Below are 144179 nucleotides of genomic sequence, written 5' to 3' on the forward strand. Positions count from 1 at the left end.
ACTAGATTTATTATTTCTGTCTATCTAGCAGATGAGGAACTCATTTGCAGCATCACCTCTCAGGCCACAACATCTATTGCATTTTTAGTGATGTCCAAGGGGCAACTCAACATATAATGCAAACTAAGACGTTTGCAAGAGATTCCCAGAAAAGCACTAAGCAACAAAGCTGCAGTTGGCCGTTGCAGCAAACCCGAATGGGTCCAGAAGGGCATCATATGCCTGTTCACACACACAGGTAAGGCCGATGCGTGTAAGAGTATAAAATGCGAATTTCGCGTTTTTTCTACACAGGTTTCCCGTTGTAAAAACTGGGCATCCTAAGAACCGGAACTGGATCGGTCATGGGAAAGATCATGGAACTTCCTATCAGTCCAATTTGGGTTGGAATCAAGATATTCGACATGGCAGTGTGCTCCTGCTTATCGTGTTAAGTGCTCCAGGTTTAAAGGTTACAGGATTGCGTTCCAACGTGTTGACCTCCAGCGAGGCGTCGAGAGACTGCATAGAAAGCGAACGCAGTCTTTAGCCGCTATCACACAAAATGCCTTTCATAAGGTCGGAGGGGGTTGCCAACCCAGCTCCCCCGTGGCCTGCAGCGCTGACCTTCCCCAGGAGGGGGAGCGCATCGTGCAAAAGCGAGCCCGTTCCGACGCAACCACTGTGGAAGGAAAAGGAGCTTCTGTCCGCCCCGAAGCTTGGAAATGGAACAACCCAGCACGGCCCCGCCCACTCCCCGCAGAACCCGGAAGTGGCGCCCGCAGGCGGGAGCGGACTGCCTGAGCGTGTTCTTGCTGCTCTATGGGGGTGTTGAGTGGGGCTGGCGCGATGGGAGCGGCTGTGGCGGCCTTTTACGTGACAGCTGCGCCCCACTCCGCGCTCGGGGGAGATTCTGGTAAAGTATCAAGCCTCAGGTCCTGCCTGTTTTCTCGCGGATATCCCCCGCCCCTAAGTTGTACTGCATGCTTTTGCATATTCTAATTTATGGTAATATCAACCCATTGGTCAGTTGTATATTCGGCTTTTTCTGCGCATCTCTTCTAGCAATGGGGGGTTCGCTTTTGCGAGGTGATATTGGATCTTTTAAAAACCCAAACACTCGATTTGTTAAAAAGAAAATAAACATGGATTACTTTTGTGGCAGAATTTTAATCTTCATTTTTGTGATACAGTGGATCCCATGTTGTGGATTGGGGAGAATCTGGAAATTCAGTTTTCCTTTCTTTCTGATGATCACCATGTCAAGGTTGTTTATGTGGATGTAATGATATGGGGCCCTGCATGCATTTGATACCTGTCTACACTTAATTGCTGTCTGTTGATAACTTGCAGTTGAATGAGTTAAATATTGAAGGGAGGATATTGAAAAGTTTTAATTTCAAGGTGTCAGAGCTGTGGTGACCTGTTCCTACAGTCCTAGGGGGCATCACTTGATGGTGTAGTCATCACAAGCTAGATTTGCGTTTGTGCCACTTAATGTTTCTTGGGCAGTGAAAATTATTTTAAAGAAAAATAGTTCAAATATATAATAAAATACCATGAAAGAGTCTGCTCTGCTTATTTAATGGTGCAGAATTGAAGGCTAAAGACTTCATGGATGTGATGCAAAAGGGAAAAAATATAATTCATCTTAAACAGATATTCACGGGGTGCTGTTTTTCCTCTGATAGAGATGCAGGTGTTTAAACTCATAGAGCAAAAAGATGATCCTGCTATTTAACCCCCCCCCACCTTCCCACATTATTGTTGTGCACATAGCAGCATCTGGAGTGCACCCAAGACAAGTTTTGATTGGGGAATATGAAGAATGTTGATTTATATTTGCTGTTCAACCATTTTGTGACATCTGTGGACTATATTTATAATAATATTGGCATAGCAAGATTATAGAGGAAAAACCTTCCTGTGTGAGCCAATCTAATGCAAATAAGATGAAGCAGTGGTGGTGTTATTAAATAGTTGTGTGTGATTATTAGAAGAATATTTGACTGGCATACTTGTGAAAATGATCTGGGTGAGAGTGCAGTTGCTTATATTATGACAGTGATTTGCACACAAATTGTTGGGGAGGGATTAAGGTGTTTATTTAGGACTGAAGAGACACGGGTTCAACTCTGTTCTTAGTTGTGGAAGCTCTCTGGCTGACTTTAGGCTAGTTGCTGTGTCTCATCCCAACTGAATTTGGGATGAGGCACAGAATTTGGGATGGGGAGGAGAGGAAGAAGGAATGTTATATATGGCACGTTGAGAGCCATATTGAGAAAAGGTAGGATATAATTCCAACAAGATATATAGATAGACATACACATAGATACATAGATACACACATAAAATCTTCCATCATAGAGTTTGATTTCTGTCTAAGCCACTCTCTATGGCTTGCTGTCTTTTGAATGAGCTGGAATCCAGCTCCAGACAGCATGAAGGATGAGAACATTCAGAGGGCCTTGCTATAGCAGGCTAGTCTTCCCGATCAAGGAATCTTATATGAAATAATTGAAAAGCAGCAGAATAAGATCAGCAGAATTAAAGATCAATATATCCATTATTCAGAACGACAAAAGTAGATACTGTATAGCAGTGGTTAAAATAGTGTAAAAGAACAGCAATACAAATTGGAAACTTCAGCAAACTTCCCTACCTCCCTTAATTCTATGTAGCAGCACTCATTTAAAAGTAGATTTTTAAAAAAAAAAAGCAGATTAAAGATTAATGACATTTTCCAGAACCATGAGAGTAGAGGCTAAGTGGTGCAGCAGTTGGAATTTCGTCTTTCCTTCACACAGTGTCCTCCAAATACGCTCTGGAACCTTTCCACATTTTTCTGGTACCGATTTGGAGGGTGTACAAGCTCTTGTAGATGAAGAGAGAGAGCCCCATTTCATTAGTGGCATCTTCTGTTGGTGACTATGGACTGTTAAATACAATCTTATGAGTAAATCTCATGAAGAGGACTATGACTCAGGAAACGCTCCATGGAGCTTTGACAGTTTTAAGCTAGGGGTAGGCAAGCTGCTACACTCCAGATATTTTGGACACAAATCCCATAATCTTGAACCAGAATGACCAGTGGTCAGGGAGGATGGATGTGTGAACTCCAGATCTTATTGAATATATATATAGTATATAATCTGTTCAATCGTGACAGATTCTTGGAGACTGCCAGGACAAGTCTCTGCAGTTTTATTGATAAGGTTTTTCATTGCCTCCTTCCTAGGGCTGAGAGAGAGAGACTGGCCCAAGGTCACCCAGCTGGCTTTGTGCCTAAGGCGTGACTAGGACTCCCAGTCCCCTGGTTTCTAGCCTCATGCCTTGACCTCTACACCAAACTGGCTCTGTGCCCTATATAGAAAGTCTCCTCTCTTTGAAAAGGTGTCCAATCAAGACCCATAAGAAAGGAGGGATCTTCTCAGGCTGTAGGCAGGATGTGCAGCAAAACATACAGGTTACTTATAAGTAGGATAAATTTCTATTTAAAGTACTGATAATAATAATGATAATAATGTACCTTTATCAAGGCACAGTGCAAAACAAGCAACTGTCCCTCCCCCAAATAATTACAAATGGCTCCAATCATACATACAGTTTATTAAGATCAAGTGTGTATGTATCCACAATAATTTAAAACGGGAATGGACCTGTCAGTGAAATAAGAGTAGAGTGGAACAACCAGAACCTACATTAACCTGCGAATCAAAGAAAAAGATCTTTAACTCCCTTTTAAAGGCCATCAGATTTCCCCAAAGACAAAGGGAGTTGATCCCAGTTTTCTTGGGCCAGATCTATAAATAAATTCAGTGAGCTCATATCTAGATATGCATCTGTACATATAAATCAATGTGCAAATTTTATGCAAATTAAAATCCTCTTTTTTGCCCCATTCACCTTTGCTTAACAGTGTAGAACTAGCACCCTCTTTAGATTCCCCTGAGCCAGTGAGGTAGATTATGATGTTTCGGCTTCGTGTGAGGAGGGGTTGACTGATTGTACCAATCTTGCATGGCACCAAAGACCAGAATAATCCTAACAGAGAAACTTCTGGAAGAACAGTGCTGGTGTTGCCTGTAAACTCAGGCACCCCGAGTTTGGCGTGGAGCTGAAGACCCATTCCCTGAATCTGGGAGAGAAACAACTCAACCTTTGCAAAGGTGACCTTCTGCCTGCCTGAAAACAGGAATCACACAGCAATTCAGGCAAAAGCAAAAGCCTTTATTAAGGTGTGTGTGTGTGTCAAAACCTTTTATAAGGTGCAGAAACAAATGAACAGTCCACAAGTGGCAAATTTACAAGTTTCATCAATCCCTCTCCCAGCGAGATCTGTATCTTTCAAAATTTGCAAGTTTATTCAAGGACTTTCGGAATACACTCCCTCTTGTAGTTGCTGAAAAGGCAAGTTCTCACGTACCAGAAGAAATGGCCTTGGCCCAGAAGAAAACATGTTTTTCTGAAGTTAGAAAAGCGGCCTAGACTGCCATGTTAGAAATGCCAGTATCACCTTTCCTTAAAAGCTAATAATGAAGCCTAACAATTCCAGGTAATACTGGCAGGCTTCCTCAAGAGCAGTACAGATCAGATCTGGAAAAGGGCAAGTAGGGCTGGAAAAGAGCGAACAGTTGCTGTCTGGTTTATGCTTTTTCCTTGTAACTGAAACATGGTTAGCAGCATGGGAACTTTTGATGTGTCATGGGACGTTGGGCACTAGATGAATTAATAGGCAGGCTGAGCAAGGACATTGATGTTTAAGCCTGTCAACCTGATGGGATGTTTAAGAAATAATGTAAAGGGGTCAGGGCTGTGGTGGAAAAGCTCACTTCTAAAGAAAGCCAATGATGGGAGAAATCCAATAAAACTGGTTTATTAAGCTAGCAAAGGAATACAGTGATCACTGAGCCCCCAGTAAGCCAAGGCAGGAGTTCTGATGTCAGGGAACACAGATCTTATATATGTTCCATCACATTAGATCAGGGTTTCTCAACCTTGGCATCTTTAAGATGTATGGACTTCAACTCCCAGAATTCCCCAGCCAGCATATGCTGGCTGGGGAATTCTGGGAGTTAAAGTTTACACAGCTTAAAGTTCATACAGCTTAAATTCTGGGAGTTAAAGTTCACACATCTGAAAAATACTGCTCTAAGCTATGCATCACAATCCTGGTATTCCTTTACTGGCCAGGTTTTGCCAGTTGAATCCTTCAACATTAGGATATTTTGCCCCCATGTGGTATCCGTCATATTCTACTTGCTTGAATGGAATCACCTTGACTATGTTGATTCCCATTCCTCCAGTTTGGAGAAGTCTTTTGGAACTCTGCACTGTCCCATTTTGTTTCTACTGTTGTGAATAATTTGGTTGTATAAGCAACTCACTACTCAGGTTAAAACCCACGTTATTGTTTATGGACAGTTAAAAGCACCTGGCCCACTGCAGCCTGATTAGGTGTCACCATTTTGCTCCCCTTGGCTGATCTTGAAAAGCTAAGCAAGGTAAAATAAGATTAGGACTTGTGTAGGAGGCCATCAGAAGTAAAAACAAACAAAAAACGCAGAAGAAGCAATGGCAAGCCAGTTATTTATTTTAACTAAGAAAATTATAAGGATGTTTCCTTTTATACAAAGGAAGGGGTACCTCTAGAGTGTATGTACCCCCAGGCGCACTGAGATTCCCCCACTGAAGTTCAGCAGCAAAAGATGTTCATGTTGGGGCAGTGGCGGGTGATCTGGAGTTGGGGGAGATGGCCATCACTCCCCTGTCATGGTTAAATCACTTTCTGATTGTCCTGGAGTGCCTTGGTGCTTTTTGCCACTTCAGGGAGGCTGGATCTACTTGACCAGTTCACCCCAGGTGACTAATGGATCCCACTGTGTTTCAGAGAGAGCTTGGAGTTGTTCCTGAAAGTCTGGTACACGGTCTGACTGAATCCTTGGTCACTGCTTGGATTAAAGGGCAGCTGGGATATCCAGTGCTTCTCCATCTTTGGTTCTGGATGGGATTGCACTACCACAAACAGAACCAATATGCAGCCTGGGGGTTCTCCTGTACTCATGGCTTCTGTTCGAAGAGCGGGTGGCTAGGAGGGCTTTTGTACAACTTTCTTTTGTGTGCCAGTTGTGCCCCTTCCTGGACTGGGAGGAACTGCTCACAGTCATTCACACCTTAGTCACCTCCTGAGTTAATTATTGCAATGTGCTCTACATGGGACTACTCTCGAAGACCAGAAGCTGCAACTGGTCCAGAATGTGGTGGCATGGGCAATTATGGATACATCTTGGTACCCCCATGTTACACCTCTGCTTTGTGACTGCACTGGTTCCCAGTGTGCTTCCAGGTGAATTCAATGTGCTGGTTGTCACCTATAAAGCTCTCCATGGCATGGGGCTGGGTTATTTGCAGGATCCTTTCTCCCTGGTTGTTTTTACCCATCCGATTAGGTCCAACTGTAGGTGTACAAGACTTTGACAGCATTGCCTGGGTTGGTCTGGGGTAGCGAAGCGGTCTGACATCAGGATTGAAATGACAAGGTCTTATGGATTTGTTTATAGGTAAGAGGTGGGATATGGGAAGAAGAGATCATTTGTTGTATTTTAAGAGAAGGTGATAAGTTACTAAAATTGTTTTTACTTGTGGTGGTGAAGGTGGGAAGCTACTATATGTATTTCTTTTCTTTTTCTTCTTATTTTTTCTTTTCTATTTCTGTTTCTTTTTTCCTTTTTTCTTTTCTGCACCTTTTACTTTTACTTTTTATTCTTTTAGTTTTTTTAGTTTGTATTAGTATTTATTGTTGGAATTATAATTCTTAATAAAATTACTATTAAAAAAAAGAAGAATCTCCTAGCAGTATGACTGATCTGTCTTTATACAGGTAGGTTGCAATTAGTGTGAGTTTAAATACAGGTAGTCCTCGCTTAGCGACCACAATTGGGACCAGCAACTCCATTGCTAAGCAACGTGGTCACTAAATGAAACATGTGACCATGACAGACATACAACATCGCTTCCCATTTGGTCATTAAGTGAATCATCCTGAATTGTTAAGTGAGACATGACATGACTGTGACTTGCAGTTTTACTGCTGGCTTCTCCATTGACTCTTCTTGTCAGAAGCTGGTTGCAGAGTGCAAATGGCAATTACATGACTGCAGGATGCTGCAGTGGTCATAAAGTGGTTGTGAAGTGCCCAAGTCTCAATCACATGACCATGGGGACGCTGCAGTGGTCTAAGTTTTTAAGCACTCTCCTAACTTTGAAGTTGCTAAAAAGGGCAGCTTTTAAGTGAGAGCCAGTTTGGTGTAGTGGTTAAGGCATCAGGCTAGAAGCTGGGAGACTGGGAGTTCTAGTCCTGCCTTGGCACAAAGCCAGCTGGGTGACCCTGGACCAGTCACTTCCTCTCAGCCCTAGGAAGGAGGCAATGGCAAACCACTTCTGAAAAACATTATCAAGAAAACTGCAGGGACTTGTCCAGGCAGTCTCCAAGAATTGGACACGATTGAATGATGGATTAAAAAAAAAAATCTTCACATGTTCAAAATAGAGAAAAGGGAGATTCTGTCAGAGGAAATCAGTACAAGTTTAAAAAAGAAGAGACCCGTTATTACATTACAGCAAAAATTTGCTGTAACTGAAATATATAAACATGGTCATAGCAATGCTAGAATAGGACGAGATGTTGAAATGCCTGAATCTATGGTAGATTAAACTGAGACCAAATTGCCAATATCCGCTGGATAATGGAAAAAGCCAGGGAGTTTCAGAAAAACATCTATTTCTGTTTTATTGACTATTCTAAAGCCTTTGACTGTGTGGACCATAACAAATTGTGGCAAGTTCTTAGTGGTATGGGGATACCAAGTCATCTTGTATGCCTCCTGAAGAATCTGTATAACGACCAAGTAGCAACAGTAAGAACAGACCACGGAACAACAGACTGGTTTAAGATTGGGAAAGGAGTACGGCAGGGCTGTATACTCTCACCCTACCTATTCAACTTGTATGCAGAACACATCATGCGACAAGCTGGCCTTGAGGAATCCAAGGCTGGAGTCAAAATCTCTGGAAGAAACATTAACAATCTCAGATATGCAGATGATACCACTTTGATGGCTGAAAGTGAAGAGGAACTGAGGAGCCTTATGATGAAGGTGAAAGAAGAAAGTGCAAAAGCTGGTTTGCAGCTAAACCTCAAAAAAACCAAGATTATGGCAAGCAGCTTGATTGATAACTGGCAAATAGAGGGAGAAAATGTAGAAGCAGTGAAAGACTTTGTATTCCTAGGTGCAAAGATTACTGCAGATGCTGACTGCAGTCAGGAAATCAGAAGACGCTTAATCCTTGGGAGAAGAGCAATGACAAATCTCGATAAAATAGTTAAGAGCAGAGACATCACACTGACAACAAAGGCCCGCATAGTTAAAGCAATGGTGTTCCCTGTAGTAACATATGGCTGCGAGAGCTGGACCATAAGGAAGGCTGAGCGAAGGAAGATCGATGCTTTTGAACTGTGGTGTTGGAGGAAAATTCTGAGAGTGCCTTGGACTGCAAGAAGATCAAACCAGTCCATCCTCCAGGAAATAAAGCCAGACTGCTCACTGGAGGGAATGATATTAAAGGCAAAACTGAAATACTTTGGCCACATAATGAGAAGACAGGACACCCTGGAGAAGATGCTGATGCTAGGGAGAGTGGAAGGCAAAAGGAAGAGGGGCCGACCAAGGGCAAGATGGATGGATGATATTCTAGAGGTGACGGACTCGTCCCTGGGGGAGCTGGGGGTGTTGACGACCGACAGGAAGCTCTGGCGTGGGCTGGTCCATGAAGTCACGAAGAGTCGGAAGCGACTAAACGAATAAACAACAACAATGGTAGATTTTTTTTTGTTTTTATTTTACTTTCTATAACTACTCTGTGATTTTGTTAACCATAAATTTAAATTATAAGTATATTCTCTTTATCCTTTACTGTAATATTTCATTGATATACATATAAACATTTTAAGTTTACAATTTTTCAGTGCCTATTTCCATCGAGCTGGAACCAATTACCATATTCTCCATAGAAATATCACTTTGACTAGTGCAAATTCAAATAATGTGACCATTTTGTGGGATTCACGAAACACGCTAATCGAAACCTACCTGTACTGTCATAAAGATTGCAACAATTATCTCTAAGCTGAATTCTCCTCTTTGAATTTGGTCCTTAAGGCTAACAATTTTGTTGTTTCATGTGGAAACTTCAAATTTTGAAAAAAAAAATCTGCTGTTCGGGTTAGGCCTTTAAAAAAAAAACTCAGAGGAAAATAAGTGGCCCTCAAGGGAGGGGAAATCCTCATTTTTTTCCCCTCAAGGTCCTTTGCAGTGACATAACCAAATTTACATCAGACCATCTGACATATATAATGTTTTGAAGATGCAGCATGTTGAGGGGGATATTATTGAAGCTGAACTGTAAATGCTGTTGCATTGATGTTTGTTTTTTCAAAATCAAATGATCAATGAAAAATTCAGTATGGGGTGGCTGATGGGTAAAAACCTGAAGGCAGGGGAGGAATTGTAGCTTAGCAGAGAATTCCCAAGGCACTTGGGAATAAAAACGTATCCTTATTAGGGTAACTGACCTGCTCCAAAATAGGAGGCCGCACTGATTTATAAAGAACAGTATCAAGAATCTGTAATACAAAGGTGAAGGCTGAGCTGTGAAATCAAATTCTCTTGGTCATTTTGTCTTTTTCTTGTGGCCTGTGCCCATATGTTAAATAACACCAAACTTTAAAGAATGATGTTGATGTTTTTGTTGTTGTTAGTATCAACATTAGCAGTTGCAACTCACCTTCGCTTTTCTGCTGGTAGGAGTGTCAAGAACATATGACAAAGGATACTTTGTGCATTGACATCAGAGGGGAAAGAAAATACTCTTGGAAAATTTCGTGCTGCTAAATCTCTACAGATTTAGACTTTTATGCAGTCAAATTAATGCAAAACCCCCAATGTAAGGGCTTGCATTTTGAAAATTTGGGAGGAGTATCATTCCATAATAGTAATTATTGGTTTTATATTATTTTTTCACAGGGGAACTGATCACAGCTGCCTATGAGCTTGGAGTGAGTATTAGTTGTATTGTTTAATCAATGCTCTCATTAACAGTTTTAGGAATTAAGGAAGTTTAATTAAGCATGGATTTAAAGTAGATTAATATATTTTCAAACCACAGTTTTTCTAACTTATAAGTACGGCACACGACAATTTACTCCAAGTTTTAAATCCAATTAAACTAAATTATAAAGTAAAGGCTTTACTGTATATACAGTAGCTGGCTTATTATCAATCCAAATTTTGTATAAGCTGAGGAGAATAAAAATAAATCGGGTTAACAATTTTAATAAGTTTTATTATTCAATAAACTTTATTAAGGCGCATGATCCCCTTTAGGCAAAACCTTAAGGACTGTCATCACGGTGGTAATCCGATAGCAGTGTGGTCTTTCAACTTGCTAACCAATAAAATAGTTCAGCATCTGTTTTTCCCCCTTTTCTCTCTTTTATAATTGTATAATAAAAGGAATCCCAGGTTTTTGAATGGCCGGGATACACTGTGAATCCAAACTTCAAGCCATTTAACGGATAATAGTAATACGTGTCACCACTTTTTAACGTGATCTTTTCTCATCTGTGTTTTGTGCATCCACGTTCATCCAGGGAAACTCTTTCTGTATTTAAAATTGGGACTTTCAGAAGGGGGTGGTGGGGGGAGAAGGGCAGCTTTTGCTTGCTCTAACCAACTGTTTATGACTAAGCTAATGAGAAAGCCATTTCTCCGTTAGACCGCCATGGTGACATCTCAAAGCAAAAGCCTTTTTCTGTTCATTCACAGGTTGCTCATCCCCCCGGCTACCCCCTCTTCACTCTGCTGGCTAAACTGGCAATTGAGCTTTTCCCCTTTGGTTCTGCTGCGTATCGCGTCAATCTCCTCTGTGCCTTGTTGGGAGCAGCTGCAGCATCTCTCCTGTTTTATACAGTTGTCAGGTACAGTGGATCCTCTGGGCGCTTTCCAACGCGCAATATTAAAAAATACAGAACACAGCACTGCAATCTACATCACACGCAGTATATTTTGGGAATCATCCTTATGGTAGATAAAGTCTCTCTGATGAAACATTTTCATAGTATGCAAGAAAGGATATTTTTCCATGATATAATATTGCAGTGAGATGTAAAAGTAATAATTTCATCTCTTTAGTGGGCCATTAAAGCAGCAGTTGCTCCTGCATTGGCTGCAGGCTGCTAATTGATTCAACTGCCTACTGTTTACATAATTTCAGTTGGACATTTAACATTGAACTCCTTGGGAAAAAAGAAAAAGAAAAAAATGTGAAACACCCAGAGCACGAAACTGCCAAACTAATTTATTTCAGAAGAGTGACAACATTGTTCTGCCTTATTATCATACATCAGTGACTAGGTCTATCTAACCAGAAGTAACAAAGTTTGTCATTATAGAAAGATGCAGATGGCTTTTAAAAATATTAACAATACAAGTATCAACCGTGCTGGCAAACTTTTTAATTGCTAGTATTACAAAACAGAGGCAGATGCCTCTTGGTGGTTTTTATTCTGTCTATTTAACCTGTGTGAAGTACAGTAAGCAGGAAGTGGTCCTGACTGAACTGCACAGATTTAAATTAAAACGTATGGGAATCATGGTGTGAAAAGAAAACCAGTGATTGCAACTCTGTAGCTGGGGGAGCCAGATTGTAGGAAATTGTCAACAAAATCTGTTTTTCTGCATTGGATGCCGTGTTCTAAGCATACAAAAACAAGAACATGAGGAATGACTGGTCCTTCATTACCTTTGCCCGGCCTTCTGTCTTCTGATCCTCAAGTGAGAAGGTTCCTCTGTGTACTACTACAATTCTCTATTAGGCTAGCTTTCCCTAGTCTGAAGGACACCAAATTTCGAAGGACTGCCTTATATTCCTTTCACGTGTATTTGCACCTGTGAGAGATGATTCCCTGTGCTTTAATTCAGCAGAGCAGAAGCTGGGGATCGGGTGGGTCTTTTCCCCTTGTAGTTGGGATGACCTGTGGCATCCATAAAGTCTTGTTCGAGTTGAGCTCAGATGCCTGGTGACTTCATGGTTATAGCGATATGCCTTCCAGGCAGGCTTGACTCCCAGGGACTACATGGACGAGTCCGTGCAATTTTCTAGGCACCGTTTTTGAGAGTGATTTGCCACTGCCTTCTTCCTGAGTCTGAAATAGCATGACTGCCCCAAAGTCACCCAGCTGGCTTTGTGGCTAAGGTGGGACCAGAACTCAGGTTTCCTTGCTCCTAGTCCGGTGCCTTACCCACTGGAGCACACTTGCTCTCTGACTTCATGGACACGTCTGTGCAGATTTTTTAGCAGCAATAGGAAAGTGGATTTCCTAGTGGTCTTCTATATAACTACTAGCCAACCCTATTTAGCTTTTTGAGATCAAATTTGTTTGGATGCTGTCACCTAGATGGAAGCAGCAGTCCACAGTGAAATTTCTTTCTTTCTTTAGTAAATTTAGCAGCTGCTTGACTCCCAAATGACACTGAGTGGCTTATGCAATTAGTATGATAGTAATAATACTGTAGTGTACTGAAATGTCCACAGGCATCAGCTGCATTGTCTGACTGTGAGCTGTACAGCAGCCCTGCAAAGTACAGCTGTGCTATTATGCCCCTTATTGCAAATGGGGAAACTGAGGCTGGGAGAGACTGCCTTGCCTAAGGCTACCTACTGAATTCTTCAGGAGCTGCTATTTGAATGGAGGACTACATGACTTGCCACCGTGATTATCTGTGTGCATTCTGGGACCGTGTGGATAAATCCAGTCATAGTAATCCTTTCTATCCAAATGTCATCTTTCCTCGCATCAATTGCTCAGGAAAGATGCATGCAATTGGCCCCATGTACAAAAGTTGGGGATTCACATGCAAACCCCAAATGAGAGAGATTGCCATGTAGGAGAAGCAGCTCCTATTCCTCTGTGATTAACTGTGGAAGGTAGGTTTTGCTTGATCTAATGAAAATTTTAGATGGGGGTGACCTTAATGACTTGAGGGCAGTGCCCTTCAATTTTTAGGATACCCAAAAAGTTTCTGTAAGCAAGGATATTCTGGGAAGGTTTTGGGGGAGTTGGCATTTTTGTTTTCCAATCATTTTACTTGTCCCATATTTAATGGAGAATTGGATTGTTTTGCAAAACATTGAGATTATTACCACCTAAAAGTCGTTCTGAAAATATTCAAAGTACAGGAAGCTCCTTCGCCTCCTTGTCCTCCCCCAACTCAGTAATGTTGGCAAATAGTTACTTTTATATAAATACATTGGTCTTAATTAAGGGATTGCAGAAACCTCTTGGGCAGACTTTCTAATCTTATTTAGAAAATACAGTTAATCGTTGCAATAATCTCATTTTATGGGTTGGGAACTGAGGCTGATAGATACTGAGTTGCCCAAGGCCAGTCTGTAAAAAAAGTGTTCTTGGCTGATTAACCTCAGAGTGTTGAGTTGCTACTGTCCAAGCGCCAACACACTCGGTCACCCTGACCATTATGACAGCTGTCTGAACTTTTATGAAAAGATAACAACAGTGCCCCATTCTGCCTGGGAATATTTTGAGAGAAGTCAGACTTCTCAGTTATTAGGAGGAAAAAGATAATGTAAGAATAAAAATTCCGTGGTGCAAAAAAGACAGGCTGGAATTTCTCAGGAAGATGAACGCCCCCTGTAAATAGTGGGATGGGACCAGTTAGGAGTCTTTGAATGTCCCTTATTACACACTTCCTTTTCTATTGAAGAAGGGTTAACATTCTCCCGTAATGTTAATTTGAAAGCCAAACCTGTCCTGCACTTTGCCAAGCTCTCCTACAGATCTTTGTTGAAATTAATGCAGGGCAAGCAGGGAAGAAGGCTCTGTGGATGATTTTCTTTCCCCGGCTAGGATAAATGCTTTACATACTGCTGCCTGCAGGGAGAACTCCCATCAGTCCCTTATTTGCTTAAGCACACTTCTTTAAGATTTTATGAATAGGACTTCCCCTATCAGATAATTCATCCTTAACTAATTTTCAGTGTAGTGCAAAGAAAGAGGGTTAAAAATAATAAAAGGCCCAAAGCTTTTGAAGGAAAATATTTAAAGCAGAAACTCTCAAGGCAACGATGCTTTTTGTCAGTTCATAACAGCGTTGAGCAAATATGTTAGGGAAGAATAAATAACTGCTCACGTTCCATTAGTGGGCGTGCTGATGGTGGAGAAATCCCATTGAACTCGTTTGAATTAATCTTTCATGCATTCCAACTAATACTGCTCCTTGAAGCGATCCACCTTCGTCCTTCACCTTTCTTAAGTTCACAGGCTGAAACCTTACGAAGGAATTGCATCGGAAGGGGGTACTTTTTGTTGTATTTCAGTTGATTTGTGGGAGGTGAAGATACAGACAAACTAATTTGGTTTTTTTTTTTAAATGGCATTAATATTTAATTGCACTGGTGTTATGAATGCAAAGTTGTACAATATTTGATGCACGCTTTAAAGTTGTAGGGGAAAGGACATACTAGTTCATCTCCTTCCCTCCTTCTTTCCTGGAAGATGCCAGTAACAAAAACAAATTGTTCTGCATCTCCCGGAAAATCAGTAGGTTACCTTTAGAGTTTCTTGATTTGGGGATGGCACTTTTTGACTGGCCTGGCTTTGTGTTATGCTCTGTGTGTGTGTGTGTGTGTGTGTGAGAGAGAGAGAGAGAGTTAAAGCCTTCAGAACTAAATACTTGTGCATGCATTTCTGATTTAGAGGGTTGGAAATATACCCTTCCAGCAATGTTTGTTCACTGTAGTGGGATGTTGCATTGATTTATAGACCATGCCAACTCTACGCACGGCTGCAAAAGAATTTGCATTAACACTATAGATGTTTAAATATTGTTAATATATTTTCAGATTTGGTTGTCAAATCTGCCTTGAGATGGCAGCTGCTGTTTGCACGCACATTGCGATAATCTCTTCTTAAATAAATAAAAATTCAAAAGACCCTTCAGGTTCCTTTGGAATGGCTCAACCAATTTGTTTCCAATGTCTGAAGAGTTGCTTCCATCCCTCTCTACTTTAATGGTTTAGACAGATCATTTTAACTGGAAAAATTTCACTGGGGTCTAAATATCCTGGGGCAAATTTATAGACCTCAGACATCCCTAACCTTTACATGAGGTAGATCCCAAAAGACTTTAAAGGGTTTTCCCCCTTGGGGAGGTAGGTGGGATGAGAAAACCTGTCTGTTCTGTATCCTGATAGATGTTTGTGAATACAGATGGTCTCTCAATTTTTTTTAAAGATGCCAAATAATTAATGAAGCACACATCCTTCGGGAACAATGCGGTCCAAGTGGGAAATCTGTTTTCTCATCAAACAATACACACCCGTCAGAAAGGAACAAGCCATCTCTATGGCAATTTGTGTGGAGAGTGGCCTATTGATTCAGTGGAAGAAGACATTATACAGTGTCACTTGGGGTTGTTACAATTTCATTTGTTGGGTGACCTGAACTTAACCTTCTAAAACCTTTTCTTCTTTGTACATAACACCAGCCTCGTGAGTTTACTGCGCCGACAGTGGAGTACAGTGAAGAATTACGGCTGGTTGTTGGTTGTTCCTGGGTTTTGTTTCTTAAACAAACCACCCCTCCCGACGTACACATTTTCTCCATTTATGTGCTATGTAAATCAGTCCTTTTACTAGATTTTGTTCCTTTTATTGGCATCTGTTTTGATGTCGTGTAAGTTTCATGTTCTTTGCAGATCATGATAGTTTCATTTTAATGTTTAATTGGGCTGCACTCTTGTAGTTTAATTCATCCCCGCTTAGGAGGACATTGTTCTACATGCAGGATTAGTGTTAAGTGAATTCTGACACTTTGTTCTTCTAATCAGAATTTCAATTCTGCCAGGTAGCAAGGCTTTTCCCCCCCTCCCTTCCTTTTTGATGTTCGTGTTTTTTACAGCCTCCCAATTTCCTTCTATACTTGTCTGAAATTGATGATTTTCAAAAGATACTTTTAATTCCCCCATTAAGGAATTAATTTCACTGTGGGAGAATGTTTTGTATTGTTTAGTTTTAAAACCAGATATTTCTTATATACTGTCCTTTGCTTCCCTAAAATTTGATTTTCTTGTAAAATCAGTTTATATGAAATTGATTTATGTGGATGCCTTGACTATTTTTTTCTTTGTGACAAGGCAGGAAATAAAACGTAAAAATTATTTTGTGCGTTGAGGTTTTCAAAGTTTAGACAAAGAAATAGAGTTTTACCGAAATCTGCAAGTCTTATTTTGCTGACAAAAAATGTCATGTTTTTATGTAAGAGACATTTTGATTGCTTTCTGTTAGCTGGGGAAGACATGGTTGGTAATTTGTGTTATCACTTTTAGCAGATGAGAAATAGACATTATATCCCAAATAGCCAAAAAAAAAAAGTCTTGCCAGCATTTTTCAGAATTAAGTTGTCATTGTTTAATAAATCTCTTGTTAAGGATTTGCAGTTATAGCAGTATATTTAGCATTTTCCAAGGATGCTGAGAAATGGCATTTTCATTCATTCCATGTACATTTGGAATTGCATAACAGATATTAGACCATCAGAACATTTTCATGTTTGCTTAAGAGCATGAAAGGAAAGATATAAGCATAAATTGGAAGTATACGTAACTTTTTTCTATAACTCTAGCCCTGTTATGAGATTCGCTTTACTTCCTTTGAAAAAAATGCAGTTGGTGCTAATATAGAGAGATGGAAAAATGTTTAGGAAGGCTTGCCTTCTTTGGTTTTAATTTTTAGTTTTTATTTCTTGCAGAAGGAGTGGAAGGCTGAAAACTGAATTTGAAATGAAGTTTATTTAGTATAATATCAAGGATTTACAGAGGCAGTTAAGCAGAATTGATTCTCCTGCCTGTTCAGACACACAGCAGAAATCTGAAGCAAAAGGAATCAAACATTCTGTTGTGGGCATGCATGTGAATGAAGAACAACAGGGAAGATCTAATCTTTAAAGTTAAGGCAGAACAAAATAAATTATAATTCAATGTGAGTTTTAAGCATTGCCTTTGGAATGTGTTCACCTGCTAAATGAAACTTTGCCTCTCATTGGCTGGATTCACCCACCACTCTAAGCCAAAATAGGTTTTGCACATTTGTAACTCATTGAGTCGTATGAACCCAACCATTGGGTTGTAGTCAATAAGGCATTGTTACGATATCATACCTGAGCATGTTGTTTGCATTGTGTCATTACATCCTTGGTTTCATGCCTTGGGGTGAAGATTTCCTGTCTAATGGGATGAAGTTACAATTTATTCTCCCTGCTAGTTGTTTTTTAATCTTAGGAACTTTCATTTCAGGTGAGGCTTTATGGTACATTTGACTTTCTTCTGCTGGTTCTTCTACCAGTGGGACCTCTGTCCATGGCACTGCAGTCTTCCTTTCTTCCTGCTTGGCAGGAAGTGGGCTAGATGAGGTTCCTATGCCATGCTCCTCTTCTAACTTCCCTCTGTTCTTACCTGCTTATTATGAGGCAGAATGATTGGCCAGGTTTTCAACTGTCCCAAGTGTGTGTGTCTGTGCCTCCATTTAGCAATACAATTGTCCTCCTTTAGCAACCACAATAGGGACTGGCAATTAAGTCGGTGAGCAAAGCAGTTGCTAAATGAAACTGCAGCTGTGCTTATGATCTTACTTCAGCTTCCCTTTGCTTTTACAGACCTGCGAAGGTTGTAAATGTGAGGATTGGTTGCAAAATTACTTTTTTTTAATCACTGTCGTAACTGCAAACGGTTGCTAAATGAGGCAGTTGCTAAACAAGGACTACCTATAAGGAGAAGATGAAATCTTTACCCTTAAGCAGAGAATTTATTCATTTCAAAGTTTGCATTTGTGGCCATCATCCCATACCATCAAGAGCAGAAAATTAAAAATGATGTACTTGAAAGAGAGTGTACATCTTCCAAAGTAAGGTGTATTTGGAAACATTTCTTCAGAGATTATTCCAGATAAAGGCCTTTTTCTGGTGTATTGCAAGGCCTGTTAAAATTCCCAAAGAAGCTAATATTTAAATAAAAGTACATTCTTAAGCTTTAACAAAGCAAGGATGTGGAATGAAAGACTACAGAAAGCTCTTGTATTAATTTCTCTTTTAGGTGACTATCTACCATGACCTTTTGGCTAATTGGTCTCTCTCTCTCTCTCTCTCTTTCTTTCTCTCTTACACACACACACACACACACACACACACAGATTTTTCTTGCAGCAAATTTGCATGGAATTAGACTTAATAGTTACATTAAATAAAGGGCCTTACCACTCCCCCACCCATCCAAATTTGCATTTACTTAGAAAACAGACACATTTTAGATTTGAGGATATGAGCCTCATGTTGAAAGTGGGCAAGAGGAGGGGAAGGAGAGGAAAAAAACAGGCCAACTCATTCCCTTTCTATCCTTAAAATAAAATTAAAAAAAGAAAAAGAAAGAGAGACTGAAGAGCCCTTTCATGACAGCTAGTCAGAGTTAGAATTAGTTCAAGGAAATGTTAATAAAGCACTGCCTAGTCTAATCCTCTTGATATCACCAGGTATCCTCCTGTTCATGGGTTAATTGCTTTAAAAGCGGAGGCCGTCTTCTGAACGGTGGGCCGCTTCACCTTTTCACAGCTGTTCCCATTGAGTGACAACTAAATCCCATGTGTAAGATGAGGAAGAGCTCAGTCTCCAATTGGGAGAAAATTTATGTAAACCACAATCCCTTCAGAATGTGTGGAAGTCATAGACTTTCTTGATTTACTCTGCTTTTCCCAGAAAGCTCCATTGTTCCCTTCCCTAAGTCCCATCAACCCTTTGTAGGAGAATATCACAGCCGCGGCAGATAGCTTGAAATATATAAATGCTATCATGGCTCTGATTAATAGCACCGCTTATGAGTCGGGTCTGATAACGGAGCTGCTCTCCACTCAATTTCAGATACCGCTAATGGAATCTGTCTTCTGCAATTGTCATGTGAGAAGGTCTAATTTGCTATGGAGCTTGGATCTGTCAGCAGTAGGGGATTGTGGGGTCAGGAGGGAGCCGCCAGGTTTCTGCCCTGAAGCTTGTATCTCCAGCTTTGAATGGAGCAGTCCCCTGCCTGCCAGGGAGCTGATAGGCCCTCTGTGGGGTTTATGCCACTTCTCACAATAGGCCAGGGCTTCCGAGCTCCACTTCATAATTGTGAAGCGGGCTCATATTTCCACAGCTACTCTGCTGCATAATTTCTAATAAGTTGCTGGGTTTTCTAACAAATGTCAGATTATGAAAAGTTTCCTCAATTATCGGGGGAAAAAAAAACCCACCTCCACTTATAAAACATTTAAATTGCTAAATCTGTTTCCTGCCAAGTTCATCCCCTTCTCTTCTCTTCCTCCCTCCCCGCCTTCACCTTTCTGTTCTATGACTGGCATCCAAGCCGTCCTTAAAGTGTGCCATAAAAAAGCGTGCGTTTCAAATGTATATGAGAACGCACGTCTCAGAATGATGGACTGGGTCATAATGTTACCTGGGCTGTCTTGAGGGATCGCTGCCACCTGTAGAGTTATGGGAACCACATCCAATGACATAGTTTTCATCACTCATGCCCAGGAAAGAGTGGATTTCACTGCAGAGTCCTTTTTGATGGTGCCCTTATTTTCCATACCACTTTGCAGGAATGTCCCCTAAGGGAGCATTCAAGTAGCAGTAACTATCCTCAAGCATACTGCAAACGCACTGTATTTCCCCCAAAGCATTTCTTGACTTTGAATTTGCAGAACTTGGTTGGATTATATCAACGGGGCTGTGACAAGAGGAAGAGTGCTGAAGCCTATAAGAGAACGTCTATAAATCAGGCCGGGATTTCCATTTAGCTTTACCAGGACATTCTCCCAGGCTTGAAAGAAAGCAGCTGGTATGTTACACAGATTTTTGGGAATGCGAGGAGCAGAATGAGATTTTATTTATTTATTTATTTATTGAACAGATTTATAAGGCCACCCAACTCTCACATGGTGACTCTGGGCAGCTTATAGAATTGAAAACCCTAAAAACACAATAAAAACACAATAGACATCCCCTGGCATCAGCAAACACATTCATACCAGCCACTTGATTGGCTCCGGAGCAACTTGGGGTCCCCAGGCCCGTTGACAGAACCATGTCTTCAGGGCCTTTTGGAACAGGAGCAAGGAGGGGGCCAGTCTTATATCTGGGGGGATGATGTTCCAAAGGGAGGGAGCCACTATGGAGAAGGCCCTTTTCCTTGGTCCCACTAGATGTACCTCCCTAACTGAAGGGACCCACAACATGCTCTGCCTCCATGCTCTGGTGGGCCGGGTGGATGTAATTGGGGAAAGGCAGTCCTGCAAATAACCTGGCCCCAAGCCATGTAGGGCTTTAAAGGTGATAGCCAGCACCTTGAATTGGACCTGGAAGCAAATCGGCAACCAGTGCAGCTCCTGCAAAAGAGGTGACACATGGGCAAGTCTAGGCTTGCACAAAACCATGTGGGTGGCTGCATTTTGAACGAACTGAAGCTTCCGGATACTTTTCAAGGGCAGCCCCATGTAGAGTGCATTACAATAGTCCTAACGGGAGGTGACTAGGGCATGGGAGGCTGTGAGAAGGTCCTGTTGGCCCAGGAATGGGTGTAGCTGGCACACAACATGCAGTTGTGCAAAGGCTCTCCTGGCAACAACTGCCACCTGCTCTTTGAGCAGGAGTCATGAGACCGGGAGAACCCCCAGGTTACGCACAGGGCCTGTCTGGGCAGTGCAACCCCATCCAAGACCAAAGATGGTAATTCTCTGGAAAACAAAGAGCCCCGAACCCACAGCTGTTCCATCTTGCCAGGGTTCAACTTCAACCTGTTGCTCCCCATCCAGACATCAACAGCCTCCAGGCACCGGGAGAGGGCGGTCACGGCATCGCTTAACTCACCATGGGCAGAGATGTATAGCTGAGTAACGTCAGCATACTGATGATATCTCACCCCATGGTGTTGGATGATCTCACCCAGTGGCTTCATGTAGATGTTAAACAGGAGAGGAGAGAGAGCACCGACACTTGTGGCACCCCACAAAGCAGGGGCCAAGGGTGGAACTTCTCACCCCTGATCAACACCGACTGGAAACGGCCCCAGAGGAAGGAGATAAACCAGGACAACATAGTGCCCCCCACCCCCAACCCCTGAAGCCGCTCCAGAAGGACACCAGATGGTTGATGGTATCGAAAGCTGCCAAGAGATGAAGTAGAGCCAGGATGGTTGTATACCCTCCATCCCGCTCCCACCAGAGATTATCGAAAAGCGCAACCAATGCCGTTTCTGTTCCATATCCAGGCCTGAATCCTGACTGAAAGGGGTCCAGATAATCCGTTTCATCCAGGATCCTCTGGAGCTGCAGTGCAACCACCTTCTCAACAACCTTACCTAAAAAGGTGAGGTTGGAGACAGGACGAAAACTGTCCATCAGGGTGGGATCCTGCAATGGCTTCTTAAGGAGGGGGCGAATCATAGCCTCTTTAAAAGGCTGGGGCACAGCCCCCTCCTCCAGAGATGCATTAGTCACCGCCAGTACCCACCCATGCATCTCCTCCCGGGAGGCTTTTACTAGCCAGGAGGGACGTGGATCCAACACACAGGTGGCCGAGCTCACAGTCCCTGGGATCCTGCCCACTTCCTCAGGAGCAACAGGGTCAAAGTGTTCCCAGATAACTGGGCAAGAACCTACCCCAGGCATCTTCATCGGACCATTATCCATGCTGGCATCCAACTGGGAACGAATCTGAGTGATTTTATCTGTCAGAAAATCTGCAAATTCCTCAGCACGCCCCTGCAGGTACACCCCCAAATCCTCCTTACCCAGAAGGAGACAGGTCACCTTAAAAAGAGCCGCCTGGTGATTATCTGCAGATGCAATTCCTGCAGAGAAGTATTGCCTCTTCACTGCACAAATCACCACAAAGTAGGCTTTAATAGCAGCTCTTACCCGTATTTGGTTGGATTTGTTGTCTTCTGTCAGCGACGCTCTAGACATCTCTTGATCTGTTTCATTCCTCTCAGTTCCTCTATATGCCACAGGGCCCAACGAGGTCCATGGGTCCACGGGAGAGATCGCATGGGCGCAATCCTGTCTAGAGCCTCAGTCACCCTCCTATTCCAGGCGGCGACCAAGGTCTCAGCAGGACTACTAGATGCTAAGGAACTGCAACAAATGGCTATATAATGTCAGAGAAATATAAATATGTATAATATTTTAGAGATTTGAGGTCTGTCTGCCTTTTAACTAACCACCCATGGGTAGTTTTTCTTTTCATGAAATTAAAACTAAGCTAAACATTCAGCGGACTAGCATTATTGGCAAAATATTTTTGGTGCTAAATCTGTTTGTCACTTACATATGGTTAAATATAGATTGCACCTTTCTCCATGATGATTCCTCATCATTGTCTCATGCTGGTAGGGCTGTGCTGATAATTCAGGACCCTGAAGACACACAGATTTCTTGCAGTCTAAGGAACAGGTCTAATATATCTAACCAAAGAAGATTTCCAAGCTATCATATACAGTACAAGTTCCCACCTGTCAAGTCCTTGGAGGAGTAGAGTAAATGGAAGTTACTCTTAAAACATATTTAACATGTTGTTGTCGAAACTGTTATCCTGTATCAGGGTTAGGCAGCCTCTGGGGACTCAAGGGCCATACCTTAGCCTCCTAATCTTTGAGAAAACTCTGGGTGACAGCCCCAGAAGGGATAGAGCCAACTTTTCAACTCTTTTTTGGAGGTTTTGTGAGTGAGAATGGGAGCAGGAACCTCCAGGTGGCAAATCATTCCCATCTCCACCCTTAACCGTACTCCTCCTCCTCCCCCAGCCCCAAATCCTACAACTGGAATTCAGCTGCAAAATGGCCAAATGTCAGCAGGGCATTCTGGGTCCTTTGGAGTGGTAGGGAGTTGTAGGGGTGGATATGGGAGAATCTGCCTTTGTCAGATTTCAGACCAAGAGTGGCTATAAATCTCTCCTCTCTAGATACTTAACCCCACATTCAGGAACTAGATAATAGACACTTCTAGACAAGTTGTTTTGTTGAGGGCAAGAAAAAAGTCATATATGTGCAGAAGATCTATCTACTATAGAACATAGGACTGAAGCTGTATTTGTGTATATGTCTGCTCCAGGGTTTAAATGCTATGCCTTTCTGTCTCATTTTTTCAAGTCAGCCAACTTTTAGTCACTTTTTTTCCAACCCTGAATATTTGGAACATCCTTTCTGTGATTACATAATGATTTTTTCTGGACTGAGAATTTTTGCTTTCTGCCTTGCCAATAGCATAGGACCAAGAATGGAGTCATGTGTTACATTATTTGACACTTCCTTCCAGCTTGATGTGGAGCCATTGACATACACTTGTTGCATATGATTCTCAGCCAGCTCAGTATCCATCTAATGGTAACAAAGTCCTGCCCACATTTTGCCATCTTCTTCTCATGGGAGACTTTTTTGAGCACTTTGCTGAAATCAAGGTATATTGTCCACTGTATTTCTCTGATAATTTAAATGGTTGCTGTAAATCCTCCCCCTTCTCCCCCAAAAGGCAATCAGGTTGGTTTAGCATAATTTATTCTTCATAAACCCATGCTGGATTCTGCCAGTCATTGCATTCTTTTCTAAATGCTCATGAACTGACTGGTTAATAATTTGTCCCAGAATTTTGCCTAGTATTGGCATCATGAAGGTGAAAGAAGAAAGTGCAAAAGCTGGCTTGCAGCTAAACCTCAAAAAAACCAAGATTATGGCAACCAGCTTGATTGATAACTGGCAAATAGAGGGAGAAAATGTAGAAGCAGTGAAAGACTTTGTATTCCTAGGTGCGAAGATTACTGCAGATGCTGACTGCAGTCAGGAAATCAGAAGACGCTTAATCCTTGGGAGAAGAGCAATGACCAATCTCGATAAAATAGTTAAGAGCAGAGACATCACACTGACAATAGAGGTCCGCAGAGTTAAAGCAATGGTGTTCCCTGTAGTAACATATGGCTGCGAGAGCTGGACCATAAGGAAGGCTGAGAGAAGGAAGGTCGATGCTTTTGAACTGTGGTGTTGGAGGAAAATTCTGAGAGTGCCTTGGACTGCAAGAAGATCCAACCAGTCCATCCTCCAGGAAATAAAGCCAGACTGCTCACTTGAGGGAATGATATTAAAGGCCAAACTGAAATACTTCGGCCACATAATGAGAAGACAGGACACCCTGGAGAAGATGCTGATGCTAGGGAGAGTGGAGGGCAAAAGGAAGAGGGGCCGACTAAGGGAAAAGTGGATGGATGATATTCTAGAGGTGACGGACTCGTCCCTGGGGGAGCTGGGGGTGTTGACGGCCGACAGGAAGCTCTGGCGTGGGCTGGTCCATGAAGTCACGAGGAGTCGGAAGCGACTGAACAAATAAACAACAAACAATTGGCATCATGCTGATGAGTCCATAGTTACCCAGGTCTTCTTTTTCTTCCTTTTTGAAGATAGAAATTTGCCCTTTTCCAACCCCCTGGTTGTACAGCTTTCCTCTCTGATTTCTCAAAAGCACAAAAAGGGACTCCAAGGTAACTTCTGCAAGCTCCTTCAGGGTTCTCAGATGTAATTGGTCTGCTCCTGAAGACTTAACTTTGTTCATGATAGTCAAGAGCTCTTCAACTATCTCTCTAATTGTCTTGGGTTGCTACTTTCTCCTTTTGTCAGTTTTTCTGCTTAGGTTTATTTGAACACATTTCTATTTTGGGAAGAAGACTGAAGTAACGTAGGAGTAGAGAAGGTCTGCCTTCCTACCTTTACCCACTACCATTCTCCCCTAGCAGTAGATCCACCTCTTCCTTTGACGTTTTTCTACTGATACAGCCAAAAGAGCCCTTTTTATTGTTTTTAGCTTCTCTTGCAACATAGATCCTTTGGCATTTTAGTCTTCCTAGCTTTTTTTCTGCAGCCATATGCTCCTTGCTAGTGTACCTCCTTAGTGATTACACTGATTTTCCTGTCCTTTTTAACTCTTAGCATGGTTCAAAGTTCCCTAAGGAGTCACAATGATTTTCTAAGCTGCCCCCCGTTCTTTTTCCATTGGAATGAGGTGCAGTTGTACTTCCAGTATCTTATGTTTGAGAGGTTGCCAACCCTCCTGCCCTCCATTTAAACTGAGAATTTTTGTCTGGAGGATCCCAACTAGTACTTCTCTGAGCTTGTTGAAATTGGCTCTCCTAAAATCTAGTGGGCATGTATTCAACCAGCTCTTCTCTGTTGGTTGGGATCAGATCTAGGAGAACTGATCCTCTTGTCTCTTCTTCAGTCTTTTGGAAAACGAAACAGTAAGACTATTGAGGAATTTCTGGAGCTTTGCGGTCTTGGCCATGAGGGTTGTCCATTACATGTCCAAGTAATTAAGTCTTCCATTATTACTAAGTCCCCTCTCTGAAAATTAAGGTCCGGAAGAACATTATCCAGATGTTCTGCCTGTTTCAGGGGTCTATAACACAACCTCACAGTAATTTCTTCGTTGTTTCCCTTCCATTGTGTTCTTCCCAAATATTCCTTATTAGTCATTCATGCTCAGATTTCTAGATCTCAAAGCATGCATGCACCACCTTCAAGTGTGATGTCACCCTTCTCTCTTTGTGGCCTATTCCTTTTGAATAAATTGTACTCTTCAATCATTGCATTCCACTTACGCATGTCCTCCCCCTACATTTCAGCATTCCCCACTAAATCATATTCATCTTCCTGCATTAAGACTTCTAGTTCTCCCCATTTGTTCTCTACTTGTGAAATAGAAGATCACTGTTTCTCTAAGGAAAGTTTGCCCTGAGCTATTTGGATTCAGAATAAATACATTTTAAATACTTTTAATAGCTTGAGACTGATGAGGCTTCTGCTCTATTAAGCTTCCTTTCGAGATTTCCTAAATGGGCCATCCAGAAACCCTTATAAGAAAAAATGTGAGAATATCTATGGAAATAAGCAGTTTCATGATTGTTGCTCCAAGACTCTAGGATTGTTTATTGGAGGAAATTTGACTTATACCAAACTCTCAACAAGAGAAGGGTCTTGCTGGATCAGACCAACAGCCCATCTAATCCAGATCCTACCATGAACAGTGGCCAACCTGATTGACCTTCCTGCCTGCCTGCCTGCCTGCCTGCCACCACCCATCTCCTCCCAAAGGAGAGACTCTGGGTGGTTTACAAAAACAATAAAAGCATTAAATATCATAAACATAGATATATTATATTTTTATATTGTATTTGATATTTAAGACATAAATATAGTATAAAATCCAGGTGACAATAATTCAGTAGATAAAACTGCTCATGTATATCTAGAGGGCCATTTTAGGGCACCAGCTATCTCCAGGAGTGATTACTTCCCTCCCCAGCCCAGGCAAGGTGGCAGAACCAGGTCTTTAGTTTTTTTTGAAAGGCCACAAGAGATGGAATCTGTCTTATCTCTGGGGGAAGGATGTTCCAGAGGGCAGGAGCCACTGCAGAGAAGGCCCGCTTCCTGGACCCCGCCAGATGGAATTCTCTTACAGACGGCGTCCATAATTCGCCCTCTCTGCATGATCAGGTGGGACGGGTCGATGTCATGGGGATGAGACGGATGCTTTGCTTTGCTGGCTGGGGAATTCTGGGAATTGAAGTCCACACATCTTAAAGTTGCTGAGGTTGAGAAACACTGCTTTAGGTAATTGATCCCACTCTCTGTAACTTAAATCCATTATTCCATTTTGAGCACTCTGAAATAAGAGAGAAGAGGTCCTGACCTCTTCCTTGTGATACTCTTTCAGGCATTTTGAGGAATGTATTAGATTTCTTCCCAAACATCTTTTATCAGGGCTAAGCATCCCCAGCCACTCCAGTCTCTCTTCATAGGGCTTGGTTTTTAGTACCACATGGTCACATCTGTGTTTTCTTGGCAACATGGATGTGGTTTGCCTTTGCCTACATCCTGGGTATTTTTCTTCCAATTTTCCAGGCCAATCAGCAGCTCTGGTGGTCCCAGGCAGTTCCCCACTTCAAGGACAAAAGCAGGACCAACCTTGTTCAGCTTCCAGAAAGAGCAGAGTTGACTGGCTCTGAACTTGCTAAGACCCTCTAGACCAGTGTCTAGAGGGGTGTGGACTTCAACTCCCAGAATCCCTCAGCATGCTGTGTGGGGAATTCTGGGAGTTGAGGTCCACACCTCTTAAAGTTGCTGAGGTTGAGAAACACTGATCTAGATAGAAGTTCATAAAGGCACGTGCACAGAATTGCCTTATGGTGAGCCTTGCCTCATAGTATTTTGTAGTTCTGGTCTGTGTGGAGTTTCTGTAGTTTTGATTTATCAGCATCTAGGGATGCTGTTCTTCTGTAATAACAACCTGATTTGCCTTTTAAATTCAAATGTTAAAAATCATGATGTGCCAACAGCTTAAGCTTTGGTGGGATCCTGCCAAAAGAAAGGTATTTTTTCATGAGGCTATAGTATGGGTTCTGGGGTGATAGCAGGAGAAGCACCATGAAGGTGGCATCTGTTTGTTTGTGTTTAATTCTGACGAGTGGGGACTAGTAATAATGGAGGAAAAGATGCATTTTCTTGTTATCTATGTTTGCAGGCTTTCTGGCTCGCAGGCAGCAGGAGTCTTTGCTGTGGGGATGTTTTCGTTTTCCCGTCTAACGTGGCAGTGGTCTATCACAGCAGAGGTTTTCAGCTTAAACAATCTGTTTGTGGGGCTGCTGATGGCGCTTTCTGTGCAATTCGAGGAGGCAACAACTGTGAAAGAGAGATCAAAGGTAGCCCACTCAGGATCAAAAGGTTTCAGGAACGGTTCCCCTTCCCCTTCAGCCTCTGGGATGCAGGACGAAACTACATAGGGTGGCTTAAGCCAATTGTTCCCCATGCTTGGAGTCTCTGAATATATTGGGGTTGTAACTTGCCAGATACTGGCTGGGAATTGGACAGGTTGTGGCTTTCACTGGGAGCAGCTGTTCAAGATCTTCGCCCTTTGCTGATGCTCTTCAGTGGAGATGTGTGGGCACCTCTGTAGGAAGGGCAAGTGTGTGTTGTCCTGCCACTGGTGTGAGCCAAACTGGTTTTTCAAGCTGGGCCTGGGTGTAATCAGGAACTCTCTCTTTGCTAGAGTTGTAGCTTCCTGAAGTCTTTCTTAAAATAGCCTTTTTTTCTCTCTCGCATTGTTTTCTGATATGTAGAAGGGAGCCCAGTCTGGGGGTGGGGGGAGAAGGTTCACCTAGGACAAGGTAGGCAACTCATGACAGTACATGGCTCCAGCACAAGCTGTTTTTGCAGCCTCGGAGCCCTTCCGTCATGATTGTCCCAAATTTGTGGCACAGTTTCCCACTAGTTACTCCTCCCTTCCAATCCAAGAAAGCAACAAAATCCCACCCACTGCAATCATCAACCCACCCACTGAGGCCCTCACTCCCCTTCCCAAATATTCTGTGGGATCTCTGGCCACCCAAGGTAACTTCCCGTTGTCTACTATTGTGCAACCCCTTGGATTTCCTGGTGGACTCCCAAACAAGTATTAACCTGCATACCTTTTATGGAACCAGCCAAGGTCATCTTTCAGCTTCCAAGATTCTAAATAGAGAGTCATGTGAACAGATGTGGGCATCCTCCACAGCTCTGGCTGCATTTTGTCAAAGTGACAAACACAGCATTGTGCTGCTGTGCTGCAAGCTCTACCCCTTTTGGATGTGCATGTCAATCTGATGCTGCTTTTGTCAGGCTGGCCACTTTGAACCCCACTGCAGATGCTGCTGTGAACAAACTGCCCCAGAGTTACTGTAAGAACAAGAACAACCTGAAAAACCAATGTAAATCCATTGTTAGAATTTCTGTTTTCCCTCCTTTTTGCAGATCTGTAAAGTGGGCGCCTTCTCCTGTGGACTAAGCATGTGCAACCAACATACTGTTGGGATCTACGTGCTTTGCGTTGCTTTGTGGGTTTCCTCTCGCTTGTTCAGGGAGTCTGTGAGTATTTGCAAGTCTAGAAACAGGCTCGGACGTTTCCTTCCTGCAGTCTGGCCAGCTCGACGAAGAATGGGCAGTTCCAAATAGGCAACAAACAACAACAGAAGTAGCAATAATAATGAACAGAGGAGGATACAGAATTGCATAAATCTGCATCCATCTGTTTCATACGTAGAGATGAGAAAAATACCTAACTCCGGGTATTGTGCTGTTAATGCTAGAATTGTTATGTTTTGAACAATATACGATACATTTCACCACAGTGAAAATATTGAGACCACGTGACCCATGTGCTTGCTTAATCTGTGGCTAGTCAATTTCTAGGCCCCTGCCCGGAATCCTACGGTCTATGGCTGTTGGAGTCTCTGCTGCTTTTCCAGCTTCTTATGGTTCTGTGTTTTTAAACTAGACTTGGACTGAACAGCCATTCGCCTTTCCTCATCTTGTGTAAAATAGGACCCATGCTGGCTTGTAGAAGGAGCAGAGTTTGCACCTCAGCGTAGAAACTTGAACAGCTCATAGAACTGTGGGGCTCCTGTACAGCTGGGAGAGGGCTGTGGGCTTCCTTAAAAATTAGTGCCTTTTAATGCTCAGGATACTTTTGAGCAAAAAGCAGATAGGCTTCCACCTTGCTTCCAGTCCAGAACACCATCTTTGATTTTTGTTTGCTGTTGAGATGGAGAACAAAGAAAATGGTGTCATTGAGAAGGCAACCCTTCTGTAACATCTTTTTTACACCTGATTCTACTTTAAATATAGTGGACCGCTTCTGTGCACCCTTCTTCCCTCCCAGTCTGTTGTTACAATTCTTAGCCACCACAATAGGACTTTGGAAGCATCTTTGCGCTTGGCCTCAGTTTGAGAGGACCAGCCCCTATTTTACAAATAAGGAGCTGAAATGAAGAATATTATCAATGAGTCTGCAAAAGCAGAACTGGAAGCCAAGGCTGCCTTTAAAAGCCTTTTTGTTTCCTAAAAAGCTTATCAAGATAACTTAACTTCTTCATCCTCTTGGTGTATATGTTGAGATTCCAAAGCTGGTCTTTTTGTATGAGATTCACATCCTGTTTTGAAACAGGGATCACTGGATTCCCTTTTTAAGAGCACTTCTGAATGGAGATGTACTCCAAAGGTAATGTTTCTTGTAAATTACCTTTGGTGGTTAGACCTCTTCCTCATAAGAGTATCTTATGGTTGGTTCCTCTGCTATTACACGAAACCAGTCGTGGTCATGGTGACTTGCCACTGATTTTAATAGGAAAAAAGGTGGCTTTACTCTTTTACACCACTTCCAAGAACTCAATCTGGAGTCCCTTCTTCGGAGGGAGATAGGTGGTGATAAAATTTGATAGATAGATAAATAAAGTATATGAACCTCTCTGGAAAGGGGGTGTGAGACTGTGACTGTAATGTCGCTATAAAATTCTACTCTGGGTCCATAATATTTAATAATTTTAATTGGCTAACTCAGATTATGTGCCCATGTAATCCATAGTTCTCAGAAGATGAAGCCAGTTGTCTCTCTTTCATACCTGTAAGAGTAGGCCCATGGGCTTCCATGGGGTGAGGGTGCCAAAATCAGCAAGATGGCAAGTGTAGTGTTGCAACTGTAGCCCTGCCCCTTTTGTATGTGCATATGACATCACCGCACATACAAAAGGGGTGGAGCATCTATCTCAAAACCATGCCTGCCACCTTGCAGATTTTGTTCCCCAACTACAATTGCTGCTAGACAAGTTTCAGTGCCTCTGAACATGGATGTTCCAATTGGTAATAGTCTTTAAAAGATCAGTCCTTGCTGTGCAGAAAGATCTACTGATTATGGTTAAAAATCAATCAGCTCCTCTCAAAATCTTCCACATCAGCATGTGCTGATTCTCTCCAGAACTCTAATAGTAGGTGTAAATGATGGTCTGTGCCATCAATGAAGTGCATGCTAAGCACTAGACTTTTAAGACATTAGACTTTAATTTAATTATTGTTTGGGAGCGTGGATGAAAAACCATCCAGTTTTTAATCATTGCAAAGTGGTTTATCTCCCCCTTGCAGCACTTCTGATATCTGGTCCTGTCATGGCTTAATTTAAGGGGCCAAAGGTGCCAGTGATGTGATCCTTGGGAGCCTCAGATACTATTTGTTTCAGTTTGAAATTGCAACCTGCTGTGCAGAAAGGACAAGAGTGATGTCATCTCCCAAAAGTAATCCACAGAGAACATGCCCTTTTTAACATCATATTTTGAGACTCCACATGCAAATTAAGAAATCACTCTGTGTGTCAGTATATCACTTATTTGTTTGCTGCCTAATTTAGAAGATTTATATATTTCAAAACAATATGGCAAATTAAAAAATAACAACATTATCAAAAAAGCAAAATCCATAAACCAGTCTTAAGTCCACCTCCCAGAAGGTGGGATCATCTATTGTCCTGGCCCAATGCCTGGGGGAAAAGCCATGTTTTTAAAGCTTTCCTGGAGATTAGCAGGGTCGGGGCCAACTGAATCTCAGCTATTAGAGATTTCCCTCTTGCCTGTCCACTCTCCCTCTTGAAGTTGCAGCCATGCAATGCAAGCAGATGACTCATGGAGTGTTGTAAAATGTTTTTTGGTGTAGGAACTGACCCTGAGCAATATGCTGAAGTTAAGTTTCTGCTTCTTGGCTGGTTGTCTGCCATATCTCTACTTGCCTATCTCTTCCTACCTCAATAAAGCTCGCTGGACCTGGGGAGACCAGACAACCTTTAAAGGATTTATGACCCATCTTCTCCGGGAGGAGTATGGAACATTCAATCTGGTAAACTGAGTTCTCATTTTAAGAACAAAGTTTCTCTTAAACGCTAAACCCATGTGATGTTGCATCTTTTAAACTCACAGGTCCGGCTGGGAAAGGCAGAAGGGAATTAAGTATTATTGCCATTTTGTATTTGTCACTTGCGACTTAATAGTCCTCGCACCTGTTCCTTAGGATAGCTATAATCACTTGCTAGCTGGAGAAATAATTTAAGTCCCCTCCAGCTGTTCAAGTCATGGCATTTTTCTTTAACATGAAGGTTAGCACAACACAGTGGCAGGCTTGAGCTCTCCGCTGGCACAGGTTTCTCATGCGCTGTATGTGAAGACTGTATAGATCTGCAAGTCAAGGTGGAACACTAGGACTCCACTGTTTATCCCATTGCCAACCCTCTTAGGTGGACTGAGCCAAGACAGAGCGACTAGTCACCCAGTGCGCTTTGTGGCAGAGGATGGGCCTGAACCTCCAATATACTCCAGTGGTTTATTAAGTTAAACTGGCTCCTTATATGCAAATCCCTATATGTGTGTTAAGGCCAGTCTGACTGCACCAGTCAAGCTAGCTTTGGGTCTATCTGGGCATGAATGTTCAGTGGATCCTCAGTTTTCTGACTTAAGACTTTTCAGTGATTAAGAATGACAGCCTTTGGCCATGTGCAGTTGGCAGGTTTTATTTGCACGACAGCCAGAAAGCTATGGAGAGCACCTTGGTGCTCTCTGAGCTTGGTTATTTGGTTGCAGACGTTTCATTACCTGACTAGGTAACATCATCAGTGTGAGTGGGTGTGGGGTTTGCTCCTTGTTTATATACAGTAGCTTGCCCTGCCAGTGGGGGTGTGGTTTTCATCAGTAGCACTGATGCTGTTACCTAGTCAGGTAATGAAATGTCTGCAACCAAACAACCAAGCTCAGAGAGCACCAAGGACTCCACAGTTCAACCTGAACTACATGTATTCTCTTCTGTTGGAGCCAGAAAGCATTTCAGATAATTTCTGTTGGAACTGGGTTGGTGCTTATAAGCAGGAAATGATTCCGTCCATTTTCCTGTCCCCTTGCTTGTCTTACTGGTTGAGGTTGCATGGGAGCTCGTCAGTTTTCATTAGCCATATGTGAATATGTACTTGACTGACATTAATGAAACCTGAATAATGAAGCAACCATTAAATGGCTGCACTCTTGGAATACTGAGACTGAAGACAAGATTTAAGCCTCAAGGGATGGAAGGTCTTTGAAGACGAGTTGGACTTTACAAGTCAGGTCAAGGTTTGCAAGGAGAAAGCCCTGCGTGTAATAGTGAGATATGTAAATTCCTTAGTTTATTTTGAAGTGGGTTAACTGTTTTATTGTGTTTACTAGGACAATCTTTAAAGATTTAGGAAGATGTTTTTGGTTTTGAGACAATGAATTTATTTTGGGTAAAAGGTTATTAACAAGGTTATTGTTTAAATATGTAATGGTGGAGATATAATGTTTATAATTGCTTTGGTTAGGAGTAAAATTGTAATGAAGAGGATAATATTTGAATATCTGTCTATTGGGGGGAAAATATGTTATAAAAATCTTTTTTTAATACATTCATCTCGAAGGAAAAATAGTTTGTTTTAGAGGAAATGTATTGAGAATGGAAATGCTTTATAGAAGTAATGTTTATTCCAGCTTAACTTAGAGAAAGAGATTGATATTGAGTTACCTATATCTTTGTTGTAGAAAGTTAGAAGTCAGTATGTATGTAGCATGTAGTAGTTCTTTTTATATTTTCATACTTTTTAGTTCTTTTTTTTTTCTTGTAGTATTCAGTCTTTCATTTCTTGTAGTTTTTATGTATTTGTTGAAAAAATTTAATAAAGCTTTAAATTAAAAAAAACTGAGCATGTTCAGGATTGACTCTCTGAAGGTATAGGGGGAAATACAGAGGGAGGAGGCCGGAATGGAATGGCTGGAGTCTTTATCTGCAATATTTTGCTGCAAAACCCTTGAATATGGTCTGTATAATGCATTCTTCTTTAAGTTAGTATGGCAAAGACTGCTTGCAGGCCATATAGTGACCAAAGTCACTTTGGCCTAGCTTGGAATTGCTTGTTCCTGATGAAACTCATGGATATTCCAGAATAAAAGTCCTGGAAGCCAGCTGCATTAACCAAAATGGGCTATATAGCTACAGACTTACAATGTATAAATAATCCTGATTTTCTTCTTTTCTGTGCAGGCAAAATTGGAAAGTGGATCTAGCATGACTGATGTGTTGCTGTAAGTGAATGCAAATTGTTTGGTTTATAGTGTAATTATAAGTGTATCTGACACAAACATTTTCTGTTGAGTTCAGTGGGGCTTATTCCCAGTAAGTGGGTGCAAGATTGCAGCTTTAATTTGTCCTTTAGGCAAGGGAAGATTTAAAAGGCTTTGGGGAAAGTACTGTCCTGTGATCTTCATCCTGTATTCCCTTTTGACATCCCAAATGTTTCAAGATCTCAGCAGAAAGAAAAAAAACACATTTAGAAATAATAATTTATATATTTATAAATACCATTGTACCCCACTTTCCATTAAAATAATCCCAAAATGGAGTGTAATAAATAAATGCAGATGTATGCGTGGATTAAAAAAAAAGATGGATCAATAACAAGATGGAATGAATTTAGGGGTGAACTTGTGAAAGTGACATGGATGGAAATAAACTATTATCCTGTGACATTGTGAGCAATTCGGATGTGATAGCTGTTGGACCCAGCTGCTCATGAATGCCAGATTAAAGCAAATGTTGAAATAAAGGGGGAGAGAGCAAGTATGACCCTGGCCCTGTTTGGGTGTGCTGTTGGACTGGAATGATCATCTTAAAATGGGGACTTAGCACTTCCTTTCCAGGCACCTAATCCCTGTCTGATCTAATGTTTTTACTCTTTGTGTTGTGAAAGCATCCATCTGCCAGATGCTCTGACATCTGCTTTTAGCTCTTGCGCAAGATATGCTTTTATAGTGTGTGGACCCCTTCATCCTCCCATGAACTTTTGCTGTCTTTAGCTGTCCAATGCTATCATTCTCTGCCTTCCTTGCAGTTTTCAGGTGACCCACATGAAGATGGAGCTTTCCCTTGTTGTCCAAGCCTTTGCAATTGTGGCATGTGTATGCTGCGCAGTGAGGTACTGGGGTTTATGTCAAGCTTAAGTATTTCCAAAGTGGAGATTTATTTGGAGACCAAGAAGTAAATGGCTTGTAGTGGCTGCCCTGAACTGAGCTTTCTCCCTGACATGTATGTGTCTGGCCCTGCTTTTTTTTGGAGTATAGCTTTTGGCGGGTGTGTATATGTGTGTCTGTGTACACTGTGTACACTGTGTGCACATAAGTGTGTCACATACATTTATTGGAGAAGAGAAAATCTTCAGGATTGGTTTCATCTGGATTGGTATCCCTAGAATGATAAGGTGGGAAAGAGCTTGCCCATGCATGCATGGATGATGGATAGGCAGACAGACAGACAGACAGACATAGATTTATCTGCTCTTAGTTTGGGGTATGAGGATCATCTTAAATTCAGGGTCAACTTCCTTTTTGGTAAATACAGTATATTTATTGTATTCAAAGATTTTAAAATTATTTTAAAGGAATTTTAACTTTTAAAAAATCTTGTCCATTTATTTACTTTATTTATTTATTTATTTATTACTCATATTTAGCCACCGCCCATCTCCCCCAGAAGAGGGACTCTGGGCGGTTTACCATAAAATCCCACATAAAACATAAACATTAAAATCACATAAAACAATTATAATAAAACACAATAAATAAATAAAATCCAAGAGAAATGTAAAATCCAGGCTGGTGGGAGGGACTCTAGGGTGCGAGCCATCCCCAAGAATGGCTATTCACTTTCCCGCCCCAGGCTTTAAATCAATCATTCCCAGCTGGTGTCCTCTAGATGTGTTGGATTGTAGCTGCTATGGCTGGGGGTAACAGAAGTGTAGTACAACACATCTGGAAGGCACTAAGTCAGAGAACAGCTGTGTATGATTTTATTTTTCATGATTTGCTCCAGTTACTGTCACTGGTATTCACCTCTCCCTTTAATTTGTGTTGTACGTATCTATATAATTTCTTGTTGCATGTGTAGACCGTCTTCATAAAGTTTTCAAATTACATTCTTTTCTCTCCCCCATTTTAGGCCAAAGACAGAGAAGTCACACTTGATTTGGCTGTTTACTTCAATGTTCTTGACATACTCTTTTTTCTTCGCTTGGAGGGCAAATCTGGATATTTCAAAGCCCCTGTTTAAGGGGGTGGTGAGTTTGCTTCATTAAAAGGGATAATTTTAATTTAAAAACAAAATGGATTCTGGAGGGAGCTACCATGCATTTTAGAAACTTGCTGTCTTTTTGCAGATTCATATTCATTATTATTATAGATGTCCCCCAAACATTGGTGTTTAAAAGCTGGAAGCAGACGTATAAAAGGCGCTTTTATGCCAGGCCAGGTTATTTGCCTGTTTGGCCTCAAATGGTCTCTCCTGGCTTACAACACCTCACTGAGGTCTCTGGCAGAGAAGGCCCCTGCTATCTGATCCTCTTAACTGGAGGAAGCTGGAACCAGCAGGAAAAGCACCTGTGCTGTATGACTGGGCTACATCATCTTCAAAAGCCAGTAATCCCCTAGAAGCACCATATTCGCAAAAGCTGCTTCCACAGGCCAGTGCAAATTTTGGGAAAAGTGCAACGAACAATCATTCCTCCAGAACAGGGTGAAAACACAATATCTTCTTCAACAGGTCGAGCGGTTCTGGATGCAAAGCAATGCAGTGCTTGTTGTTCTAGCTGGCTTCGGTTTCTCTCTGCTCTTTTGTCTTGGTGAGATATTTGTTGGGAACAGCAGAATGGTTCGCCATCTGGAATGGCTGGTGGCAGCTCTTTTTGTTACTGCTCAGATCTACTCCAATTACAGGTAATTAACAGGGAGGCCGTGGTCAATGAAGTTGGTTTATTTTTATTTATTTATTTATCAGTCAAATTTCATCACCACCCATCTCCCTCAAAAGAGGGACTCTGGGCAGTTTACAGTAAAGCTAAAAAGATATTAAAATACAATAAAACAAGATATCTTAAATATAAAAATAAAAATAAAATAGAATCCAGGATGGCAATATTAACAGTTCTAATTTAAATTCATAAGTACACGGGAGCCACTTGAGGGTGCTAACCGCCCCCAGGATTGACAGTTTGATGGACGGAGCATCAAAATCCATGTATTCTTCTTCCTCACTCCCTCCAGTCACTCAGGGCAATATCTGTGCTTCTCCTTCTCCTTTTATCTCCAGTGGGTTAAGGTAGGCACAGATTCACCCAAAAAGTTTCTGGCTGGGGATTTGATTCTTGCACTCTCCTACTTGTAGTCCTTTTCTCTGTCTGTGGTAAGGATAAGCAGTATAAGATAACTCACTGGGGCTGGGAAAGACACAGAAGTATTTCAGAACCAAGAGCAAATGGATGTTGCTTATCTGGGAAAAAAGCAGTTAGCCCTTCTGTTTTGCACTCAAGGAAAAAGAGGTTCAAGCATCTCACAGAGAGCCTTCCTTAATGAATTGACTCATAAATGAGAGCAGGAGGTTTACATATTCTTATTCTGAGGGTCTGCACCTTAACCCGTCCTATCCTAACATGAGCCCTGATTCATGAAACTCCATGTCAGTCTTGCTTTCCTGGTGATGTTCTGCTGCTAGGCTCTTGGCGTGTTTGAAGTTGTGGACATGGGTAAAAAGGCTACCCTAGGGAGGATTCCTAATCCCAAAACGGCTGCTATAGGCAAAAAAACAAAACAAAACCCATTCACCAGCAAGCAAGTGGGAGAAATTTCTGTGCCATTCCATTGGTCCTCCAGGTTACCTTGGTCATTTCTGTTCCTAGGCAGTTGGACCCACTTCCAAACAAGGTCTTGGGTGATCACCATCGCCATTTTTATCTTTTTAAGAACAACTTTTTGGTTTATGAGTTTAATTTTGAAATAAGGTGATGATGCAAGAATCTGGTGCTTTGTTTTCCACTTGAGAGGGGGATTGAAATCTGGTTACACAGTGCTTCAGGTTTAACACTTCATCCAGTACAGCACATCTGTGGTGTCTGATGGCCCACTGTTACTGTCAAAGTATCTTCAAGTTCTTCCCTTGTGCATAGCATCCTTCCTTTCAAAGACTGGGTTGATCTAGCTACCTGGGGATGGACTGAAAACAAAATGTTTGCTTGACAGGTTGACCAATCTCTTTGTTTTCATTTTCCCTTTTGAACCAGTGTCTGTGACCAAAGCCACAACAGTACTGTTGACCAGTTTGCCATGAATCTTTTGTCCTCCATGCCTCCAGATGCCATCATCTTGCTAAGAGGGGACCTGCCTGGGAATTCTCTTCGCTACTTGCATTATTGTGAGGGTGTAAGACCTGATATAACCTTAGTTGACCAAGAGGTAAGTAGAAAATAACTTGGTATCGTAGAATAGCTGCCAATCAGAAGTCCCCACTTTGAATGTTGCTTCTGCCATGGAGACACTAGATAACTCAGTGTATCTTAGGGCCTTTCTTCAAAACCGAATGGAAGTCAGGATGGGATAATGCTGTCTCCATTTCCAATTTCTGTCCTACCGATATTGCATCTCTTCTGGGTCATTGATGAATTATGTTGTCCTGATTTATGAATGTGCTACTTGTTACAAGAGGATTGTTTTTTGCTTGTTTTTGCATTGACTTTGCTTTTTAAAAATTGTTTAATATCTTTATTTTTTTTTGTAACAAAACAATCTTTAACCTTACAAAAAAATGTAAAAAAAATACAAACTTGGAAGGAAAAGAAAAAAAACTGTCTTATGTTTTATACTTATCCATAGTCACTAGTTTACCAATGAATTCACTACTATAATATAAACAGTACAGGATATTATTCTAAGATATCACAAAATCTCTGCCATAATAACATATCACTGCATTTTCTTGGTAGAAAATATTGCCTTTTCCAAAACAGATAGATCACACATTTCCGACAACCATTCCTTGACATCTGGAATTATATCACTTTTGCAATTACTTCATATAATTCTTTTTGCTCCCCCCCCACCCCGCTCAATGCAATCACAATTCCTAATAAATAGTCAAATTTGAGAGCCAGTTTGGTCTAGTGGTTAAGGCACCGGGCTAGAAACCAGGAGGCTGAGAGTTCTAGTCCCGCCTTAGGCATGAAAGCTGGTTGGGTGACCTTGGCCCAGTCCCTCTCTCTCAGCCCAAGAGCCAATCAGGCGTGGTATGAGAGTTCTAGTCCCGCCTTAGGCACGAAAGCTGGCTGGGTGACCTTGGGCCAGTCACTCTCTCTCAGCCCAACTCACCTCACAGGGTTGTTGTTGGGGGGAAAATAGGAGGAGGGAGGAGTATTAGGTATGTTCGCCGCCTTGAGTTATTTGTAAAAATAATAAAGGTGGGATAGAAGATAGATAAATAAATAAATAAATGCCAAAGCTTTGGTATATCATTCAACATTACGTTAACATTTTTAACGTTTAACATTTTCCCATAGATCTACTAATATACATTAGGACACAATCCCAAAAAGACACTCAATGGTCACATGACCATACCATGTGTGTCAGGGAGCCCTCAAATTTCTTACAGCTCCAGCACACAAAATCTGATGTCCATCGTTTCAAATGTGTTCTTTGGCGTTGGCTTTGCTGCCCTTCCCTTTCGGCTCATGGGCTGAACACGCCCCAGTCAGGGCACTGCGGCAGAAATGGGGAGGATCTGACTTCAGAACAGCGCCTGCCTTCTCTAGGCTGGTTTGCTGTTCTTCCTCATCCCATTTGGTCTTCTCCCAAGTTTAGGATAATGTGAGGTTAGGAATCCCATGGGAACACTCCAAGGCAGAATTAACTGCGGAGAGGAGAGAGGCAGCTCCTGCCATGATTATGCAGTTAATCAGATCCTATAGAACCGAGTAACCCAAACTGGCTGCTGGGCTGGTCTCTTGCTTCCTAGGGAGGAGGGAAGCTGCTGAAACGGACAAATACAGGAAAACTGGCAAATAACAGAAGCCAAGTTCAACCGCTGTCATTCTGGGAGTTGAAGTCCACACAGCTTAAAGTTGCCAAGTTTGAGAAATACTGGCTTAGGTAGACAACAGAAACAAGGAGAGAAACATGGGGGAAAAGAATATATTTACATGAATTTCAGTTCCCTATACATTGGCCTGTCTTCAGGAAGTCAGGGGCAAGCAACTGCTACCCTCCAGATTATTCAGACTAAGGTTCCCATAGTCCCTTGTTGACCTAATGCAACTCATTAAAGCAGCCACAACATTTTTCAGGCTCGAGTGGAAACCTAAAGCTAGGCAGGTGTGATGAGCAGCAGAGAGGAGTTTTCTTATTTTTCTTGCAATTCCAGAATAGTAGAATAAATGGAAGATTGCATTAAAATAGTGCAAAGCAATTAAAGTTCACAACCCTCTCCTCTAAAAACCATTAAAGATAATTCATGCCACTCATGGGGTTGTTCTCATGCTCTAAAACCCAGGATCGCCCTGGCTTCAGTGCAGTTTACCTCTTCTCCAAAGGAGGCTGGAAATAGCAAAAGAGAAGCATTGGGCCAGGGTAATTATGAGATGTTATTCTTTCTTGCTCACAGATACGCTAGTTTAAAGAATTCATTCTGTATGTGTGTGCATGCGTGTGTGTGTGTGTGTGTGTGTAGAGAGAGAGAGAGACAGCGTGTGCGCACGTGTGTACAAGTGTGCTGGGTGATGAACGGTAGCCAGAGTGGTATGTAAATGTTGTGAATAAATAAAATTTCTTCTGTGTGCCAGATGATGACTTACCACTGGTATTTGCCAAAGCTGGCTAAACATTTACCTGGTGTCACCTTTCCTGGGGACCGTTGGAATCCTGTAGAAGGGCTGTTAACTGATGGAACAATCATGTTCAATCTTCATCACTTCCTCAAAGTAAATAGACAGTAAGCATTCCTTTTCACCTATTAACATACGCACACACGTGCATACATACATACCTGCATACATACCTGCCATAGGGTTCCCTGTCAAGTTAAACAGTGTTACACAGTATGCATAAAAAGGAGTGAGAGATACGAAGTCAAGGACATCAAAGACTTGAGATAAAAGAAGAGGAAAGGTAATGTCACACCGATGCCATTCTCCGTGCCTCTCTGTCTTTGCCAACCATCCTTGCTTCCACTCTGCTCACCTGCTGCTTCATCCCAGGCCTTTTGCTCTTTCAAATTCACCTCTCTCTTTCTGAGAATTTCATCAACTCCACAGCTTCCTCCATCTTCCTCTTCCTCTTGCCCCATTCACTCATCCTTCGTATATTGCTTTTGCAGGTCAGTCCTCATTTATTCTCTATATCATCAAACCATCCAGATGTATTTTTTTCCAAATTGATTACTTACCTTTATAGTCAGCCCACGTTCATTCATCAGCCATTCATACTTGAACACATCGTTTGTTTTTTTCAGCATGCATACTTCTTAAGCATCCCTTCCCTGCTGTATTCAGTTTACTTCTTTTTTTCTCCTGACATACCCAACTCTCACTTCCATATAACACTGAGAAGCAATCTCTCATAGGTCGCCATTTGCACAATAGAATACATGCTACCACCTTTTGTACCAATGTTTGCATTTAAGTGCTTAAACATTATCCATCCATTCTACTAAGGTATACAAATTCATCTACTTGCTTGTTTATTGCTATGTATGTATAATTTGCAATAGTTCATTCCATTTTCCTTGACAAATCTTGATATGTTAATTTTCAGATTCATATTCCTTGTTGCATCATACATCCTAATGTTCTGTGCAAATCATTTAGGTTGTCAGTCAACCAACATACCTCTAGTGTCATTACAAACATTCTTTTTACTGTTACCCATAAATGCATTAAAAAATGCTGAACCATTAGCTAAGAATTTCATTTTCCTCACAGATGCTTTATACCCATTGTATAGTGCTGTTAATCACACTCTGCAGTCAACCTTCAACTCCACATTTGTGCATAAGATTCCGTAATCCAAGCCTGTGCAATTTTATCATACACTTTTTCCAAATCAGTCAATGTACATTAAACCATTTTTCTCACATTCTAACATTTCTCAGTGATCTGCTGAAGATAAATGCTTTGTTTGGCATGAAGCCACACTACCCTTCCCATTTTTTCCTCATAGCCACCTCTTGTACCCATGCAGTCAAAACTCTGTCACCTTTGCAGGCACACTTAATGAAGTAATTCCCCTGTAGTTTCTTGAAGGTAAAAGAAGAGTCCACAAAATCCAGTCACTTTGCTGCTCATTATTAAACAAAATACATAGATTAACAAGTATGTAAGGGGACTTGGAAAGAGAGATGGTTGATATGAGAGTGTGGAAGGATAGCACACAGAAAAAGGCTAAGAACAGTTTTCCATCATTGCAGACATAGAATAATGGATTTAAGTTATAGAAGGAAAATTCTAGTTGAATGTTAGGAAAAAAGCTTCCCAGTAGCAAGAGCAGCTACTCAGAGAGAGACGGTATTCCCATCACTGGTTATGTTCAAGCAGAGGATTACTGGGTTGTTGCCTGGAGCAAAGGATTGGGCTAAGTAGCCTAAGTGGCCTCTTCCAGCACTGTATTTCTATGAAGTCTTGAAGTAAACTCTCCTCATCCTGCATCTAGCAGCTGTACTGTTCACAAGATTAGGCAAGTATCTCTAATCAGTTACACAACTGAGCCTATTCAACATTAAATAAACCAACCAACCACTGCTCCTAGCATTCTTCAGGTTGGTTGCTCTTACTGCTACTACAGGCAAGCACCATTGCACAGGTCCACTTACCTGTTTTTGTTATTAATTTGTTTCTTTGCAATAGCAAAGACACCTTTGTTTGTATCGGACTCCATGAAGGTGACCCTACTTGGAAAAAAGACTATTCCCTTTGGCCCTGGGGCTCTTGTGATAAGCTTGTATCTTCAAAAGCCCCCTTTGATCCTGAAGAGTGGATTGACCGTACCCGAAATCTCTATAACTGGATCGAGGAATATGGAAGGTAATGATACATAGTTGATTGCAGCTTAAAAAAAGTTGCAGGAATGGAGTTTGAAGAATGCAACTGTGAAACCTCCTACCATTCTTTCTATTTGTCATTGGTGAAGATGTAGTTGTATCCATACCCAAGATAAATCAAAAGTACCTTGAGTATGGATCCAGAGAGGGTGTGGATAAGGTGTACTCATTCCCATTTCTCCAACTGTATCTGGAATGTTTATAAAAATATAGTTCTCCTGTGCTCCTGTTTCATGCTCTGTCTTCTGTGGGACCTTTGCCTGGTCGTGCACATCAACTTACCTGTTCCTTTTTAAGGTTTGATTCGTCTTCCTGGGAGTCAGTAGCAAATGAAGAGATGTGGCAAGCCAGGTGAGAGCCTGTCCCCTTCCGATACATACTGTATCTGAAAAGGTCTGAAAAGGAGGAAAATCATACCAGTAATCAACATACAAATTAGTTACATTGCACATTGTAGCACTGAGCAGGTAAAACACTGGAAGCATGGGGAGAATGTAGGACGCAAAATCTGGTATCCAGCAGTGGAATGGAACCAAATGTCACCTTGCAGTTAATAATTTAAGGCAGCTGTTGCCCTCCAGATATCCTGGAGAACAGCTTCTAATGTCATCCCCAGTAAACACCAGCTCAATATAGTGAACTGGGACTGGCTCATTCCGTGGGGAAGTGAACCCCGCCTCCTCCTTCATGGGTGCTAGTTGGTGTTTAAAGAATACACAACACACTTCTGTTTTTTTTTTCCCCCTCCTAGGATGAAAACAGCCTTCTTTCTTTTTGACCTTGCAGAAACTGTTCCCACATCTTTGGATGGGAAAGCAAAGCTTTATACATTTGCTTATAAGGTGAGCACTTTTCAGTTTGGGATAGAAAAGCTCAACCTGTCCATATGTTTGCACAGGGATAAGCAACCATTTTGGGGCAGGGATCATTTGTAACTTTACACTGTGTAATGTGTACACTCAGAAAATGGCTGCAGTAGGAAAATTGGCGATTCACAAAATGGTTGTTGGGCTAGGTTTGGCCAGTCTTAAGACACCCATTTACTAGACTCCTGGGATGCTTCCTACCACCTGAGTGGGCCAATCGTCACACCCTCAAGCATCCCTGTAAGTCATTGGTTTGAGATGGGTGGCTATAAAAAATGAATGAATGAATGAATGAATGAATGAATGAAGTTGCTAGGGGCTGATGCTGTGCAGCAGACCGGCTTCCTGTTTAATTCTTTTTTTTTACAAAAGTAAACTTTGTTTAAAATGCCTTTTGGGCACTAAGGGATGTGGCTGGGGTCCTGGTAGTGTGAACTATCTCTGTGTTCATATGGTTGATCAGTGCTGACCTTGCCGCTGGTTCCAATCATCAGAACAACTTATGTAAAATAATATAGGCACAACCAGAAGATCTATTTCTATCTGTCTGGCCACTAGGTATCTTTTCCTCCCTGTCCCCATCTGCCCTATGGTGGGGTCTGATAACTGTTTGTACCTCATTCCTCCTGAGTGCTACCTCTAGATAGCTGGGGACATTCTCCTTCCTTTGCCCCAATACTGTGGGACCTTTTCACTGCCTTGTGGTGGCAAGCCAGGTGTCACAGCTAAGCTTACCCAAGAAGCTTAGCATATTAGTGGGATGGCAACTTTGAAAGGCCACTTAGGGTAGTGCCTGCAGAGCAGCGCTTGATGTTCCTCTACAAGAGTAGGACTGAGTCCTCATCTACGACTTGTAGAACTGAGCAGAAGCAGTAAGACATTTCCAGCGAGCAAAGACAGACTGTTTTCCATAGCCAGAGTGCCTCTTTTGTGGATGATTGGCTAATAAATAATATTACAGCAAGCTTTCCGTGTCTCCCCCTTGAGAGCTTTGCTCCTGTCTTGCTGCTTGCAGGTCTTCTAACTGTGCGCATGTGATGAAGGAAGGGTGTTGCTTGCTTATGTAGCAGTAGCACGTCAAGTGCACATGCATTTTTCTTTCCACTCTCCCACATTTGAATAATGGGGGCCTAAGAATAAAGTTGATACAGTTTAGGGAAATACTCCCAGGTCTTTTCTTTGCTGTTTTCATACGCAAAGTGGTTCCACTAGAAATAAAACATATCTCTTCAGCTCATTTTTGCTTATTCCCCACCCTTTTGGTCTCTAGCTGCTCTCTCTTACTTCTCTCTTCCAGTTTACCTTTCAGATTTATCCCTGGGATTATTATTCTTTAGTTTCCCCTTGAGAATCGTACATCTTTATTCCTCTTTTCAGTTTTATGACATCAGAGCAGCTTGCCCAATCAATCAGCTGCACATATGAAAGCTCTTAGCTAAAATCCTATGCACTGATTGGGGAGTACTTAGTGGGGCTTATTTCTGAATAGAAATGCAGACAGTTGCATTTCATGGTTTAAAACATATGCTCATAAATGGTGTCCTGTTTTTCTTCAATTGCAAAGACTTTATTTTTATAGATGCTGTTTATGCCATGATTGGCTGCTTTAAAAAGTGAGCAAATATTTGTAATACAGGAAGATGATGTATCTGGGATTTTTCTTCAGTCCTGAATTGTCTCCTGTGATTTACAGCTGTACAAGGAAATCGTAAACACATATGAAACTCATCCAGTGAACTGGCACAAAAATTACGCTATTGCCTGCGAGAGGATGCTGCACCTTCACCCAGCAAGGGAAGATCCAGAAGTTCTACTCTTAGAAACCATCAAACACTTCCACCTGTACCTGGAGAAAGCTGCAGATGATCCCCAGCAGAGCAATATTTTGCAAGCCATAAAGCATATGAAGAAAGAACTTCGGGAACTGAGAAAAATGAAGAGGGGAGAAAGAGGCAACCAGCGTGAGACGTGATCAGCTCAGGGAAAAATCTGTTGGAAAGGAAATGAAGAGTAAGAGAAGGATTCCACAGATGGAAATGAAGCAAGCTTAAATGCAGTATTTTTTAGATTAGGAGAAAAAGACTAAATCAAGATGAGGGTTTGGTGACATAGAGAAGCATCAACACAGGTTGGGGAAAATGAATTGGGATTTTTCTCCTTTTTAATGTTACAATGTGGGGTCATTAAATGAAGCTGAATGTTGGGAGATTCAGACTGAAAGTTCTTAACACAGTGCACTGGTAGTTTGCTTCCCTGGTTTATCGCTACCAACTTACCATCAAGTCTCCCCTGAGCTGAACTCAGTTCTGATTATAGGATACATCTACAGTATGTCGTTTTCTTGGCAACAATATGGAAGCTGTCTTCTTCTGATGCGTTTTTTTCAACTTCCCAATCTAGCCTACAGCTTTGGCATTTCCTTGGTGGTCTCCCATTCACATACTAAACAAGACTGACCCTGCTTGGTTTTTTGAGATCAGTCATGGTTGGCTAGCACTGCTGTGGACATGGCTACCAACTAGGCTAAAAGGACATAAGGCAGATTTATGGTGGCAGAGAGTTTGATCAAAGGCTAACAGTCATGATTGCTTTTGCTCTCAGACCAAGCTTCGGAGCATCTCAGAAGCATCCAGTTGAGTACTGTTGAGAGTAGAATGTTGGACTAAAGATGCCTCTGGTCTGACTCAGCAGGATATTCATATGTTCTGTTTGATTTATCCATTTGTATATGTTTATGTACTAACATTTAGTGATAACATCAGACTCAAAATCCTAATAGCAAAAACTGACCTGGTGGAATTGGCATTTGATAAAGGCAAAACTGAAGTACTTTGGCCACATCATGAGAAGACAGGACACCCTGGAGAAGGTGCTGATGCTGGGGAGAGTGGAGGGCAAAAGGAAGAGGGGCCAACCAAGGGCAAGATGGATGGATGACGTTCTAGAGGTGATGGACATGGTCTGACCAAAGTTAGTACTACAGGTAGTCCTTGTTTAGTGACTGCCTTGTTTAGTGACTGTTCTCAATTACAGTGGTGATGAAAAGTAACTTTGCAACCAATCCTCACCACCTTTGCAGATCTGTAAAGCAAAGGAAGGCTGAAGTAAGATCATAAGCACAGTCATGGTTTCACTTAGTGATCACTTCGCTTAACGACCAAGTTGTCAGTCCCAATTGTGGTTGCTAAATGAGGACTACCTGTACTCTAGTCACTTCAGAAACAGATTATTGGAAAAAATACAAAAAAAATACAAAAAGGATGGACCATATTTTATAAATTGGGTATATATTATGAACATGGAAGGTTACAGGTTCAGTCACCCACATTCCTTCAAAAAGAATCAGAGGTGCAGCTGATAGGAAATATATCTGTACTGCCAGACTTCGGAGAGCCGTTGCTAGGCTGGATAGACAAATAGGCTGATTTTTCACAGAGTAGTTTCATGTATTTGAAACAAGTTATAAGGGGGCTGTCTTTCAGACTGGTTCAGAAACTGTAGTGAGAAATTGGATCACATCTTACACTTCTGAGAAGAGCTGTAGTATCACCCAGTCTTTCCTACTCAAAGTACTGATTTTGAGCATTACAGTCCTGTTCATTTTGGGACCGGATAACTTTAAGGACTGATATTTTCTATATGAACTTCTCTGATTGCTGAGATCTTCCTTGGAAAGTACCTGTCTGTTGTAGTATGGTGGAATTGAGATGGGGTGAATCTGAGCTTGACATAATGAGCAACTGGGTTTCCTTGAAAATGGAAGTGTGTGCTTCCAGTTACTATCTTGTAGCTCTGCCACAGGAGGAAAGGAAACCCACCAGATTCCCATAATACAAAAAAGGATGCCGAAGAACTGGAAAAAGTACAGAGGAGAACAACAAAGATGATAATAAACTTGGAAGCTAAATGCTATGAAGATCAGTTGAAAGTGGGTATGTTTAACTTAACAGAAGGCTAAGAGAAAACATGATAGCAGTCTCACAATACTTAAAGGGCTGTCACAGGGAAGAGGGTGTAGATTGATTCCATAGTATCCAAGGGAAGGACAAGAACCGATGGGTAGAAGCTTTACACATTGTGAGAGATCCAAACTTGAAGTAGGGAGGAATTCCCTGACTATGAGAGCTATTAAGCAATGGAACAGCCTGCCTCCTGAAGGTGTGGGTGCTCCACCGCTGAAGGTTTTCAAGAAAAGAATGGACAGCCGTTTGTCCAGAATGGTATGAGTATTCCTGTACCGGACAGGGGGTTTGATTAGAAGACCTCCAAGGTCCCTTCCAACCCTATGATTCTACATTTGCAATTCTGTCGTTGTGCATTAACACCTCATACTAATACAAGAAAGATGGTTTATTGGTATCTGATTAAAAAAGAGACTGTGATGTATTCCATGTAGACCTTCCATAGCTGATCAGCTAGCTCCCGATGGAGGAAATTACCCTTGTTCAGTTCTGCATACAGTATGTGGGAAACAGGCCAGTGCCTCTGAACAAGAATCCCATCTGCAAAATGCAAGTTTCTGAGCCGTCTTCCTCCATCTTCAGCAAACGGGTCGGATCAATGGCCAATTTAGACTGGTACCCAAACATTGAAAGGTACCCAAACATCCTGCCAAGAGACTGAGGCCTGTTAATTCTGTGTGGAATAACCTAAAGAAGCCTTCAGAAGCACCTTGTTAAATAAGCAAGGGTAGATGGGAGCTAACTGGCAGAAATTTAATTCTGATTGCTCTCGTGTAGCACCACCCTGCTAAAGTTGATCAGATGCAAAGTGAGGGGAGAGAGAAAGAGAGAGAGACTATTCCACTAGGCTCAGTTGCAGAAAGCGGTTGCCAAGTAAGGGCATTTTCGCATTCTTCCTCATTTATTTATTTATTTATTTTATTTATATCACCGCCCATCTCCCCCAATGGGGGACTCTGGGCGGTTTACAATAAATTATTTTATTGATTTTATATAAATCATTACTTTCCTATTTGTGTGTTCACCTCCCTGTTTGTTCACTTGTGGATCTGGTCCTGTAATTAGCTGCAGATCCCACAGCCTACATTTTGAAAGGAGGGCTTTTATGGCAAGCTTTTTTCTTTTTCCCCTCTCCCCACCTTCCTCTCTTGTGTGTGTGCGCGTGCGCGCGCGTGTTTATTCCAGCCTTAAATTCAATTTTTTTGTTACAAGAATCTTTCCCTCCTCACCCCACCTCCACACATAAACTAAAAGGGAACAGTGTTAAGAAATGCAAATAATGGCTCTTTCTTTGATTATGACAGTTAATTAATAGCAACCTGTTTTAATGAATTAAGTCACTCACGGCCCTTCAGCACTTCCTAAGGAGTAGCCAGAATCTGTGGGGATTCCTTCCCCCTTCCAATTGTGTAGCGCCTGGACTCCAGAGCGCTACGTGGGCCCCTGTATAGAAATGTCCCCTTAATGATGAGGGAGGGTTTTCGAGCTTGCCTGCATTCAAAGATCTCTGGTGAGCTATTCAGGGGCAGAAAAGGCCCCCTCTCCCCTGGCGAGGAGCAGTCACAGTTCCGCACCATTGTGTTAGCCGAGGTCCTTGATCAAAGGCCTCCTAGTGAACTCAACTGGGCTCTCTTTCAGACGACGGCCATAATTAAAACCACTAATTCTCTTTTAAAAGTGCTGCAGGATGCCATGTAGGCATCTGTTTGGAGTGCCCTTTGTGATGTCATAAACTGTTGAGGGCTGGGGAGCGGGCAGGGAGGGAGCTTTTCTGAGCAAGATGCCAGTCACCGAGGTGCTTCATGACAAGGGTCCCTGTGAAGACCTTGACAAGGTCTTGACTGCACAATTCCCAGCCCTGAATTTTCTCCTCCTCAGCTGCTGGGAACCGACCCCCAAAAGGGGTCTGGACTTTTTAGAGGGAGGTGGGGGTGGAGCAGTGCCAGTTGTGGGGGCAGTGGTGGTGGTGGCATCAAGGGCAGCAGAGAGCTCAAGTTTCATCACCTCGTCTTGTGGGTCTTGACTGATTTGGGTGGGTCACGCAGGGAAGTACTGTTGGCCTCCTGTCCTCCATGAGCTGAAGATGCCCAGTGGAGCTTGCAGGGTGCAGAGGAATATGCTTTGAAGAGCATCAATGGATGTAACAGTTCAGCTGTTAAGGAGACAAATAAATGGAGGAGGCTCATTAATTCCTTTTGGCTGTCTCTGTGCCTTTTGCCCTTTTATCACAGCCTTATTAGTCTCCTACTCATCTTGAATGGGGAGGGGCTGGGGGAAAAATGAATGGGAGCTGTTGAATGCTAATTGGAAAAGGCTTTTAATCACAGGCTAAAGACTTTACATTGACTTGAAAGTTACTTCTCCATGGGAAGGGGCCCTCTCTACACACACAGACGCACACAGCCATTTTAATCTATCTACCAAAGCATTATAAAACAAAACTTGATTGGTCTTTAAAGGAATCTGTTGATCTTAAAGGTAAGACAAGACTGCTGTTTTTTTGTTTGTTTGCTTTTAATTGGGTATCTTGTAGCTCTATCATAAGTTCATTTACAGAAAGTAAAGTCAGGTCCAAGCAAGTTTGCTGATACATATTAATTTTCTCCTGTTTAAATAACATGCAATTTTAGTAGCCATTCTTTTTCCCCAGGATATTGAAAAATCTGTCTATGTCCTCAAATTTTCCCAATACCTATACCATTAAAGAAGTTGCTAGTTGGCTAGCTGGTTTATCTTTTAAAGAAAATCCTCAATTACTTAGAAGATAGGACCAAAATGAAATGTTCAGTAATAGCACATGGAAACAAGCCACACAGGATACTGAAAGAATACTTAAGAGGAATTCTTTTCCTGCCCACTAAGCAAACCTTTGACAATTGTGTCCTGCATTAGTTTAAAATTAGTAACACACTTCATATTCCAGTCACGTGTGTTTGACCAACTCCAGGGCCACAAAGATGGCCATCATACCTCGATGGCAAAGCACATGTTCTATATGCAGAAAGGTTCAAAATTCCTAGCCCTTAGCATCTCTAATCTAGAATAATATCAAGAAATAGGGTTGGAAGCACACAGGCTATTCATACTCAGGCAAAGCAGTCAATATGTAAATCTCATCACAGCTAAATGGGTCAACAGACACATTTTTTCAGCTATGGAATAGCCTAGTTATTGTCCTCTTGGAGTTTTGGGGGCAATGGTGAGGCTTGTAAGATCTCTCCCCACCTTCCACTACGGGCTACCTCATGTAATCCAAGACAACCTTGTTGCCTATGCATGATGCGACTGCTTTTAGAAGTCAATCAGTGTTCTACTTCCAAAGGAAAAGAGTGATGGATGCACCCAATATGGCAGCTTGATTTTTGAAAGCAAAGTTTAATGTGCTTTTGTGGCACACTGCACTGATCCAGCCTCATAGGCCTGCACAGTCTAATTTAGAACAGCCCTTCTAGTCTTGCCTGGGATTTAAATCCTCAAACTGGCCAGGAAGTCTGGGAGTGGAAGTTCATACGTCTGGAAGACACACAGGTTGAGGGAGTCTGATTTATTGATCCTAGAGAGGGTAAAGCAATACCGCCCAGAGTCCCCCAATGGGAGGAGATGGGCAGGGACAAAATTAATTAAATAAATGATAGGGAAAAAAGTTCTAACTCAGCCACCAATCAGCCCAACATTTCAAAACAAATGAGAGTGATATAGAAGCTGCTTTGGTTGAGATCAAGTATAGGGTGTATAGTAGGAAGAACGGGAGGAAGGTGAAAGTGATGTATCTCCAACTTGGCTTCTTCATCCTGCCTTCCCTGCATTCATGGGAAAAGATAGAGGTACAAGACCTGTATAGCTCAGCTGGCTCAATATGTTCAAATCGCTGTGAGATGAGAAACTAACCAGGGATAGCTACAAAAGTCTCAGCAACTATACATAGACTTAGATGGCTTTTGCATCTGTGTAAGAAAACTCTTTCTCTGGTAATCCACCAGGAGATCATTAGGGATCTAGTAAGAAATCAGATTTGGGGCCTTGCACAATGTGCTATTATCTTTCTTGCAGGATATCAGAGTCGGGATGATCAAGCTTCAATTCTCTTGACATTCAAGCATTCCTCTCTCCTCCATTGCTGTCTTTTCCATCACTGCTAATTTTCCCTGGAACAAGCAGAGTAGCTATTTCATTGCTCAGAGCTTGCAAGCAAACAAGGATCCTGATTAATGTTATCCAATGGAATAGGGCACTGGGCGGTGGGTAATAGTCTTCTCCATTTTTGTGGGAGTCACCAGAGAGTTTCAACTGGAGCATCAGCTGTAATAACAGGAGTGTCCAGTGACCAAGCTTTATCCAGAAACACCTTTAGGGATGAATTGTAGTTATTGGTCTTCATTCTTGAGCATTCACAATTCCTTGTAAATCTAAACTTTAACAGGGAGTAGTCTGTCCATGACAAAGAATTAGTAGATAATTTCCCTTTGTCTTTGAGATCTATATATTTGCTGTATATAGAAAATCAAAGCAAATTATGGTCTATTAAGCTATCTCATCTGCCTTAGGTGAGAAATCTTTTAGCTCTAAAGATCTAAGTGGCTTCAACAGCTTGTGTAGGTAAGGATATACTGAAATACTCATGTAATCTCCAGTCTGTCTCATATCCCAAAATCACTGATTGACTCTTTACAAATTGTTCAGGTAACCGGTCAGAGGCACCTCCACACCTGCATCTTATCACTCAACCAACTTGGAATGTGGCTAAATCCTCTGTGCCAGGCACCCCCAAGCACTTGCCCAATCTTGCCATCCCAGATGGAGAACAATTGGTAGCTGCTTTTTCTGTCAGCGGGTGGTGGGAAGGGAAATAAACCTGGGGGAATCCACCACTTGCCTTACTTAGCTTGACCCACATTAAAAGTGTAAGGACCGGCCTCATTATGGAGACAGAGTAGGGCTTGGTCATTGGAGCAGCACAATTTATGCCGGCATACTTTTCAAGGACTGAAAGATAGCATGTTAAGGTAGCCATGAGGGAAACCTCAAAAGCTTCAATTCTTCATGAGTCCAGAAGGCTGGAGGGAGAAAGATTATTTTAGGAAGATTTCAGAGAGATGCCTGGGTTATGGCCTTGTTATATTACAGGAAATGTCACCAAGATATGTACTTTGGTAGAGGAACAGTGTGATGGAATTACAAGTAAACTTTACAAAAACAATGAGCAGAGGGACAATGAGGGAACACAATGTGGAATTTCCATCTCAGATGAGCTTTGAGATGAAAATTGAATTTCTAATTGGACACCGTGCTCATAGTCTGGAAACTTTGTTAGCAGAAATCATGAAATCTTTCTAATGCACAGTCATTGTAAATTACTGTTTTTTACTTATATGTCACCAGGTGGATTACACTGCAGGTATCAAGGAACCTTTTGATATTTAAAAAATGGGATGACACCTATTTAATTGGGGTTAACTAAGGCAATTGATAACCATGGTTTGCTTACAAGCTTCTCATTAAATAACCCCCAGTGGTTCATGCAACATGCTAAACCATAAAGCATGTTTTCTCAACACAATGGTTCATCCGACATACTAAGCCCTCACCAAAGAACCATAATACAGCTTACTGCAATGTGTAAAACCAGCTGGTTTTTAGGAGAATGAAGAGTTCTGTAATAAAATGGATGAATAGCCAGTTAGGAAAGTTTCTGCTTAGAAGGAGATCTTCTGTTCATCTCAGAAGATAAGACTTGGCTAGAAGAGCCAAAGGGATGACTCAATTAAAGCTGTTTTTTATGTCTCTGTGTGCCTCTTTGAACAATAGTGTTTCTTAATTTGCCTTATTTTAAAACTCCTTTTCTGTATGGCTCAATACAGCAAATAATATAGATCTGGATACTCACTGGCAAACATTGAGGGTTGTTGTATGTGGATTGTACAAGATGTGAATGTTTTACTAAATCCCTGGACCATCATGTTAGCCACACATTATCCACGCAAAAAAAAGCATCGCAAGATACCATAAATTTTTCTCAAGTTCACGGGTGTGTATATAAAATGTGCCATTGACACTTTTCAGATAAGAGCACACTTTTTAAATGGTATTATGCTAAGAAATTAATTGTACTAGATGGGAAATTATTCCTGCGATACTTTGGTGAAAGATTGTTGAGTTTGGGTGAAAGGGAACAAAATATAGAGACTTAAAATAATAACCGTCCTCTGAGACTCTACCATAGGTAAGTCCTTGTTGCATTGGGGGGGGGGGGCAGATCAAATATTGCACGCCAAATTTCACGTGATGCATTCCTAAAGCAGATGCTGGCAGAAGGTGCCAATAGTTAACAGGAGGTGCTGTAACTCTGCATCCAGCAGAGGGCGCACCAGAGAGGAATCAGACAAAGTGGCCCACTTAAAATTGTTTCCATCAAAATATGTAGCTCCATGCTTTCATGTGCATATTTACATTTTGGAATGTGATTCAGAATGCAGGCATCAGATTTAAAACTTTGTTTCTTCTTATCGACACACTGGAGACGCTGGTTGATTTGCAAGCTGCTCTGTTTACAGATGCAAGCTGTTAAATGGTTGGATTTAATTGTCATACTAGAGTGAGCCGGTGCATGTTATTTATTTATTTATTGCTCCCTTGCCTTCTTTTAAAATGAAAAGCAGTGACTTGTAAAAGTGAAGAACAAATGGAGAGAGAAACACATTTTTTTCAGGGGGCATAGTTGTGGAATATTATGAAAACATATTTAGAAATAAGTAATATATAACTAATATTTATTTCATGTTTCTGCTAGAAATATTACACTTAAACCTGGCATTTAACCTTTGAAACTGTTTAAAATGACTTCATGTGTTTTAAGTCCACAATAAGATACCAAGGCAACGGTCCTGTAAGATTGGCTAGCATTAGCTGGAGAGAGTATTTTTTTTCCCCCAATAGACTTGAACATGCCATTGAAAAAAGGATTATTGCATTTGGGATGTTCACTCGTTCTTTTCTCTCTTCAATATATTATTTTAGCAGGTTTCATATCACTGAGAAACCACAACAGTTTACTCAAAGGCCACAGCAGGTCAAAGGCAAGATAAAAGTTTATAATCAGAGTTTTTCTCAAACCTTTTCCAGTTCTCTTCTTAGCCCCATTTTGCAGATAAGGTTAGAGAAAACTGAGGCTGAAATATAAGGACTTCCTGACTGAGATTAGCTCAGAGTTGAAGCTGCCCAGCAAAATCCCTCATGCTCACTGAAGTGGAAACCTGCATCTTTACCAACCTTTACCAATTCAGGTGTCAAATGGAGGCTCAATAAAAGAGAACATTACATGTAGAAAGCTACTATCTCATTGGAAAGAACACCACATGTCCGCACATTGTCAAGTGGCCAAGGTTGAGAACACTGGGCTAGACTATGCAATCTGCTCATCATCAGAGTGAGGGGCATTCAATTCATTTGCACAAAAATATGGGCAACTTCTTATATCACAATTCTGAGTATTTGCCAATGCAGAATTGGCTACTTTGGCTGAGAGCATTTCTTCAGCATCTCTGGGAGAGAAAAGTTATTTGCCATCTTTTGCTCTCTTTGAACAGTTTTTTGTGCATGCATTGGACAAAAGTCGCTGTCTCTAATTTTTCCCCCTCAAAATTACACTCCTGTGCTCATAAGTTAAAAGAAAGGAGACTATTTTGCACCCTCTATTGCACCACCTACCTAAATTCAGTACCCACCTTTGGCTTTTGATGATTCACCCTGATTCTGTTTTAAATCTCACCTTGTGCAACAGTTTTCTTCTCCTATCCAGTGAAAGAAGGAACTCAATTGTAGAGAATTCTGACTCCCAATTGTTTAAAAGTAGCAACAATAATATAATGTTTCCATTTAAAATAGACTGAATCTGTTCTAAATAGGGTAATAAAGAATTTGGGTACAGATATCTCAGAGTGAATGTGATAGTTTTGCTTCCTGGACGATGGCGGAATGAATGGTACAACACAAAGATAACTAGACTTGTTTTTATCACAAGTAGTCATGGAGTGAGTAAGAAGAAAACTTTCCCTTTTCAGGACTTCCTGGAATGACCATGGGAATTCTAAGATATGCCAGAGAAGATGGAAAGCTATTCTGCTGTACAGTTTTTAAGGATGAAAACATATTTGAAAAGACCCCTCAGCTGCACATTTTCAAAAATAGAGGTATAAACTCCATTCAAACTGGCAAATACTTCTATTTCTACTTGTAATTTAAATGGTCCAGTTGCACAGCAAACCTGATGGTATATTTTCATTCTGATGCAGTGCTGGCTGAAAATTATGGAAACTGAAATCCAGCACACCTGAAGAAACCTTGTAGGAAAAGGTTATCTTAGGCACCCCAAAGGCAGGACTTGTTGGCTTCCTGTAATTGCAGTGAGAATGACAACTGTTGGAGGCAAACTCAGAATAGCGCTACATTTTGCTCTGGTTGCGGGAAAATCTTACAAAATGCATTGTTCTGCTTCAGGACTGAAAACAATAGGATCCCATTGCAGAGCCAGGTTTCACTCACAATACTAGGAACAATTGTTTTTCTCTGTTACAGCCAAGCAGCCCTATTCCTGCAGAGAAATTCTCTAGGAGTCAGAGTGGTGCAGTGGTTATGATGCTGAGCTAGAATCAAGAAGAGCCAGGCTCAGGTCTATCCTCATCCATGGCAGGTCTCTGCATACATTTGGGCTGATCATTAGCCCTCAACCTACCTCAGTCGGCTTTTGCTTGGTAAAGAAAGGCAGAAGGATATGCTACAGTGAGTTCCCAAGCAATGGTGGGTTAATAATCTAACCACAACCACCACCAAATCTTATTAAGGATGTCATGTATTTTCACAGAAACATCTAATCCAGCGTTTCTCAACCTCAGCAACTTAAAGATGTGTGGACTTCAATTCCGAGAAACACTGATCTAATCCATCTGGAAGGAAGAAGGGCAACTTTTGGTTTCAAGAATCAGGTTCACCATCAGACCAGGGATAGAATTCAGGTAAACTAAGGGTCTTCTGTAGAACCTTAGAGAACTTGATGGGGTTCTGTGAGAGACTAAAGGAGGGGGCAAGAGTTCACTTGAGCCCAGGCAATTTTCTATCACTAGCTTTGCCTTTTGATCAGGGGTTCTAGTTTAAACCATTCATTCATTCATTCATTCATTCATTCATTCATTCATTCATTCATTCCAAGAGATTCTATGGCCTGAAAAAGTTTAATGTAATCCTCTGAATTAGGGGAGCTGAGCTGAACAAGCCATTTCCATATCAAAGATGGCACTGTGAAATTATTTTAATTAGCCATAACAACATTATTGGCAGTATTTGTATTAAAATAAAGATAGCATGGGGAAGGACACTCAATTTGTATCTACAGTTATGACTTTAATGCACTCTTCATGACATAACAGCAACAATTATGTGACCAGATTTATCCTAAGCAACAGCAATTCTTACATGCTGGAGCATGGGGTGGAGCTGCCATGCTTTGCAGAAGAACCAGTTCTAGCCTCAGAAGGGTGATCTGGATAAAAGACCTAGCTGTCCTCTGCAGATGAGCTCCCTTGATAGGAAACAGCCCTCATCAAGTGTAATTTAGAGCCGGTTTCATGCAGTGGTTAAGGCAGCAGGCTAGAACCCCAGAGACTCAGTTCTAGTCCTGCCTTAGGCACAAAGCCATCTGGGTGACTTTGGGCCAGTCACTCTCTCTCAGACCTAGGAGGAAGGAGGCAAACCACTTCTGAAAATCTTGCCAAGAGAACTGCAGGGACTTGTCCAAGCAGTCACCAGGAGTCAAGAATGACTTGAAGGTGCATACACACAAACGCACGAAGTGCAACTTATTTCCTACTTTGTGACTTGAGCCCAGGCCAGGGTGTGGAAGTGTCTGTGCTTAATAGGTAGGACCACGGTGCCTCATTTCATTTCTTTTAAGAAGCCTCCTGGGTAGAGAATGTGTGATTGCAGCCAGACCTTTCTGCCAATTGGTAGGAACACTTTCTACCTGGAGTATTTTACTTCCCTTCCCTGTTGCAGAGGGCAGTGCAACTGCTGCACTAGAACGTCCTCCTGCTTCCCATTTGCTGGGGACACTGAATCTGCTGGTAACCACAGTTGCTTTCTTGGCTCAGCACAAGTTTTGCAGATTGTCCAATCTCCCTTTTGGAGTCTTCTTTTTATGCTGGGGCAACTTTCAAACGTTATCTGTCTCCCTCCAAAGAGCCAACATGTTGATCTTCTGCATTTGTGTATAAACACCATATGCTTGGTGATGATTCTTGATATGACTGGAAATTTAATAAAGCTGCTCAAATATTTTTGTGGTTTCAGCTTTTCCTCTCCTCTCGCCAAGAAGGAAGACTCTCCTGGTTTCATAGGCATCTTTCAACAAGTTTAATTTCATTTGTAGATTAAGAATGGAAGTAGCATTTCCACTTGGTTGGTTACTGGGATTGAAGGAAACAAGAACATTCATTGTTTGCAACATTTCAAAATGATTCTTTCTCTCTCTCTCTCTCTCTCTCTCTCTCTCTCTCTCTCTCTTTCTTTCTTTCTTTCTTTCTTTCTTTCTTTCTTTCCTCTCTCTCTTCTTTTTTATTGTGCTTTTCCAACCTGAGATATTAAGCTGTAGGTGGCTTTATATCTGATATTGGAGCACTTTTGTCAGGTGTTGTGTTGACAGGATTACTTCAAGCTCATTTTAGATCTGGGAAGCATTGAAAGGGGAAAAGTGCTGTTCTTGCAGAAGGGGGAATGCAGAAAGCATAAGAATGGTTGAGCAAGACTGGCTAGGTAACTGCTTTTCACGCAGCGAAATGGCAGATATTCAGGGAAAATCCATTGACCAATCATAGCACTAGGACACAGTGGGTGATCAAAATAGTAGAAGCAATTTTCTCATACATCACTTTCCCGACTTGTTACTGAGAGACAAAGATTCTCAAGTAATATTGTGACTGTCAGTTTAGTGGATTCTGTGCTCCAGGGACTTAAAAAAAAATCACACTGGGGTACACGTAGCTGAGCCCAGATTCTTCCTACAGATAGAAGCTGAAGGGGAGAAAGAATCCCAAGTAGTTCCTTTCATTGCTTCTTCCCTCTTTGCTCCCCACGATAAAGACAAGCCCGGAAGAAGGAAGATCCATTCTCCAAGCTTCTAACAAGGTTATAGCATCAGAGACTGTGCGGCTAATCTAAGAAGAATCTTGGAATGTTCTGATACTCATTCTCTAGAATCACGAATGCTTTTAGGTCAGTGTTTTTCAACCTTGGCATCTTTAAAATGTGTGGACTTCAACTCCCAATATGCCAGCATGTTGGCTGGGAAATTCTGGGAGTTGAAGTCCACACATCTTAAAGTTGCCAAGTTTGAAAAACACTGCTTTAGATGGACTAATGCCAAGCTCAGTAGTTCACCCCTCTCCAAAACAGCAACAAGCAAGGAACAAAACCAACCCCCCCCCCCCACCAAACAAAATTGAGAAATATGCAGGAGGTCCTAACTGACAGATGATATAACATTTGTATCCCAATTGTCAGCCATAATGATTCTCTAAGCAGCTTAATATCAGCTTTAGAGGAAGTTGATACTTGCCTTCAAATCATGGAGCTGAATGCCAGGTGCAGTTAGTGGGATCCAACAATATTCTCACATTCAGAGTCCCTTCTCCAGCCAGGAGTCCTGAAAAATGAAAAACATTTAAATGGAAGCAATTATAGTGATCGTAGTGGGACAATTCATTTCAGATCCTATGCAAGAAAAATCTCTCCTGTGTTAAAATATAATAAATGCATACCAATGTATTTTCCCCTAGTGCCTTCTTTGTCATGTGAATTGAAGGTTTATTTTCTGCATCATCTCCAGGGTAGTCAGTTAATATTTGTTGTGAACTGGTTCCGAAGACCTGGGTTGCACAATTTTAATAGACCTGTGCGGGGATGAAAGAGTTGTAAAGCACATCCAAGGGCAGTTTAAAGATCCTTGAGTGGGAAAATTAGAATGAAACTTTGTGATTTACCTTGTAAAGTCTATTTTGACTTCTTGCAGACTCACATAAGGGCTGCTTCCAATGTGTTTTGTTTGGCTAATGCTAGTGGCTTGCTTGAGCTATTAGGTTTGTCAAGCCAATGGCTGCCCACTAAAGTTTTATTTTGTTTTGTCTCGTCTTGCATTAATTGACAGATAATGTCTTGGCTCAAGAACAGCAGGAACACTTTAGTGTATCCACATAAAGTGTGAAAATAAGATGCACATCTCCACATCTTGACATTCCATCTACCTGATAGGATTGCCAACTTAAAATAAAAAACTCAGGCTAGGGTGAATCCTAATGATGAATCAACAGAGGAAAGCGACCAGCAGCTTTTGATGGTCAATATGCCAAATCTAGTTGACTTTTCCATTGTACCAAATATGCTTTATATAGTGTGTGTGTGTGTGTATGTGTATCTGTATACTCTCAAACCTATCCTGATCTGTCTCTAAAAATGCTTTTTTCTATTCCCTCTGTTCTGTTGAACCTGTTTTACTTCTGAGCCAAATAAAGTTTGCCAAGTGTATAACACATGGGATTTAATCTGGTTTTTCAGACTCTCTGCTAATTGTGACCATACAACTTGGGCTATTAATTGTAACGCTGTATTTGTTAAAAACCCTGAAATAGAGAATTCAGCTTGGACGTCTATATTCTATCCCTCCTTCTTGCATTTTGACATTATCATTCAAAGCAATATTTTAACTCCAAAGTTCACCTGCTAATCCTTAAGCTGCTGATATTCCAGAATCAATAGCATGGGATTTTGTGGTTATTATTATTATTTATTGTTCTTAGTGGGTTTTTCTGTATTAATATTTATAAACATTGGGAGAGGCATATATATGGAATTTATATGAATAGAAATGAAAAGGAAGCCGCTGCAATTTCTGTATTGAAATACCATATCTAATATAATTGATTGCATTTTCGGTCCACAGCAACAAATGGAGATAAACTGCTTTGCTGAACAATCCCCTTGATGCTCATTGGAGCCTGTTGTTTTGTTCACATGTCTTTTGTGTGGGCCAAATCAAATACTTCAGATGTGTTATTAGCAGTTGTCTCTCTTCAGGTGATTGCTGAAGTTCAAATCCCAAAGCCCTAGTGAACAAAGTCAGTTAGAAAGGTTAGGTATGAGGAGATATGGTTCAGTAAATATCTGGAGGGCTACAGGTTCCCCACCCCTGTATTGTGTTGTGTTGTGTTGTGTTGTGTTGTGTTGTATTGTATTGTATTGTATTGTATTGTATTGTATTGTATTGTATTGTATTGTATTAATTAAATTTAGCCACCACCCATCTCGCCCTGAAGGCCAGGCACATATTATAATATATTATTATACTATATATAATATAATATATAATATATAATATAATATTATTATATTATATTACTACTTTTTACCTGATTACTTCAAAGTAATATAAAAACATCAGCCTGCCTTGCCTCTGCAAGTCTTGAATGTCTCTGTGGTGTAAAGTTAAATGAGCAGAATTGGGCCAATTGGTGTTCTTCAGTAATTCTGGATTTCAGTTCCCATCAGCCCCTGCCAGCATGGCCAATGGCAAGGGGCTTTTGTATACTGGAAGATACCAGATTGTTTTTTTGTTGATAGAGAGCCACCACCTGAAGGAGGCTGAGGAAAGGGCCACAAGAAAGAGATACTAGCCAACAGGCCATTGCAATATTCCCCCTTTTGGCTGATATCTGTGGTTGCTCTCTCATCTATAAGTTACTGAAGACTGAAATTTTCTGGAGGGCCTTTGGGGAATGACTTCACCATCAGGATTTGGAGGTTTATTTACTTATTTATTTTTACACATTGTTGTTTTTTATCTTTGTTTATAATCCTGCATTATTTTTTAATTTACTGTGGAAGTTTTTTTGTATTTTGGTATGGTGTTGGCATGAACATTTAAATTGTCATCATCTCTCAATCTAGGTCTCTGCTGAAATAGTCTACTTCATACTGCTCTAACAACATGACTCAAGATCTAGTATAAGCTTTTAGTCCATCTATTCAAGTGGTTCATGACCTCAGCACGTATTTGACTGGTATGTCCCCTCTCCCACCTATTCTGTCTGTTTCATCCATTACTCTCCTTGACTTTCTGACAGTGAAAGAAGAGTTCTGTAGAAAAGCTGCATTCATGTTCATCTAATTACCAGTTCAGCCCTCTACACAATCAGGGAGACTTTTATTTATCCAAGTGAGCTAAGCATTGCTTCTCCCCAGACCTTCCAAGAAGTCAAAGAGAACATTGGGCATGAGGGTGGGATGACCAAGAGGGATACAGATAGAGAGAACTGGACCCTCACATCTTCATTTGAATACCTGGACAGACTCAAGTGTATGGATCTATTATTCCAAATATCCCCAGCTAGCATTGTCCCATTGGCCAAAGGGAGCAGGGCTGGGGAGAATGACTGGAGGGTTGCAGGTTGAAAAAGCTGCTTTAAGTCCAGCTTTTGTATGAAGATCTTGACTCAACCCTTGCCCTCTTTCCACCCTTTATTGCAGGAGTCACCCTTCTTTCAAGGCTAGAACACACATTTCAAATTTTGATAAAGTTATAAGTACTCTTTGAAAAAGGCTGCTAGAGGAAGCCTAGGGAGACACAACTAGTTACAAGAACAGACTTAGTAGAATGCTATCAGTCATCTTATTTAGCTCATCTGACACTTCCTCCTTCACCTCTATTCTTTTTCCCCTTTCCTGGGCAGGTAGGCATGCTTCCAAACTGGAGTGCAACCATCCATTCATTTTATTTTCAAATAAACTTTATGGGTCCCAGAGGAATTATTGGAAAGAAAGGTATTATTGGAGGCTGATGCATTGTTCTAAAGCAGTGTTTCTCAACATCAGCAACTTTAAGATGTGTGGACTTCAACTCCCGGAATTCCCCAGCCATTGGAAGAGCTGAAGGATCATGTTAGGAACAGATCTTCATGGAGTAAATCTATCCATGTGGTTGGTAAGAGTTGACAACTTGATGGCACATAATCAAGCAGTCATATAGCTGAGATGAAGAGTAGTGCAGGGCTATCTTCCAGAAGACCCAAACATTCATCAGCGACTTACCAATGGGCTAAGAAAACGCCTTATTTCATTGTATTTATTCTGGCTTTCTTAACTCACCTGAAGCTTTGGGATGGGAGGTCTATGAGTCTAAATAAACAAACCTTGGGCCATTCTTTAGGCCTATGATAACGATGGCCTCTTTATGAATATCTGGAAAACTATCTGGTCCTTCCCATTGTGGCTACTTCTGCAAATAAATCCTAATTAGAAAAGAGACTGAATTTCTACCACAGGCACTCTAGTACAGGTAAGAAAGGGAATACCTGAAAGGTTTAAGCAATAATACACAAGGTGGGATTCATTTTACAGTTTTGTTACCACCACAGGGGCTGTTAATCCGAAATGATTTTATCCCAAACAAAATGCAGTTTACTGACAGCTTTGGCCAAAGGCCCATGATAGCAAAACCCACACCTCTGAAGGGTGAAACAACGGGGTGTGTGTAATTAACTGCCTGAGTGAGTTTTGCCCTCTTCGGTGCATACTTTTTTTTTTGGTGTTGTCTTTTTTAGAGGGAAAATTAATTACCTAGAAAAACAATAATACGCTAAAAGAAGCATTTATGTTCAAATGTCGTGTTTGTTTGGTTTTCCCATATGGTGGCATGTACAAAGCGACCCTTTATTTCAAATCTTTGTGTTTTTCCCCCCTGGCTCCGCAGAAATAGGGCTGCTCACTGAATCAGAAAACTGGGTAATCGGAGCTGAAGTCCTGCCCTCCAGCATTAACCAATACCTGATACTTTAGAAGAGAAACATGTTCACTTATCAATAAAGTACCCAATGATGAGGTCTCTCAGTGGGAGAATCAGTTTACTCCCTGAAGCAAAGGGGCTGATTGCCTTCATTAACCTGCCTTTTCTGGCTGCAAAGATCTCTGGCAACCAATTAATCCTGCCATTACTTCCAAACAAATCTCCATGTTCTATATTGAAAGCCAACCTGAGATAGGTGTGCTAAAATAGTCTCCATTTTCCCACAAACTGTTAAAAATGTTTGTTTTGGGAAGAATTGCATCTGGGAGGAAAAAGACAGGAATGCTGCAATTTTGCAAGCCTTCTGAATGGCTATTTAGTTTATAAACTGTATCTTGGTTTTGTTTTGTTTACATCTCCTTCCTCTTTTAGGATACTAAAGCTAGAATAACTCATTTCCAAAGTGAAAAGGCAACGTGTCCTGTGTGTGTATGTATGTGAGGACATGTAATGCATCCAACTTTGGTGAAACTCTTTTGTGAAGCTTGGGGTTAAATTCAATCAAGACATAAATCAAAATAATATCAGGTTGCTTCCCCAGAACAAACCACCTTCATCTGATACATCTTGATTTTGTTAGTATTTTAAAAATCAAAGATTTTAAATTCCTATAGTATCTTTAGAGGGGAATGGGCAAGCTCATGAGTGACTTTGATGGGACACTTGCACCAAAAACTTCCCTTTCTGTGATCTCTATAGCCATCTGCAAAATACAGCAGTGCAGTTTCTGAATTCTGCCCTCTCCTTATTTTGAGGAATATGCAAAACTGTAGTTTAATCCTCTTGTAGGCTTCATACAATCTAACATAACAAACCTCTTGATTGATTGATTGATTGATTGATTGATTGATTGATTATGTGCCATCAAGTCATTTTTTATTCCTAGTGACCACATAGCTAGATTTTCTCCATGAAAATAAAGCCCTACATGTTCTCTCCCCCACCACCTCAAAAGGGAAATATCCAAGTTTCACCCATATATAAGATTCAGCCATACCCATTTTGGTTCAGTTAAATGTGGGCCCTGGCTACCAAAGGTTGGCCAAGCCCTGCTTAAAAGCATCTCAGAAGTCAAGAGGTCAAAGACAGCCTTATGAATCCCACTATCCTAACAGCCCAACTGCATTCCAACAATGAAAACAGAAGCCTTTCCCAGCCTACCATGTTGTCAAACTGGTATTATTTCAGGTCCCTCAATTTGTTTATTCAGGGGCTTTAGTTTTGTCATTATAATGCAGAAATGAATATTTTTGACCTCAGTAATTTAAATTATGGTGAGCTTCTAATGCTTGCATCTTTTCATCATTTAGTGATGTGGTGAGGGGAATTAAGTAGCTTCTCTTCTGATTTTTGAATGGATGGTGACATTTTTCTAAAATAATTAGAAATCATCCTATAGTCTATGGCCATCTCCTACCATGTTCCCACAGCAACATATTGTTGAAAAATGCATGCACTATGGTATCACAATAGCATTCATCCATCTCATTCTATTTTATAAATTGCTACATGGAAAGAGTAAAGTGGGAAAACACTTGTGAACTGTTTATGCTGTTTATGTATTTTAAATCTGTAATACTTTTTTTACAGTTTGCATCCATTTTGAAGAAGAACAGATCATGTAAGATGAATCAGTATCATTACTTCTATGAGTGTACTTAGAAAGTGACTGCCCAGGGGTCACTTTAAATTAAAGATGGTGGTCCCAACAGTGTGATCAAAGCTCAGCCCATATGTGACACACATAAAAAAGTCATGACAAAATAAAGGTAATAATATTATTTATTTATTTTATTTATTTATCAAATTTGTCACCGCCCATCTCCTCTCACCAGAGGGACTCTGGGCGGTTGACAGCAATATAATCAATAAAACAATAAATATATAATAAAATTACAATATATAAAAGCACACTGTTTAAAAACAATCACAAGTAACAAATAAATATAGATAAAATCCAGATGGCTATGATCTAATGCAGTCCTTGTGTGGGTGGGGCACGTTAGGGCACTAGCCATCCCCAAGCGTGACTATTCTCCTCCCCGCCCCAGGCCAAATGGCAGAGCCAGGTCTTCAGATTCCTCTGGAAGGCCAGGAGCGATGGGGCTAACCTCACCTCTGAGGGCAGTGAGTTCCACAGGGCGGGTGCTACTGCAGAGAAGGCCCGCCTCCTGGACCCTGCCAGATGGAATTCTCTTACCGACGGGGTCCGCAGCATGCCCTCTCTGCATGATTGGGTGGGATGGCTTTATGTAACGGGGAAGAATTATAATATTATTATAATTATAATATTATTATAATTAATGTTACAATTAATTAATGTTATCACTAATGTTATAATAATATTAAAATAATCAGAGACTGATAAAACTGTTTTTATTGCAAATCTAAAATTAAGAGCCAACTTGGGGATGAAGAAAAGACTGATCTCAGTAACTACAAGTCTTACCCAATGTTGGTAGTAGTATACAGTATACTCTGTAATGTACGGGTTCCCCATAGTTTGTTACTTTTTCTTGGCCTGCACCTCTTTCCTCATATTTCAGGTGGACAACTTTACCTGCTTTGCCACTTGTGATCCTCTCAGCTGGAGATTGGGTAGTGAAGAAGACTTCTTGTGCACACCAAACATTACTTTAGGACTCAGCTATATGTCTGCTAATGATGCCTTTTCTAAACTGCTGTTTTAACTGAATTTGAAATAAACCCATTTGAAACACACACGCACACAAAGACACAGGTTTCATCTTGGTTGTACACATGCCTGTACAGCCATCGCAATCTCCCTTGAGATTATAAACCAAAACAAACAAATAAGCTCTGAATTAATACCTAAACGAAATGTTCTAAGGTCGACCCCCTCCTTTGGTTGAGTCCCCCATGGCCGAGGACACATCAAAGGTCAATGAGGTTAGGCAGTAATAATAGCTAGAATGGCAGCGCTAAAGAATGGGGAGGGGACGGTACAAGGGTCGCTCTGAATAGCCGGCTGCAGCTCTTTTCATCTCTTCATTGAGAAAATGATGCTTCGGGTGGGACAATTTTTCTTCCCGCTTCCCGTACTGCCCATCAAATGTTCCTCCCACCCCTGCAAGCTATTCATAAAAGCGGGTGAAGGGAAACAGAAGACTTGTATTCCCCACAGGCCCCAGTAATGAGAGGGGGTGTGTCCATGACAGAGAGTGGGTCTCAGATGTCGCAGAGATGCATTTGCAATGTGAATGTCTGGCTTGATTGGAGAGTGGTCTGGGTGCTGGGAACATGAAACGGGAAGCAGAAGAGAAAGTTGTTTCTTCTGGGAACAGGAAACTAGAAGATGGTGATGTTATTATTATTTTTTTCTGGAACAACTGAGCCCATGAAAAGAGAAACAAAAGAAAGATTTTTTCTCTCTTATCAACGGATTCCTTTTTATCAATTTACATAATTTAAACTTTAAGACTTTCCTTTAAAAAAAAAAGATAGTTTGCACTGCAACTAAATGAGAATTGCCAGAATCATCCAGATCAGGAACAGATTCTGCATTAGAGATCGGCAGGCGCAATGAACAGGGTGAAGTCAGAGCTGCACCCCTGTTTTCCCCACAATGCCATGGGGCTTGCAGAAGCCTTCACAAGCTGAATTGATTAACTTCCAGCTCAGCACCTGCTCCAGAGCAAATGCCACAAAGGTAGCTTTGCAGCATTGCCAGTGGAGAGCTGTGGGGCAGGTGGTTTCCATTGCAAGGACCACCTGTCTTGCACTGCCTCCCACCTCCTCACAGTTCCCCTGAAGTCAAGGAGCTGTTGCATCTTGCCACCCCTCCCCCCACCAAAAAAACTGTCCCTAAAAACTGTCCCGAGAAAAGTCTTTGATGGCTGTTGTTTCTCCTTGCCATGAAAAGAAGGCCTGGGACAGAAGAACAAGGGAGTGGAACTCCCCCATAAGCACTTTTTTTTCTTTTAGCAATTCCTCATTAACCAGCTAAAGGAATATTGGTCTCCTAAGGGACCTTAGTCAATCACAAAGGAAAGACACTTGAATGGCTGTGTGACTGCAGTAGTAAAAGTGAAAATAGCAGGTGTATGGAAGAGCCCATGATCAAATTAGCAGTAATACTAGATTTTGGAGGATGGGAGAGAGAAAGGGACAAAATGGAGGAGGCTCCCGTAGTGCAATACTCTTCAAATATAGTGGATTGAAATGTGGCCAATCTTGTTTTGCTCAGGCTGGCTGAGGGATGAGGGATGTTATAGTCCAGCATAACTGGGGAAGCCTGAGGTAGAAAGACGGGGAGCATGAGAAAGAAAACAGACCTAGTTTCAAAAAGTGTTCTATATCTATCTATCTATCTATCTATCTATCTATCTATCTATCTATCTATCTATCATATATCTTCCCCACCAATCTCATATTATGACGACTCTGGGCGGTTTATAAGCAGTTAAAAATAAAAGATTAAAATATCATTAAAATAAATGCAATATAAATATAAATACATAAATATAAAAATGTAAGATATAGAGTCCAAGATGTTGGATAATGGTGTCATCATTGGCCCCCTCAAGCTGCCAACCACCCTCATGATTGATTATCCCCCCTCCCACCCCAAGTAAGGTGGCACAACCAAGTCTTAACCCCTTTTTGAAAGGCCCAGAGCGTGGGGGCCTGTCTCACCTCTGGGGGTAACTTATTCCGGAGAGTGGGGGCCACGGCAGAGAAGGCCCTCCTCCTGGACCCTGCCAATTGACAGTCTGTCATTGACAGGGTCCGTAGCATGCCCCCTCTGCCTGACCAGGTGGGACGGGTCAATGTAATGGGGGTGAGGGGGTCCCTTAGGTAGCCTGGCCCCATGCCATGTAGGGCTTTAAAGGTGATAACCAACACCTTGAATTGGACCCGGAAGCAGACTGGTACTATATTATTCATTTAAAACATTTAAATCCATCTTTGGAATTGCCTTGTAGGGAAAAAAAATCCCTCAAGATAATTAAAAATGTATTAAAACACACAAAACAGAAACAGCTAATAAAAGTTGTCTGAGAAATCTGTGGAGTGCATCTAAAAACAACTATATCTGACAACCCTTGCAGCATGTGAACGAAAGAAGAACACCTCACTAGATAAAGGCAGAGTTTATTTATTTATTTGATTTATTGAGAGAGTTGGCTGCAGAGCTTTGTGGACTGAAAGGACAGCTAATAGTCTGCTATTTTATTAGTATGGTTGACTGCACAGTCAGCCAGATGTTTAGACTGGATTTGGCATTTTTGTCCATCTATCGAATCCTTCCCAAGGACCTGGGATAGCAGATGTTGTTTAATAATATTAAAGGTATCATCGCAGGATGGAAGCTGTTCCAAGTAAAGCTGCCTTTTGCAATTGACTGATTTTGTCAATGGTGATGGTGTTCAAGTGGTGCTCCAGATGTTATTTTGCTCTTTATTCTAGGAAGAGGAGCTTACACAATTCTCTGCTTCAGATGACAAAATGTGTTGGCCTGTGATGCCAGGCACCTTGAATTGTATGTGTGTTGGAGTGGAGTGGAAGGTAGTGGTAGAAGGCTTTCAAAATGTCATTCAATCAGCAGCTTGAGGAGAACGACACTACTATGGTTTAGCAGCTTTGCTCATCACAAATCTTTCATCATTATCAATCAATTTTATTGTTTCCATTTATTTCCCAGGAAATGAAAAGAAATCTCAACATTGGACCCCCTCCTCTTCTTCACTAGCCTTCACAACTGTCTCTTTCTTAAACTTGGAAATCCCAGCCTCAGAAAATCCACAAAGAAGGTGTGGCGGGAATTGAGCAGGGAAAAGGCTAGGGAGTCCTGATAACATAAAAATATTTTCAGCACTCTCTGAATCGTCAGAACACTCCCTTTCTTGTCCCCAACCCAGGAAGATATATACCAACCCATCAAATATGTTCTGTCTCACTGCAGGCAATGAAGAGGACAACTATGGACAACCATGAAGAAATTGTGGGTTCTCCATCTCTAAAGGTTTTTAAGAGGTTGGATAGTTACCTTTCAAGGATGGTTTAATAAGTTGTCCTGCTCATTGCAAAAGATTGGACTAGATGGGCTTTGTGGATTTTTCCAACTCCACAATTCAGTGCATCCATCATATCCATCACTGTTGTAATTAAGTCCATCCACCTAGCTGCTGGTTGCCTTCTTTTTCCTTCCACCTTTCCCAGTATTATTGAGTTCTCAGGAGAGCAAGGTTTTTGCCTAATGTATCCAAAGTATGATAATAATTTGACCCTGGTCATTTGTGTCTCAGGTAAGAACTCTGTGTTTGATGATTCATTTGTTGTTTTCTTGGCTATCCATGGTATTTTCAGGAGACTTCTCCAACACCAAAGTTCAAAAGCATGAATATTCTTTCTGTCCTGCTTCTTCAAAGTCCACTTTTTGCTTCCATAGGGTGTAACAGGGAAAACAGTTGCCTGCACAATTCTGATCTTTGTAGGTATAGACACATCACAGTATTTGACTATCTTTTCCAAGGCCTTTATCAGTACTCTACCAAGTGTTAGCCTGCAGCAGATAGTCAATCCTAAAAGGCAGGAGCTGTCTACCACTTCAGTATCTTCACTGTCAGTTCTAAAGCTGGTTGCTGTATCTGTCATCATTAGTTCGGTCTTCTTTACATTTAATCTTAGTTAATTTTTTCACTCTGCTCCTTGACTTTCAGTACTAGAGCTTCCAGATCATTTGCATTTTTAGCTATCAGAGTGATGTCATCACCATAGGGCAGGTTATTGATGTTTCTTTCTCCAATTTTAAAACCATACTGAACTTCCTATCCAGCTTTCCTCACTATATAGTCAGCATATAGGTTGAATAATAAGGGTGAGGATAGACAGCCTTGCCTAACCTTTCTTGACTTAAAGCCAGTCTGTTTTGTCACATTCTGCCTGGACTGTGGCTTCCTGTCCTGTGTATAGGGTTCACATGAAGACAATGAGATGTTCTAGGATTCCAATTTTCTGTTTTTTCTTGTCATTATTGTTGCTCTAGTGCATTATTTATTGGATCTTCTCTCTTCTTGAATTTAAATTTAACTAGGACAATTAAAAAAAAATACAGACGTGGAGCATAACATTTAGTTCCTTCATTTGCATCTTACTATCCTCAGAATTGCATTAATGAAGTGCATTAATGAAACATGCAAAACAAACAATCCTAACAAGATAATAAGCACAATTACATCATTAAAAAAAAAAAATTAGTGCCCATATGCCTCTGGTATATTGATAAAACCAACCCCAAAAGAATAGTGATATAGCAGATAGGCAATCATACTTTTGCACAGTGATATGAGCACTGGCAATGTACTGAACACAAATGAATGAAGGAAATATCTACGGCGATACTATTGGCCCACCACTCTTGGCTATACTGAGAAATCAAAAATGAAATAGTAAGAAACTACTCAGCGTGTCACTTCCATTTTAGAAATGGCAATATTACTTTAGTGTTGCAATTAAGGAATAATTTCAGAAAAGTAGAATTTTGGAAAGCTCCCTTCTAACATGTTTGTCAAGAAATCACTCTTCCCACTCTTCTTCATAGGGCTTCCCTGCCCCTGACATGTTTAGTTAATTCATGGGGATGGTTGGCCCCGTGAGGGTCCCAAGATTAAGAACTTCCCATCTTGAATTTTACATTTTACATTCTATATTTTATATTTCATATTTCGTATTTGTATTTCTATGTATTGAATTGTTTTAGTGACTTGCTATTTTTATTATGTGTAAGCTGCCCAGAGTCATTGTACATGAGATGGGCGGCAGAGAAATTTAATAAATGAATGAATGAATGAATGAATGAATGAATGAAAAAACAATTAACCCACCCACCCACCACACAGAAGTGGGAGATAGTAGAAAGCAGGGTGGATTGTGTGGGGGGAGTTGCTGTAGTTATCTGTTTTTCCTCTCTCAACCTTGGCCACTTTAAAATGTGTGGACTTCCAACTCTCAGAAGGGAGTTGCTGTAGTTATCAATATCCTTTCCAGCATCACAAGAACGGAAGAGTGCAGTGCATGATGCAATATACCACCAATGACAGATGGTGAGGTCCCTAACAGGTTGTCTCTAGGGGTGCTGACTTCTTTGTTTCTCTGCAGCAGCAAAGTATGGTAATAGCAGCAACTATGTTAGTCTTCGGAAGAGACAGATAAAACTATGCTGTTCAAGAGTCAGCCAGAAAAATCTATCCTTAAGCAAACAGATCAACTTCTTATTAGCTAGGTAGGGGAAGAAGAGGAAGCCAATGAGCTATATAATGTAGGGAGCAGATTAACAATTATTGTAAGACAATCTGGTTTGGTGTATCTTTAACTCTCTTCAAGATAAAAATCTGAAACTCATTCTGCCCTCTTTATGAAACCCAAATGCCTGCAAATCTTGGAAGTGACATTTGGCCTGCTGATATTTTTATTCACCTCACACTCTAAGGAGCTCACTGACTGGAATTCAATAGAAACTGTTCTCTGTGTGAAAGTAATTTCAGAAAGTAATCTAGTTTATGGAAATGAAAGGCGTCAAAACACACACAAAAAAGCCCACTGTTTCTGCAGAAGTGCTCTGCTTCAAATATTTGACATGGAAATTTATCTAATCCCTCTGGGGCACACAGGTTTCACAAGTGTTAATGTCTTTCAAAATGGATTTCACAAATGTTTGTTTGGGATTCCCAGGCATACAAATAATAGAGAATATCAAGGCATCCTATGAATCAGTCTTAAGGACAGAGATCCTGGATATTTCAGAAGGTTAAAGGGTATGAATTTTAATTGGGGATGATGGGAGAAACCATTCCCCATTCTCCTGCCCATTTATTCAGTGTGCATGCTGAGGGTAAATACCACTCAGTAGTCCTGCATCCTGGACAACATTTTTCTCTGGTTCTTCAAGAAGGATCTAAAAAAATTAGATTCCCATTTTATGAAAGGAAGTGAGAGGTGTAGCAGAGAGAACGGGGTCAGCTGAAGAGCTGAAGGGATTGCTGGGGGGAGGAGGAGGAGGAGGGAATAATCATGTAACTGACCTGAAAAAGGGCCTCAATTAGATGCCATATCAGGTTAGGAGGAAAGGAGAAGTTCAACTTATGAAATCAGAAGAAGAAAGGCCCAGCTCAGGGACAGATAATGAGCCATCCATAGGTACCTACATATGTCTCTGGCTGCTTTTTGAAACAGAATTTAATTTTTTTTTAAATGAGAAGTTGGCATGTTTCAAACCAAGGTGTTTTATTCTAGCAGCATCTTTATTTACAGTAGTCTCTGGTACAGTACCACATACAAAACAGAAGCATTCTCGTAAAACAAAAGTGCATGGGTGCAGCCCAGTTGCCTTACATGACACTGTGCCCATCAGCCCAGCAAAAAATGAAACTAGGATGATAGATAGAGGGCATCATGATGCTAGAAGGGAGGACAGGGAACAACTTTTTTCAATTTGCTTTCTGAAAATTAGTGATGAATTATGATCAGCTGTCATCACCATTTATGAATCCTCCCCGTTTATTATATCTGGTCACACTGACCATCCATGAATCTCCTCAATGGCTGCTATTTTATATCAACATTCCAAGTGTGCCCATGACAATCATAAAGGTTGCCTACTTCTGATTTGGTGGAATGGATTATTTTATCCAGCATTGTTTCTGCTGGCCACCAACCAGATTCCTTCAAAAAATTCACAAGTAGGACAATAAGGCAGTAGCCTCTTCTCTAGTTCACGTTCTTCCAAACGAGCAGAATGGAAACAAACCAAAGATGACAGTGAAGGGCAACTGAGCCAGCAAAAGCAGGTTTTCTGATGGTCAGAGAAGCAAGCTAGTCTGATCTGGAACCCATAATCCAAGTGACAGGTTGCCACCTGAATCTGGCAAGAGGAGACTTTGATGGATAGTTTCCCCCTTAGTTGCATCAGCATCTGGCTACCATTTCTCAAGTCACCAGTTCAAGATCCCCTGTGAGTATAAGTCTTGATAGTATAGTGATAATGTTCATCTTGCTATAAAACAGGAGATATTTTTATTGAAAAAGCAGATATGTTTACATAAAATATAGTATATGTATGCTAATTTATACATATTGTTGTAAAGTTAGCGTGATTTCTACTGAAATACATCTCACTACATTGGGCATGGCTATAATTAAATGACCCATGTCCTTGCTGCTTAGTCCACTTATTTATCTGTGATGGACAACTTGGAAGTCAGTCCCTGCTTTCTTTTCTTATGGAAAGATCATGAACTTTGAGAAATTTATTCAAGCAGGGGACGTCTTTCAACAGAGGACTGTTCTTCAACATCCTTCAGAGTTTTTCTTCTAGACCACAAGTTATATAACAACTCTGTAGTGAGCTGGGCCATAGAGACATGGTCCTGAAGAGGTTATAGATCAAGTATTTGAGGGGAAAGGCAGAGGATCGCATAGATGCCAGAACGTTCTGAGGGAAGGGGTTCTGAGGACTTAGAACCACTGCCTTGGCTTGGAATATCAGATGAGTATAGAAGAGAATATATGTAGCTCAGGTTGAACTGTGGAGTCTTTGGTACTCTGCTTGCTTGCAGATGTTTCATTACCCTTTCATGGCTCCCGACAGCACCTTGTTTGCATAAAAGTATATTTAGCATAAAACTATTTATTGGTAATTTGGGCCCAGATTATATGGGTCTCAAACAAGCACAATTCTCACAAAGAGCCCATACATATGTGACTTTGATGCCATCAGCTATAACAGTTTGCAATTGATCCAATATCCATTTGTGAAAGATAATTCCCCCTCCTATCCCAAAATCTTGTATTACTTATAACAGTTGTACATAAATTATGTATGCTAATTCATTCACAAAATGCAACTTAACCAGACAATATGGATCCCTGTGCAGGAATGTGAAGTATTTCATTTATGGCATGGAGTTTTTAGATGGGTTCTTGCTACCATGAGGGCAAGAATGGGAGACAGGCCCTCTAGCATTTCAGGGACACGGAGACTTGAAATAGAAACCACTGGGTAGAAGACAGGCATTTAGCCTTGTGAGTCACCATAAATCAACTGGGGTAGCTGAGTTCTCAGCACAAAGCATCTAGATATTACCTAAATACTACGAATCTTGGTTTTTTTGTCTCTTTTTGTTGGCCAATAGAATAGGACCTCATACCAGTTCTATTTCATAGTCCTGTTCCTTTACTTTGGTGTCCCTGAGGTTAAGAAGCTAGTCTGATCTTCAGGAAAAATGCTGAAAAAAGATGCCCCATCAGGTGTCTCTCAAGAATTCTGGTTCTCCATGATGAGCATGGACCTGTCCATGCTGAAATCAGATATCATGCCTGCAGCAGAGGAGATTTCCAGTAAAACCTCAATGCTCCAGACCCCAATAGAGCAGACTTTGGATACAACATAGAAAATTTTACTTGGACTTCCTCCACAAACAATGGAAAAGCCTCTTGTTCTGAAATAGTCCAGTCAATTGACATCATTTTGCATCAATTTAGATAAATTGTGTAGTACCATCACCACTTGGATTCTTTATTTTTACTTCTATTTATATTATTTTTCACTGTATTTTACTCTTTGTATTTATGGTGATGGTTTTAATCGATTGTTGTAAACTGCCCAGAGTCCTCCGATGGGAGGAGATGGGCGGGGACAAATCAGATAAATAAATAAATAAATAAATAAAATAACTGATGTTAGTATGTCCTAGGTACCATTATATCTACATGATATAAATTGACACAAAATAACATCAATTGTATTGATTCCAAGAGACATCTGGCTTTAAAGGAATCTCTTTCCCACAAATGGTCCATCAAATCAAGGTACTGTATGTATGTATGTATTTTCTTAATTAATATCTGAACTAAGATAAAGATATAGATTAACATTAAGATAAAATTAATTTATATCCTGGTTCCTGGTTCTATAGATTCTAGGAGTCTCACAGAAATATGATACATCTCATAAAAATGGTAATAACTATCAGCATAAAAATAACATTTATGATCTAGGTTTCTATTCAGAAGGAGATGGTGATCTCAAATTGAAGCAGCCTGTGAGATTCTACTATCATGATCACTATTGTAGTGGCAATGTGGAAGACCACTGTTATCTCGAGGATTTAATGACATATGTTGATTTTCTCCCTCACACAAATAAGATTACAGTTTATTTTGAGTGATGCTGATGTTTAATTGGCTTGTTTTTATTTCTGTTTGGCATGAGGAAGGGGGAAATAAAACCACAAGATTGTTAGTTTAAGCATAAGCCCACTCCTCAAACAGCCCTCCCAAAAGTGTGGGGTGGGAGGGGAGAGATAAGAGAACCCCCCCATTGTTTTTGTCAATCTATAAAACTTCGCAGGCTCTTGTAGACAGGTGTTTTTGGCCTGAGAAACAGCCAGTCAAGGTCAGGTCTCATAGCCTACAACCATGGAAACATGGTCATGAGGTTTGAGGACCAGACTTTGATAAAATTCCTGGGCTTGCTTTTTGGGTTTGGGAAGCTTCTGTACAGATCCAGTGCACTGGATGCTGTAGAATAATTGGCACCCTGGGGGGTCCCTATTGCCTTGGTCAGGAGGCTCCTGGCAACATAAAAAGGATTGGGTATCAACTTGCTTGGTATGTATGATTTCTTTCTGTATGCTATGCTTTTTATACTTTTGTTTAATCTGCCTAAACTGTGTTTCTGGTTTAAACTGTATTTCTGTTTAACTCTGTTTGCTTAAGTTTATAATAAAGCTTAAAGTTTCTTTATCTACTGGTGTGCTTTGTCTCTGGATCTAAAAGAACCAATTGTTTGAGCACCTGATCTCTGCTTGGACACTTGGCAGAACAATTATCTAGTCAGTTGTAGATTGAACATTGATATAAATCTCTTCAGGGTTGGAGGACTAGTTGAAATGATTTGACCCAGATGGATCCAGATGGGTTTTCCTAGATAAAGATCTAGGCTGATTTGTGGAATATGGAGATGGCATGGGAGGTTGATGCTATTATGAAGCATCATAGTCCTTCTTGTGGAGCAGAGGAGACATCAGCTGGAGCATAAATGGAGCAACGATCAGTGGAGTGCTTCAAATAAGTGTCATTATTCATTGTAGATTGAGGATGATGGTGTACCTCTCTCTCTGAAAAAGCAGACTCACAGTTTGGGAATGTTCCTTGCTCCTCAAGTTTCGTTGTATTTGCAAGAGATGGTTGTGACAAGGAAGCCCTTTGCACAGTTCCATCCAGTGCATCAGTTACATCCCTTCTGAGCTTACCTACTCCTTTGTTACATGTCATTTTGTCTAATTCAATGTCTTCTACCATATATGCAGCTTCCCTTGAAAAGTGTATAGAACATTGCACCCAGTGCAAAATGCAGCAGTTAGGTTGCTAACTAGTGAAAGATACAAGATCATATGATACCTGCCTTGAAAGGGCTGCACTAGTTACTGAACACAGTTTAAGGTATTGGTATTGACCTTTCAAGCCCTAAAAGAGCTTAGTGCCAGACTATCCAAGGAACCACCTCTCCCAATATGAACCGGTTGGTTTGTAAGACTGGTAGGAGAAGCCGTTTCAAAGATCCCTCTGCTATAAGAGGCTTATCCTTCTGGCACATGGGGAAGGGCCTAAACTTCCTCAGGAGTTGTGTTTGGCCATAACCCTCTCAGTCTTTAGGAAATCTGTAAAGATGCATCTCTTTCACCAAGCTGTTAACTTGTTACTTGATCTAAATATTTATTTTACTGCTAATTTGCATTTGCTTTTTAAACTTTCTATATTATGTTTTTATTCTCATTGTTCTTTTAGCTGCCTTTTGTGCACATTGGAATATTTATAAAATAAATGGATAAGCGAGACAAGCTGCTCCACCCCTGGGCCCTGTCATCATGGCAGGCACAATGCAACAACTTATTTCCTTCATGGTGGAGCAAAAATAGCATGGCCCTCATGCCAATAATATAAGTGTTTGTTGGGGGTGATAATTGTACACTACACAGTGCTACTGCATTGCTTCCTTGTATGCTTCTATGCATATCACCAGGGGCATCCATGTGGAGGGGATTAAAACAGACAAGATAGGGGCCACAACTGTGTGATTGAAGCCCTGCCCTTTGCCACTTTTGCAAAAAATGGGTGGGACTTAAAATGAACCCACATCCACCATCTTGATTTTTTTTTACAACCCCCCCCCCCAAATTTACCACTATCCTCCCTGCCTTAATGGAAAACCTGTGGTGGACTGAAGCCATAATTCCACACATTTTAGGAAGATGTGCCTAATTCCAAAACATTACTTCATCCAGCTATTCAATTTTCAGCTGCAAAATTAGAAATAAAAGATTAACTTTCCCAGGCCATCAGCTACATGCAACCTGGATTCCCCCCTCCCCTATGTTACTTATCTCTGTCTATAGTCAGTCAATTTTTTAAATGAACTGATAAAAATTAAGAGACAGACCATTTAATTAAAGGGCTGAGTTAAATAACACCAGAGCCAGTTGATTTATTGTGTATCAAATCATCTTATCTTCCTGCCCAAATGAAGAAATGTATGTATAGTGCTTACAACGATCCTATTTATACTTTCTTTTTTAGAGAGCACAACCCTGATGAAACTTTTTTCAATGTGGACTGGCTCCTACAAAGCAAAACCAGCAAGATAACCGAGAAGAATTAGTACTGAAATTATGAATTGTACAAATGAATTTTTATACATAAAGTCTGTCTTTGGGAATTGAACATTTTCAGTTTCTAATTTTTCCATTTTTAAACTCACTGACTGAATGAGTTTAAACTGTTTAAACATTTTCCCAAATAACTTTTTTAAAATGTTCCCAAACATTTAAAAAAAGATATTTCTCATAAAATATGTAGGTTTGCACAATTTTATCTAATAAGTTCACTCAACTATACATCTCAGTATATCTATATTTATACATTCTTTTAATACTATAATGAGTTAAGTATGGATTTTTGATAGGGTAAATGAAATAAAAACCATAGAAGTGCAGATTTCAAAGAAAAACAGAATTCCAATTTGTACATTACTTTGAAAATGTGAAATTAGTCAAGTTGCATAAAATGTAAACTAAATCAATGTTTTCCTCATTCTCATGTTTAACTTAGTTCATTATATTCAATCTTGACTTATATAGAATTCATGAGATGTTCCTTTATCCCTTTAACCCTTTCTAGATTTATATTTACTTGTGTTTTTACTTTACTTGTGTTTTTTATTATTTTTTTCCACACAAGTACTACACCAAAAGATTGATGCAAAGTTACTATGAAGATTGCATGTTTGCAGTGTTTTTCATGGACATGGATGCATCAGTAACATAGCAATGATCTGAAAGCACCGACTGCTGTTGCAAACAACTCATGTTCCAGGCCTGCAATTAACTATTTTTAGAATTTCTTTTAAATTTATTGAGGAAGCATGGAACTCTTAAGGCACAAAAAACTGTAAGAACATAAAAAGGAAACAGATATAGGGGGTGCTGTCATCCCTACTGTAGATAATAGTATCACACAGACATTTCTGGCTAAGCTCTTAATCTAGGAAAGATTTGATTTCCAACTTCAAATTATTCTGACCTCTTAAATGCAATATATGCATATTTGGCTTTGTGTATTTGGTTTACTCCTAGTACTTGTGCATTTAAATGTTGGTGGGGATTCATAAACAGAAGCTTCCAGCTTGATTTCCTCTGATCTCCATCCTTTCTGCCCAACTGGCTGCTCCACTTACATTTGATCTTCACCCCCTGCGGACAGTGTGCTCAAATAATCTTCTGATAAAGAAGCACTTACTGGAGGAGGATGAAGTTGGCTTGTTCAACGCTGAGTGGAGCTCTAATTATGAATTAAACAAAAAACAAAAAAGGTGGCTGGTGGTTGCCGCTAATGATATGTTTGGTAAACCTGTTTAAAACAATGCAGCGTGTGTCCTTCCCCCATATGCAAATTGGCAGTTTAATGGTGTGTCTCCCGTTGAACAGCAATTAGACATAATTTGGTCCTAAGATTTCGGCATTTGTCTTTATGTCACCGAGTTTACGATTAAAACCCCTTCATGTTGATTCAGTGTGTGACTTAGTTGCTTAAGCCTTCTGCATGCAATCAAGCCATTCACAAGCGCAGCGGCGCTGAGACACGGCGGATCAAAACATTGCAAGCCTTCCATAGTTAGCCGCTTAATGGCCCAATCCTAGGCTTTCCACATCAGGCCCCAGAAAAAGAAATGGAGCAAGAAGCAGTATTTCTTCCTAAACCTAGAAAGCTCTCTTCTTCACAAGGGCCCAAGGGACAGGGCACAATTAAAACGACAAAGGAATATCAACTAAATGTTCAAATGATATCTTCCCGGGTACATTACAATGGAATGGAAACACCTACTTTTGCTTTAGCATCCATGAGCAGTGAAAAGAGGAGTACATTAGCTATTGGTGATGAGCACATTTTGAAGGTGAATCTGCACTTCGCTTGTGCCTTTCCCAGCATTAGGGTTGCTGACCAACAATTATTTCTCTTCCTCTTCCTCTTCCTCTTCCTCTTCCTCTTCCTCTTCCTCTTCCTCTTCCTCTTCCTAATAATAATTCAAGTGGGATGTCATGTTTCCACTTAGATATGCCAAAACAGACCAAATTATGAGACTAAGCAATGCAATAACTGCATTCTGGCACCAGTTCATTGCAAAAATGAATAGAGTGAGCTAACTTAATTCATTTTGTAGCATTGTTCCAGGCAGTATTTTATAGGGGAAATTGCAGCCTTTTTATGCCTTTTTTTTCCAGGTGTTGCCATGATCTTAAGCTAAGTCATTGTTCTCTTTGCAGTTTTAGGCATCTTGGTTTGCTGGCAAAGATGTACGTCGGAATCAATCACAAATACTGTTAAAATGGAACTTGGAGAGCAGGACTGATATTTAAGTTCTGCTTATACAAGATTTGAGCAATATGGCGATCTCAAAGCTCTCTGTTGTTATAGTGGATTACTTCATCTTTTAATTCTTTTCAGAAGTGCGGTGGAAAGCACATCCTTTCACTAGTTTCAACTTTCATAAGCATGTGAGCTGAAGGACGTATAAATATTGTAAGGAAAAGATCATCTACATATTAGTAAATTACTCTGAGAAGATCTGAAAAGAATACCAGTTTCTGATTCTGAAGAACTCCATTGCTAGACAAGGTTTTCAGGCTTTTACTTTTGTCTGAATTCTCTATTCTCTGAAAATGTGGCTGATATTTCCCTTTCCCATTTTCAGGCATCAGGTTTTTTGGAAAATTTTGTGTATGCTAATAATACATAGCTGAACAATCTGTTTCCAACATTAGACAAGAGTATTAATAATTTCCAATCGTTGAATTCCAAACACCAAAATTAAATTAGGTATCGTTTCAAATAACAATGCCACACATTTGCTTTAAATGAATTTAGTGTCATTTCAGTGTTTGGTGTGCAGAGGGTGGAAATATGACTCCAGCAAGAAGTGTCAATATCTGCTTTATTAATTTTATTGAAGCAGTACATAGAGTTACATGGACCATTTCTCTCTGTGTTTGGTTAATATTTTTTGTGGAAAATTGGTGTTAGCTTCAAGTTAGGTAAACTTACATTTGCTTCTCAAAGGATGGTGTGGGGGTGGGAAGTCAATTCAACAACTCAATAACTAGTCAACCTTGATCAGAGTCAGATTCATCTTTAAGTTACACAGATAATCAAGAAGGTCATGTCAAAGCCAAATTCTGTCAAAGAAGTTCTAATCTGTTGCCTGTATGCAAATGAGAAGCAGTTATATATCATGCATAAAATTTAATTTTAATACCAGGTTCAGATGTTGTTGCATGGTTTGGAGTCTTCAATTTCCTGATTTATGGAATGCTACTTCATTTTTAAAAAAAAATCATACATTACTCTGGGTGCCTAAGAAACAGAGTATGTAATTTATATGCTAAAAACAAGTTCTTACGATTTTGAAATTTGTCTTGATTATGCGACAGGAAAAGGACTGTTCTGAAGTTACATGATGCAACAATTTAGCTGAAGCTCAACAAAACTGGATCTGGCCTTGGCCCGGATGGGAAATCTGAAAACAGTGGATTCCATGTGATATATTTCATAAATAAAAGGAGTAAAGAAGCATCTCTACTTGCCTCTAATCCAGTTCAGCCAGTCTTCCTGCCAGTTGTATTTTAGCAAGCATTTCTTACATGTCAGATCACTGCTATTTCCTTAGTAGAAATTTACAGTGTCTTATAGTGGCATCCAACCATCACTGTGCTCAAATAACAGTAATGAAGACAAGCTTTACAACACCATAACAATAGTTGGTGGCAGTAGAAAGCACTGTAAATCAATACTGAGGAAACAACCTACACTGATATTAAACAGAGTTGGCAACGGATGAAATTGTTCACTAATATCAGCTGTGTGTACAGATAGTCAAAGAAGGAAAGAAATTCCTCCTGCTGTTAACATTGAAGAGTTGCTAGATTCACATCAACTATAAGCCTAGGGCCACCACCATATTTCTCTGCCTTTCAACGAGGTCTTCCTTGTCCAACAGAGAAAACACTCCATGTTGCCACTAGCTTTCTCTGCCTTGTCCCCTTCCTGTCTTCCCAATCCTGCGAGTTTGCATTACAGGTATATTTAGCTAGTTATGAGAGAGAGGTGTGAATATATATCTTTATGGGGGTGGGGGTGGTTCTGGGAAGATGTTTGGAGAGTTGTTTGCGTGTGAGACAGAGAAGGATTGTTTTTTTATGACCAGCTAGCAAAAAAATGGTCAGATGTATTCATAGTTGGGGGTCAGGGGGAAAAAAACACAAATAATTTTACAACGCAGGTCCGGCATCTGAGAAAGCTTTGGGTTACTGTACTACATATTAATGTTTTTAAAATGTTCTAATTAATTCTACATATTTAGTAATCATATTTCATGGGGAAGGGGGTCAATAATGAAAAAACTGAATTGACACTGAAAATAGGAATGGGAGTTAAATGTAGTGTTTTAAACATTCAGTTTTGCACCTGAAATGAGGAGAGATAATGAAGGTGGAATTTACTTCTTTTTTAATTAATTAATTTTAATCTTCTAACTTTTCAATGGGGAGATGTCTCTAAGGGGGATTTTAAATATTTACAGTTCATAGTTTGATTTCAAGAGAGAGAGAAAGAGAGAATGGGTGTGTTTGACTAGAAGAGTCTAGTCCTCCCTTAGGTATGGAAGCAGGCCTAGACTAGGAAATTGAAAAACCTGCGCAGGACCATTATGGTAGATTATGGTCCATGATCTTCAATAGAAAGGACTTCATCCCATAATGGATTGATGGAGGAGGAGGAGGATTTGGGCCTGGGTTGTGACTCTTAATATGTCAAAAGTTGTACATCCCTGATTTATCCTTGATGCTGACTGCAGTTGCTCTCCTGGATTTCATACAGCTGTATCTTGAAGTTCCAGGAATTAAACCTGTGAGCTTGCAAAGTATGCACTTTGCTGCTACAGTGAAGTGCTTCTGATTGCCCCTTTGTGGTTTGAATGAACCTTCCTACTTTCAGATTTTCAAATGTCCTGACTGTGAGGATTTTTTTTTCCTGGATCAATCACCTATATTTCTTCTCTCCCCTTACCAATGGTCTCTGTAGCATCTTCTTGACCAGTTTTGAAAAATTATTCAAAGCAAAGCCTAGGAAGATGTCAGCTTGATTTGAAAAGCATTTAGTTTGAGAAAGATTGGATGAATCGATTATACTGCACTATTTGCATAAAGTTTATGCAACCCAGTTCAAAGCAGAGGAGAATAAAGACTCTGAATCCAAAGTCATGTCAGGAATAAAGTGCCTGGATCATTGGACAGAAAAGATAATGATAGACGTGGTTTTGCAATGTTTATGTTTAGTTTGATGGTCAACAGAGGTCTCTTCTATTAATCTTAAAGCAAAGAATATACATGATCTGCAATGGCCCTTCACAAATTGACTACGTGAGTGTGTTTTCTTCATAGAGTTCCATTCAAAATAGATATAGACAGACAGACACAACAGACACATATCTCATTTTCCTCAAAGACCAGAGTTGTGTTTAGAATAGCCTTTCCTAAACTGGCACTCTCCACATGTGTTGGGACTCCTGTCTGGTCAGCATGCTATGTGACAGGGTTACAGTATTGACTCTGGAATAACGTCAGGATGCTTAGAATTGAATAGAGAGTATTTTGTGTAACTTCTTCAGTTATTTAGCAAATGCATATGTCTCACCCAATTCCAATAGCTCCTAGCAGTTTACAAAGACATAATAATACACAATACCTATATAATCTAGCAACTTGATTGGTGAACCATTTCTTGGCCACCCTAAAGTTTGGCAGAAGTTTGAAACCTAATTTTTATTTACATTTTTGAGCTGGACTGAGATTTCTCCCCCCACCGCAGCGTTATGATCCAGATCCAGATCCAGATCCAGGAAGAATTTTGCCTGTTTTCAATGTTGGGGAACACCATCTCTGGGGAGGGGCACAAAGCTTCCCAGAACATTTTTGATTGTCTGATTCCAGACTACCATCAAGGTAAGAAGCTAAAAGCCTCATTACCTTCCTGATCAAGATTTTTTTATATCTCTGTCTTCCCTTGTTTTTTATGAGGGCTATATCTTGCATTAGAGAAGATTCATAACTGGGCATGCCCATTTTTATGAACTTTATTTTACCTCTTATATTAAGTATTTTTAAAAGACTGTTGCTTTTATTGTGACAGTTTTATTTAAGAATGGTTTGTATTCTTTTCTTTTAAAATTGTTCCAGGTTACCTTGGAAGAAAGTGCAAGTACAGGAAATAATAATAATAATAATAATAATAATAATAATAATAATAATAATTTGTCTGTCACCTCCAGTGGCAAGCAGAAGTCTGGATGTATGAAAATGCAAATAAAGATGAATGAGAAAGTTATGGAGGGAATAGTAGGAAAAGCTAGAGGAATGGGAGAAATCAAAACTTCCTGGATCTGTTTTGTTTTTAGAACCTAATGGTCTCTTTGCAGGAGTTCCTTACTTACAACTTGGTTCTTAGAAAAGATTCATTTTGGAGTCTGAATATATCTGGAACTCAGCAACTATGAATTTGCTTTCCTTGTGTGGAATGAATTCTCAGCCCTTTCACATAAAACAGCAGATGGCAGCAACTAGCCAGCCTTAGTTGACCTAGAAAAAGCTAAGCAGGGATGGACCTGGTTTGTACCTGGAGGAGAGACCATCAGCTGCCCTGGCAAGCCATTTCAGTATTGCTGCCAGGACAAAGGTATATTCACGTAGTCACCAGGAGTCAACTTGATGCAAGGGAGTCCTTGCTGTTCTTATTTCACACATGAAGCCTATTCCTGATCTTTTACTTCTAAACACATTTCCTAATTTCAGCATCTAATTGAGAATCAAAGGAATACTTTTAGTTTTGTCATTCTTCCATATTTGGGCATCAGGAATCCATTAGAGATTCAGTGTAAATCAGTCAGCTATCTACTGTAACTATAGAACTTGACTGAACTTCTGTCAATCCCCATCCTATAGCTTTGAAAAAGTTCAGCCAAGATGGGAATCTCTCCCTGAGGTTTGGATTGAGCTGCTTACTGCTTACAGAAAATTGTAAATTAGTTGCTTGTTTGCAAGACCGCCCACTTGCCTCCTCACTTAGCTATCTCCACAGTATCACTTCATTTTATCCACAGTGCCTTGTTGTAAGCTTTCCTAAAGCATGGCTTGATAAATTCTTGGCTCACTCCATCTGTCTAGTCTCTATTATATTGACTCCTACTAAGAGGGACTCATAAATGCAGAATCACCCACACAATTTCTTTTGTTACAACAAACAGGACATAAGAATAGTGAAGTGCTAGCTTTCCCCTTTATTTATTTATTTATTTATTTAATCAACTTGTATTTAATCAACAAGTGACTCGGGGCAGTGAACAATATAAAATAAAAATAAAAACAATTACAACCATAAATAAAAAAAATTAAAATGAACAGCAGCCTAGGAAAATATCACAATCTACAGTACTAGGATAGCCAGGTGACCGGTCACTTCACGCACTTGGGGGCCCAGGTCTATCAAATTGGGATACAAATTCTTACTTTCATGTGACTTTGTATTATACAGAGTACAATACAATGGAATCCATTTCTAATAATAATACATTATATTATTAAAATAACAAAAAGACAATTTCATCTGAAAGAAAAGGAAAAAAAGAGAAATAGAGTTGCCATCAGTGCTGCATCTAGTGTAAGAAAAATTTCAAATATAAAATTTCTTCATAGGGAAAACGGTCTCCATCTAGTAGATTATTACAGTAAGACTGTTACTAATAATCAGCAGATTGGTTGGTAAATTATACAACTGCTCCAACCTCTATCTGTTTGTGCTCTGTGGTCTTTGCACATTCGACAACGATCTCTGAGGGGGAAGCAGACTTGGCTTCCCTAGATTTCTTCAGATGTAGGATGTTTTGTGCAGTGAGACAGATACTGCCTCCTCCTTTGCCATGCTTATGCGGGGTGTAATGACTACTTAGGGCCTTGTGCTGAGTGAGGAGTCCCTCATGAGGAGATACAACAGGACACAAATCATTGCCATCTGTGATAAACTGTGCAAGTGGAGATTTCTGGCAAGCTCTAAAACTCCAAAGAGAGTCAATTGGTTTTCTTAACACAGCATCCGCATCAGCAGGAGCAGCCGAAGTGGGAGTTTCAGTTTAGTTAGAATAGAACCACTTAAATAAAAGGGATTTGACTCAGCTCTGCCTATTTTAAATTGCACCAGATTTGGGAGGAATCTGAATCAAAGTGAAGCTCCTGCAAATCAGACCAAACTGAACTTGACATTTTGTATTTTGTAGATCTCCAAGTGACATAAACATAAGACAGCACGCCTGCCTAAACTGGGCATCTTGGTTTTGAGTTTTTCAGCCATGGGTGTGTTATAGGGGGGATGCTTAAGTGGCATCCTGTGGGAGTGCTCCAGCATTTGGCTCACCTTGTACACCCCTTTCTCTCCCGGGTGTACAGGGGTGTCCTCTGGGTATGTAAACAGTCAAGATGGTGGCCACAACAGTGTGGTTGAAGCACCGCCTGTTTTTAATGAGTATTAACACATTATTCAGAGAACCAGTCTGGTGTAGTGGTTAAGGCACCGGGCTAGAAACTGGGAGACCGGGAGTTCTCGTCCTGCCTGGGTGACCTTGGGCCAGTCACTCTCTCTCAGCCCTAGGAAGGAGGCAAGGGCAAACCACTTCTGAAAAACCTTGCCAAGACTAGGCAGTCTCCAAGAATTGGACACGACTGAATGGATTTAAAAAACACACACACTTTTTATGTACTTATATTTGAGAGCTGCCTTTTAAAATATCATTAGTTTCTTAAAATGAGGCACAAATAAAAATCATATGTCCTGTCCTATCAATCTAATGCTCTAAGGCTAACCAGTGTTACTCAGTATGGTCAAGGCTTAATGGTGTGTTTAAATATTAGGCTAAATGGCTTCCTATATGAAACGTATTATTATTGTTGCTTTTTCCCCCCCTGGTGTTTTCCCTTTTTTACTTTCTTTTCTCTTATTTGTTTGTTTGTTTGTTTGTTTGAATCATGCTTAAGCACTATCAGAATTGATTTTCCAGACAGGAGACTGTTCATATCAGCCATCCCTGGTTACAGATGAAACCATGTGGATCCACGTGCAGCAGAATTGGTGCCCTAATTATGGAACTCTCGACAAGGGAAATATGGCTCTCCCCATCCCCCCAAGTTACCTATTTGAAGAGGCTTTGTAAAAGGCAGCTGTAAAGTAACAACTAAGCAGGAATATAGTGCTTTAAAATTATTTTTACCTTCTTTGTTGTGATTTTATTGTTTCATTGGCAGATCGTTTTATTTTTTACCAAAATTTTGTAATTGAATTTTTTTTTTTACTTATTTATTTAATTTATAGACTGCCCGACTCCATTGAGACTCTGGGCAGCATACAATATTAAAACAATTTAGAAAAGCAAACAGAAGAAAAACAAGTGTCTGGGGGGAAAAAGACAATTTCTATTTCTATGTCACATAGACACACAAGGGACCTGCCATCCATCCTAGCTCGAGGTCTGGGGGAAGAATCAGGTTTTAAGACCTCTTTTGAACAAGGTCAGGATGGGGGCCAAACACATCTCTGGGGGTGGTGTTGTTCCAGAGGGCAGGTGACAGAGAAGGCACATTTCCTAGGTCCCATATTGTTAGTGGATGGGACTTGGAGCATGCCCACTCTGCCTGATTGTACAGACCAGACAGAAACTATGGAAGATAGACAGCTTTTTAAAGATAACCAGGCTCTATGCCACCATTACCTTGAATTGCACCCAGAAGCCTACTGGTAACCAGCGCAGCTCAAAAGAAGAGGTGTTACATATGTATGCTATGACATATCCACAACTGCCCGTGCCACTGCATTCTGAACTACCTGCAGCTTCTGAGGGGTTTTCGAGGGCAGCCGTGTGTAGAGCGCCTTGCAGTAATCCACATGCGAGGTGACCAAAGCATGAATGATTATCCAAAGGCCTCCTGGTCCAGGTAAGGGCACAATTGACACACAAGTTGTGCATAGGTTTTCCTGGCCACAGCTGACATCTGCTCCTTGAGCAGGAGCTCTGAGTCCAAGAACATCCACAAACTGTGCGTCACTCCCAAAGGGGGAACTACAACCCTGTTCAGGACTAAAGATGGAACATCCCCGGTTTCAGGTGGTCCAACAGCCACTAGGTCTTATCAAGGCTGAGCTTAAGTCTGTTTTTCCCCAACCAGGTCCCCACAACTTACAGACATTGGGACAAGTCCTTGTCCATTGGGACAAGATCGTTTGGTTGGCCTGTGGTTGAGATATACCACAATCTGATGGCACTTGACCTCAAACCGATGACCTTAGCCAATGGCCTCGTGTTGATGTTAAATGGGAGGAACAAAAGTATTGAGCTCTGGGGCGCTCCACACATCAGGGGAGCACAGGCTTGATTGCTTCCCCACTGGCAATTCCATCTGGACCCAACCTCAGAGAAAGGAAGAGAAAGCTGAAGCACCATAATTCCCACCCCTAATCCCTGCAGGTGGTCCAGAATGATCCTAATGTTGATGATATCAAAAGCCACTGAGAGATAAAGGAGAACCAGAACAGTTGCATTCTGCCTTAATATATGTCCTGTTCTGAAACCTGACTGAAAGGGGTCTAGATAAGTTTCCTCCAGGGCCCTCTGAAGCTACAGTTCAACCACCTTCTCAACCACCTTCTCGAAAAAGAGGAAGTTGGAGACTGAGCCATTGGGCGTTCTTAAGGAGGGGGTGTGCCATCACTTCTTTCAAAGCAGCCAGAATCACCTCCTGTTTCAACAAAGCAGATACTACTGCATGGACCAATGCCTTCACCAACCAGGAGAGGCATAGATCTAGTAGGTGGCTGGGTTAGCAGACTTGAGGATCCTGTGTATCTCCTCAGGAGTTACAGGCTCAAACTCATCCCAGCTAACCATGTAGGACCTTGCTTCAATACCTCTGCAGGACTTGCCCAGTCAAAGATGTAATGGTATGTGGGAATGACCTTAGGAGACAGGGCAACAACACACAATCAAGGGAACAGTCAGATAAAAGGCAGCTTAGCTTGCAGCAGGAATGTGGGAAGGGCAAGAGGCTCAGAAGAGACTCTTCCTAGTTTTGGGGCTGTAAAGGGGATGGGGGTGGGTGGGGAAAAAAGTACTTTCAGACTTGCAAGATTGATGTCAGCCTTACAAGGTAGACCAGACAGAAAACATGACCAGATGAACTAATTCTACTTTATTGTAAGGTTACATTATTGTAAGGTATATTGGGAGAATAGAAGCCTCGTGTGGCACAGAGTGGTAGGTGGCATTATTGCAACCGAAACTCTCCCCATGACCCAAGTTCAATCCCAGTGGAAGCTGGATTCTCGGGTAGCCAGCTCAGGTCGACTCAGCCTTCCATCTTCCCGAGGTTGGTAAAATGAGTACCCGGCTTGCTGGGGAAGGTGACGGCTGGGGAAGGCAATGGCAAGCCACCCAGCTATAGTCTGCCAAGAAAATGCTGTGAAAGCGGTGTCCCCCCAAAGGGTCAGACATGACTCGGTGCTTGCACAGGGGACCTTTCACCTTTCACCTCATCACACTGGGAGGACTTCTAGTCTAACCATTGCTCAGGTCAAAAGTCCTCACACCATCCCAGACAAATGGCTGTCCAACTTTTGCTTGAAAACCTCCAGTGATGAAGCATCCATGACTCCAGCAAGAAGGAGTCTTAATACCTCTCATAGTCAGGAAATATTTCCTTATTTCAAATTTGAATCTCCCTCTGTACAGCTTCTACCTGTTAGTTCTTGTCCTACTTTTGGTTGTTACCAACTTCTCATTCTCTGTCTTTATACTGTAGTGTTAAGCCTGGCATCTGTTTTTCCCAATTTGTGGCACACTCTATCTGCTTTCCCAACTCTTCACATAGTTCCACATATATTGTCACTCTAACCCAAGCATCTGTGTTAAAAATCCCTGAAGCTGATCAACAGGCTACCACGTGAGCCTCCCAGGGCAGGAGAAGGCCCATCAGAGAACACTTTGCCAAGATTTCCTTGAAACCTGGAAGCAAATGTTTCTGACTGAAAAACAGATGGCATTTATCACATATGAGAACACACATTGCAATTTTATGTATTTATGTATTTTAAAATTTAATCTGCTTTGCATTAAAAGTAATCCCAAAGTGAGATGTGGATTTATTTGGTAACTTGCTCCTTTTTGATTTTTTTAAAAAAAGAAAATAAACAAACAGCAACATTTCATCATGAATGTAAAGGTCAATAATTGTAAAAGAAAAAGAAAAAGTAAAATAAAATAAATTATCCCCTGCATGGCTGCTTTTTAATATAGCACATCTTGGAAATAATACACCCAAAGGACATTTTTTAAAATATTTCAATTGAATAATCATATTTGATAATCTAGATCATGTTTCTCAACCTTGACAGCTTTAAGAGGAGTGGACTTCAACTTTAAGCAATCCACATATCTTAAAGTTGCTGAGGTTGAGAAACACTGATCTAGATCTCTTGTACATGTAGCTTTTCATGTATGGATAAAACAGCTTTTGAAGTTCTTCCTGGACCTGTGCAGGTATGTGAAAACCATTCTACCTTTCTGCTTTGGCCAAATGCCATGTTTACTAATATACAGAGATCTTCTACGGATATAATTATTACCTGCCTAGTTCGTAAACATAAAGAATATTTGCAAGCATCAAGGATCCCAGCTATACAAGTGAAAGTCCCCCTCCCTCTCTTTGTTTTCAGATTTCATGGTTCTACAAAAAGTGTCAGACAAGGATCATGAACAGTAAACCCAATAATTGGGCCAGGATCCAGGATCTATTCCATGAGAAGGAACTTAAGGCAGAGGACTATTTATTTATTTATTTATTTATTTATTTATTTATTTATTTATTTATTTAATTAATTAATAGATTTAAAGAATGCCTGACTCCAACCACTCTGGGTGCTATACATAATAAAAAGTCAGAACAAGTAAAAAAGAAGAAACAGATGATATGCTTACCCACCTTTCAACACCTTTTATTTATTTATTTATTTAATAAATTTATTCACCGCCCATCTCTCCCCTACGGGGGGACTCTGGGCGGCTTACAATAAAAAGATTAAAATATAAAACCATTACGATTACAAAATACAATAAAAATATAAATATAATATTTATGACCTTTCAGATCATCATCACGGTGGGAGCCATATGGATCTCTCGGGGGGATCTTCTTCCAAAGGACAGGCACTGTGACACTGCCTACTGACGTTAGGCTCATAGACAACCAGTAAACTGCCAGTTCCACTTGGCTATAGCTTTTAAAAATTCTTCTTCTTTTAATAATAATTATAAAGAATAAAATGGGAAGTTGGCATATCACAAAGCAAACTTCTAGCATCCTCTTTTTTACAATAATAACATGGATCACATAAAATAACAAAGAACCCTGAGGCCTCCTGAAGAATAACACATTTATTATTTCATAAAGATTTTGTGGATCAGTATCTACTTTATGGTGAGCTATGCATGCTTATGTGTTAGACTTTAAGAGCCACAAGCCTCTTTGTTGTTTTTATTCCAGATAATAGCACAAAAGCCCCTGTGAGAATAGGCCCCATAGGAATTATTAAAGGAAAAAAAATGATGAGTGGCTTCAGCATAGTGTTTTATTTATAAGAGTGCCCACTTGCCCAAAAAATGGGTGGATGGTATGTTGATCAGTCTATCAATAGATTTTCCAAAGAGGGCTTATTCCATCTGTATGTATGCAATCCCATAGGCATTCACCTAGTTATAAGTTCCATTGTGTAGAAAAGGTTTATTTCCAAGTAGATACAAACAGGAACACAATCTTTATTTGGCTACCAAGCTTAGAAAACAAATATATTCTTCTTTGTTCAAAAACACAAAGCAACACAAAATAAAAACCCTGTATCATACATTTGTGCCAGGTGTGGGCATACGTGTATAACCCAGTTACAGTTCTTTAGTCCTGTCCTAGATTTAATGCAGACCCCTTTGGAGCTATTTGTGAAATTCACCCAACAATTTCATTTGTTGGTGTAGGTCACCAGATGCAACAGGTGGACTGCTGTCTGCTAGTTTTATTTTTAGGCACAATTTCATTTTGATATAAAAGTGAACCCACCCTCCACTCTCAAGAAATAACAATCAAAAGCAATTTCTTCTTCAGAGTAATTTCCAGTAACCTCTGGAGCATTTCTTTTTTTTTTTAATTAAATAAACTTCATCCCATCTAGCTTTGTGGTCAGCATTTTGAACCCCCTGCAGATGGGTCTAGAGGATTAACTGCAAATCCTTCTTGACCCCAGCTCTAGCAGATGGGCGGCATGTGTCTGATAAATACTAGGACAAGGTCTGTTTCCTCTGGTTTCTGAGAGATACAGCATCAACCATGCAAATTACTTTTTTAAAAAAGGTAGCCCTTTCACCCTTTAGAATCGCATAGGTCACAAATGAGATTTCACCTGTTTACCCATGTTGTCAGTCTACAGTGCTTGAACCCAACTTCACCTTTTGGGAAAATGTGACTCCAGGGATGGCTTTGGGGATGCTGACTTCTTTCTCAAGACCAGGCTACAGCCAGCATGCAAGCATGCATATGAACCTAAAACCGAGTCTTGCAGAACTCAAGTGCTTTGTTTCTATTTATTTCAACAGAGATGTAAACATGTGCTTAACACTTTTCCTGAAATGATGAAACTAGAACTTGCTTCACTTTGAGCCTTTCCTCTCTTGTATCTGAAACAGTGCTAAACCTGTATTTTAAAATAGCCTAACAGCTTAGGAGAAGTGGCTGCATGGTCCAGTGGGAGAGCTTCTTGTTTCGTGGTGCAACCCTCCCACCCCACTGCCAGTGCCTGTCATCCAGGCAAAACCTGAGCAAGTTTTGACTGATGGCCAAACCTGACAGTCAAGCTCTGTGTCAAAACCTGCCTTATCATTCCCATCCCACATGAGGGAGAATGATTTGTGGATGTTTTTATGCTGGCTGGTGAAATTGAGCTGGGGGAAGCCAGAGGTATCCATCAGTCTCTTTTATTAATATGCCCCCGTGCACAGTAATTAGTGTAATGGCCAAAGCGGATGAGGTGGGAAGCTACAAAAGACAACTATGTAAGCATTGAGTAGATGAGCCCAGTCTTGGGGGTAGAGGGATGGGGACAACCAAATCTTAATAGACTCAAAAATGGAAGGAAAAGGCCTAGGATTTAAACCTGGAGCAGACATTTATATAGAGAGAGCTTAATTTCTATTATTTTACTGGAGGCTGATCTTCTGAATATAATGACTTCTGTCTTGTTTACAATAAGGCAACTTATATAGCTATGTAGCCTTTGTGAGCTTCTGCTGTGACCAAGTCCCTGTATGTGGGGCTAAGGCTCTTGATAGCCGAGATTTATTGTTGAGCAAGGCATGTAGTCTGACAAAGAAGGACACCATTATTTCTAAGCATTATGCCTGTGGCAGGACAGGGATCAAGCAGTGGGGTCAGAAGACTTTATGCCAGTATAATTTTATGCCAGCTGAAGGACTTTAAATAAGCTTTGAGAAAGAGACCTTAGTTTGGACTGTGTCTTCCATCATTATTCTGTATTTAGATTGATTGATTGATTGATTGATTGATTGATTGATTATGTGCCATCAAGTCAACGTTGACTGTTAGTGACCACATAGATCAATTTTATCCATGACAATATGTCCCTAACCTGGTCTTTCAGGTCTTCCAAGAGTGCATTTTGTATTTTAGCCTCTACCATTCCTCCACACAGTTCCCAGAATGAGTATGCTGCTGTCAAAACACAAGACTGATTCCGACAATATTAAATGATGTAGGCATAAAAAATAACAGCTGAAGTGTTAGTAAAAGTAATAGCAAGAACGAGCAGATAAGTCTGCCTTACACTGAGTGAGATCTGGCTGACCTGGCCCTCTATTTTCTCTTCCGCCTGGCAACAGCTCTGTGGGCCCAGTTCTTTTATACTGAGTCCTTTTACTTGCAGATTAACCTTCCAGATGCAAACATCTGCAGTCCCATTAAGCCATGAGTTGGCACCTCATCTCTGTTGAGTACTATATTTCCATAGGAATGCAAACATACATTTGTTATTCTTTACAGTGTCACAAGACTCATTGTTATTAATCTCCTCAGAATGGTTTGTTGTGAGGCAACTCTCATGTTAATGGTTGGAGGGCTGAAGAAAGGACTGGCATGGATCTACCCTTCTCTCTGTCTTTCTCCTCTGGCAGTCCCTTCCCAACCCCCCTTCTGTCCCCAGCATCACAGTTTCTTTTTCTGACATTTTTCTCTCTGTTCCTCCTGCAAGGGAGAGCTTGCTCATATCAAATGTCTGAACTGGTTGCTTGCAATGGGCTTTTGAAGTTGGGCCAAAGAGTACATGATATATAAGTAGAGGGCCACATAAGTCCTTGATGCCACCAGTTGCCTATCTCAGCACTCAATGATACCCTTACCCAGTAGATAATGCAAGCAGATCCATGCATATGGACCAATTCCATCTGCACTAGCATCCTACTTCTCATGGTGAAAGGTGACCCTATGTGGTTTAAAACTATAGATATCCTTCTCCATCCCTGGTTTTTTATGTATTCCCCAGCCATTTCCTTAACTGCTAGAGAATACATGCTGCTTTTGTTGTTTATTCGTTTAGTCGCTTCCGACTCTTCATGACTTCATGGACCAGCCCACGCCAGAGCTTCCTGTCGGTCGTCAACACCCCCAGCTCCCCCAGGGACGAGTCCGTCACTTCTGGAATATCATCCATCCACCTTGCCCTTGGTCGGCCCCTCTTCCTTTTGCCCTCCACTCTCCCTAGCATCAGCATCTTCTCCAGGGTGTCCTGTCTTCTCATTATGTGGCCCAAGTATTTCAGTTTTGCCTTTAATATCATTCCCTCAAGTGAGCAGTCTGGCTTTATTTCCTGGAGGATGGACTGGTTTGATCTTCTTGCAGTCCAAGGCACTCTCAGAATTTTCCTCCAACACCACAGTTCCAAAGCATCTATCTTCCTTCTCTCAGCCTTCCTTATGGTCCAGCTCTCGCAGCCATATGTTACTACGGGGAACACCATTGCTTTAACTATGTGGACCTTTGTTGTCACATGCTGCTACATTAAATTAAATATCATAGTCTTAATATTGGATTAGTTGGAAAAGGGTAGATGGGGGAAGGAAATGAACAACAAGTAGATGAAGTTTAATAAAAAACTGTTTTTTATACACTGGACATACTTCCTGTTTTGACCACTCCTTCGACAGCCAGACTCCCAACACATTTACCAGACTAATGTGTGACCTTTGATTCAAAAGAGGCTCTGCACCCAAGTTTTAAGTGATGAAAATGTCTGAAGCATGTTTCTGTGAAGCTGCTGCATCATCTCTGTCACCAGCAAGGTATCTAATGGAACACATTTATCTTTTTCATATATATTCAGACAACATGATTCCAGGCACAGTGCCCGAATAGCAAAATAGTAGAAGGAACAAGCCAGTGAAGGGAATGTTAAAATAAACCCAGACAAAAGCCCCTTCCCTTTCTTGATTAGCAACTAGGAAATGTTTGTTTGAATAGAAGGATGATAACAAAAATAAATGTAGTACTTAGGCTTTAGTAGCAAAAATAAATACTGAATTAGAAATAGCATCCAGCTTAGAAAGAACTGTCACCAACTAACATGCATGAATGTCTCTATAGTTACAAACACACAGCACAATTTTTGTGTTTGCTTAGAACTCTGAGAAAACCTTATAAAATCAATACTCTAAAAATATAATACAGTGTATCAACTGAACCCAAGTGCTCTAATGCACATACTAAAAGCAAGGTGCCTGGCTGAATTAAAATGAACCCCCAACACATACTATCTGCTTACATTTGGCTATTAAATTCAAAGATCTATAATTCAGTTTTATAGTTCCTCCAGAATGAATATGGCCAAGTTTAGAATTTGGTAAAAGTAGTTTCACCAACAGCCAAGCAAACTGACAAATGGATCATCGAACAAATCAACCAGAGTTCTCACTTGAGGCACAAATGACCAGGCTCAAATCATCCTACTTTGGGCACCTTATGTAGAGACCTAGTGCTCTGAAGAAGGCTCTGATGCTGGGAAAAGTGGAAGGAAAGAGACAATGACCAGCAGCACGGTGGGTGGACTCAGTTACAGTGGTAATGGGTGCACCGTTGGAAAGCTTGAAGGAGCAGGTTAAGGACAGATCATCATAGGGAAAATCTATCTACGTGGTTGCTAAGAGCTGATACTGACTTGATGGCACACAATCAAGCAAGCAAGCAAGCAAGCAAGCAATTTCACCACTGGGTGAGTAGATTCAGGTTCTCTGTTTTCCTGGGCAGCCAATTTTCCCCCTAAAGAGCACCACTGAAGACAAAAACCACATGATTTCTGGCACTTTTTTCCCAATTTTGAAACCATATGGTGGGAGTTGTGTCGCTGAGTCCCTCTGAGAATCCTTTACCCTTAAGAAAATTAAGAAAAATGAAAAAGATCATTTTAAAAGCTTGTGTCTATCTCAATTATGGTAAGCATACTAAGACATTCCCTACAATCAAATTACTTCCCCCAGGCACTCTTGTCCCATTGAGTTAGAAATAATGATTACAAGAAAAGAGTAGGAAGTGGCTTTTGCTCAGCAGAAAGGATATTGTATCAGAATTATAGGATCTTGCCCACAAACCCTAAGGAGCTGCCATTGGCTACACTCACTGGGAATGATGAGAGTGGTACTTTGACATATGTGGAGTCCTTGGTGCTCTCTGAGCTTGGTTGTTTGCTTGCAGACATTTCATTACCCAACTTGGTTACCTAGTTGGGTAATGAAACATTTGCAAGCAAACAGCCAAGCTCAGAGAGCACCAAGGACTCCACAGTTCAACCCTGAGCTACATATAGTATCTTCTATTGGAATGTTGACATAACTGGAGAACATCAGGGTGGGGAACCCCTGGAGCAATGCTGGAAATGCTGGAACAATGAAATAAGGTGTTTTCTACACCCAGGCCATTATCACATTAGTATAAGAGCTTTCTAGATAGTTGTATCCTTATTCTTAGTCTGTTAGCACTCTCATTTGTTCAACTGAAGATCAGGGAGTAATGCTAGCAGCATGTAGTTCAGGGATACACAAGCTACAGGCCTCCTTCACTCCCCCCTCCCAAATACCCTTTGCAACTGGCTCCCCATCCTAGATCCTTTCCAAAAGTTGTTTCTGATATGTAAAGTTAATGTTACAAAACAGGAACTGATTAAATACATGGAATGTAAGCATATTAATTGCATTCAATTAATTTTAGTCACATTTCAATTTAATCATTTTTTTCTCTTTGCCCCTTCCATTTCTTTGTCCTGTGTTTGTTGACCCTTTTTTTGAGTGCATCCTTCTGTGTGCCAAAAAAGATTGTGCACCTTTATTTAATGATCCATTCCTTTGAGGGGCATATGTTAAAGCTTCTTGAGTTTTGAGCTGTGCACTCATAGCCTTGCTTCTTAAATTGAACTATAATTTATCTTTATTAATGACTTTCTTCTTGATTACCTTACATCTACAACATGTGAGACAAATTCTTCAAACACAATTTATTTAAATTAATTAATGAGGACAACTCTGATATTTTATCCAAAAATGGTGGTCTTTATTATGTACTTGCTACCCAATTTTGTTCAAATGTAAGTGTAACAGACTAGGGGCATAATCTACCAAGACTATGTGGAGGCAGGAATGTTCAACTACCTAAGTGTGCTCCTATATGCTAAGAAAAATGCAGCTGTAGCTCCCTCCATCTTTACTTGAGCATCATTGTATGAGAGAGTACCTGGAGAACCTTGGCAGATTAAATTGATAGCTAGAGTTCTTTATTATGCTGATGCCATGTACATAAAAGGGTTAAGGCTAGAATAACCAAAAGCTGGATATATGCTGGATAACGTAATTGAAAGATTGAAGAAAGGCTTGAACCAGAGGAATGGGGGATGAGAGGGTGACTGCATGACCATAAGTAGGAGATGCAAATGAAATATATTCCTTTATTCAAATATTGTACTTCCATATTGGCTTTGAAGTATCCCAAGTTAGGAGCCAATTCACAGAAACAAGAACCCAAGTGTTTTAACGCTTAAAGCGCTGGAGTTAAAATTGTTTCTGCTTTATGTCACAAGCTCCTTAAATGCAATGCATCCACGTTTCTTCCTTCTTACGCTAAAGGCAGAAACATCAAATCACAGAAACAAGAACCTGAAGATGTCTGGTGCACATGAGGGACTGTAGCAGATGGAAATCCAACACATCCTGATAGCTCTGGGCTGAAAAGTCTGGTTTTCTTTAACGGTTCTATCATCTCTTCTCTCCCTCCTCCTCCTCCCCATATGATGCTGCCATATGCAGCAACAGCAGCAACTCGCTACACACTGGTATTATTTCTTTATCTCTTTAAACAGTTTTTACTGCTCCAGCAAAGAGGGAACCACAAACAACCTTTTCTAAGTACAGTGAGGCCAAATTGACAAAATGTGCATTGCTATATCACAATTCAAGCTCCACCCTTTCATATTTACGTGTGACATCACATGTAAGTATGTAAGGGCTGGAGTTTATGCTGTGACATCATGATACACATTTTGGCACTTGCCCCCCCCCCCCGCCTGCAAATGGAAAATATTGTGGGGACGTTCTGGTTTAGTTTGCACCCAGCATGTCCCCAGTCAATCCCTATATCCCGACCAGAGCAAGCACGCAGGGCCACTCAATTCAGCTAGCAAAAAATATAGCTTGATTTTTATTTATTGAACAACAGCAAACATTTTTTTAAAAATTAACTGGAAAAATGGGATGAAAGGCAGGCAAAAGCAGGGAGACAGGGAGACGTGAACAATGGACAAGAATTTACATTCTGTATCTCAATCAAAAGGCACAGAACTTTGCAGCCTCACTGGAAATGAGACTGTGGGTAATTAGTAGGAACAGCCCAAAGGGAGTGGCTTTTGGTTATTCTAGCCTTAACCCTTTTATGTACATGGCATCAGCATAATAAAGATGGAAAGTAGGACACCAGGTGATCCTTCCTCTATTCTGTACCATGAAGGAAACAATTTGGTGGATGTTAGATCTATCTAATGAATTCTGATGCCCCCATTGGTTCTCCACACAGCTTATGACTTTGCTTATTATGTGCTATGCATGACAAATCAGGACTATACCCTTCGGCAATGAGTCAGGACAGGTGCAGGATAGGGATCACTACTGAAACAGCAAGAATGATGCCTGCAAAGATTTCTCCCAGCTCAAGGAAGGTAGATAGTACTTCTATTCCGCAGTGGGGTAAGGCCCTGTAACTCTTCAACATACCACCAGCTATAACTTGGCTGTAGGCAAAGGTCAATGCTATTATGGCGGGAGCTTAAGCAGAAGACTTTAATTACATATTCTGTTGCTGATGCTACGTTTATTAATATAGCATATAACCTGACTGGGGCTAAACAAACAGGCCTGATTAATTTGCAAGGGCATGTAGATAGCAGATTGTGATCAAACCGGGAAGGGAATAAGAGATGCTTCCCAATCAGACTGCGCTGTGCTTCCTTCTCTGCTTCGTGGAGGACATCAAGTAGTTTGGTCTATCTTTATCAGCGTTTCCCTCTGAAGGGAAGGAACAAGATTGCATATATTCATCAGCTCTAAAGCAATGCCACTCAGTAAATTACCCACCATCTCTGCAGAATTGTGCCACTAAAGCCCCCAGTCCCCTAAGTCTACTGGGGATACTTCTGCTTCTGTGGTAGAGCGCAGGCCTCTAGGACTTAGCTATTAACTCTGCCTACTGGCAATCTGATTCATAGCAATGACCAGTTAGGTTGAAGTTAATTTCCTTCCGTCTCAGTTTGTGAATTATTCTCCCCACCCCCAAGGTACCCAGAACTTATTTACCTTATTTATTTGATTTATGCTCTTGATTTATATCTCAGCCTCCTGTTTGCAGAACACTCAGGATAACTGACATTAAAAAAGACACAGAGTTTAAAAAAGACCGACAAAAACTTTTTGAAAGAACATGTACTAAAAAGAATTACTATTGAAAGCCCAGGCTAAAATGCCTGCCTGTCCCTCGACTAGTGTTTCTTAACCTTTGTGACTTTAAGATGTGTGGACTTCAACTCCCAGAATTCCCCAGCCAGCTAATGCTGGCTGAGGAATTCTGGGAGTTGAAGTCCACATATCTTAAAGTTGCAAAGGTTGAGAAACACTGCCCTGGACTATTCAGTTAACCATACCCTAAGATAAGTGAAAATTCAGCAAAAAGTGTCTGTGTGTCTATTCATGAAGGGAACATGAATATGTTGTGTACGTTCTCAAATGAATTATTTTAATGTTTGTTTGCTTGCAAAAATTCAGATGGGGATTCTCCTAATTTCAAGGTTCTGTGCAATTCTCTTCTGTTGAGAAACAAAACAAAGATAACTCACTAACTCTGTTTTGTTTAGTAATAGTATGCATTGGCTTTTTATGTCCACGAAAACACAGTTGAAGCTTCTTGAATATCTTCCACACTCCTGAACTGGTGTATAGTACATTATACCTATAATTGTCCACAAGGATATTAATAAATCATATTATTATTACTATATTACACAACTATAATGCATTTGTATAACATCCATTTGATATCATTTTGCTATTTTGGAAAATCTTATCACATGTCTATAGTACATGGATCCTTGATTTGATTCATCTATCTGACATTCTTTTATCAATGTTATACTTTGAATGTCAGAATTCGCCAAGATGGCAAAGCTGACCTATTTGGTCAGAGAAAAGCAACAAAAACTTTTCTGAAAGACTGGAAACCTTATAAAGACTTTTTGCTGAAAGAAGAAAAAAAAAAGATATAATGATTTATGGGCTTGAGGGTTAAAAAACAGGTGGACTAAGTGATGGGCTGAAGGGATTTGTATAATATCTAAGAGTGAGGAGGACTATGAGATTGAAGAGAAGGTTGGAAGTCATTATAAGTCATAACTTAAGTTTCTTTTCTTTTCTTTCACCTTCTTTCTTTTTCTTTAGATTTGTCTTTTTCTTTATGTAAAATTCTCAATATATATACATTTTAAAAAATGAAATTGTTTTATCCACTTTATACTCCCTGTCCACTTCTCCAGAAGCTACTATCTTGAATATCAAGGCTTTATAAGCAGCTGTCTGTAAGAACCATCTCTGAACAGTGTTGGGCAGAGACCTCTTCAGAGAGGCATTAAAATGCCAAGAAGGCAACTGTGACCATGCATATAAAGGGGCGGGGCTTTGACTTTATGGTCATGTCTGCCATCTTGGCTTTTTTTTAGTTCTCCTGCAGACGCATCTGTTGCTGGACAACTGATAAGCTACATTAACACAAAACACTTAGCTTGATTACCAAATTAACCAATATTTTGGATTTGTGCAATATATTGAATCACAAACTAACCAAATGAGCAGCTAATAGAAATGCTAAGCCACAAAAACTCAGTGTAGCATACTGTGCAAATGCAGCTGCTCAGCCTTTAACTGACCTGGTTTTGTATGTCATGTGAATCCAGCCACAACATAAGTTGGTGGCATACTCAAATAAAAAATATAGAAAGAAGATTCACTGGCTATCAGGCGAGGGCAAAAAGTTTGTGGATTCATTTAGAGCAGTGATTCTTAGGCTATGAATGACAAGAGTACTGCAGGTAGTCTATGAAGAAAGAAAGAAGATAATGTAGTAATAATTATCATTAGGCCAGTGTTATCTTTTTCCCCACTGATTGGTCTATTGCAGGGGAATATATTGTGATGAATGCAGTATCTTCTGAGTGAGTGTAGTAAATCATTAGAAATACCTGAGGTTTAATGCCCTTTGATATATAAATAACTCTCATCAGCCACAGGCTATGTTTAAAACAGCTTGCTTACATGGAAGTCAGCAAAAGCTTTCAATCACGATCTAGTGGTCTGCATAAAGAAAAGGTTGAGGACTGCTGATTTAGAAGATGCATGGGTTATTCCTGTTGTAAATTATTTATTGCAAGCTGCTTTAAATCTCTGTGGGGAAAAGAACTGAGGTGCTGTTCTACAGAAATCATTTTCTTTTAAAGTAATAACTGCTTTTCTCTGTGAATGAACTTTTGTATTCCAGGCGCACTATATTGGTGATTAAAAATAATTTTAAACTGTGAATTGTTGATTGGTAGAAGAACCTGGTGTTCTTCAGATATTTTGAGGGTAAGACTTCTGGAGGTTCGCTAAAGATGGGGCAGAATTTTTCATTAGTGAAGTGGACAAATTATGAGGAAGTAAACCATAATAAATGACTACGTTCTTGAACTTCATATCTTTATATCTTCTTGTACATTCAGAGTACAACCTTGATAAACGAATTTCGGACAGATGAATCAAATAATGTATTATGGACATGTGTGTGATTTGAATAAACACAGGTTAAGATCTCAACTAAGTAAATAATAGGTGAACAGCTGCAACAGCATTCGTGAATCTGATCTTCTTAAGATGATTTCACTACAACTCTCATTATGCTCAGTAGCTGTGCTAGTTGGGATTTATGATAGTCTGAATACATCTGGAGGGCCTCAGGCTGGGGAAGAGTGGTATTTGGCATGGATCTCTGGTCAACATGATTAGGACCAACATTACAATCAGTAGTTTTTTTTTTTTTTTTAAGTTCTCCTTGGAAGAATGTGCGTAAATTCTAACTTCCAGGGCTCAAATTTGATGACCCAGTCAAGCACTTTAAAGTATTATTGTGTCTTCTTTGTTTCAGTAGGTGGCAGCACTTGGCTGGTCTGGTCTGGTCTGGGCTGTGAAGCTAAGTAGGGTTCAGCCTGTTTCCTTCTTGGGTGGGAGACTTTCAGGAAATACCAGAGCCATGAAATTAAGCTGGGAAGTCTTAAAAACACCCAGGAAGAAAGCAGGAGTCAACTATTGCTAAGAAAACTACATGATTGTACCCTTAAGACACGAGGACTAGAGTTTAATGCGAAAGAGACATTTTTGGTGAGTTTTCAGTATTTATTGATAACTATGTTTGTTTAAATTATTTCTTTCTCTTTTCTTCTAAAAACACAAAGCATTCAGGATGTAAGTCCCAGGTGGGACTCCTCATATATTTGTGTGTGTATTTATTATATACACAGCACAATCACAAACCTTACAGGAAAGTTGAAAATCGCTTAGCAAGGACTGGGGTGCAAAGGAGCTATAGAAAGCTGATGGTTGGGAGAGGAAGGGACTGGAGTGGAGGCTGGAAATGAAGTGGCTGGAATCTTAGGTAGAAACACTGCTGGCTGGGGAATTCTGGGAGTTTAAGTCCACACAGCTTAAAGCTGCCAAGGTTGAGAAACACAGCTGTAGAGGAATCATTTGACTGCTGGTATCCCATGTTCTCTTTATAATTTGTATAAATCATCCAAGGATTCTCTGAATGGTCTGAGACTGAATTGAAGTGGAGTGCACAAAATGTTTTATCCTTAAAACATTTAAAGGATAAACTCTCTTGCACAGTCCCATTTAAATCAAATTGTAGACCCTTCAAAGAATCCTTGAAACAGTAGCTTTGAGGGTTCTGAGCTCAAAGCAAAACCTTCCAATTTTCAGCCTTGCTGTCGCAAGAGGTTTGGACATTGGAAACAAAACAGTCCATTTCAACCTGAAAACAAAACTTTGACCTTGAAATGGGTTGTTTTGAGTCTTCTGCACTCAAAGGTTTTCCAAGGGTTCTGTTTGCAGTTACAAGAAAACTTCAGCCACTTCAAATGTTGTTCCAGCTGAAATACAGCCACTTTCTCCCAGAATGCTTTAAATGGGGCATTTTGTTCCAAACTTGTTCCAAGCTTCCAAAACACATTTCCAGTTTCAAGTGTCTCCCTAAATTTAAATGTCCCAGCTTACCGACTGCTCATCCAGCAACCATTCAAAGGTATGATGGCACTGAAAAAGGAGATTTACGACCAGTCCTTGAAGATGTGGCTGTTGCAGTATCCCCATGGTCACGTGATCATGATTCGGGCGCTTGGTAACTAGTGTGCATTTATGATAGTTGCAGTGTCCCACGGTCACGTCATCCCCATTTGTGTCCTTCACTTCCAGCTTCTGACAAACAAGGTCAATGGGGAAGCCAGCAGAAATTTGGAAGTTGTGGTCACGTGATGTCACACTTAATGACAGCAGGTGATATGCGTAACTGTAGCTGGAACTGACGAACTGCCATTGTAAGTTGGGCACGGTCACATGATTTTTTACTTTATGACCGTGTTGCATAGCAACAGAGTTGCCAGTCCCAATTGCAGTCAGTAAGTGAGGACTACCTGGATACATCAATCAGCCATCAACTAAAGAATCTCTCCAGCATGTTATGTTGCTGAGTGCGCACTGGTACAATAAGCTGCAAGTACTTTGAAATGAGACAGCAACCATGTGGCTTACTCAGATAACTATGCATTGGTTATGCTCACAGCCACAATAAACTGTGTCTAATTCTTTGTTTTTTTAAAATGAAGTACCAAATATTATATTGTTTTATGTTTTGAATTAAATCAGGGCTTTCACAAGAAGCAGAAATCCTTCCCAAAATATTCCCACTGTTTCACTCATTGCTGAAAATGTCACAAATTCCCCTCTTCTAATTGCAACTGCTACTTTTTCTTGGATTAATCAGCTGTGGGATCCTAGCCAATCAATACTGATATCATGTAATACTACGTAGCTAATGTGACTTAGCCACATGATAGCATCATTGAAGACAAAGTCAGTTTGGAGTAAGGGCAATGCTTCCTGAATAAGTACTTCCAAATTCATCCCTGAAAAATTACCTAAAGGTGAGTGAATGTGTTTTTGACTCAATAAAGTATTTGCAGAGAAATGATGGGTGTTTTGAAGAATGTTGAAATCCCAAGCCAGTGAAAATGAACTGGTTCTCCTATTCCTGAGACATTCCTTCTGCCACTTTTTCCACCAAGTCATCCTGGAAGTTTTTTGTTTAATTTAATTTTACTAATAGACATCATGGTTGAGGGATATCAATAAGTGGTTTACTGCAATTCCACTTGGGTAGAACTGCACATCTTGTATGTGGTATGTCCATGCCAAGATCCCATCTGTTGTCTTTGAATAATATACCAAACAGACCCACATAAGTATCTCTTCTGTACAAAAATCAGTATTTGATGTATATACTTTTTATTTGGTCCACAAACATTTATTGGAAGCCATTTTTTTAGATGTATTTTCTAAAGCTTCACTTTCCTAGACTCCAGGCGTTGCAAATACTTATTTATGAGATTGGTTCTATACTTTTCCTTTTTCTTGGTTAGATCTTCAGGGACTTGCCAAACCACCATTCTTTGGGAATATTCAAAAAATCCTAGATGCAATTGAGCAAACATTTTATTGGCTCTACCAGGGGCAGAGGCACAAACTAGCATTGTGATGCTATCTTCATGATGCTGTAACAACGTAGGGATTCTCAAATTTTTCTGCACCATGACCTCCTAAAATGATAAGTGAGTTTTTGCAATAATTAAGAAATGTCATTGGGGTTAGGAAGAGAAGAAATAAATATACCACTTATTTTTAATAATCCATTTTAATCTATATATTGCAGAGTTTTTCAAAATCTGTGGTACCACAACTACCCACTATGGGATTCTGCAAGCAAACTGTGGTGAACAGACCAGATCAAGATTAGCCACTACTCTTGCTTTGCCAGCAAGCTGGGGTTCCCAACAAAGGGTGAGTAAGTTTTTCCACACTCCCTCTTTGCCTTCACAAGTCTAATCAGGTTTTTAAAACAATTAGAATCCCTCTCAAGTTGCTTGTGACCTCCCAGGAGATCTTGACTCACAGCTTGAGAATTCCCTGTTGTAATATCTTTCCTGTTGAGTAACCTCAGCCAGTCTTGATTTTGGATGAATTTCTATCTGTATGGTCCATGGATATTTAAATACCTTTTGCCCACATTCACGTTTTCAGAAGCACACTTAAAACTTTTAATAAAATGACCTAGAACTCGGTGACTAAGCATCAGTTTTGTATGGAGAACCTCCTAGGTTCAGTCTCTGGCTTCTCCAGTTAAAGCAGCCTTTATTGTTTTTGGGGCCTTTAGATATATTGGGACTAAAACATCAGAAATTCCCAGCCATCATTTTGGAGTTCCTGTGTATTTGGAAAGCAGCAGGTTAAGGAGGGCTGGGTTAAAGTCACCTGCGTAAGACTCAATATAAAGCAGCTTTATTCATATGTTGATGTATCATCAGGGACCTAGAAACTGAGTCTTGTCACGAGACTAAAGTAGTTGGTAACGTTTATACTTGAGAGGACTGAGGTGGATATAATTGCACTCTGCAAACACATAAAAGGATATCTCACAGAAGAGACAGAGGTCACTTTTGTATCATTTGTTTCAGAATGCAGAATGAGGAGTAATAGGATTAAAGTACAGAAAAACAATTCTAGGGGGAAAAAACCCAAAGCCTTCCTAACAGTAAGAGCAGTTCAGTGATGAAACAAGTTACCCAGGTAGGTGGTAAACCCCATTCATTACATGTGTTCAGGTGGAAACTAGATTGTTCCTGGTGGTAATGCATTAATATAGATTTCTGTATGGAGCACAGGATTGAGCTTGATGGCCTAAATGGCCACTTCTTGCTCTGATTCTGTATATCCCTCAATAATAATGTTTGAATAGGTTCTAGATTCTCAGTAATCATGGGCCATTGTTGTTGCACAGTATGAAGAAAAACAAATCCAAGGCCTGGTTGATACAGCAGATAATTCCATATTAAGCCATTTCTCTGTAATGGCTGATTTTGCCCTACTAAATTATTCTCTCTTTATTAACTGTTTTTAGCTTTGTTGTACGCCACCCAGAGTCACTCATTCTGTGAGGTGGGCGGCTATAGAGGTTGGATAAATAAATAAATAAATCATAACAGACGGTCAAATCTGTTATAGAAACCATTGGTTCTATGCTACACAGAGGCTATAAGAGTCACAAAGGTGTGTTCACTTTCTCCATGAGTTAATTTCACCAGCTTTGGAGTTCATGGTCTTCTTTCAAATAATCTAATTTATCTGATACTGGCTACTTAGTATCTAAAAATGTGAACACATTATGTGAAGACCTAACTCTTTTGAGAAGGCTCTAAGGCTGGGAAGGTGGAAGGAAAGGGAAGACCAGCAGTAAGGTGGACGAACTCAGTTACAGTGGTGGTGGGTAAACTATTGGAAGACCTGGAAGACCAGGCTGGGGACAGATTGTCGTGGAGAAAATCTAGCTATGTGGTCGTTAGGGGTAAAAAACAACTTGATAGCACTTAATCAACCAATCAATCAATATCTAAAAAGCAGATGGATGTTAAGAATCAATAGTTCTCTGAATGTAGGCTAAATAAAGAGGCTTAAGAGTCTGACATCCATGCACACCATTTTAAAATATCTGTTGGTCCCCTAATGAGTTGCCACTGCCTAGCTTTCCATGCCAGGTGGCTTTTTTTATACTGTGACAATGCCCTGAAATAGAGCATTGCTCCAGGGAAGTTTAAATGGTGACTCCTGAGTGCCTCCACTCATATAGAATGAGTCTGCCTTATAAACATGGCTGCCACTGCCTCTTCACACCTTCTGCAACCCTCATCATCTTGTGATAGATGATTAAACCAAGTGTAATAGACATTCTCTAAATTGGTCTTAATCCCTCTCAGTCATTGTACTTATCATTATAGACTTCCCCTTGTCTATTATTTTTAGTAATTCAAGGAGAGATGGAAGATCTGCCTCCCAAAAATAATAAATGTTGGTCCCTAGATACACCACCAGCATGGTTTGCCCTATAGTTCAATGAGAGAAGCTTTTGTCTTAATGATTGATTCACACATAAAAGAGAACCTTAGATTTTATAATACAGTATATAGAAAGTTGAGAGCTGGTTTGGTGTAGTGGTTAAGGCATCAGGCTAGAAACTGGGAGACTGTGAGGTCTAGTCCGGCCTTAGGCACAAAGCCAGCTGGGTGACCCTGGGCCGGTCACTCTCTCTCAGCCCTAGGAAGGAGGCAATGGCAAACCACTTTTGAAAAACCTTGCCAAGAAAACTGCAGGGACCAGTCCAGGCAGTCTTCAAGAATCAGACACGATTGAATGGAGGTGTGTGTGTGTGTGTGTATTACATTAGCAAAGTTCATCATTAATAGGATGGAAAGAACCTGATGTAATTTTAATAAATAGGAGAGGAAGTTAAATTAACAGATTTGTCCATCTGGCAGATGGTGTTCTGTGCTTAGCTCTTAAAATTCTGGCTTTGAATCTCAGTGTAGTCAACCATATTTATACTGCTGAATGAAAGTATCCACTTTTCCTCCCAACATCCCATTTCATTAGAGTTACATGGCAGACAGATACAATACAACTACACACAATTTACTGAATCAGTCAACCTCATTTTAGCCTGCCATGTAGCCAACCTCGGAATTCAGTTTAGTATTCATGATGCTGTATGAACCTAGAAAACTACAGCTAATTGAATAAACCATAATCACAGGCAATCCTGTCATGTAAACATAGCCTTTGATTTTTCTAGGCTACACCTATTGAAATGTAGCCAAACCAGATGTTAACCGTTGATGGACAAGAATATGCTTCAATTTATGCTTGGAGAACTTCCCAAATATTATACTGTTCTTCCTAAATGTGACAAAACTTGAATTGTTTTGTTCTAATGTGAAAGAATGCAAAAATGAGAGATTTGACCATCCTCCTTTAACAGTTGCAGATTTATTTCATGCCTCTCCTCCAGGAGTTGTAGAATGGGTTGTCAAATATCTAACTCCACAGGTCAATATCAATGTAAACGAATGATGAGAACTCAAGTGACATGTAATGAGATACATTACTATGATTTTCATATCTTTAGCCATTTTTAAAGTTGCTCAGGACTGCATCCAGGATCATTATCTCATTTTATCTTCACAGCCACCTTGTGAAGGAGACTAGGTGGATAGAAAGTTACTGGCTCAGATAGTAATGCCTGAGGTCCACTCCAACCAGCAGTTCCTCTGGGGCCCTCTTGAAGTGCCTCCGCGATAAAGAAGAGCTTTAAATGACCAGTTCTTACTATCACATCAAACCATTGGCAGGCTCTGACAAAAGAGTCAGAAGAGTTGGAAACCCAAAGCTGTGATGTTGTTCTTAAATAATCCCCTGCTTTTCAAAAGTTTACATTGGCCAGAAAATCAACTGTCGGGAAGGCAGCATTATCTTATGGATACATTTCTGGCCAATGTGTACTTTGCCTTGCAATTAACAGCTTTTCAAAAGCTCTTTAATTAAGCTGCCTTTTATTTATTTATTTAGAGGAGGTGGGGGGGACCCTGCTCTTCACTCCCCATGCCAGCTGAGGTTACCCATCTCCCAATAGCTACCCAATAGGTTTGTAATTGTAAGCCTTGGCATTTAATTAGACTCATTCTAAATACTTACATTTTATCAATTAGTTAACAGGCTAAAGAGAGACTTATTGCTGGGGCCAGATCATTTGGAAGTTCCTGTAGCCTTTGTGAGGGCAAGAAGCAGGGGTGGGGGTGTGTGGAGCAATGTTAATATCTGTAATTAACCTCACGAGTCCCGGGCTGTTCAATTAGGTTGAACTCCTTCCACCAGCCGCATGGTCCATATGTCTTTTGTCAGATAAGCTTTTTAATGTAAAATAATAGTTTAAAAAATGAACAAATGTTAGCATTAAAAATATTATAGATATATTGTGGAACGCCCTCACCCCAAGGCAGCTATCAGGCTCAGGTCTACCAGGCTATTTATTAATACAAATAATTAATTCATAGCTTCCACCCACACTTCTACTATACTAGGTTTCCTTTACAAGGTTTTTAAAGGCTAAAAAAGCTTCCAGTGCTGAAAAAGGGTTCACGCATTATAACACCAAGTTTGCTTAACTGCATTTTGTTAAAAAACATGCAGATGTGGGGTTTGTGCAATTTGCTAAGCTTTGCTCCTGTCAACTTGTCCCAGCTCCTGCTAACCTAGCAGTTCGAAAGCATGCAAATGCAAGTAGATAAATAGGTACCACTTCATTGGGAAAATAACAGGGACATGAAAGGAGCCCCCTCAGGCAATGGTGACATCACTGGCAAATCCTTTCAACACAGAAGCGCCTTCGTAGGTGCTTTGCTGGCTGGGGAATTCTGGGAGTTGAAGTCCATACAGCTTAGAGTTGCCAAGGTTGAGGAACCCTGCCATACATGACCCATGGTTTTCAAACCGCAAACAACAGATTAAGCCAAAACCAAAATGACCAAGCTGTTGTTGTTGTTTTTGGTGAGTGTGTGTTATCTGAACCTTGTCATACTGTGAAATTTTTCCTGAAAAACCATCGAAGGATGCAGGATCCCTCTTAAAGCATATTTTCTAGCTCTTGCTACATTCCTCTGAAACCCTACAATACATGTGTAGATCGTGTGCGATTGTTGCAAGGCAATCTTGAACAGGCAATCTTCAAATGGGTCACAAACGTACTCCAAACATGTGTTCATACCTGTGTTCACTTTATCTAGTCGCTGGATTAACCTAGCTTCTGGGTTTGCACAATGCACTGAACCATAAACTAAATTGCTGATTACTGTAATACAAATGGTGTCTAGCTAAGCATGTTGGGGGAACACAGCCCTTGAGCACCAGTAAGTTACAACAGTAGCACTGAGCATCATAAAGCACAAACCACATACCACATAAACGAATCTGCATCCTCAAAGAAGCAACTGTCTTTGAGGTTCACAGGTGGCTTCCTGTTTTGGGGATTCAAAATCCACCTGAGTTAGAATGGGGGACATGGAGCTCACAGGCTGTATGGGCAAATGTCCCTTGTGAGTCATCGGATGGCAGAGAAATATCCTCTGGCTCTTTATTGTCCTTCCGACTCTGGCTGGGTCTTTGCCTGGGCGGCAGCAGCAACAGCAGCCTTCATGACTCCAGCATGGTTTGCTTTGATCTTCAGTTCTGATCCAAACATCTCTGAGATCTCTTGGTGCAGCTTGGGGTTGTACTGATGGCTGCCTCTCCTTCAGTACCTCTCCACCTATTCATTCTTTGCTGCCATCCTGCTCTTGTTGTCCAGCTAGTAGTGTAGGGTACCGTACTGTCTCTGAATATAAACAAATCTTGGGGTGGGTCAGTGGCTCAGGTGCTGTTGTGGCTCAGTGGTTAAGCTGCTGAGTCAGAGGACCATTAAGGTCGGCAGCTTGGCAGTTCGAAACCCAAGAGCACAAGCCGCATGACAGAGTGAGCTCCCGTCAACTTGTCCCAGCTCCTGCTAACCTAGCAGTTCGAAAGCATGCAAATGCAAGTAGATGAATAGGTACCACTTTGGTGGGAAAATAACAGGGACATGAAAGGAGCCTCCTCAGGCAACGGTGACATCACTGGCAAATCCTTTCATCACAGAAGCGCCTTGGTAGGTGCTTCTGACATGGAAAAAAAAACACCAAATCTTGACCCCTCTTACGTATCTCAGCCCATCTCTTCATAGCTATGCTTCTCTTCCAATGATGATGAAGCAGAAAAAACCCGACAGAGATCATATGAACGTAACAATTACATGAGACATTTCGCCCCATGCTAATCCAGGCTTCCCTCCACGGTGATGGATGACAATGTTTCTATTTTCTCCTGGGGCATTTGGGTAACTCCATAGCCCTAGACTAATCATAGACAGAAAAATCCCAGATGTTTGGATATACTTCTGTTTTTCTTTCTTAGTTTTATAGCCATTGTGATGACAAGAGTGATGTGGCTGAAACAACAGACCCCGCTGTCTGATAGGATGGTTTTGAATCCCACTTTACTAGCAGACCAGTCCCAATCTCCCTCACAATCAGAGATGAATTGTCTTATTATTTAAATCACTATAATTATTCCCACATCTGTGGCTATATAAAATATATATTCAAATTTTAATGCATGCTCACTCCCAGCCAGCTCTGTTGTGGCACTGCTTCCCATTTGGAGCACACTGCTGAGAAATTGGGCAACTGCTCAACGGTCTAGGCTTCCTTTGCCAGGTTTTGGTCTTCAGGTGCCTATATTCTGACATTGTGGCATGGAATTTTGTGGGAAGAGAAGAAAGCATCTCCAATTTGCCCATGCGTTCAGATAACTATTCTGATCGTACAATGTTATGTTACTGTAGCACAGTGATAGATCAAAATGACAGTGTTTAATCACAGCTAAGTTGGGAATTCAGATTCAGTGATACAGTGTGCTCCTCCTAGCAGAGAGATTTCAGACAAAACCCAAATGAAAATTTGCCTCTGAAATGTATATTGGCCTGTATTTTGAGCAAAGCTTAACTGAAGATAAACTACTAACAATTCAGTTAAACATGTATCTAATATGAAGTTCCACAATGACCTCTAGCAACAGAGGATGCTGACAGTCCCAGGCGCTTTCCTTAAATAGCCCACAAGTACAGAAATGGCCTGCTCCTCTCTCTCTTCCCTTCTCTTATATCCCAACGAGAAAGTTTAACTTTAGACTAAATCTTGGTTCACAAGGCAGAAATCCAATGGGCCCTCAGCCTTGCCTTACTACTATCTCTTCTACAACTTTCCAACTTCAGACCTAGCCGACCTCAGAAGCTGGCAACCTATAATAGGACCTGATCTTCTAAACTTGGATTTCTCCCTCCAGCTACAATAGTGGGAATCCAACATGTCCTCTGGTAATTTTGACACTATTCCACAGGCTGGAACTTTGAACCCTAAGCTTTCTAAAGAAGTTTTGATATTTTCTCTTGAGAAGTATTGTTTTGTGCCAAGCTTTATTTAAGAGCCATAGTGCTAGCGGCTCTGGTACTAGAAAGTATGTGCTGTGGATTCAGAGTTTCAGGTGCACACTGTACATGGTTCTTTAAGAACAGTCTTCTGGAATTCTGCCCTGTCTTTCTTAACCGGGTCAAGTTAAGCTGACCCGGAAGTTGCTTCAGCAACTTGAATGGAAAAATTTATGCCTCACCCTCAAAACCCCTACTCAGACTCAAGTGATGCTCACTTAAGGCTATTCAGATCACTGTCCTACTTATGAGTAAGTAGGGCTTCCTAATTGCATCCAATGGTTTACTGCAGTGTTTCTCAACCTCAGCAACTTTAAGATGTATGGCTGGGGAATTCTGGGAGTTGGAGTCCACACATCTTAAAGTTGCTGAGGTTGAGAAATACTGGTTTACTGCGTGAAATGGAATGTGAGCTAGATGGGCCTAGGCCTGATCTAGCAAAATTATTCTGAGGTACTCCTTGATTCCTGAGTTGAACACTTCTTACGAAAGTGTTTTCCCATGAAGCCAAGTGCTTCTGCAGCTTAGTCTGTTTACTTATGAGCTTCTTGTCATTGTGGAGGCTTAGCAGGCAGTTCTTGGTGCTAGTGATGGACTCACCTGCCTGGTTTTCTGGGGTTCCTGGTGCAGTCTCTTCACAGATACTGGCTCTAAGGAGTCTGCCTGTCCTCTAGGAGATCTGCCCCTGCCATCCTAAACAATAAATGAAAAGGCCAAAAGGTGAATCTCAACACAACTGGACATGCTGTTCAGCTGAAATTGCAGGAATAGAGAGAGACAAAGCTGTTTGGACTGCTGATCTCCTAGGGACCATAAGGAAGGTTTGGGGGGTATAAATTAATTGTGACATTCCTTGATTAATCAAGGATAGATTTTACACAGCCCTCTATTTCCCTCATCCCTTATTTTCAGAGCTTAAAAAAATACAGAACCCCAATAATCAGATTGGTTTTGTCCCTTTTTTACTTTTCTGTTTTCTAAAAAACCATGTTACCATTTGCCTTTTTTTCTTTTAAACAAAGCCAAAGAAGGAAAGGTATAAACTGTTGTGTAAAAATATGCGGAATATAATAGCACCCTTGCAAAGAGTGTTTTTCCAGCTTCTGGCTGTTTAAAAGAACTGTTGACTACTGCGAAGCAAAGAGCAAATTTGCAAGAAAGGGCACGACACAATAGAGCTGTGATTATTACATGGAACGGTTGGGCTTTTTAATGGAAGGAACTTTACAGTCATTTTCAAACATGATTTTATAATTGTAATAATAAAAATAATAAGAGTGTGAGGATAATAATAATAATTCTGGCAATACTTTAAAAAGCCGTTCCTTCCCTTCCTCCACGTTTAATTTAGCACAGAAACCAGTCTAGTGAAAGACCAGGAAAAGCAGCTGGGAACATTACGTGTTCCTCTTTTGTAATTGCAAAGATGTTTCTGAGTTTTTATTGAGAGGGCCAGCAATTAATATCTGTGCATCCTCTGTCAATAGGATGCTCTGGGTAGCACTCCATAAAGACACCCTTTGTCCCTTTAATAATGAGGCAGACAGTTCAAGCTGTACAATGTCCAAGTTCCAGACAGGTGGAATAAGGAGGTGGCATCTGTCTAAATATTGAATGCCACGCTTCCCCCATCTGCTATGATAACAGAGCGAGGCTGTTTGGCTTCAGCTTATCCCATTCTGCATGCAACTAGCCAGCCATATGCCCCATAGGCTCCACGTGCCACCAGAGCAACACGGCTACTGAAGCAGCCTTGGAGCTGCTAACCGAACAAGTCGGGGGAAAAAGAAGCTGGGAAGGGGAGGGGTGGGTTCAAAGGTCAGGCACGTGCTGGAATCAGCAGGTGACACTCAATACAGCTACTGAGATGTCCTGAAAGGACCAATAGGACAGAGGCCTTCAAAGTCAATTGCCAGAATGAAGTGAGCTGCCAATCAAATTTTCCAACCACATACCTTCCAGGCTAGTCAAATAAGAAGATTTAGAGCACATGGCAGCTCTTCATTTATAATCCTGACTTAGCCCAGCATGGCTTAGTTCTGTTGACAGATGATGGGCACCAGCCAGCTGGGGTGGATCTTAGACAAACTAGCACTGTAAAATTAAAATTAAATTAGTGCCACACTTGGGCACATTAGTTAGGCAACAGTTATGCAATCTGTTCAAGAGTCATCTTCAGTGTCAGTAATGATCTAAACAGATGCAGTTTATTTATTTATTTATTTATCTATTTATCTATCTATCTATCTATCTATCTACTGTAGCTAGCTAGCTAGCTAGCTGTCTGGGAGGAGGTATAACGCATTTACAGATTTTAATTTTATCTCCACTTTTTTGACTTCCATTAAAAAATACCGATCTAGTATTTTGGGGACCTCCAACACCCAAGCCCTCAATAGCACCCCTCATACCTGTAACATCATGGTGGCTTCATTTTCTTTCTTTAATCAGGAATTGTGACATGGTATTAAGACTCATTATGAAGAGTTCATTACTTTATCATATACTTCCATTTCAAATCTATTCTGGCATGAAGCATTATAGAATATTTATTTGTTGGTATATGTTTGGTTTCAAAGTTTATTTCCCACATTTCTTATAGATCCTCCCCAAAAACCAAAACAAAGAGAAAGGAAACAAAATAAACCCGCTCATCCTTTTACATCTGATAGCAAAAGTTTCTGTCATTAATAGATGACCAGATGTTCTGATGAAGCAGAAAGGAAGACAAGTGGGGTGGGGCAGGACTGCAAATGGTCGAGACAGAAGCATAGCTGCCTGTTGTGTAGCTGCTTAATCTGTTAATCATGTTGCTGATGTCTGCTTTGGAGTAAAAATAAAGCAATCAGTCTTGGGCTACTTATCCAAATGTACTCAGAATGCTGTCCATAGAAATAAAAGAGGGTATTCTGTGCCAGAATAAAGCTACCTAGTTTATAAAGATGTGCAACGATCCTATACACTAAGCATTATCTCCCAAAAGTTGGTAAGATGGTGAATTAATGGATAAAGGGGTCGATGGAGTCAGGATGACACTTTTAGTCCTATCTCTGATCTTTGCTAGCATACTTAACCAACATTCTGCACTCCTCACACAGTATCTGCACAGGGTCTATGCCTATGTCATTTAGCCTCTATAAAACTGTAAGGGTATTGATCCTTTAAGAAAGGTGTAAATATTTATTGCACCTGGTAACAAATCTGGAAACCACCCCATGACCATTACAACATCCATGACCCAGTACAGCTCCTGAGCATTATGGGAAGTAAATATGGTGACTAGCTGCTGAGCCCGATTACTGATATTGGTCCGGATCACTGCCGGTTACTTTCACCAGGCGGGCCTTACTGGGGAATCTTGAAAAGTCAAGCCAACCCACTACCTGCTTTGTCATCTACACTGGGTTGCTATGAGCTCTGGCCATCCCTTTTGTGCAACTAAAGTACAACCTCACAACACAGAGAAATACATCACATTAAAGCATAGTTTGCTTAATCATGTTTTATTCAACCAACCACAATTAATTGAATTTATGCAACATGCTAAGCCTTAAATCACAATTTACAAGCCATAGTGGCTAGGTTCATACCACATATTAAGTCAAAAACAAATCACACTGTGGTTTAGTGCAGGGAGAAGCACCCCTGTGGCAGTCCAGATGTTGATGTTCCCAGCAGGCTTTGCCACTAGGGATGCTTGCTAGGGATGCTTGCTAGGGATGCTGGGAATTAGGAATTGTAATTTGGCAACATCTAGAATGCTGCTAGTTGCCTACTCCTGCAGCTGGAATAGCAAACGATTTTTAATGATTGCTAGTGATTCCATTATAGCAGGACTTCAGAGCAAAATTCAGAGAACCTCCTCAGCAGAATATGGGGGGTTGGGCAATCTCAGCAGAATATGGGGGGTTGTCTTAATATGTTTTGGAGTAAGGGAAGTCATATATTTTAAACCCATTAAGTCCAGAGTATAGCATTACCTTATTCTACCACTGAGCATGAATGTAACCATCTTCACTTGTTTCCTTCTGTTCCCTGAATTTGAATGACCATGTATCTGACCTGACATAAGAGAACTCTTCTTTAAAGTGGTCCAAAATAGTTTAAAGATCAAAAGCATCAGAATGGCAAGCAGGGCCTCAAAACTGTCCAGCGACAGCAGTGACCATTCAGCAAACCAAGGAGTGACATTGGCCATCTGGTGATCTTTCCCACAGAAGTATTCTTTAAAGATTTTGGAATGCGTTGCTTACTTTTGACAATACAGAAATGGCCTTGCCATTTCCTGGCCTTCCTGGTCTGGTAAGCAGAAGTTCTACCATTAATTGTAGAAGTTCGGGAGTGTCTGCAGGGTATTATCAAAAAAGTCAAGATGGTGGCCATGGTGGTGCAATAGAAGTTCTGCCTGATTCTTATGTGTGTCACATAAAGAGAAAGTATGATTCCTGTAAGAAAAGTATTAGCAGATAGGTTAATTTTTCAATGGAATGAATGAAAAACAGACAGAAGGAAAGAGGATGCTGAAGCTGCTTGGACACAATGAAGAAAACTATATTATAGAGTGCTACAGAAACATTCGGAGCTACATTAATATAAAGTATAAAAGAGGGTGCTTAGGAAAATGATAAACTGAAAGAGGGCATGGATGAGAAAAATGTATATAAGAGAATGCTGAAAAAAATGAGGATAGAGAAAGATATTGTATATAGTATAAGTTTGTTGAAAAGAATTAAGTCAAAGAGAGCAAGGAATGATTAAGATTAAAAGAAGTGGAGAAAATGCAGAGTGATTTTAAGGAACATTTAAAAAATGTTTTGGAAATGGCTGAAAAGGATTAAACAGGGACCCTCTAGCAGAGTGAAAGGAATTAAAAAGTGATGAAATTATTTGGGATGAAACTTAAGTAAGAGAATGCTAAAAGGCATAATTTAGAGATATATAGGGGAGTAATAGTAATATGTCAAAAAGTGGAATTGAAATGAATACTATAATGTCAGTATGCAAGCAAATAAATGGTGTGAGAACGTTGACAAAATAATTGATTTGATACATTATTTATATTATATATTTTATTATTAATTATATTTTATATATTATCATTATTTATTTGATATTTGATACATTGTTCCTGGTGTTAGTCCCATTGAGTTGTAGGATCCACTTGTTTCCCATTCATATAGCCAAGCCATCAATGCATGGTGCAATGAGGTTTGTTTTTCAGCTGGCCTGTCACAGTACCTGTGCAGCTAAGAGGGAGGAGTGGCCCAAAGTTACTCATGTGGCTTCTGTGCCTGAGGGAGAAGTAAAATTTGGGGTTCCCTGCTCCCAGTCCAGCATCTTAAGCATCACTCCATACTGGTTTTCTCTTATGGTATTTGATTCTTTATACTGTATATTTAATATTTTTAAATTATTGTATTGTATGCATAGCATGCTCGTTTTAAGCCACTTAGACTGAAGTGCTATAGAACTATTCATAATAAATAAATAAATAATAAAAATGGTAAGGCTCCAGGGATAGCCTGTGTAACTGAAGAAATGATAAAATATGGGTGGAATTTGCATATGAAGTGGTTGTGCAACTTGTTTCCCACATGTTTGAACAGTGCATCCACTAAAAAGGGTACAAGTGATACTGCACCCAATTTGGGAAATGCAATGCAGCTTCATGCCAGGGAGGGGATGTGCAAACCAGAGTTTGCTCTTCAGCAGATCATTGCAAAATGTATCAGTTAAGAAAGAAAGTGTATTGTTTGTATGTTGACTTAGGGAAAGTATAGAATAAAGTGAATAGATTTGAGCTATGGAATGTTTGTTTAGCAAATGATTCCATGAGCAGAGAATGAAACAAGTATGTGTGATGTCTCCTTGGTTATTTGATATATTTATTGGTAAAGATGTAAGGCATGCCTGTGGTGACATTAGAGATGTGTAGGTCAGGGAAATTCCAGGAATTTCCTAGTGTTTTGGGATTTAGCTTGGTCTAGGATGCTCACAGTTTCCCAGTTGAAACTATGGTTGAGTCTGTCCATGTACTGTGAGGTTAAGGAGTTTTCACTGTGTCTTCTTATTGCTGGTTGGTGTTTATGGATGCCTGACACAACTGACCTAGCTAAACACACTAAGACCGATTACTGCACAAATGTGAGATCTGATAACAACATGGAGTGACCCTACTTTGGGCTGACCCAGCACCTCTACCTTCTGCTCTTCTAAGGAGGCTCCAAGCCTGTCCTTTCTGCTTATACTAGCACCTTCTAACACAGTGTTTCTCAACCTTAGCAACTTTAAGATGTGTGGACTTCAACTCCCAGAATCCCTCAGCCAACATAAACAATGTCCCTTATTGTACTCATATATTGACTCCCTTCACACCACAGGAAAAAACAACAACAACCTGGTTTTTGTTATCTGTCTCCATCCCCTCCAGGGTCATCAGGCAGTTTCAGTTTGCCTACTCTGTCTCATATAGGTAAGGATAGAATATTATTTATCCCCCACACTATAAATCACTGAACAAAGAGAGTTGAAGCTTAGAACACATCCACTGTCCCCAGCATATCAGCAGTTTACTTTGGTTTTCTAATGCATGATCAAAGGCTGTAAATATAGTCTAAACAGCATGAAATAATCACTAGGTGTACAATACAAACTGATTTTTAAAATGCACACACACAAAACAATATAAAACCCACTAAGCAAAACCCTACAACCAACCAATGCCTTTATACAGGAAGTGAATGCAAACTAATTTTATGATGCACAGCCAAACAAAGCTGGTGGTATGGAAATTAGGGTTAAGAAGCTAACCTCCCTCCTACTTCTTCTTTGAAGATTCTTTCCTACTAGGGGAGAAGGTAATGAAAATATTTTACCTCCCCACTAATAATAGGGAAGGGCATTGAGCCAAAAAAAAAAAATCCAAACAGAATAACCCTTCAGTGAAACATAGTTCTGTATGATTGTAATAAAGAAAACACTGTTGTTGTTTTTCAAAAAAAAAAAAATCAGAAATGAACCATTCTATTGCAATTGTCCTGAAATGTAAACCTGTGTATAATCTGTTGTAGCACAGAAAAATAAACACATTGTTTGCAGAATTCAATTTCTGATAATATCAATTTTTTAGTTGGGAGAAGAAAGGACATTTCTAGTCCATATGGAAGCTAGTCATGCATATAGCTAGGGAGGCTTATGTACAAAAGAGGTTTTAACATTATCTACATATATATGACATGCACCATACACTCTCTCTTGTTAACCTGGAATTGTTCTCCATTTGCCAATCCTGCATCTATAATTTCCTTTCTGATATCTGTACTTAAGCATTTTCTCATTACCTCAGAGTAAATATGTTCAAGATTGATCTTTGCGTATTTCTTAAGCTATCCTCTCCTTGCATGCTAGTAACCCCTCTGAATAGTCACACAGACTTGGCTTTCTCTCACTGGGTTGCTTTTCACAAAGGTATCTCAGTCTGTTTGCCAGTCATCCACTTCTTTCTTTACGACTTTGCCAATAGATGGCCTTCTTCCTTCCCCTCTTGGCCAAACTCATATCAATTCCTTAATTACCCTTTGCCTGGATTACTGTAGTTGAGTGATTATCTGCCATCAGTTTGGTGTTGTCTCTTAGTGACTACATAGATGATCTCCAGGATGACCTGTCCCCTAACCTGTCCCTTCAGGGAGTAGAGTGTTGCACCCATTGCCACTGTAATCAAGTCCACTGCTGGTGGTCACCCTCTTTTTCTCTTTCCTTCCATCTTTCCTGGTATTATAGACTTCTCCAGAAAGCTAAGACTTTGCATACTGTGTCCAAAATATGATAATTTGAGCCTGATCATTTCTGCCTTGAGTGAGAACTTTGAACAAATGATTCATTTGTTTCCTTGGCTATCCATGGTATTCTCAGAATTCTTTCCAACTTCAAAGTTCAAAACCATAAATACTCTTTCTATTCTGCTTCTTCAAAGTCCAAGTTGCTTTCTTAGAATGTCACAGGGGAAACCATTGCCTTCACAATTCTAATCTTTATAGGTAGAGACATGTCATGGCATCTGAATACTTTTTCCAAGGCCTTAAGGCTACTCTGTCGAGCACTAGACTGTGGCATATTTCGTGACTGCTTTTCTGTTGATAGTCAATCTAAAAGGCACAAGCTATTTGTCACTTCTATAACGTCATTGTCATTGTCAGTTTTAAGGCTGACTGATGCACCTGCTGTCATTGTTCGTTTGGTCTTCTTTACATTTAATCTTAGTCCTCTTTTTTCACTGTGCTCTTTCCTTTCTTTACTAGCACTTGCAGATCATTTCTAGGAAGAAATAAAACATTAGAGCTCTCCTCACTACAGATAATAGGAACTAGCCATGAAACAGAAAATAGGAACAGCCACAGAAAAGAGATCAGGAGTTAACTAACTAAAAATACAAAACCTGAGAACCCTAGTTTAAAAAGAAGGGGATAGAGAGGTTGTGGGAAGGCTGGCAAAGTAATGGAAGGGAGATTAGACATAAATAGTCAAGAGGTGGAAGGGGGTCAATTCTTAGCTTATCTTATAAATGGCAACTCAGCCCAGGTAGCAAGAAATCTGGCAAGAAGCATTTTAAATTATTCCAAAAGAATAATCTTAATCTGTCTTAATAAACTCATGTTAAATGAGGGTTGAAACTCCTGTTCCAGTTTCCAAGATTCTGTATTTACTTCAGGACTAGCATTAGTGAAGTCTGCATAAGTTTTGCTTCCCTGATCTTGCCTGGCTGTGTGCAGCCTGACATGGGCAAAGGGAAAAAGTAGAAGGATAATAGTCCCAGGAAACCTTAATGCCTTTTCAACAGTTCATATTAAACAGGCTGGTGCTGCAGTTGCATTACTAAGATGAATGAATGAATGAATGAATGAATGAGTACCAGCAAATCAGATCTGAAGAAAGGACAGTTCAGAAGAGACTGAATATAACAATTCAGCAGTACTGTCCTCCAGATTCTTTGCAAAAACTGATGGACAGACTCAAGAAACTATTGGAGAAAACCAATAGCCGTGGCTAGCAGGGAATTGTCCTGAGCATGGAAATCAGTTCAGAACTCATTATCTGCAGTGCCTTCCTTGAATGTGGACAGCAGTTACATAAGTATGTTATCTGGATCTGTGTCCAGCAATGAGAAAATCAAACGAGGGAGAGGAGAGGAGAGGAGGAGCTGAGCCATTTCCTCAGCATGACCTCTCCTGTAGATGGAGCAGATGTGAAACGCAACAAGCAGTTACATAAAATGGAAAGAAACTTAATGAAATGGGTCCAAATGTGACAGCAATTCATGAAAAGATTAATTACCAAGAGTAAAGACAAAGCAATGCCAGGAATTGATAGGATTGATGTGAGTATCCCAAATCCTGCTGTGCAACTGGGGCCATAGAGTACAGCCTTAATCTGCAGGCCTATTGTTTTTCTCCATAGAAAGAACAGGATTCAGGGGCCGAAACAAGGAGGATTATGATTCTGTTTTTGTGGGGGAAGGAAAAAGACTTGTAGAGCTAAATTGACTTTGCTCCTAAAAATTCTTCTCAGAAAATGGTTAAGCCAGCATTCACGAAACTTTCACCAAACATTCGCCAATATTTTTCAGATGTTACCTAAGGCATGTGGTTACTATCAAGTGATATTTTTAAAAGTTATATTTGATGGAATTTTAGAGATAGAATTAGTCAGCTGACAGCTTACAGGATTTCCCATCTGATGCCTACACAAATCAAAGGAATGAGTATGTCCACAGAATATTCTTATTCATATATTCATTGCAAAAATTCAAGTGGGAACACTGTAAACTTCAGGAAATACAGACCAATTTTTTCAGCCCTGTTTGGTAACAACTGTTGGAGCCTTTCCCCACTGCTGACTCTAAGTTCTCTCTAGCCACCCTTGAGTCAGCACAAAATAATGCCAACCTCAAACCTCCTGTTCCCTTTGCCAATCCCTATCTTGCCTCAGCTGCATCTGCTCAGAGTCACTTCCAAACCGTGCACCACTTGCTTTGGGTGGGATGATTGGTTTTCTCCTCTGATTTTGCTGGGGCCCCCCTTCAGCTCATCACTAGCCAGCAGGGAAAACATCTACCCGAGGGCCACTCCAGCAGGAAAGGGATCGGATGGACTTGGTGCTTTTCCATCTGGTTTTTCCTAGATTTTTTTGTTTGCTTCTTTTTTTCCACTCAGTTCTGCCATCACACAAGTTGCATAACGTATAAACCTGTGTTTTTCAAACTTGGCAACTTTAAGATGTGTGGACTTCAACTTCCAGAATTCCCCAGCCAGCATGCTGGTTGGGGAATTCTGGGAGTTGAAGTCCACATATCTTAAAGTGACCAAGTTCAAAAACACCAGTGTAAACAAGTAAAACAAAAATAAGTCACAATTGTAAAGAAGCTGAGTCGCTACAGGTAGTCCTTACTTAACAACCATTCATTTAGTGATGGTTCAGACTTACAATGGTGTTAAAAAATGAGTTACGACTGGTTCTCACACTTATGACTGTCATGCTCCCCGTGGTCATGTGATCATGATTTGGGCACTTGGCAACTGGTTTGCATTTATGACTGTCACAGCATCCTGCAGTCTCATGATCACCATTTTTGACCTTCCCGACCATCTTCTGGGAAGCAAAATCAATGGGAAACCATGTGATTCACTTAACAACCATGTGGTTTGCTCAACACCCACAGTGATTCGCTTAACAACCACCACAAGAAATGTAATAAAATCAGGTCAGATTTGCTTAATGACCAATTCACTTAGCAACTGAAATTCCGGTCTCAGTTGTGGTTATTAAAGGGAGAATTGTTTCTTCTACCAGTGAAACATCAAGTTACCTTCTACCAGTGAAACATCAAGTACAGGTTCTTGGGACAAAACACTTTTATTTAGGATTTCTCTCCACTTTGTATAATTTCTCTGATACCTGGGACATCTCTGGGGAGAAGTGGTTGCAGCAGTATGATCAAAGTGAATACATACACAAAAGAGGCAAGGCTTCAATCGCATTGCTGCAGACCCCACCTTGATTTTGTGATTCACCCTGGGGATTTTGCTCTTACATTTTGATTGTAGAGTTAAAGCAAGCTAGGCTTCTCTAATGCTATTGCATTAATCCAATCAACTGTCAAAACCCTAGTAATCCCAGCTTCAACCTGTTGTTTACATTGAAATAGTAATGTCGAGCAGGGGTGTCTGCAGGGTGGTCAAAAAAGTCAATATGGCAGCCACAACCATGCAGTCAAAGCCCCACTACTTTTATGTGGGTTCCTTGTTCTCACTAATACTACTTTGTGACTCCTAATAGGCTAGTGATGAGATGAAGACTTTGGGATTGGGCAGCATGCAAATGAAGTAGACAGAATGCTAGAGAGAGATAATATTGTGCATGGTCAGGAGGGAAAATAGGTGTTGCAAACATACAATTATGCTGTGGTTAAATGCAACTTTAACTTTGGGTTCTCGTTCGAACCTGAAGGGCTACCATATATATAAATGCAAATGTGCTCCTCCTCATAGATAAGCTTAATTTGTACAGTGAATTGATAGCACTACTGCAATATTTTCTAATGCCCATTAGAGTACCTGGGTGTAGGAATGATGATAGGGCCTTTACTATTTCTATCCAAGACTTGAGTGACCCACAGGGAAGAGTTATGGCAGTGTGCAGAGGGATGGAAGAAAGAGACAGCAGGAGGGGAATACCTTAGATGAAATCTACATTGCTTTTTAGTCCATTTTCAGAAAACAACTGTCCTCTCTGATGTATCAAAGGTAGAACTCTTTCTTCTACCAGTGAAACATCAAGTTATGCATCCCCATCTCTGTCAGACAATGATGGAACATGATAAAATACTGTAGGTCAGAATGAAAGTGATAGGATGAGTCCATTAGGGCTATAGAGTGCTGGAACCACATACCCAGAGCAAAGGTTTTCTGAGGGGAGGAATCAAGTCCTCTGCTTCTGTACCAGAATTAATAGGCCTTTTCCTGTCCTTATCACTACATAGATGCCTATAATGATAGGATCCATTTGAAGAACCGGATTACATGTAGCTGTCAGAGATAAGGAGAAGATGAGTTAGAGTGAAGGGTCATGGTATATCCCAAGTAACAGCAAAAGCTTCTCTTCTCCATTTCCTCATTATTATTTATCTTGCCCAATCTCTTCACCAGATCCTTTGGTAAAATACTTTAATAGCAGAAAACTATGTATATTACAGATCAACACAAGGGCAAAGCACAAGAGACGAATGGGAGCTGTTCCTAGTAAGTATTTTTACATTCCAAACTTCTTAATATGCATTTTTACATTTCAAAACAAATTTTCATAAAGGCATCAACTTTTTAATGGATATGAATGAACTTGCATAATACTGACAATTCCACTAAAATATCACAAATTTGTTTCCATTGAAAGTTGGAAAAGGGCACCTGAACAGCTCTAAGTGCTGTATAGCTGCATCTTCTTTTTACTCAGCAATAAAACAACTAAAATAAAATAAAATAAACAGAATCCTGCTATATTTAATGCTAATTTCACAATGTCAAATGCTTTAGCTATTCATAAATTCATAAAACAATAACATTAGAAGCATATTTATATTTTTATAGCTGAGAATGATTGAGCGTGTGGTCTATGTTTTTACTAGAACTTGGAACAATCAAGATCCAGGAGTAGAGTCAGGGGCATCTATCAGGGGAGGGTGGAAGGGATAAAAAAACAATCATGGTGGTGGTCAGAACCATGTGATCAAAGCCCCACAGCTTTTTGATTGCCCCCCAACCTCCCACCCCCTGCAGACACCCTCACTAGAGTGCTCAGCTCCGGAATGTATTTTCAGTACATTTTCAGTAAACAAAATATTCAGTAAATATTTATACATACATACATACACTGTAAAAATCCATTCTGTGGTTTTCTGCAAGATTTTTTTATTACTTATTTTGGTTCCTATTGTGTGGATAAGTGGGTTATACATTTAAATAATAAATAATAAAAAAGTACTGCGGAGAGTTTACATTTTAAGAGTTCAGTGCTCTATCATCCTTCCCTCCATTATTTAATGCAAGCCCGGAAATAATAATAGTTATACAGGAATGTGTTGAATTCAGAGAAATAAACTTTTAATTGCAATTGTAAACATGCTTGTAAAACTCAGCTTACTAAAAATAAAAAGCAGAATTAGAAAATACCTCAGAAATTATCCAGTCCAATCCCCTTCCACTGCAGAAGATTTACTGCTCCAGTAATGAAGGAAAAAACACTAATTACAAGGCAGTCTGTTTTACTGTCAAGCAACTTGTACCATCAATACTGTATATCCTTCCTAAAATATAATTGAAATCCCCCCTTTAAAAAAAATGGTTTGAGGCCAAACTGTTGGAACAGAAAACAAAACTACTTCATCAGGTATGTCACAGGCAGGCAACACTTTTGTGAATGGGCATTGTGTTCTTTTTATTCCAAAGTGAACTGAGTTTAATTTACTTCTGCAGTGGGATTAGATAGACCCATCTGATAACAGTTGGCTTCTGATAGCGCTTGTCATAAAGTTGCACAGAAGCCTTAGCTGTAAACATAATCTCTTCAAAGATTGTAGGGCCATTCTTGTACTAACACACTGCTAATAATTTTCAGGCTGGTGCCAGGTGGATTCCATTGAAGGAAACTTGGGAAGTCTTTTCAGAATCTGTCAATTCGTTTTGTTGAAGTGAAGCCATTTCTTTACTGTTGCAGAACAACCTAACATTATTGTCTAAAATAGCAGCTTTGTTGTCAGGAAAGTCCTAAGTACTCCACCATAGTAGCCGAACCTGTGATAAGCAGAACCCTGAGAGCAGGGGAAGGGCCATTGCTTAGTGTTGCACATGGGCTCAATTCCAAAAGTCCTGGATTCATTCTCTGGTTCATTCCTGAAAGAATATCAAGTTGCATGGCACTGGGGTCAAGCTACATTGAACAATCTGGTTTAAAACACAGTCAAGATGCACACTGTAGCTCTGATCCTAATTAAGCATCTTGACTGTGTTTTAAAGCCAAGTTGTTTAAAGCTAGATGCCACATCTGCCATCTTGAAGTTGACCTCCAACTGCAGATATCTGTGCACCTGTGGTAGGAGACACCTGCCAATAACACGCTGCTATTCAGTGGGCCATTTCCTACTTACATCTAAACATGGCACAACATGTCCTGGGAATATCTTTTTTCTGCCATGTCCTTATTGTGATGGGTGAGTGTGGTGCAGTGATAATCAGTGGTTCCCAAGCTACAGAGAACAGTTAAGTAAGCGTTGCCCAGCTGCCTCTCAAAGCCATCAAGAGAATGGTCAAGTAGTCCTTAATTCAGAAGGGCAGTGTAAAGCAGTGTTTTTCAAACTTGGCAACTTTAAGATGTGTGGACTTCAACTCCCAGAATTCCTCAGCCAGCATGCTGGTTGGGAACTCTGGGAAATGAAGTCCACACATCTTAAAGTTGCCAAGTTTGAAAAATATTGGTATAAGAATGTAGAGATAACCTTGGGATGGAGGAACCATTAAGGGAGGTGGAATGACATCTCAGTTCTGGGAAAGTGGAAAAAATGAGAAAATCAAAATAATCCTGCCTTGCTTCTGTTTGATGTAAGATAGGAGAGCCAGAAATTCTGACAGGCTTTCAAGATTTTGTTATTATACCCTACAACAATAATGTAGTATTCCTGGAATTTTAGTGATATCCATTGCCTGACCAGGCTGACCACAAAGGGCTGATAGGCAGAAGGAAAGGGCCTGGAAATTAAACTGTGTAGCATATATAGCAGAGGGCGTATTGTTTTTAATTCATTCTTCTTCACAATAAAGGTTTTGTCCAGTCTGAGATTTTTCTGTCAAGTTAAGCAGTTGCTGAAAAAGAGGTGAATAATCTGGATCTTTGATCATAGTCAGAAAGGCCTAAATGTCACCTATGTATAACAGCAAGTTATGTTCATTGCATGTTACCTGAATCACTTGAATAGCAACAGATTGCCTAATGAAACCCACGAATGTTTCCAGCACCAATTAAAGGAGGCAGGATACAGTCTTATATTAATCACCAGGGAAATGATCCCACAGGCTATTATTGAAGCAAGAGGTTTTAAATACATTTTATCCAAGAAATAAAACTGATTGGAAATCCATTTTTGCCATAACTTGTTCCAAATACTTAATCTGCACCATATCAAAAGCTTTTGCCACATCTAATGCAGCCAGTACAGCTAGAATGTCTACATATAGTCTAAAATGCACCGTCAGAAACGCGATGTCCATTCCTGAAACCAACTGATGCTGGATGAATTATTGTAATATCTTCTCTAGTTTTTGTGCCAAAGTAGCTATCAAAATCTTTGCGTCTTCATTTCACAAAGATATCAGACATTAACTCATATAATTTATGGGATACTTCCTGTTTTTAAAATAACTTTTATAGAAGTGTTGAGAAATGAGAACGGTAGAACCCTTTTATCAAAAGATTAATTATATATCTTGAATGAAAGAAGATAGTCATGCCTTATATTTTTTGTCTCATTCAGTAAGAATCCTTCCTGGTCAGATGACCTTTCCAGATTTTATTGTTTCAAGAGTGTCAGATACCTTCTTCAAAGTTTAGGATGCAGCCAAATCCCTTGAATGGACTTCTAAAATCCATGGAAGATTTATTCCATGTTAAAAAAAAAAATCTGTCTGCTCAGTGGATATGTCTACATTTATACAACATAGACTTAAATAAAACTCCATAAATTGAAAATTAATTACTTTTTAATCTCTCTGAATTATCCTTGCAGGGTCTCTTATTATAGATATTCTGTTTTGATTCAGTTGCTTCAGTTTTTCTCTCCCTGTTCCCAATAAATCTGTTCAATATTCAGTAATGAATATTCAGTGCATATAACTGGTCAAGCTCCAATTTCACAGATCTAAAGGCATGATAGAATTCCAATGTATAATTTTTAGCATAAACATCCAAAGCTTCCTTTACTTCCTGTTCTAATTTTCTGCAACATTATCATTTTGGTTTTTTCCATCAAGAAGCATAGACTATTGACTTAGCAAGTATTCATGCTTTAAATTCATCCCATACAATCGTCAAATTTGTCAATAGTCTGTGTTTCTTTAAAAAAAAAATCAATTTTTTAAATTGCTTTTTTGTTGGTCAACAAACTGAAGGTCATCTAGCAATGACAGTATTACCACCCAGTAATATGAATTTTCCTGCCTAAAACCACTTGACTTCATTACCAGAGCATGATCAAAAATTATAAGTGAACCAATGCAACACTTTCCAACACAATTAACCATCAGTCAAGAAATTAAAAAAATAATCCAGTCACAAGCATGTTCTCTATATGACTGATAAAAATATATATATTCTTGTTTAGTTCGATTTACTTGTCAACTGAATGAAATTTCTACATACCTGCATGGAGAACAGACAAATCTGGCATTTTGAAATTTTATTCTGGTGTCAAACTGGACCCAACATTAAAGTCCACAGCTACAATTATCTACTTGTAGATCAACAGGATTTGCAAAACGTTTATTTAAAATCTCCAGCTTATATCTAGCAGGATCACACAGGTTTACATCTATCTATGTGGTCACCAGGAGTAAAAAAACAACTTGATGGCACATAAACAATCAATCAATCATACAGATTTATCTGGGCCATCTGACACACCCCATTGTTAGCCACCATGGCTATATAATGCTTGTCAGCATCCAGAATGACTTGCTCAATGTTGACATTTGAACATTTATTGATAAATTTTGCTACTCCTGTGATACTTTTCAAATTGCCATTATAAAAATCTGATCCATCCAATTTAATTAAAAAATATTTTCATTGGTGTGTGTGAGGTTTTCTTGCTAAAAACAAAAGCCAAAAATCACCTCAGGGCAGAACAGCTTCAATTTATATAAAAAAACTTTCTCCTTTTAGATATGCCTCTCAGCTCTCTATGTGTTTTGTGATATAAAAACCATCCTCATTAAAAAATAATCCCAACCCAGAATATTTGAAAAATAATTATATTGATTTTATAAAGAAACCAATAGATATGATCCCAGGTCCTGTTAAAACTATAAACTAATAAAATAATTGATTTAAGCAACAAAGCCTGAAACTTAGTACAATGTACAAACCATAATAACAGAAGCTTTATAAAAAAGAGAAAAATCCTGATTGTGGATACCCCTATAGTAATAAAAACAAAGAAAGCTATAAAACTTTAGAAGGGGAAAAGGAATATAGTGGGAAAATGTGTAATTTGTTTTAAAAAGCCCACAATGCTTGCAAGGGCTTCTGCTGATGGCTTGGGCATCCTACTCTCCTCTCTCCAGAGAGAGAGAGAGAGAGAGAGAGACGATGGATGGATGGATGGATGGATGGATATGAGAGAGAGAGAGAGAGAGAGAAAGAAAGATAGAAAGATATAGATGAGAGAGAGAGAGATGATAGATAGATAGATAGATAGATAGATAGATAGATAGATAGATAGATAGATAGATAGACGACTTTTTTCAATGTGTGCAAAATAAATCTGAATAGCCCTCCAGTTAATGGATGTACAGTTAAGTTATCAGTGTTAAAGTAGTATTTTTCCCCTTGGTCTGACACCTAAGAACAACACTGATGGATCTGGCCAAGGCCCATCTTAGTCCACCTCTGTTTCTCATAATGGCCAACCAGATATTTCTGGAGTGCTTTCAAGCAGGAGGTGGAAGCAACCCCCTCTCTTCCAATATTCCCATGCAACTGAAATTTGGAGGCATGTTCCTTCTAACCCAGATGTAATTGAGACTTCAGAATCAATAGATTGAAAGAATTGTCCTCAGTTAAGGCATCTAATGCCTGCTCTATCCAAGGACTGCCTCAAAGTGTAAAATATGTTAGGCTTTGTTACCTATTAAATTGGAGGGAAGGCAGGTGACTGGGAGTGATGGGCAACAGAGGCAAGATAGGAACTGGCAATGAAAACAGTAACTTTCATTCCCATATAGTCCTCAATGGGAAAAAGAGTGTCCTTTTTGGTACTAGTACACACATTAGTTTTGTTTTCTAAAGGACAGCTTCATATGTTCACAAAGTGTGTGGGAGAAAAGGCCAAGTAACAGGAAGAGGCAGGAGGAGGAGGAGGAGAACTAGCTGAGTACCAAGCTACAGTTGGCAACCTACTGTATTTGTTAAGGATTGAGATTTTTATCTACTTCCTGGTCAGAGACGTCTGAGCTGAACTAAAATGCAAATCAGATGTATATGATGTATATGTTCAGATTATCTGTTAACATCTAAGGTGTATTTTGGATTCCAAAAATTGGTGGTTTCAAGCCATGGCAGAACTCCTGTAACCTGATACCTTGCCATTGGCTTAGGAAGGAAAATGGCATACTAATAAATGACTAATCAGCACCAGGTTACTGTTGCTCTGTTCAAATTCCCCTGTTTATAATCTCATCTCCTCTTTCCTTCACTTAATTAATTTCCACTTTGCCTGCACGGGGGCATTCTCTTGTTTGGAAGAGATGAACCGTCACACACTTCATTAGCAAGGTGTAAATGATCAGACAGGCTCTTCTCCATCCACCTGCTTAATTGGGTTAATGAAGCATCTCTGTGGGCCCTTGCTGAAAGTGGTATTCTCTAAGGCTGCTTATAGACTTCATCCATGGTTATCCAGAAATTTAGGGAGAGATTTCAGAAAGAGTTGTTTGCTTTTCAAGTCCCGTTGTGCTTGCAAGAAAGCAAGAAGAAAAGAATCACAGTGAAAGAATTTGGATACTCCTTGCTATAAAAAAATCTTGTCTCACTAATCTTTGCAAGACATGCAATAAAACATGCAATGCCATAATAAAAATCTGTTTGCAGGTCTTCAGATGAAAGTACCCTTGGAAGATGCATTTTTCAGCAGAGGTACATAAAAAGAAATCTGTTTGTTTCTTCTTTTCTCTTCTTTTCTTGTTTTCTTTTGTGCCGAGTCATTGTTGACTCCTAGTGACTGCCTGGACAAGTCCCTGCAGTTTCCTTGGCAAGATTTCAGAAGTGGTTTGCCATTGCCTGCTTCCTAGGGCTGAGAGTGAGTGGCTGGCCCAAGGTCACCCAGCTGGCTTCATGCCCAGGGCAGAACTAGAACTCCCGGTCTCCCAGCTTCTAGCCTGATGCCTTAACCACTACACCAAACTGACTCTTATTGATCTGTTTCCTCATTGGTTCTTTTCAAAATAACTGATTAATCAGCCCTTCTTTTCCTAAAGTGCAACGTGAAGCTGAAGCCTGCAAATCTTCATCTAGGAGTCTGTGATGGTGGGCCCAGATGGTTGGAGGACCTGGAGATGAGTAGGGAGAAATTGGTACTGTGACCAAGAGTATCTATCCTTCTCTTCGTCTCTGGAAATGTTTCATGGCACTGGGGGGTTGGTAAATGTTGGAGAACCAAGTCTGCCAGCTCAACTGCCACCACCTCACTGCTAGCTGCGGAACAGCTGATTGGTACACTAGTTGTTGTAGCTCAGCTCTGTTGTCAAAACAGCTTGCAAAATTCCTGAAAATTTAACAATCGGTTCTCGCGAGCCCGGTACGAGCTGGCTCCACACACCACTGATTCAAGGGCACTTCCAGTGGAACGAGAGAAAGAAGAACTATAGCGGCTCCAACCCCTGGGATGGTGGCCAATGGAACATCTATCATTCTGGCTCAGAAAACAACAGTGGTAGAAGCTCCGGGCTGCTTCCACAGCAGCAATGGGCAGATTAGCCTATTGCCATTTCTTCCCAAAGATAAGGCAATTTTGTTGAACTTCTCATTGATATCACGATATTCTTGTACTTACTTAATTTTGATGGCGCTAAAGCATAGGTGTCCATGGCTACCCCACTCCACAAAAAGTAGTGTGCATTGTGGTTTAAATTTGTCAGATGTGGGTGCTTAAGTTACAGAGTTGAGATCTTGCTGTCCTGACTCACGTTCATCACTTGCCCCTCCAGTTCTCCTGCAGATGCGTATGACTGAAGGTAGGAGTTTATGTCTAGCTTGTGGAGTCATCTCCCCATGAGTCTGCAGCTTCCCTGGCTTTCCACATTCCAATCCTATGGAAAAACATCTCTAAATTATTCCTCCCACTGGACTTTTTCAGGGAAGGTTGATTTTGGCATACTGTTAATTCATGTAATATTTCATGGCACTGATGCAGTTCACCTGGAGGCTGCTGCTTGGGGGTGGGGGGGGGGACATCCAACTGCAAATAATTTTAAGAGAAGTGAATTCCTTTAGTTAATGAGTAGGCAGCTCATATCCCATGGCCACATGAAGCCCCTTAGCACCCTATTTGTGGCCCTCTCAGCCACTAGGATCACCAGGTTTTAAAGCCAAAAGGTTTGCGGCTATTTGGAAGGGGTGGTGGTGTTAAGGGTGAGAATTCAAGCCATTTTTCCTCTTAGAGCAGTGTTTCTCTGCCTTGGCAACTTTAAGATGTGTGGACTTCAACTCCCAGAATTCCCCAGCCAGCAGGGTCTAGTTTGGTCAGCTTAGCAGCCCGTTTGGTCTAGTGGTGAAGGCACCTGGCTAGAAACCGGAAGGCTGTGAGTTCTAGTCATGAAAGGTGGCATGAAAGGCAGCTAGGTGACTTTGGGCTGGTCACTGTCTCAGCCCAACTCACCTCACAGGGTTGTTGTTTTGGGAAAAATAGGAGGAGGAAGGAGTATTAGGTATGTTCACCGCCTTGAGTTATTTATAAAAGTAATAAAGGCGGGATAAAAAATCTAAAAAAGAATCTTAGCCTAGAGCTCTGTGACCCTCTAACCGTGATGCATTTCCTCTTATCTTGTGTTTGTTTGGTTGTGTAGACTGCAGTGTTTTCCCTTGAAGAAAAGCATTCAGCAATATATTTTTATTTCTCTCATGGTTTGGCCAAGTGCAGTTTTGATTGTGAGTAAATCTCCCCCTTCTCATCTGTATAGAATTTTATGTTTTCCTTTCTATAAATTAAATTATTTTAGTCTTCTTAGCTGACCAAAACATCCTTATCTAAAATGTTGGCCATTTCCAAAAATCAACATCTGGCTTCCTTGTTTGGCATTGTCCTGTGCTGTAACATAATCAGGAACTGTATTGCCATTTATCTGAATGTTTGCTGGCCATATACTCATTTTTATGAAAAGAGCATGCAGCGAACAGGTGGGAAATTCAGCCCTTCCAGAAAACGTCTTGTCTTAGGAACGTGGGAAGATCAACCTGGCAGCGGATGGCTCAGGTGTTGTGTAAAAAGACTCTATTGTACTCTTTTCTGAGCAAACGTTAATAGAAGTTCTAATACCACACCTCAAACCTCAGCTATTCACTTTTCCAAAGTGTGTGCATCTGTGTGTAATTGAACAAAGAGGCAACATTCCCAGGCTAAGTATTGTTAAGCCCTTGATAATTTTCTTGTGTACTACTTACACCAGGACTATATATATTGCTATTTTTTTACAAGTGAATGGAAGAGGCCTGAGAAAAGGTATGCAATGATAGGCTGAGAAGTGCTAATTTCCCTGTGATCTATCGAGAGCAATGCTGGCAGCTGTTTCAGTGCCTGGGCCTTGTTACAGAAACCACAAAGCATCTGAAGCTCAGTGCCTGGAATGCAGCAGGACCTTGGTTCAACTGCTGCTGATGAGATAGGTTGTGCTTTTGTGGATGCCTGAAGAACCACTGCCAGTCTAAAAGTCTTTCCCCATTGCTGCGTTGAATGCTCTCCTCCCATCCTTAAGTCAACAGACAATTAAACTAGTATGCAATTTGTTGCCCCCGTTGCCAATTCCTGTCCTGCTCACTACCTCTGTCTCAAGTATAGACATCTGACTTCCCTCCAAAGGAGTGGGGAAATAAAAGCCTAACAGATTTATGCACATTGATTGAGGCTGGTCTTGGAATAAGGAGGAAGTACTGTTTTAATGCCAGAACAGCGAAGGATGCCCTAAACCAGTCTCACTCATGGGCTGAGGTTGAGATGAAGGCATAGCCTGTGCCTACTTGTCCCTACTCATAGCCTTAACATGAAAGCAACATAATGTTTAGACTATGTATATGACCAAGTTGGGAAAGACTCTAAATAAGCAAAGCAAAGCTCAATGAGTAATAGTTGATCTGTTATAAGGCAACATCCAATGAAATGTTTAATATAGATTCTACTATGCTCCACCATTACATTAGAGTATCTTTCATTTATCACCCATTTTATCTGTTTGTTTGTCTGTTTAGTAGATTTAGAAGCCACCCAACTCCAAAATGACTCTGGATAGCTTACACTTAAAATAAGAAAACAATAAAGAAGAACCTAAGCATCCAGGCAAATTAAATAACAACCAATCACCCAGGGCTCCATAAAAGGTCCTACCTCAAGGCCAGAGAGAACAGCCAGGCTTTTAACATGTGGAACATCATCAAAGTGGGAGCAAAATGAGCTTGGGGGGGATTTATTTATTTGTTTGTTTGATTTAATCTATTATAGCTGCCCAGTCCAAGAGACTTTGGGCAGCTTACAAAATCCAATACAAGATAAAAGAAGTAAAAACCTAAACAAGACAAGACAGCAAAACATCATTCCAGAGGGCAAGCACTGCACAGAGAAAGCACCCCATTGCTGGATTGAGGACTTGAACTGCATCAACTCTGCCAGTTCTGACCGGATGAGCAGAAATTGTGGAAGATAAGCCATCCCTCAAGTAACCTGCCATGAAGAGTTTGTAAGTGATAGCCAGCACCTTGAATTGCACCCAGAAGCCTGCTGGCAACCAGTAAAGATCCCAGAGCAGTAGCATCTTATAGTAGGTTGGAGAACCTGTGCCGCTCCAGATTTTGTCACTTTCAGTAATATCTCTCTTAATCTGGCCAAGGTGACCACAAGAAGAAAACTGACCTTGGCTTCCTTTTCTGTTCTTGTTTTGTGTTTCTAAAACCTGACCTTGACCTTAAGTGTTTCATTTCAGGACAGCCTGCCAAGGGTTTGTCAAGAAAGAGCAAGTTTGCACACCTGGCCATTCGGGTTTCTCAACATCTCTGCAATAGGAGGGCAGCACCAGAGGATAATAGAAAGAACATGGACAAGGTGGTGCTGGATTGGAAGGGAGGGAAATGAAACAATTCCAAGATATTCTTTGACATTGTTTGGTGATCAGGTTTCATGATAAGGACAATTGCAGAGGCTTGAGGAATGTGGAAAGATAATGCTTGAGAGAACCTCCTTGTCAAATTTCCAAATGCCTCTTCTGAAAGAGAATGAGAAAAAAGTAAGAAGCAAAGTGAAGCAAACCGCAGAAGTAATATATAGCTTCAGAATAGTTTGTTAAGCTTATATTTCACAAACCTGGCAGTCAAAGGAATGAAGAAATTATATATTCTGAGGATCACAAAACCTTTGCTATTAGTAAAAGCTATTTACAGCCATGAAATCTTCCCATTTCCACTTAAGATGCTTCCAATGGATAGGAAAGCTGATCCAATGACTGAGTCCATTTTATTATTATTATTATTATTATTATTATTATTATTATTATTATTATTCCAACTTTTTACTGGGGGCTCATTATAATGTATATGGAACAACCAAACACTGATAGGACAGGTGCCTACTTTGCTTTCGGCCTTATATGCCTTATACTGACCAACCTCTATAGTGTAGATCTAATGCATCTTGACATCTTTGACTATCATAATCAATAGTCATCAGTAGATCCTTACTGACCCATCAACTTCAAAACTTTGTTCACAGAGGCAGTATTATACTGAGGTTAAAGTGGACCTTTAGGAATTTAGTTTGTCTTAAAGAGACTCAGGTGTAAGTCTCCACTCAACCATGGAATTCATGAGGTAACTTTTTCATTGTCCACCTACCATATATGTTGCTTTTGAAAGAATGAAATCAAGAAAGACTCCCATGGGTCCAAACTTGAGCTCCTAAACAAAAGAATATAAATACAAATAAACAAAATCCAATTTATCCACAAACTCACCATTGTGAAATCTGTCCCATTGCAAATAATATAGGTGTGCTGTCAAAAGTAGCCATCCTATGTTGAGTTTTATAGGTGGCGTATCTACTTCAGCTTAAGCTGTATCTTGAATACTGACCTTACAACATGTTTCCCTGCTGGCAGCAACTGAGGCTTTGAAAGAGAAGCAATAAAAAGGAAGATGTTTAGGTATGAAACATTAACTAGAGATTAAGTTTATGGACAAGAAAGCAAGACCACAATTTAGGACTTTGTCAGCAACTTATAGTTTCCCAAAGTAGGACATCCACACACTTATATAAAAATATTACATTGACAATTCTACAGCTTTTTGAAGCCCCAGCAATTTCTGAAATCAGTCTGGACTGGGAATCAGAGCTTGAAGGCTGTGGGTGATAATCTCCCTTCTCCAAAAATCCTGGCAAAAGTCTTGTGTGTTTTCTCCAAAGCAACTCTGTTGGGTTGCTGCTGCTTTCATAAAGGCCATTTTGCCTTCCATTTGTTTCTACTCTAATGATCTTGCCTCATGGCTTCCAAATTGTTTAATTGGTGAGCAATTATCCATTACATACAATGATTCCATCCTGGCAAATGGCTGGTGTCACTAAAAGGTATTTTGAGCCAGTGAACGCATGTTTTCCCTGGGTGCTGAGATACTGAATGAAGCCTGTTATTTAGAATACTGTGTTCCATGGATTGCCCCTAAATAATTACCAAGTGCCTTGAGCAGTGAGCTGGTGAGCTCACAGGCTGGTAATGGAAGCAACCTGTAGCTCGAAGAGAGAGGTGGGAGAATTGGTTTTAGCTGTCTCTGAGCAACACCCCAGTGCCCTTTTCCATTTTCCCATCAGTGATAGGCCTTGTTAATATAACATCACACCTTCAGACTACTGCTGTAGCTGCTCTACTATGGTGCCATCTTAGACAAGATCTCATCACTCTACAGCAATATTCCCCAATTCAGTGCCATCCAGGTATGTTGGAGACCTAGGGACTTATATTCTGGAATTCATAATCTCAATAAATTTGGAGTGTTAGGCCTCCATCTGAGAGAACTTGCATGCAATATTGGTACCCCTCACCATCTTAGGGAACCTTCTTTCTCTATTGCCAGGCAAGGAAGAGAAACACAGAGAAGGCATATCTTTTGGGGGGAAATAATGCTCTTAATTTGCCTCTTAAATTTGCCTCTTAAATTTGTCTTCTGAAGGAGGTGCTTCAGACTTCCTCCTGCCAGCATCAGCTATGGAGAACAACTGACGTTTATTTTGATTCCAAAGCAGTTTGTGATATAATTTTTTCATGATTTTCTCAGGTTCTCATTGTACACTCATCATTTCCTATGATATCAACATTGTTCTTTTTACCCATTGTTAGTACATCTGATGTGTTTATACAAATACTGGTATCTCATGATCATGTGCATCAAGGACAAAGGCTTTCTAGCTGATGATTCTGCTTATTTTTAAAAATATATTGAATAGAAATGGCCATCACTGGTCAGTCAAATTTGTAGTGGCTCAACTTCACCAATGATTAGAGCAAATCTTGTGACAAGTTGTAGTTCAATTCTGCAACTTTGGCATCTGAGAAATGTTTGGTTATTTTCCCTGTCACCAACATGGTCACTTAATATATTATGTCAAGAGAAATGTGAATTTGGTATTGAATGTACATTCTAAAGGTTTTCTGGATTTTTTGAGGCCCAAGTATGGTAACTGTATGAACTATTACAATATTGTCAGGAAGTGTTAGATGTTTGATCTATATATGGCAGTGCTATGTAATGAATCCTTAAACTGCAGGTGGTATTTAATAGTGCCCTGGACAGACTGCATCCACCCAGGCTGGCCTTTTGATTCTTCTTAATAAGAAGAATGAGACAACTTCCTATTTAGCATGGTCAATCACTGAGGTTGTATAACCATGGCTAAACATTTACTCAGGCTGGTTTTCCGGGTATGCATGACAACTGAACCATGAACTACTTTTGCAGGCTGGGTTGCTACAACATGCTGGGGCTAAAATGTGGTTGTTGGATTGTGGGTTAGTGTACATATAAACATAGCCTATGTGAGTCCTGGTGTGTTCCTGCATTTTTGCTTATTTTTCAGTTTGATTCTGGTTTTCTCCTTCCTCCTGCCTCTTGGCCTATGTAACTATGAATCCTAAAGTTAAATTGCTTCTCGGCCTTTTGGCTAAGATCAAGTGTAGTATCTGTTATCAGTTTAATATCTGATATGTCCTCTATTTGAGGACTACAACATTTATAATATATTTATATGCTTTTATATTATTTTCATTATTTGTAAACCGCCCAGAGTCGCCGTGTGTGAGATGGGTGGCAGAGAAATTTAATAAATAAATAAATCAAGCAGGTACCCTACAATTTTTAGGTCTCTCATTTCATATCCATCTACATATGCATTGTCAGTGAACACTGCTGATTACATTTTGAAACTTTCTGGTCAGTGTTTTACTAAGATATTCTCTGCATTTAGGAAAAACATCACACAAAAAGAGTCTTGATATTATTATTGCTCCTTGGGGCACATAAGGAAAAAGTCATTGGAAAAACTATTATATATACACACACACACACACATGATGACAATTTAAAAAGAAGCTGACAGAAGACAAGGTGGCTGGATACTAGCACAGATGACACAAATGTGAGCTTACAAGAACTCAGACAGTTACTGATAGAAAATGCTGGTGAAATGATGTCCATCAGGCCATGAAGAATTGGAAGGGACCGAATGATTTAACAACCACCACAATCCTGGTTGTCTTGTTTCTGTTTCAGCTCACTGCAGTCTCCTGGCTTGCCTTCAAGATCAAGGCTAACAACTGACATATTTTAATCACTTTGAGGATTCCCTTGGATATCACAATAAAGAGGGAAATATACTTTGAGGCTGGTATGGATCTAATTTAAGCTTGTCTCACCTCTGGGCTGAGGGTGAGATAAGAATAATGTCATGGGAACATGGCAGAAAAGTGTCATTGCCAGGGTATGTCTATGCCATAGAAGAGGGATTCAAGACACTGGCTACTTGAAGAATTACAATTTCACATCCCAAGTCTGAACTATCCAACAATTCTAAAATAGCTGAGCAAAGAAATAACATTGGAAATGCAAGTGCTTGAATGCTGAACTGTGTTGCAGGCAGGCAGGAAAGACAGCCTTGCAGTGCCTAGCATGAGCTCTTCCTTCCCTTTGTTTTCTCCCCTGGGATTTTAAGGCAGCCTGAAGAGCACTGCACCACCCCAGACTCCAATTGTAAAAAGAAAATGCAGAGAGTACCAGAATGTGGGTGTGTTTGGAGGAAGATTTGTGTTATGTGGGAAAGCAGAAACAAAGAATTTGCAGCAGAGGAAGTAGAGTAGCTGTCAGCTCAACAAGCAACCAATGGTAAAGGAGGAGCAGGGCTGGAGTTCACCAGACCATCAGCAGACAAGCTGAAAGGAGCAGCAGAGCCCAGCAGCTTCACCACTCCAGCAGAAACGCTGAGAAGTTATAGCCAGCCAGCAGCTGGTAAAGCATCTTCCTTTTCTCACCCCAGCGCAGACTGAGAAACTGCCCAGCCAGTGCTTCCGCAACAGTTTGGAACAGCAGCTGACCACAACAGAAGCCAAGCTGAAGGTGGCTAAAGATTCTGGTGTGAGCTCTAGCAACAAAGGAGAACAGGATTGTTATAGACTGTTCAGGAATAAGATATAGACATAGATGTTAGAATTAGTACAGGATAATATAGCATAGGCTTAGTAATACATGGTAAGGTAGAAATTAGGACAATAAGTACGTTTGTTAAATTTTAGGTAATAAAAGTCTCCCTGGAAACACAGGGAAAATAAAATCAGTCTGCTTGTTGCTGGAATGTACCATTTCCCAAAAGAACCCCCTTTCAGAGGGAAGGTAGGAAGGAAGGAGTCAGAGTCAAAGAAAAAGAAAGAAAGAAAAGAAAAGAAAATGAACAAGTGAATGATCACCAGTTCTTGAGCAAAGCCACTACAGGTAGTCCTCGACTTATGACCATTCGTTTAATGACAGTTCAAAGTTACAATGGCCTCAGAAAAAGTGCTTTACGACCTGTACGCACACTTAGGACTGTTGTACCACCCCTGCAGTCATGTGATTGCAGTTTGGGGGCTTGGCAACCAGCTCACATTTTTGACTGGTTGCGGTGTCCTACAGTCACATTATCATGATGTGCAAACTTTTTTGCCAGTTTCCAGCAAAAAATGTTGATTGGGGAAGCTGGGTTCGATTAAGGATAGTTGTAAAATGGTCATAAAATTGGGACCGGTCATGTGGTGAGTTGACTTACAACTGCAACAACTTACGATGGAACTTCTGGTCCCAATTGTGGTTGTACGTGGAGGACTACCTGTAATCCCCTTTCTCCTTACAGGTGGAAAAGGTTCCCTTTGACCTGTTCACAACCTAGTGTTCTCCAGGGATGTTTCCCAACTGCTGAGTTTAAGTGCTCTCCTTTGCTTCTTGAATGTCAGAAAACTAAACCAGAATGACATTTGCCAGCCCTATCCTGCCACTATTTCCTCCATTCCCACTCACTTCAGTCTCTTAACTTCCTTCCTAGCAGAAGGGTAACAAAACCTAACACCTTGCACTCCTTGAGCCTCTCCTTGGACAGAGTCAGAATTAATAATTAATATGGTGTAAGAGTGGCACAGGAGAGGACAACTTAAGCCTGTCCCACTCATTGCTGGGGATGAGATGAAGGGAACATCGTGAGGACACAGCAGAGAAACATGTTACCAGGCATGTCAGTATCATTGTTAAATGCAATTGGGGAAAAGCCATGATGAGGCCATTTCCATAATAGTGTTTTATAGTTTCTTATAGCATCACCCATCTCTTACAAAGATAGAAGGTCTGCCTTCTTTACTGTTATATGGGCACAACAATGGTTGGGTGATGCTGTAAGATGCTATAAATTACAAGAGAAGAAATGGCCATAGGAAGGCAGCTACCTGGCTGGTTGATCACAGAATCACAGAATAGTATCTATGTGAGAATAGAATAGTATTTACATGAGAGCCAATTTGGTCTAGTGGTTAAGGCAACAGGCTAGAAACCAGGAGACTGAGAATTCTAGTCCCGCCTTAGGCACGAAAGCCGGCTGGGTGACCTTGGGCCAGTCACTCTCTCTCAGCCCAACCCACCTCACAGGGTTGTTGTTGTGAGGAAAATTGGAGGAGGAAGGAGTATTAGGTATATTTGCCGCCTTGAGTTATTTATAAAAATAATAAAGGCAGGATGGAAAATAAAGAAAAATAAATACAAATATGCATGCAATAAAACAACAAAAAGGAAAGGGTGCTGTCATAGGCACCAGAGGATTCAGAGCGACAGAAGTTTTGAGAGACCAGTACATGTTCCCTGCCAACAGAGGAATGGGACTTCCAGGGCCACAGCTGAAATACCAATGCAAGCAAGCCTGGCTCAGAGATTCTGCTGCTTAAGGAGGAGCAGTAATACTGCAAGCTTGCCACCCAAATCATGACGCACGCTACCCCAAATCACTCCAAACGCTTCTCCCCTTAGCTTGTGATTAAAATAAAATAATAAATGAAATAACAGTTAGCTGGGCTTTCATAATGCACAAAATTTGCTCCCTGAGGGACTCTACTTAATGGTAAAGCTGTTCTGAATGCAATTTTACATAACTCAGTTATGCCAGAATTCCATACACATGTATTAGACCAGTGTTTCTCAACCTTGGCGGCTTGAAGATGGGTGGGCAATGCTGGCTGGGGAATTCTGGGAGTGGAAGTCCACCCATCTTCAAGCCGCCAAGGTTGAGAAACACTGTATTAGACTGTGGTGTTTGAGAAACACAACACAATCTAGCTCCTAGAATAAAAGGTTCTTGCTTTCTCTACAACTCTCTCTTCTGAGCATTTTTCTTATCCTGAGATCTGCCTTGCCTTTGCAGAGTTTACAGTGGTGAAAATGGTTCTTCTCTCCCCCATCCCATGCTCTTTTTATTCTCACAACATCCTTATGGGGTGGGTCAATTTGAGAAACCCCGGCTGTGCTTTAAGTTAATTTAAGGATTTAGGGGGAGTGGGAGTTAAAATCCTTTTTTTAAATTAAACATGTTAAAGAAAATATATAGATAAGCATTAAAAAAGTGAAAAAAGAATTTAAAAAATAAAATACAAAAGAATGAACAAGGGATTTAAAAATGTCACGGAGTTTTCCAATATATCATTAGTTAGTTCTAAATAAATGAAGATACTATAAGAATCACTTTAAAGTTTTAAGATAAGAGTAAATATAAAAACCATGGTCAATATATTATAAATCACAAAACAATATTATAAGCTATAGTAAATTCAATCCATATTACTAAGAATCTGTTCTGATTTAGATATACTGTAAAATTGAAAAATAGACTCTATCCATACAGCAACCCACCTTTTGGATGTGGTACAAATCCACATATTAAATTATAGTCTAGGAATTGAATTCTATGTCAAATTTACTTTTAAGGTTATTCTGGACGTCAAAGCATTCTCCCTCAAATTGGTTAGCCATTCTTCCATTAAGGGGATCAAACAACCCTTCCAACAAAAACCATATAATCTCCTTGCAGCAGGTAACATATACAAAAGCTAATTTATTTATTTATCAAATTTCACCACCGCCCATCTCCCCCTGAAAGAGGGACTCTGGGCAGTTATACTGTAATTTGATATAATGTAAAGGCTTATATGGTTTAATAAAGTTTGATATGAATAATGCAGACTGAAATGGGAAATCAACTTTTAAAATTTGTTTCATTCTAGTATTATTTTCCAGAATTGTTGAGTTTTACAACATTGCTGCCAAATATGAAAAAAAGTGATCTGATCTCATTACATTTCCAGCAATTTTTTGAGAATGAATTATTTATTTTAGCAATCAGGAGTAATAGGACTGGGGTAATATAC

General features: G+C 40.4%; 1 protein-coding gene and 1 pseudogene across 2 annotated transcripts; both read left to right on the forward strand.

The window, feature by feature from the left end:
• Positions 1-751: 751 nt before the first annotated feature.
• On the forward strand, positions 752-46006 carry TMEM260 (transmembrane protein 260). Of its 2 annotated transcripts, none has more exons than XM_063290487.1 (16): positions 752-895; positions 10062-10093; positions 10863-11014; positions 27700-27877; positions 28965-29078; positions 31692-31871; positions 34074-34114; positions 34921-35004; positions 36024-36141; positions 36624-36796; positions 38137-38308; positions 40687-40835; positions 42745-42921; positions 43236-43289; positions 43690-43780; positions 45498-46006. In XM_063290487.1, exons 1-16 carry the CDS (start codon positions 802-804, stop codon positions 45774-45776), a joined length of 2088 nt encoding a protein of 695 aa, XP_063146557.1. In that variant the 5' UTR covers positions 752-801; the 3' UTR covers positions 45777-46006. The 2 variants fall into 2 exon arrangements, with proteins under 2 accessions (XP_063146557.1, XP_063146558.1); XM_063290488.1 differs by having other exon boundaries at positions 43725-43780; positions 45498-45613.
• A 93388-nt stretch (positions 46007-139394) lies between these two features.
• Positions 139395-139505, forward strand: LOC134488731 (U2 spliceosomal RNA; annotated as a pseudogene).
• Positions 139506-144179: the final 4674 nt, after the last annotated feature.

This window comes from Candoia aspera, chromosome 1, assembly GCF_035149785.1.
Source record: "Candoia aspera isolate rCanAsp1 chromosome 1, rCanAsp1.hap2, whole genome shotgun sequence".
Lineage (NCBI taxonomy): Eukaryota > Metazoa > Chordata > Lepidosauria > Squamata > Boidae > Candoia > Candoia aspera.

What these genes read in the sequence shown, in the direction of transcription:
- TMEM260 (XM_063290487.1), top strand. Translation starts at nt 802, where the DNA reads ATGGGGGTGTTGAGTGGGGCTGGCGCGATGGGAGCGGCTGTGGCGGCC. An exon ending in CAGATCTACTCCAATTACAG is followed by an intron (nt 36,797 to 38,136) that starts GTAATTAACAGG and finishes CTTTTGAACCAG; the next exon opens with TGTCTGTGACCAAAGCCACA. An exon ending in TTTATACATTTGCTTATAAG is followed by an intron (nt 43,781 to 45,497) that starts GTGAGCACTTTT and finishes TGTGATTTACAG; the next exon opens with CTGTACAAGGAAATCGTAAA.